Genomic DNA, 144,179 nt, shown 5'->3' on the forward strand with positions numbered 1-144,179 from the left:
GGATGAGATGGTTGGATGGCATCATGGACTCGATGGATATGAGTTTGAGCAGTCTTTGGGAGATAAGTGAAGGACAGGGAGGCCTGGCATGCTGCAGTTCGTAGAGTCACAAAGAGTCAGACACTACTGAGCGACTGAACAACAGCTGAGGAAGCCATCCCAAATTACCCAACTAGTAAGTGGTGGAGCCAGGACTTGAACACAGGCGGTAGGCCCCAGACTCTGTATTCTCAACCACTAACTACCCTTTACTGCCTTACCGCATCTCTTAGGCAATATATTTTCTTGTTAACATGCAGCCAGGCAACAGAGGGGCAGGAGCACCAACATCCCAGCCCCAGTTCAGTTCAGTTCAGTCGCTCAGTCGTGTCCAACTCTTTGCGACCCCATGAATCGCAGCACGCTAGGCCTCCCTGTTCATCACCATCTCCCGGAGTTCACTCAATCTCACGTCCATCGAGTCCGTGATGCCATCCAGCCATCTCATCCTCGGTCATCCCCTTCTCCTCCTGCCCCCAATCCCTCCCAGCATCAGAGTCTTTTCCAATGAGTCAATTCTTCGCATGAGGTGGCCAAAGTACTGGAGTTTCAACTTCAGCATCATTCCCTCCAAAGAAATCCCAGGGTTGATCTCCTTCAGAATGGACTGGTTGGATCTTCTTGCAGTCCAAGGGACTCTCAAGAGTCTTCTCCAACATCACAGTTCAAAAGCATCAATTCTTCAGCGCTCAGCTTTCTTCACAGTCCAACTCTCACATCCATACATGACCACAGGAAAAGCCATAGCCTTGACTAGACGGACCTTAGTCGCCAAAGTAATATCTCTGCTTTTGAATATGCTATCTAGGTTGATCATAACTTTTCTTCCAAGGAGTAAGCGTCTTTTAATTTCATGGCTGCAGGCACCATCTGCAGTCATTTTGGAGCCCAGAAAAATAAAGTCTGACACTGTTTCCCCATCTATTTCCCATGAAGTGATGGGACCGGATGCCATGATCTTTGTTTTCTGAATGTTGAGCTTTAGGCCAACTTTTTCACTTTCCTCTTTCACTTTCATCAAGAGGCTTTTTAGCTCCTCTTCACTTTCTGCCATAAGGGTGGTGTCATCTGCATATCTGAGGTTATTGATATTTCTCCTGGCAATCTGTTGCTCCATGTCCAGTTCTAACTGTTGCTTCCTGACCTGCATACAGATTTCTCAAGAGGCAGGTCAGGTGGTCTGGTATTCCCATCTCTTTCAGAATTTTCCACAGTTTATTGTCATCCACACAGTCAAAGGCTTTGGCATAGTCAATAAAGCAGAAATAGATGTTTTTCTGGAACTCTCTTGCTTTTTCCATGATCCAGTGGATGTTGGCAATTTGATCTCTGGTTCCTCTGCCTTTTCTAAAACCAGCTTGAACGTCTGGGAGTTCATGGTTCACGTATTGCTGAAGCCTGGCTTGGAGAATTTTGAGCATTACTTTACTAGCATGTGAGATGAGTGCAATTGTGTGGTAGTTTGAGCATTCTTTGGCATTGCCTTTCTTTGGAATTGGAATGAAAACTGACCTTTTCCAGTCCTGTGGCCACTGCTGAGTTTTCCAAATTTGCTGGCGTGAGTGCAGCACTTTCACAGCATCATCTTTCAGGATTTGAAACAGCTCAACTGGAATTCCATCACCTCCACTAGCTTTGTTCTTAGTGATGCTTTCTAAGGCCCACTTGACTTCACATTCCAAGATGTCTGGTTCTAGATTAGTGATCACATCATCATGACTATCTGGGTCGTGAAGATCTTTTTTGCACAGTTCTTCCGTATATTCTTGCCACCTCTTCTTAATATCTTCTGCTTCTGTTAGGTCCATACCATTTCTGTCCTTTATCGAGCCCATCTTTGCATGAAATGTTCCCTTGGTATCTCTAATTTTCTTCAAGAGATCTCTAGTCTTTCCCAATCTGTTGTTTTCCTCTATTTCTTTGCATTGATCACTGAAGAAGGCTTTCTTATCTCTTCTTGCTATTCTTTGGAACTCTGCATTCAGATGCCTATATCTTTCCTTTTCTCCTTTGCTTTTTGCTTCTCTTCTTTTCACAGCTATTTGTAAGGCCTCCTCAGACAGCCATTTTGCTTTTTTGCATTTCTTTTCCATGGGGATGGTCTTGATCCCTGTCTCCTGTACAATGTCACAAACTTCATTCCATTGTTCATCAGGCACTCTATCAGATCTAGGCCCTTAAATCTATTTCTCACTTCCACTGTATAATCATAAGGGATTTGATTTAGGTAATACCTGGTCTAGCAGTTTTCCCTACTTTCTTCAATTTAAGTCTGAATTTGGTAATAAGGAGTTCATGATCTGAGCCACAGTCAGCTCCTGCTCTTGTTTTTGTTGACTGTATAGAGCTTCTCCATCTTTGGCTGCATAGAATATAATCAATCTGAGCCCCAGAGCATCAATAATACCAGAGCAATCTGAATGTGGAAGGCCCTCACTCGCCCCATCCATTCACTCATTCGCTGGGGTGCTGAGTATTCATTTGAAGGCAGACTGGGAAACTTAGCTTGGCTAACTCTCCACACACTGGGGCTTGATATAAAGACCTTTAGAGATATGGCTCCTGTTTTCCTTTTCAACCATCTCCCTCCAAAATCCCCAAATGTGCTGTCCTGGGTTCACTTATGTGAATCAGCCAGGTTCAGCACCAAGAGGAGACACAGGAGAGGCTCAGGAAAAGAGAGTTTATTATAGTTGCAGGTCCTAGGAACAGGACCCACACCATGCAGAGCCATGTGGGGAAGCACCAGCGTCAGTCAGGAGGCAGTGACAGGAGCAAGGGGTGAGCCTGGGGTGGCCTTTATCCGTTTCTGCATTCTGCAGGAAAGGCAAGGCAGGGCAGGGTAATGACTTGGGACTGGCAAGCTCGAATCATTCCAGCAGGCCCCAGGCTAAGGGAGTTCCCTGGTTGCCTGGATGACGAAGACGGAGGGATGCTGCTTTCTGGGGGATTAGGGCCAGATGGTGCAGGTATGGCTCTGGATTGGTGAGTTTTGCTATCAGAGGCCCGCTTCTGGCTGAGCCCTTTGCTACCTCTAAGAATTGGCTAGTCCCAATAGGGCAGTCTCTCCCTAGCCAGGAAAAAAAAAATTAAGATGTTAAAATGTAATATACAGAGTATTTGTAAAAAGCATAAATATACGTATTCAAACTACCTATAGTACTCAATGGCCATGCGCTTCATCTCGGAGCTTATACTTTTCCTCTGACTGCACTCGTCTAAATCTTAGATCAAATACCACTTTGTCAGGTCAAAGCCCTGATGACCAGATACCTAAGAACTTTCCCCACATCACACCCTGGTGGCCGTAGCACTTTTCAGATTGCTGTAATTATTGGTTAACACGCCTGTTTCCTCTACTAATTGTCTTACCCTTCTGAGCACCTCTGGAGTGGGAATGGGAAGCAATGTCACTTGAATGAACATGTAAGAGAGAAACCCTTCCTTCCAGAGACGATATTCCACTCTCTACTCTTTTTTTTCTAATGTGTACCACAAAACACACTTACAACATGGTGTGAAAGCTCCTTCTTGCCTTCTTTCATTAAAGGCTGTGACATCAACCGAGGCCTCTTTCTCACTGAGGCTGGGGTGACTGAAGCAGAAGGCCCAGCATCTTCATTGGTTAACTACTGAAATCAGTAGCCACAGTTTTAATATCATAGAATTTATTAGCAAGAAGGCACAAATTTCACACTAAAGTATATAAAATTCCAGTGTTTATGGTTATTATAAGTCTATCCTAATGACTTAATTGTCACAACAAGTGGTAAGCAAAGGATATCATTTCCATTGTAAAGATGTGGAATGAAACTCAAAGATGCCAAATGACTTGGTGTAAAGTCACAAAGCTCGTGAGTGACAAAGGGCAAAATTTTAATTCAAATACATAGCTTCTGCTATTAAATTTGAAGCATTTTCCATTAAGCCATACTGCTCTTCCATTTACATTTATTTCCTCTTAGCTTTTATTGTCAGTGTTTACAGACAACAAAAAAGTACCTGTTTCACCTGTTTCATGCCTGCAAGCACTGAATTAATGGGCACTTTGAATGCTTCTCAGTCTAGGTAAACAGCAGACCTTCTCAAAAGGCAGTTTGGTAGGGAAGCAGCACAAGAAGTAAGCAAACATGAACATCACATGATAGAGAATGATGTACAGACTTGTTTTCAGGGCCTGTGCATTTCTAAGGACGGTACAAAGCACACGGCAGCTTGTAAAGGACCTCTAGGTGAACCTAGGGTTGCTTCATGATGAAATGACCAAGAGATTTACCAAATGTTTCCATGTTATCAGAAAAATTACGGATATAAGATACAAAGTATAGTGGGTGGGGAGCTTCCCAAGAACCTGCCTGCCAACGCAAGAGACACAGGAGACGCAGGCTTGATCCCTGGGTCGAGAAGATTCCCTTGAGGAGGTAATGGCAACCCACTCCAGTATTCTTGCCTGGATAATCCCATGGACAAATAAGCCTGGCAAAAGAGCTGGACACAACTGAGGGACTGAGCACGCACGCACAGTGGGTTGGTGTTACAGAAACGGACAAAAGACTACAGGTCTAGCAGAGAATTAGGCACGTGAACCCAAAGTTTAAATCATGCGATATGAACACAGGAGTCAACAATACAGGAAAACCCGAGCGCACTCTTATATACTTCACCAAAGTAAAAATAGTACTGTGCAAAACTACTTCAAATGTCTTTTCTCTGCCTTAATTTATCAGCAGATGAGCCAACTGACCTGTGTTTTGAAATTTCCACTTACAAACATTCACATGAATATTAACTTCTCATATGTGGAATGAGAGTTGTTATTTTTTTCATAAGCTTCTGAGTAGGTGGCTTTATAAATCCAGGCTGGTATGTTTACTTATCTCTGAGCCTTTTAGAAAGGCATCTCTGTACGCCGACCCTTAAGAAAGCAGAATTTCAGATCCTCAACTTATTAGCCTCCCCTCTTTCTCCTCAGTCATCCTCAAGGTTCCGGTAACGCTTTTAAAGGATTCGGCTTCAGCAATGGCTGGAGACACCAGATCCAGCAGTGTATTCCTAAATGCTACTTCACAAAATACATACTAAATCAAACAGGAAAGAGAAACACTAATAATATGCTTTATTCTATATTTTCAATTTGGTAATATAAACAATATTTACATAGCAATACATTTAAGTATTTACATAGCATTAACCAGAAGGCAGAAAAAAATGTTGCTTTGGGCATTAATGACCATTATACTTGAATAAAAGGTGACTTTCAAGTTCACAGTATACAATGAAAAGGATTATTAAAGAGTACTTTGAAAAAAAATGATATCATGCAGAATTATTGGCTATGTGGCTCAGGCCTAAGTTCGCTTTCAATAAACCACTTTCACATAACATGATAACTTACAGTTCATTTGTTATTTATAATCTTTAAACACAATTGAAGAGCAAATGTTTGGAAGTGCTTTTAAAATGTTGAGTAATTAAAATGTATAAAAAACTATCGGGGAAAATGTCACATATTACAGCTCAATAATATAAGTGATATTTATATATTATAGATATAAATACACTTCATAGAAACAGCATACTTCAGGGAAACAAAGGAATGAGAGTGTACCACTTCACAAACTGCCTATTAATCCAGTAGTGAATCAGTTCACTGCCAGAGTGAGCAACTGAGTCAGCCCACATACAATTTCAAATATCTAAGTAAACTTGAAAATATTTTCAACATTTATTTAACCATAAAATATGTAAAACAAAATGAACTGAAAACTAGGCTTGAACTGGAATCAATTTTTTTTCAATGTGAGAAAATATACACAAATCTAGTTATAAAATAATCTTACAGACACAAATGATGGGGACTGTTTTGATTATCATTTAAAAAATGTTATGCTGAAAGCAATTTAGACTTTTTTTTTGGTCCCATTGTCAGAGCTATCTAGTTTATGAGCTGGTGAATTAAATACCACGCATAACAGGAAAACAATATTTTCCATTGTATCATATTACATATTCACAAAGCAAGTTTATGTTTCTATGAGTTATAAAAATAAATCTTCCTGTAGATTAAAAAACAAATAAAAATAGAATAATCTGTATTACAAGTTTTAAAAAATATAGCAAACTGACTTGATAATCATGACCTTTTTTTTTTGGCCATGATTATAATTGTCCTTATCTACTCAATAAATTAAATCAGGAATCTTTGATCCACCAGTGTTTTGGATGCCAAATTCTTCTGTCCTACTGCATTACGAATAAATCTAAAAATCTGAAAAAAAAAAAAAAGTAAAAACAATTCAGAGAGAAAATACATACAAAGGAAAGTAAATGTGAATGTCAGTTAAAATATCTAAATTAAACTAGCCAATTCTTGCAGCTATTTTCATGTAGCAGACACCTGAATTCCATGGTGATATACAAAACTATTTCAAGACTATCATCTTTCATAATACTGAAGCAGTGTATGTCCCTATTCAGAATATGTTTTAATAAATTAACACAAATTCCCTTATGTTCATAGGAATATACTTTGAAATATTTGGCAAGACAAGTTTCCCCTAGCTCTAAAATCTATGGAAATATCAAAAGAACTGTTAGGGAAAAAATGTGTTCCTAATTCCAGATCTCTATCAAGAACTAACTCATCATACCACTAATTCATACACTACTTTGACCTAAGTGGGGAATATGTCGGTGATACGAATGCTAACATTTCTAGAACAAACTTGGCTTTTCTTGAAGTCTCCATTTCAGGTTCCACACTGATCCACACAGCTGTTTTTTCATCCAAGCAGGTAGGTGATATGTGAATTGAAAGTTATACTGGCTGAGCCCTGAGCTAGATCTCAGAGTTTGCCTCTTGTAATGGTAACATTGGTGCAGATGGTAAATGGGATTCTAATTCTGCTCAATGCTGGCATCTAAGAGAGAAAGGTAACTTAAGTGTCTTCCTACTGGATTTCTTTCACATTTGGTCAAGCAACTTATGCCCTCCACAAGTCCTTGGTATTTCACTGACTCTGCAGGAGAGTGTAAAATGAACTTGGTTGAAATGTTTTTCCTTTCTTTGGCAGGGCTAATCAAATTCTAAATCTTTATAAATTCTGAGTGTAAGTAGACACTGATACTCTCTGCAATAAAAATAAATATCCACTTCCCACATATTTTTCTTCAAAGAAATCCACAAAAAATTCTTAAATTTACCTCTTGTTGTAGATATGTAAGGAAGGCTGCTAAAACAAAATTTTGGCAAGCCAAATCCACAACACAGAAGAACATCAGATCATAAATAAGAAGAGTAGCTTCATTTCCATAATACAGAACATTGCTGAAAGAATATCCTTCATCTATTAAAAAAAAAGGCAATTTAGAAGATATAAACTAGAAATTTAAAAATAGAATAATAAATGTGATAAATTTCTGGTGATAAAACTTGAATATTTAAAATAACTAGTTACTATAATACTCCATGGTTATTATATGTCAATTATACTTGAATTTAAAAAAAAGAAAAAATATTTCATGACTTATAAAAAATAAACAAGGGGTATTAAATTTGCTAATCTAAAACGTTAACCAAGGAAAGTAGTTTTAACATTTGCAGCAAAAGCTTGGTAACTGCTACTAATTTAAGTATACAGTCTGTATTTTTCAATGATCAGATAATGAATGTCCTTTCTCTATTTGTTTATATAACTAAAGGTTAAAGAATCTTAGAAAAATTCTCAAAGATAAGATTAAATTTAAAAAGCAAAACACACTCTCTTGTATAGCAGAGCATTGTAACAGCATTGTAAATCAACTATACTTCAAATTTTTTTTTTTAAGGCAAAACAAAACCAGCAAGGACTAGAAGAGTGTGTTACAATGTATGCCTCAAACAGTTCCCCAAGGTTCTGCTCTGACACCTCTTTTCACTCGCCAAGCAGGGGTGGGTTCATCCTTTTGGGGATGTGAACACCCTTGTAAGATTCTAATGAAAGGTACAGATCCTTTCACAGGAGGCAGTGGGGAAAGCACACACATATGATTCTCACACACAATTTCAGAGAGGGCCAGAGCTTCTTCAGTGATGCAGTGGCCCAGGAACACCCAGTTAGGACCCTTGTTTTTATACAAAAGGGCATCTGGCTTGCTTATAACACTTTTTTTGATCAGGATGCTAGTTACAGGAATATATTCAGTTTGTGAAAATTCACTGAGCATGAAGCTATATCCTTACAAGATGTGCACTTCTGTGCATATACTTGTATACATATTCTAACAAACAAGCCAGCTCTGTAGACTCTTCCCGGGCAACCTTTCACTGCTGCTGCTCCAGCAATGACCTCCTCTGACGAGACTTCCCAACTTACTGTGCACTTTGACGTTCCCCTCAGATCCAGTCCCCCAGCCCCTTACATTTAATGGCCGACAGGACATCTCTTCCAAGATGTCTCAAAGGTGCCACAAGACACCACATACTCAAAACCAAACTCATCCTGTTCCCCTCACAACCTGATCCTCCACCTGCACTCCACTCCGTCTCTCGGTGAAGGGCGGCACCACCGCCAGCCACCTCGCCAAGCTGGAAGTCCACATCATTTTTGACTGCTTCTTCTCTCCTACCCCTTCTTTCCCTTAACATTTCTGGCAATCTCTTCCTCTTTATCCCATCACTACTGCCTTTGCTCATATTCTCATTTCCCTACAGAGATGAAGATGGTGATGATGATTGTATTATTATTATTAGAAATGGTAACAACATCATTTTACTGAGTGCCTACCCACACCAGGTTCTTTACACAACGATTACACATGTGTAAACACAACAACCTTTAGAAGGTTATATTTTACAGGAGTTTCATAATTAAAGTTCAGAAAGGAAAACAACTTTCTCACGTTCACAAAACTAGTAGCAGATTTCAAACCCAAGACCAGAAGACTCTGAAAGCTATATTCTTAATGACTAAGTCATATTATTATAGTCTTGCATCTGTTTAACTCCTGCCAAAATAATTCTTCCAATTTATGAATCAGATATGAAGGCTTTCTGATGACATCCATGTTCATTAAAAGTGGTTTCCAAATTATTCTGATCATGTATCCCTATCAGAATAAAATGTTGAGCATGCATCTCATAATAGGCATAGTTTATGAATTACTACTACATATAATTTTAAACATATATAAATTAAGAATGATGGAATTGCAAATATACAAATAGACTTTTTAATACTTTCTTTTCATACCTTCATGGAGCAACCAGTGCATGTCCTGTAGGACAAAACATTTTTTAAAAATGTTTCTGAAAACAAGTGCTCTATGGATAAAATAAAGCAAAACTCCTTAAGGTGTCAGACAAGGCCTTTGGGATTCGGTCTCTGCCCTCTTTATCATTCATGCACTCTCTCACTCCATTCCAGACTTCAATCATAAGGTTCGTAAGTACATAATGCCCTCTCCCCCTTCTGCACAAATGTCTTCACCTCTCTTCCCTGGACCCTCCTGTTTGACAACTAACTTATTGTTAAGACCCAGTTCAGACTTCACCATGTTGTCATCTGGCTTCACTCTGCGTCTAGCTAAGTTTCCATTCCACACCCAGTATAATTCGTGTCTGCACACACTTCTGTCCCAGCATCACTCCACTCATCCATCACATGCCTACCTTCCACAATCTGCTATCAAGATGCCCAAGGGAGGGACCATTGGTCTGTGTATCCCAGGACTGGCACAACATGTGCTTCTCAATAACACGAGGGTAAGTGATATCCAGGCCAGGATACTGGGTATAGCATACCATTTCCATTCTTCCCAAGCCACACAAGAGGTTATTAACATATGTATTAAAAGTGACATACTTTCTTTTTAATGATAAAAAAACCATTTTAGTCACTATTCCTGTCATATATATGTGCCATTTTTAAGAAGTTGGATAAAACAAAAACTTAAGATAAATCATGAACATTATTCTTTAAATGTTTCATAAGTGTGGCACTGAATGAATATTTCAATACATAAACTTTTATGTATTTGTTTTACTATCTCTTCCATGTTTACAACTGATTTTAAAACTCAGCTTCATTTTTTACTTTTTTGTAGAATAATTATCTTGTATATATGTTTCTTCCTACATGACCTATAATAAAATGGGACATAGAAAACTACTATAATTCCTTGAAGTTTACTAAGTTTTCTAGATAAAGGTATAAAATCAAAAGACAATAACTACAATTATGTTCTTTCAAGCTTGGGAAATAAAAATAAAGTTCATCAAGGGCATCTGAAGGATACCATTGTAAAAGATGCTTTTTTCCATTGGTTCCATGAATTCCATTCCAAGAATTCTTTCAAGAAGCAATTTATCTTTTATAAAGTAGTCCATTTCCTTATGAACCTAATACAAAAAATAAGAGTCATTTGAAAATAGCAGTGAAATAAATGCTTCCCAATTTTTATAAAATCAGAAGGAAAGAAAAATGAAAGTACCCAAAGAAAATCTTTGGGTTTGGTTCTTCAAAGACAATTTATTACACTGGATTTTATAACAAAATTCTCTTTAAGAATGTTTTAAATTTTAAACTCTGATAGTAGTACTTAGGGCTAGCTGTACTGAAAATCAGTTTATAACGAGCTTTTCATAAATACAACCATAGCATATTTCTACAATAAATAATTGATAATATTTGGTAACTAACAAAATTCCAGTATAGACATATTTTAAGGTAATCATCATGCTAATAGACATGTAACAATCTCGTTTTACTTTTACATAACCTAACTCCATCCACAAAGTATTAATTTTTTCAGCCAAAACAGTATTAGTTTTTACAGCAAAAACAACCAACCAACCAACCAACCAACTCCACAAGGGTTCTAAGTTCACTGACTTGGTTGACAGAAGAAATAACTGACATTCCTGGTTACCCTTTTAAATACTGCATTTTGACTCTAGCTTAGAAATAAATGATGATACATACATGATCGATGAAAGAGCCAAGAAATTTATTCATAGTATGATATGCTTTTACATTCTGCTCAAAAGTACTTTCTGAGGAACTCAAGAGTCTCGCAGGGCCATTTTTCTAATGTGAAAAGAGACAAGGGTAAATGAAACATGCCCTATGTTCTCGGTATCTAAATAACACAAAATATTGAGAAAATATATCTGCATTGTAGTTATACAAACCCTTGTTAGTGTCTCATGAATTCTGTCATAGTGTTGCCTCATCTGGCTAGAAATTGCAATCTGAAAAGTCTGACCATCTGTATTAGGTACCAAACCTCTTTGGCTACATAAATTTTCCTGAAAAGTTAAAAAAAATTATGTTACGATCAAGATAATGAAAATTCTGCCTATCTTAAAAAGAAGATGCAATATTTAATATTACAAGACTTGGAAGCCAACTAAAGTTGTACTGAAACTCTATTTGAGACAAAGCAATTTTAATAGTATCCAAGGTTGCCACTACCCTCAAGGTCTTACTAATTTCTACATCATACCTCTGTGCAGGTGGCTTTACTCCTCCCTACTTAAAAACAAACAAACAAACAAAAACTCAAATACTAAGTTTACCATATATTGATAGTCTTAGCTTTCTTTATAATCAATTTATTGCTCTTTAATAAATGATAAAAAGTCTAGTCTAGAATTACCAACTTTTATAAATGGTCTTTTTTTGTTCTCTAAACACTTTGCATCAGTTCAGTCGCTCAGTTGTGTCCGACTCTTTGCAACCCCATGAATCGCAGCACGCCAGGCCTCCCTGTCTATCACCAACTCCCGGAGTTCACTCAGACTCACATCCATCGAGTCCGTGATGCCATCCAGCCATCTCATCCTCTGACGTCCCCTTCTCCTCCTGCCCCCAATCCCTCCCAGCATCAGAGTCTTTTTCCAGTGAGTCAACTCTTCGCATGAGGTGGCCAAAGTACTGGAATTTCAGCTTCAGCATCATTCCCTCCAAAGAAATCCCAGGGCTGATCTTCAGAATGGACTGGTTGGATCTCCTTGCAGTCCAGGGGACTCTCAAGAGTCTTCTCCAACATCACAGTTCAAAAGCATCAATTCTTCAGCACTCAGCTTTCTTCACAGTCCAACTCTCACATCCATACATGACCACAGGAAAAACCACACCCTTGACTAGACGGACCTTTGTTGGCAAAGTAATGTCTCTGCTTTCGAATATGCTATCTAGGTTGGTCATAACTTTTCTTCCAAGGAGGAAGTGTCTTTTAATTTCATGGCTGCAATCACCAAGCCAGGCTACAGCAATACGTGAACCAGGAACTTCCAGATGTTCAAGCTGGTTTTAGAAAAGGCAGAGGAACCAGAGATCAAATTGCCAACATCCGCTGGATCATGGAAAAAGCAAGAGAGTTCCAGAAAAACATCTATTTCTGCTTTATTGACTATGCCAAAGCCTTTGACTGTGTGGATCACAATAAACTGGAAAATTCTGAAAGAGATGGGCATACCAGACCACCTGACCTGCCTCTTGAGAAACTTCTATGCAGGTCAGGAAGCAACAGTTAGAACTGGACATGGAATAACAGACTGGTTCCAAATAGGAAAAGGAGTATGTCAAGGCTGTATACTGTCACCCTGCTCATTTAACTTATATGCAGAGTATATCATGAGAAACACTGGGCTAAAAGAAGCACAAGCTGGAATCAAGATTGCCGGGAGAAATATCAATAACTTCAGATATGCAGATGACACCACCCTTATGGCAGAAAGTGAAGAGGAACTAAAAGCCTCTTGATGAAAGTGAAAAAGGAAGAGTGAAAAAGTTGGCTTAAAGCTCAACATTCAGAAAATGAAGATCATGGCATCTGGTCCCATCACTTCATGGGAAATAGATGGGGAAACAGTGGAAATAGTGTCAAACACTTTCAATACACTTCCTCAATTAATTTCACTAAAAAGGTAGTGATATATGACCCAATGGTTAATGTTACAGATCAGATTTCTACTGCAAGTCTCTTTGACACAATTTGATTCCTGAGATATGTCTCTCACAGGTAACATTTTACCCTACCCTTGACCTAGCCAATTTTCATAGATGCTTCACAGTTCAGCTTAAGTATTCTTGCCTCTGTTCTTAACTTTATTTGCCTACTCTGGAGCTTAACATTCTCCTCCTTTGTCTAAACCTAAGCTCCAAACATGACACTTGGTTTTCTACTGACTTCAAGGCAGTCTATGTGTAGTGAATTTCTTTATAAAAAAAAATTCTGATTGTAGAGAATTTATAAAATACAGAGAAATACAAAAAGAAAAAACATTTGTCTATAATTGCAACACCAGGAGATACCAGCGTTTTAAGGTATTCCATTAGCTGTTGTCTAGGCATATACATAGAGATGGTATAAAATCTGGATCATACTGATATCTTTTTCATGTAACATTATATTCTGAGCAACTCTTGGGATCACTAAATGTTCTATAAAACATGAGTTTTAATGTTTACCTAAGGTTTCACTGTATAGATAAACCAATTTACTTAATATTCTTTCATTTTTATGTATTCTTTGTCCTTATAAATAACTCATGATAAAGATCCTGGACATAATCACTTATTCACATTGTTAATTATTTCCTTTAGTTAGATTCATAGAATCAGTAAGCTGAAGATAATGAACTCTAAGAAAGCTCTTGGTAACAAATGCTTTCCAGCAGGTTTATGAAAATGTATCCTAAGATCAGTGCCCATTACATCTTGTCCTTGATGCTACTAAGTATTAGCTTTTTAAAATAAAAGTTTGGTAATTTGAAGAAAATAAATATATCATTTTTACATTCATTTCCTCCATGATTTGTGAGTTTAACATTTTTAGAGGTTTTTAGTCTATTCTGTTACTTTACTTATTTTAAAAAATCTTTGTGTCATTGAAGAGGTTTTTTTTTTTTTTTTTTTTTGCTTGCTTGTTTTTTTCTTTTTCTTGGCTGTGCTCGTGCGACAAGCAGAATCTTAGTTTCCCAACCAGGGTCAAACCAGTCCCCCTGCAAAGGAAGCATAGAGTCTTAACCACTGGATTGCCAGGGAATTCCCTCTATTAAGCTTTTAACTTAGTTTGCTTATTGATTTATATGTTTTCAGTATTGTGATCAGTATCTTTGTCATATTTACTATGGAAATTTTACCCTACGTCTTTTATCTATATAATTGTGGCTATATAAATGTCCTATACATTAATAAATATTCTATACCATAAATAATACTTTGATACTTTCTCTATTTTATTCTTTGTCATCTCCCAAACTAAAATATTCTTTTCTAGGTTTTCATAGTTTCATTTTTAAAATTTAACTCTTCAATCCAGGTATAATTTCTCACAATTAACCAACTGATTCAGTTCAATGTATTAAATAAATTGTTCCTCTAAGACGCTTACTCCTTGGAAGGAAAGTTATAACCAACCTAAACAGCATATTAAAAAGCAGAGACATTACTTTGCCAACAAAGGTCCGTCTAGTCAAGGATATGGTTTTTCCAGTAGTCATGTATGGATGTGAGAGTTGGACTATAAAGAAAGCTGAGCGCCAAAGAATTGATGCTTTTAAACTGTGGTGTTGGAGAAGACTCTTGAGAGTCCCTTGGACTGCAAGGAGATCCAACCAGCCCATCCTAAAGGAGATCAGTCCTGGGTGTTCACTGGAAGGACAGATGTTGAAGCTGAAACTCCAATGCTTTGCCCACCTGATGCAAAGAACTGACTCATTTGAAAAGACCCTGATGCTGGGAAAGATTAAGGGCAGGAGAAGGGGACGACAGAGGATAAGATGGTTGGATGGCATCCCCGATGCAATGGACATGGGTTTGGGTAGACTCTGGCAGTTGGTGATGGACAGGGAGGCCTGGCATGCTGCGGTTCATGGGGTTGCAAACAGTCGGTCATAACTGAGCGACTGAACTGAACTGAGATGTTATGACCATGTTTTAAATTCTTGCAAGTCACAGGTATAGTCCCTTAATCAATAAATCCTCTTGGTTTTTCCTCTTAGGTACATATTTTTCTTTTTTAAATTTTCTTATGGACATTTTCTAAAATATATAGTAGAGAGAACAGTGAACCATCCATCACTCAACTTCAACAATTATTGTTTTACCAATTTTGTTTCATCTATCTTCCTAACTTTTATCTTTTAAAGCAAACTCCAGATACCATGTTATTTCATTTGCAAATTAGTATCTCTAAACAATAAGACCTTGAAAAAAATGCCATTTTCACACCTAATAAAATTGATCTTCCCTTAACATAATTTAATATTTAGCCCATTAAATCGCCAAGATTTTTTCCAAAGTTTTTTTTTTTTTTTTGATAGTTGGTTCTTTGAATCAGGGTTCAAAGTCTACATGTTGTATTTGATTTTTTTTTTTTCCTTAAAATTAACATCTAACAACTTTCTTCTACCACCACTATCACTTCTCCTTTTCTTTTCATGCCTCTAATTTGTTGGGGACACTGGGTCATTTGTCTTATGAGACATCCTAACATTCTGCATCTGGCTAAACACTTCTGTGGTATTACTTATTTTGTCTCTCTATCCCCTCTATTTACTGTAAACTAGAGACCTGATTTCCTGTTAGAGCTAGAGGCTTGATTACATTCAGGCTCAATTTTCTTAGGCAAGAGTATTTCATGGGTGATATTATGTACTTCCTCACTGCATCATAACAGGAAGTACATAATGTCAGTCTTTCTAATTTTCACATGTTGTAAGACTGAGCCAGTGTGTTCAGATAATGTCAACCTGATTATAAAGTTCCCTGTTATCCTTCACTTAATTGTTTTAGCATCCATTGATGATTGTAGCCTATATGTATTAATTCATTAGTCAATACAAAATGGTAATTTTCTAATTTAGAATTCTTTTACTTGCTTCCTTTAGGAAGATCTTTCCCTCGTGAATTATTCAGTTTACCTTGAAATACACTCCATAAAGGAACTGCAGGATGATATGTGATTTGTTCTCTTTTAATGTTCAGGGTAATGAGTTGATATTCTAGCAACTTTTAAAAGTAATCAATGAGGATTTTTTAAAAAATACTACTACAAATCCCAGATTACAAGAACCTCTCAGCTTAAAAAAACAAAAGACGTAAAATATACCGCTTCTCTTTTAAGATTCCTATTCATTTCTTCCATATTAGTATCAGCATGCCCATGTACTGATCTACCATGGATGTAGTAGCCAAAACATCTGTGGGATAACAGAAGCACTGATATCTATAAAAAGAGAAGGACCAGTTAGCAATGCATCTGCAAAACAATAAAAATTAAGTGCTTCTTGAAATTGCTTCCTTTCTCTCAAAATAATGAGTTGAATTCTTAGACAACATATAAAGGGAATAATAAGGTAATAAAGGATAATGAGGTTATTTTAAAAAGTAGATGAAAAAGAGACTGAAGACACTTCCAAGAAAAGAACAAACAGGATTGACACATGAAAACCTTTCAGGGATTTCAGGCTGAATCAACTATTTGGTAGCATAAGGGATTTATAATTAAGAAGTTGCAAATAGAGAAGGAAAATTTAAGGCAGCAAATATTAAACTTGTAGCTCATTATAACCATCTCTGGAATTAACCACCAGTGGAAATCAGACTAAAAATCCAATCATAGCAAATCACTTCAAAGCCTCTTTTAATGTACTCATGACCTTTAAAAAGGGAGAAATAACAGTTGCAAGATAAAGTCAGAGAGTACTTACGTTACTCATACAGCACAAATCAACAAACTGTCGAATTTTATCTTCTATAAATCTCTCATAGAAGACACCAAAGAACACAACCTGAAACATTAAGCCAAGTTCATGCTTATTAGATTTTAGGATTTAATTTTCCTTTATAGCCACAGTATAGTATATTAAGAAAAACTAAGTTCCAAACAAGAACATAGGGGCCAATAATGATTCCTGTGGGATAAAATCCTACTTAGCATCTCCTATTCTTCTGTCAAAGGAAGAGTGTTTTGGAATTCTGTTAAGATTCACTGAGGGGGCTTATTTTGAATTTAAAAACTTTTCTGTGTCATTAAAATAAGATAGGACAAACACAGGGAGAGGAAGTAAGGGGCTTTGAAAACCTTAGGATAAACCAATGCCTTATCGCCAGTTTAGGTCTCGTTCTGCAATTCTGCTCACCTCCTAAATTCCAAAGTCTACTAGAGAAATTGCTTGTTTTTCAAATTAATCTCTGATAGAGTAGCATATAAAAAGCATATGTCAAGTATTGTGTTTCAACTACAGATAATGTGTCAAATATTCAGATGGAATGGTTTCAAGTGTTTTCTTAGATCTAATAATGCTGCAAAGGGAAGTTATATAAATCAAAAGAGAAGAGTTTATACTGTAGAGCTTAGATATCCTTCAGAGAAAGACAACACTTCCTAACCACCCTATTCAAAGCTGTCCCCACTCCTAACTTTCCTCCCCCTTACCTCCCTCTACTTGCTATCTCATCTGCCTGCTGACGCTCTTCACGGCACTTGTCACACTTGTAACTTGTTCCTGTTACAGCGTATCTTTGGGCTGGCCATTGCCTCCCACATAAAATATACTCAGATATGGGAATTAATACATAAATGAATCTACAGCAGCTGAATACTAAAAACGCTTTCCTAAATATACTACATACATATTTTAAAGCTCCTTTAAATGACATGAAAAACAGTAACAAAGTTTAAAAACTAAGAGATACCACTTGAAAATTGAAGAAGCTGGGCTGGGGAGTGAATAATAAAACCTAACCTTGTGAGAATCAAGAAGCGTTTGTACAGACAAATTTATGGAACTGCTAAAAGTTAACTCCTTAAACCTTTAAGGTTAAAGAAACTCTTAAGGATGCATAAACACTGATAATCTGAGGATGTGACCATGGAGAGACATATGTCTCTATCAAATGGCAGCAGAGTGAAAGACAAAAAGCGAGGTTAGACGGTAGTGCCCAGGACGGCCAGCTGTTGCTCCAACGAGCCTTTCCCCTCTCTCCTCGGGACAGACCCCCTGTGTGGGCACGCTGCTGCCCAGCGGACAGTGCGGGGAGGAGTGGCCATGTGACCAAGTTCTGGCCAAGGAGAGGTCGAACACACTTCTGAAAAGGCTCTCAAGGAGGAGGGGGTGAGCGGTCATCACACTCCCCGGGTCAGCCGGCCCTCCAGTCTGCAGGGAGGACCAGCCCCCGGCCCGTACGGCCCCCAAGCTGGGGCCCTTGCCCCATTCCTGCCCACTCACCCCGTCATGCCAGAGCATCTGGACTCACTGCTCACACTCAAGGATTACAAGGGCCGGACACTAGCTGAACACGTTTCAGGATCTGACTCTTTTCTACAGCACTTGGATCTATGGGTATGTGGCTAAACAGTCTGGGTGAGCTACATAGTTATGGCAGGATTTGCCTTATTGCGTTTGCTGATGTTTACTTCACAGCCCAATTATCACCTCCTCAAGGGGTTACCTGTTTGAGACTCCAGCACACAAGACAAGAAACCAGGGGAAAAAAACAATTAAGAGGCATGCTAAAAATAATTGATAGGGGTTTTCACAGCTCAGCTTCACTACTTCACCTGCTTGTTTCATGTGAAATGAGCTAAACAGTTTTCATGCCTAAAATCCGAGCTAAAAACCACCTACGCTCAGCTATACACAGATTCTGTTCTGCCTGTGTTATACTTCTCAATTAGGTTTTGATTTATAAAACTTTAAGACTTTCTTTTCACAATCTTCCTCTGAAATGGAGAAAACAACAAGTATGCAAAGTTTCTGCAGGTCTATAAAATAAGGAAGAATAAATGCCTCATAAATGATAATAATAATTTAACTACTAAAGTTTCATAATTCATTATGGGTAGTTAAGCTGTTGTAACGTTTTCAATTAAAATTCATAGTGGAAAAAAAAAAAAGAGGAAAGGGTGAGGTCTTCTCCCCTGGTTCACACCTGCAACCCCATCAGACATTATGGACCATGAGGTGACCTGAGAGGTGAAGTCCTGAGGGGCAAAGCAGAACAACAGGCCTCCAGGTCTGACAGCAGCCACACTGCTGGCCCTGCACTGCTGACCCCTACTCTTCTTTCGCACGAGACAAAGAAAAGCTACTTTCATTTCAGGCCCTGTCAGTCTGGGTTTTTTTTTTAGTTGTTGTACTCAACCAATATGAAAAGCTTCAGATGGTATTCCTTTAAATTCTCTGCTGCTGCTGCTGCTGCTGCTAAGTTGCTTCAGTTGTGTCCGACTCTGTGTGACCCCATAGACGGCAGCCCACCAGGCTCCCCTGTCCCTGGGATTCTCCAGGCAAGAGCACTGGAGTGGGTTGCCATTTCCTTCTCCAATGCATGAAAGTGAAAAGTGAAAGTGAAGCTGCTCAGTCGTGCCCGACTCTTAGCAAGCCCATGGACTGCAGTGCACCAGGCTCCTCCGTCCATGGGATTTTCCAGGCAAGAGGACTGGAGTGGGGTGCCATCGCCTTCTCCACATCCAGAAAAATCTGATCTGTTCACAAAAACTGTATTAGTGACATACAGTGACAAACAACAGTCACTATCACTGCTATATGTCACCAGGGATTCGCTGGTGGCTCATCTGGTAAAGAATCTGCCTGCAGTGTGGGAGACCTGGGTTCGATCTCTGGGTTGGGAAGATCCCCTGGAGAGGGGAATGGCTACCCACTCCAGTGTTCTGGCCTAGAGAATTCCTTGGACTGTATAGTCCCTGGAGTCACAAAATACCAGACACTACTGAGCAACTTTCATGTAAGTTATATCTCAATAAAACTAAAAGGGGAAAAAAAATCAAACCCCATATTATTTTAATCTAATTTTATTTCAAATCCTAATTTCTGTTTGTCTTTCTTCTGTGATTGTCAAACTATCCCTCACTAGCTCTATTCTGCAGCTTTAAGTTTGAACAACTCTTCACAATGACACCTAGATCTAATTCTGTAGAAATTTGGGGACTTCAATTCCAAAATCTTTTTAAAATTTAGTTTTTAAGGCAAATATAAGCTCTCCAGTTTATAGGAAATCCCACCTTCCTTTGCTTATTTAAAAGTTAAAGAAATCTTTTTTTTTAACTGAAACTTTATTACTTATGCCTTCCCCCCAACCACAAGCACTCTTTAGCCTTAAATAACGTTGTGTGCCCACAACTACAACAGTTTATATTTGTTCAGGAACATATAATCACACTAAAAATAAGTAACTTTCTACTTCATAGTTCAGTTGGCAAAAGTTAAAGAAATCTTAAACTGAAAGGCTTTTCCCACTCATTGGCATGTCTATAAGCAAGAAAAAGAAACGCAGAGACTAGAGTTAGTTAAGTGCTGTAGCTCCTGCTTCTCCTTTTTTCCTTTCATTCTTTTTTTTTTTTTTTAGCTATAAGAAGATAAAGGAAATAAGCATAGCAAAGATCCTCTGCTAGAGCTGTGCGTCCTCAGAGTTTAGTTTCAGCTATTTCAATTAATATTTCAAAGAAAACTTCAGCAGGGGTACCGGTAATTTGAGTGAGATTTAATGATATATAAATGAATGTAAACAAAATGTTAGTTTTCAAAAGCAAAGATTGAGGGTACCTTAGCAATTCCTATCATTATACATAAACTAAATCCTGTAGACTCTGAAAGACCCTTCAGAGCCCCACTATGATAAGAAATGAAATCTGAAATCAGAATGCCTGAGTTCAAATTTCTGTTCTGCTGGTTTCTTTTTCTCTTTTTTGTTCTGCTGATTTCTAATTGTTCTGGGTTCAAATTCCAGTTCTGCTCATTTCTAATCGATTTCTAATATAATATTTGGGCAAATATTTAACCTTTCTGTGCCACCACATCCTCATCTATAAAATGAGGATATTTAAAAGAATCTATCTCTGAGGGCTACTATAAAGATTAAGTAAGTTCATTTGCATAATGCAATTAACACAGTGCCTGGATTAGCATACTATGTAAGAATTAGCTATTTGCTATCTTTATTATTAATACATCAACCCAATGGACTGTAGCCTGCCAGGTTCCTCCGTCCATGAGATTCTCCAGGCAAGAATACTGGAGTGGGTTGCCATTTCCTTCTCCAGGGCATCTTCCCAACCCAGGGATTGAACCTGGGTCTCCTGCATTGCAGGAAGACTCTTTGCCATCTGAGCCACCAGGGAATCTTTATTATTGTTCTTGTCACCTTCTTTATACTGTAGAAATCCTGTTGTGGTCAACAGCTGACGATCAGTATATAAACAGAGTTAAAAATATAGAGAGGTTATGTTGCTTAAAAAAAGTATAATCTCCTGTTACCTGTATAATTCCAATGACCAGCCAAAGAGCAGAAGACACCGCATATCTCAAAATGCGGCTGTAAGGAGCTATGTAGCTAGGTGGGCTTCTGGAAAGACTAGAGGATGAGTCCATTAATGCTAAGTTCTTGAATCCCACAACCTTAAATAAAAAGAACAAAATAATTTTAAAATATATGGAAAAAGAAAACCCCTGTAGTCTGAAAATTAGACACCTCTCTCTACTCCTTCCCTTGAAAAACTAAAGTATTCAAGTTTGTACAAACAGTAGAAAATCTAGATAAAAATAATTATCAAGTATTTTAATTACAAAGTATTTAATACAAAATTTTAGCTAGTCTATTAGGTAGTCTCTTCGATAGGACTCAAGGCCAGTTCAGCTCAGTTGCTCAGTCATGCCCAACTCTTTGAGACCCCGTGGACTGCAGCACACCAGGCCTCCCTGTTCATCACCAACTCCTAGAGCTTGCTCAAACTCATGTCCATCGAGTTGGTGATGCCATCCAACCATCTCATCCTCTGTCATCCCCTTTGACTCAAGGGGAAATATAAAAATTTCTGTCAAAAAAATAAAGCTGTGGCTCAGCTGGTAAAGAATCCGCCTGCAGTGTGGCAGACCTGGGTTCGATCCCTGGGTTGGGAAGATCCCCTAGAGAAGGGAAAGGCTACCCACTCCAGGATTCTGGCCTGGAGAATCCCATAAACTATAGCCCATGGGGGCGCAAAGAGTCGCACAAAACGGAGCAGCTTTCACTTTCACTTTCAGTAAACTACCAATGAACAACCAGCAATCCATGACAGGCACTATGCAAAATACTTTTTATACTTTAAAACACTATTTTCCAAAATGCTTTTTGAGGAAGGTATCATGTTATACTCACCTCTATGCTTTCTACTCTCATAGATTAAAGGCTCTGGAAAGTTTTATGGTAAAGGAAGTTACATGACTTTATGGAATCCAGTATTTTCCAAACTTACTTGATTATAAAATGACTTTCTCACACAACCCCTTTTAAGCTTTAAAAAACAGGACTATAAGTAAGTTTTTGAGATGGTGTTCTTATGTCCCAGAGACACACATGTTCTTCTAGGTTCAAAAAAGGGAAGGAAGGAGAAAAGCAAGAAAGAAGGAAAAAGGAATACAGACAAAGGAGTCCAACAAAATTTATATCAGACCTTACTTAAGCAGCTAGTTCTAGAGAAAATCTGTTACTTATGCAGTTTCCATATTTCAGTCTCATATTCAGTTCTGAATACTTCCTTTGATAATTCTACCCAGGTCCATCAAATAACTGTAAAGGGGCCATAAGCATGTACCCATTCAGTGTGTGTTGTTAGGCTGTAGCCCCAAATCCTAACACAGGACATGGTCCTTAGTGTAGGCGTTCCAGGTCTGGGGAGAGGGAAAAAGACGAGCAGAGAGTTTTAGTTTTGCAAGATGAAGGGTTCTAGAGATGGACTATACGACAATACGAGTATACTTAACAGTTACTGAACTGTACACTGAAAATGATAAATTTCATGTTATGCGTATTTTTTAAAGGCTCGATAATAATATTTTAAACTTCAGAAAACTCTCTCACTGACAGGAAAACTTGGCTGGAATTACATTAAGTTAACATTTATGAGGTACCCATAAATTGCATACAATTATATCAAATAGTTTATACCTCCAAAAGGAAGAGGACAGTAAGTACTTGAAAGAGTGGGTTAATTTTTCTCACAGTCTGAATTTCATTCCATTCATTTGCCACAAAATAAGTTCTCCATATGCTTACAGGAACAGTAGCACTCCGGACACCACCCTCACCTGGTTGGGGAGGTAAAATGAGTAAAACGTTTCACCTTCTTCTCTTTACAGTGGTGGCGAAAGAAACGTGGTACAAATGGTTACTTTCATTACCTTCAACAGCTTTAAGAACCTTCCCTTTAGGCCGCTCCCAATCAATAAAGAATATGTCTATGGTAATCTGGGAGATGAGCTTATGCAAAAATTGCAGAGCCTGAGAATGACAAATGAAACACCTTAAAGTACTGGCATTAAGTCTGCTTATGAAACCAATGCTGATTCTTTAAGAAACAAACATCTGCAATCACAGGAAGATACATGGGGCTTCCCTGGTGGCTCAAATGGTAAACAATCTGCCTGCAATGGGGGAGACTCAGGGTCAACCACCTGGGTCAGGAAGATCCCCTGGAGAAGCGAATGGTAACCCACTCCAGTATTCTTGCAGAGAATCCCTGGACAGAGGAGCCTGGTGGGCTATAGTCCATGGGGTCACAAAGAGTCAGAGCGACTGACTGTATTTTCACTGTAAGTTTCACAAGTGACAAAGTTGTCATACCACCAGGGGCTTACCAGAAACTCATCATATAACAGTCACCAAATTCACAGACTTTCTACACACATATTAATTTCACCTTTCCTCCTTCTGTCTTTCTTAGAAATAGGAATATGAAGGTAGACATACTGCCTCCCTCCTCACACAGGGATCTTGCCTAAACGACTCTCTTTCCCAAGGGTTCCAAAAGCCTTTAACTTCTTTATAAGGAAAGGTATCTCCATCTGTAATTGGTTTGTCCTAATGAAAGTTTTAGGATGTTCTTACTGCCTTTTTCTCTATTTCTACTATTAGGATTTCTGATGAAAAAAAAATCCTTTTCATTTACAGAATATGTTTAAACTGAGGCTTCTTCCGAGAAGGTGCATTACTGATCAAACAAAGGTCAAAAATTCAAGTATGGGATGATTCCTCTCTTCCTGGGGCTCACAGATCAGTGGGAACAGCAGTCACTTAATAATCACAACATAACTGGATGAGATGTACAGCAGAGACATGTGAAGAGCATCACATCCACTGAAAGAACACTGAAGCAAGGAGGGGGGGCTCCCATGGGAAGAGGAGGAAAGGAATGTGGAGGCAGAGAGAACCAATGCTGAGAGTTCCGCACTTTATCCAGAGGGGTACCGTTCACTCTTGATTAACAGTCTACATTAAGTAATAAAAAATTATTTAAGGCAGATCTTCAGAATGAGATACCTATTATAAATAAACGCAGACTTCCTAGTAAAAAAAGAACAATTCATACCTTCTTCTAAAATTCAACTAAATTTTACACCAAAGATTTTGAAAGCATTTTAACTCTGAAGACTTACGTGCTTATTAGCAGACTTTTTTTTTTTAAGCAGACTTTTAAAATTCAGTAACCTGTGCTTTGAAACTTACTTTCAGAGCAAAACCACATCCCACATAAGTAACAAAGCATTCTTCTTGAGCTGGCACTGGTAGCAAAACAGAGACAGACTTCTGTGCCTGTGATGAAAATTACACTGCTAAGTATGACCACACAAGGTTTTTACTAGGCACAATTTATAACCCAAAGAAAGCATAAAATAAACACAACACACTCAGGGAACAGTGAGTTTAGCACTTGCCCCAGAACTCTTGATTAGAAACACCCTTAAGTAAAAACAGTTGCTTTATAAAGAGAGCTTACAAGTCATTCAGGTTGTGGCACTAAGGTTAAATTCAGAAAATCACTTACTTTAAAGAAAATAAGCCAGTAAAGACCTGTTCCTACAGTGATGATAAAGAAAACATTGGCCAGATCACCAGCATAGTAAACCAAGAATTTCATAACTGTCTGCAATTTAAAAAGAGAATCACAGCTGTTATAGACTCATTCTATTTATACTACTTTAATAACATATTATTATTAATAACATTATTATCAACCCAGTTTCTCAAGCTTGAAGTCTTATTTCATGTATCCATGGATCAGTCAGAAGGACTGACTGCAGCCACTTCCTAGATACCTTTTGATCCATTTCCAATAACTTCTATCTTATTCAACCCTTCTCATCTTTCACCAACTAAGAACTTTAGAACCGCTTTCTAATTTTCACGTTTGGAATCCTTCTCCCCAACGTACCCTCCATACTACCATCAGAATTGGCTTTCTAAAATGTAAATTGGACTGTGTCACTCTCTTTCTTAAAAACGTACAGTGATGCCTCATTAAAATGTAAATTCCTGATCCACAAGGTCCTTTACAACCTAGGCCAAAATTAAATTTTAGCCTCATCTGTCAGTTCCAACAACTTGCTCAATAATTAACTACTCCACACATTAATCCCAAATGTTTTGGGGAATGAAATGAGCATTATTTCAACAGATATTCTTCTCTTCTTCTCTCTGGCAAACTCTCTGGAGCTCTGAGGGCAGAGAGCATGTCTCCCTTTGCCCATTATCACACCCCCCAGCACCTCATAGAGCATCTGGCACTCAGACAGCAAGCCATCAGTGACTATTTGTGGAATGCAAAGACTGCTGCTGCTGTTCAGCTGCTAAGTTGTGTCTGACTTTTCCAACCCCGTGAACTGCAGCATGCCAGGCTTCCCTGTCCTTCACTATCTCCAAGAGTTTGTTCAAACTTAGCTAGTGCATTGATAACCCAGCTTAAAATTCACTTCTTTTGGATACCTTTCTTGACTCCCCAAACAGTAAATCAAGCCCCCTCCTCTGATTTCCAGGCACATTAGCTCTGGAGACAGGAAGATAAGCCAGCACAAACCAGTTTACTATAAGCCTTTCTCGATGGAAATACCACCTATTACTTTGATACGGTAAAAATTAAATGAATAGGAAATTTATTTAATCTCTACAATTTCAGCACGTATAAAATGGGAATGACCATGATACCTAACTTCATAGAGCTATTGTAAGGACTAAAGGAATTACACATGTCAAGGTTAAAAAAGTACCTGGCTTACAGTAATACTCAGTAAATGACAGATGAAAATAAAAACAAGAACAAATGTAAAAACAATTAAATGAGAAGTGAAACCATAAAGTTAACAGGATAAAATATGGGAGAATCTTTTTGATCTTGACATAGGGGAGGATATCTCAAACAAGATCCTAAAAGCACACACCATAATATGAAAACCTACTCAGATTTGACAGTATTAAAATCAAGAGTTTCTACTAAACAAAGTAACAGACAGATAAAATAACAGATGGATTTACTCTTGGAGAAGAAACTTCAATGTCAAAAAGCAAAAGAAGATTTACATTTAGAAAATACAAAAAAAACTAAAAAAAATAAAATATAAAAAACTTGTTTAAATAAACAAGAAAAATTGGAAACAGTAGAAAAATGAGCAAGTGGTATAAATAAGAAGTTCACAGAAGGGGAAGCCCAAATGATTAACAAAGTATATGAAGAGTAATCAAAGAAATGGAAATTAAATCCCACCAGATCGGCAAAAAAATGGGAAAGGGCAGGAAAACAGCAAGTGTTGGTGAGGATGCAAGGAAACAAGGAGACCACTGCTGGTGGGTGCAGACTGGCCACCAGCCGTGGCGCACACTGGAGGGAAAACAAGGGTACATTTCCTAGTCATGTATGTCTCCTAGTCATATACCCCAGAGAAACTCGGGGCAACTTTTTACTCATTCGCTAGCTGTGTCTTATTAGAAGGATATAAAATAGTCAAAAGATAAAAATATACTTTAACAAGTCCTGTGATCATACCTGTAAATCAATCATGGGACTTCCAATGCGTCTCTTCCAACCTGCTGTCTTCAAAAGAGATGATAAAACAGCTAGTCCACCCAACACACCTAAAGCAATCTAAAGTAAAAAAAAAAATTGGGATTTATGTAATTTCATAATGCAATTTCATCAGTGTTCAAAGATACTGTAAATAAAAAGTAACAAAGTACTCAAAAACAGGCTCAAAAATTAGAAGGTACACTAAAAGGACATAGGCGCCAAACTAAAGAAACTCTCAATGGACAAATCTGGGACAATTTGGACAAGAAAATAGAAGGTAACGAATTAAAATTACTAGAATAAATAAATATTCATGAGCCCATACTGATTTAATAATAAATGAATAAATAAATCCACATGGACAAAGGGAGAATTCCTTTTTACAGAATTCTAATCAATATAGAAGAAATGATGGAAAAACACAACCAACACCAGACAAATATCACAGTAATATTTTTTACTGGCCAAGAATTATCAATGGATGCTAAAATTAGAGGGCAAAAGAATAATAAGGAGCAGGAGATTTGTAAAATCTCAAGTATCTCCCCACAAGACACTTATTAATTATAAGTGGAAAAATACAATGGAGAACTCTGCAGATACCATCTTAGCCATACGATCAAAGTTGACATCACTATTAATAAGATAGGTGTGTGCTAAGTAGCTTCGGTCATGTCTGACTCTTTGCAATCCTATGGACTGTAGCCCGCCAGACTTCTCTGTCCATTGGATTCTCTAGGCAAGAATACTGGAGTGAGTTGCCCTGTCCTCTTCCAGGGGATCTTCCTGACCCAGGGATGGGACCCAGGTCTCTTATCTCTCCTGCATTGGCAGGAGCGTCTTTACCACTAGCACCACCTGGGAAGTCCATTAACAAGATATACTGACACCAAGTATCTTCTGATATGGCTCAGTGAGAAGGGTATAACATCACTTTCATGGTATGTATGCTGAAACTACATTTAATCATGGGAAAATACCAGATAACCAACTGAAGGACAAAATACCAGTGTTAGGGTCAGTCATGAGACAAAGAATGACTGACGACCCGTCACAGACCTAAGGAAACTAAAGACACACTTGATGGTTGGGTCCTGAAACAGAAAAAGGATAGTGAAAAAAATCTGTAAAATCCAAAGAGTATTTACATTAGTTAATTTTTTGTTGTTTAGTCACTAAATAGTGTCCATCTCTTCGTGACCCCATGGACTGAAGCCTGCCAGGCTCCTCTGTCCATGGAATTTCCCAGGTAAGAATACTAGAGTGGGTTGTCATTACCTTCTCCAAAGGATCTTCCCAACCCAGGAATCGAACCTGCATCTCTGCATTGGCAGGTGGGTTCTTTACCACTGAGCCACCAGGTAAAGCCTGGATTAGTTAACAGGACTACATCACTATTAATTTCCTGATTATGACCACTGTACTACAGCATGCAGCCTGGCGTGCTGCAGTCCACGGGGTCGCAAAGAGTTGGATACGACTAATGACTGAACAACAATAACTACAGTTACGTAAGCTGTTAACGCTAAGGGAGACTTGGTGAGGGATATGTGGCAATCTCTTTATTTTGACAACTTTCCTGAACATGTAAAAAATTTTTGTTTTCATTAAAAAATATACTGTAAGTATTTTGACAGGTTAAAAGAAACTCACATCTGTCTGGACATGTGCTTCTTTTTGATCCATTTCGTATGTGACTGAGAAAGAAACCTGATGTTTAAAAGAAAGCAAATTAGTCATACTGAAGTTATATGATACAAACCTATTTTTACTATAAAAATACATTCACAGCTGCATTTTACCAAAAATATCATACTTTTAAACTATCAATATTACTAGAGTTGACCTTTACTTATACATAAATAAATACACTTTGGGGAATTACCCACACTACTTTAAATAACCATTTAGAGCATATATTAAAGAAAGAGGGTTTCATTAGAAGGTAGATTAGGTTCATTAACAGCAGTCAAGTCAAATTAATCATATTTCATTTTCTGATAGGTTTCTATAACTGAGGCATGTGACCTATCTTGTGTATCAAGAGTTCAGCAACTGGCTAAACAATCACATAGGAAGAAGGCCAATTAATCAAAGATGTAAACAAGAATCTTAGGGACACAATTATACAGAGACAGGAGAGAGAAGAATCATAAAGGATTAAGAGAAACAGTAGCATGAGAAATAGGAGAGGGAAGACACCTAAGTCTTACCAGGTTCACAGAACAGGGTCAAGAAGGAGGAGGTCATGAGAAGAGTCAACTGTTATACGACTGACCCTTGAACACTATAGGGGTTAGGGGCACGAATTCTGATGCAGTGAAAAATTCAGATAGAACTTTAGAGTTGGTCCTCCACATCCATGAACTGGACCAGCTTTGAGGAATGCTGCAGTACATATTTAGTTATAAAAAAAGAAAAAGTCCACATATAAGCAGAACCATGCAGTTCAAATCTGTGTTGTTCAAGGGTCAACTGTATAAGTGTAAAGTCAAAGAAAAAAAGCCAGTGTATGTGGAATACCTTGCTGACTTCATGAAAGAGGTTTTCAAAGAAGCAAAATGGCAGGACCCAAACTGCAAATGACAAAAGAATAAATGGTTGGGAAATCAAGGAAAGACACATGCTAGCAGCCTGAGTTGTTGGCAGAGCTGACAGAAGATTTTATGATTTGGTTGTGCTAATTTGTTTCTAAGATGCGGCAACCTGAAAGGCAAAGGAAAGGAACCAGCAGAGAAGCTGGCTGAATAAAAGGTCAGGGGTGAAACAGGAGAAAATACACATGAATATATTATAATAAAATATATAAAATTAAATAGAAGAAGATATCCTGAACAAGTAAGGGTTGAAAATCACTCAAGAAAGTGGGAAGGGTCCTTTATTCTTAGAAATAGGAACCGGAGTCAAGAAAGATAATGAAACAGAGATACTGAAGTATTAAAGAGGAAATCTGAGGGAATTCATATTGGATGGTTTTGATCTGCTCAGAAAAACAGGAAGATAGGTTATTTGCAGAGATGGTAAGAGAGCAGAAATACGGGCTGGATGCTCAAAATGAATGTAGAACTTTTACAATAGCTGTCATGAGAAATTAAGAAATGACAAAATCTGTGCATTCTATAATTAGAATGATTGAGGTGAGCTTCCTCAGTATAGTTTTATGATTCTCTCAACTTTTTTCCTATTGCTTATTTTCCAATTTGTCAAAACAGTTTAGATATATTTTTGACAAGAAAAATATTTAAAGAAAACACCCAGAAGTGTTTTATATTAAGATAAATATACTCTTAACTACCCAAAAATGACATTCCAGGAAAATTTAAACAAGGCAGTCTTTTGTTGTTACTAAGCACGTTCCTGGATTTTCTCCTCTCATTACAGTGTATATAAATTCAGGCAACAGAAATGAATTTTAACATCAAATCAGGTAATAAAAATGAGGATGTGAAACCTCGAAGTCATATTGTGTGCCTACTTTTTGCTTTATGAAAGCCTGAACCCAACAGTAGCAGAGTAGAAGTACAAGCTCAACAGAGAGGCCAAAAATTCTGGCTGAGGAACTAGAATATTAAAATTCAGAAAAGTAAAAAAGTGGAAATTAAAAGCTATTAGTGAGTCTGGGAGGTAAGGAATGTTCACCTTCCAATTGTCATGCTTCTGGAGGAGACAGGGGATGAGGAAGAAGTCTAGACGGATTAGCTCTGGTCCCGACCTCCATCCGCTCTTATCTACCCCTCCTCAGGCAGGGGCGCTTCAATCGCAGGGTGAGGCAGAGCTCGGCCTTCGCCAGGCTCCTTCTTTGGTACAGCCTGCTTTCAGTGTGTACATGGTCTCACTTCCACACACAGACCCTTCTAGGCAGGGGAGGACTCGGGTTCTGGGGTTAAGTTTAACTGAGTTGGGAAACAGTCAGAAGACTGGTTGTAGGTCCAAACTGCATTCTCTATTTCACTTTAGCGCTACTAGTTACAAAACTAAACATTAGATTCTCTTTCTGCCTGTTTAAGTATGTCTCTATCAAGTGGGCAAGACTGGTGAGAAGAGAAACACACATGCCCACTTAAGGTTTGAGTTCCTGGTTTAGTTAGGCAAAGAGGCAAAATCTTAACAGAAGCAAGGTGGCCAAAGAGAACAAGAGGAGATGCCATATGGCTCAGCATGTCCTGGCATCCAGAACAGGGAGGCCCAGCGGCTGGTGACACTACCCGCTGACAAACTTAATTCTTGCCTTTTATATGCAGAATCCATAAGAGCTCACCATTAGTAAGAAATAACTGTCTTGACTATATAAAGTGCTATGTTTATTTAAAACTCTGAAAAGGACTAATAGTCTTTTGATCATAAAGCAAACTCTCTCAGTTCCACACTAACATAGACAGGCAATGACCAAGACGGAGCTCACCTTCACAGACTGGCTGTTGGGATCTTTGATATCGACGTCACTGTAGGCAATGGTAATTAAGGGAGGGTAAATGTTTCCATTTTTTGTGTTGGGTACAAGGTGGATGCTGTTTAAAAGAAAATTCATTTTCAGTTAAAAATACACTGAGGCCCTTAAACATAACATTTAACTTACTGTTTCTTCTGAATGTGATATGAATAGTCTTGGTGATCTCAGAACCAGCAGTTATTAAAAACTAGAAAAGGTTAAATGTAAACTAATGGTACTAACACAGGCTATCTGAAGTGGTCAAAACTTTATATTAAAACACACCCTCAAAAAACGCTTCTTGATCTAGGCCCTACAAAGTTTACAAACAAAATCAATGAAGTACTGTATACCACTTTTGAGAACTTAAAGTAATGCCTAGAGAAAGGCAGATAATATCCTGATTTTGAAAAAAAGATGAATTCTTGGTGACTTCCCTGGTGGTCCAGTGGCTAAGATTCCACACAACCAATGCAGGGGCCAGGTTCAATCCCTGATCACGGAACTAGATCCCACATGCCACAACTAATGATTCCACGTGCTACAACTCAGATCCAGCACAGCCAAATAAATACATAAAATAAAAATAAATATTAAAAAAAGATGAATTCTTAAAGAGAACGTGTCATATCTAGTACTATTTGTGGCATATAATAGGGTACATATTGCTGAATTCAACGCATTAGTAACACACCATCTGTAAACTCAGAAAGGAAAATGCCAAGTACCAGCGGCCAACATGGTTTCATCAGTATAAAGTCAGACCTGACTGGTTTCAACTTCATTTTCACTGGGGAATCTACACTGGCAGATTGAGGGAATGCTAAAAAGAGCACAGGTAGATTTCAGAAAGGGTTAGGACAAAGCTTCTGTACTGCCTACCTCATGAAGACTGTCATGAAAAAAACAATGAAAAAACAATGGAAAAGCAGTGTATGTTGAAACACCATAAAGGTGATGGTGTGGCTTTCATCAGTGTATTCAAGGTGCACATCATAAGGTACTGGAGTGGGAAAGCCAGATAAGGTCAGAGATGGGAATCTCACAGCGGAGAAGAGACGGTGAGGGCTGCATGGCACTACCCTAAGGCAGGGCCATCGTCCAAGTATGCGAGGAACAGCGAGGTGCTGGTAACTAACGAAGGCCAACCTGGAGCAGCGGGTGCTGAAGGAGAAGGGGCCACAGGAGGCCCACCTGCTGCAATCATCTGGCGGGCTCTAACTCAGCCCCATCAGCCCGTGGATCTTCACTGCTCCCCACCTCTCAACTCGTTCTAACTTGGCAAGTCTAGAGTGGGGCTTAGGACATGGATTTTGGCAAACTCTAGAAGCCCTTCTGAAGTAATTATCCCCTCTATTAGTCTATCCCAATCTAGACATCTTAGAACACATTATGTGTCATTCCAGTTCAGGGGTTCTTACTGTTTTCATCTGACAATTATAGGTCAACACTTTCACTATGACATTTTTCCATATACTCCAAGCCTCATTCAGTAAATTAGACATTTGTTTACCTCAGTGATATTTGGGTGGCGACTCTAATTAATCTTGGCTGGCTTCCTAAGTCATTTTCCCGTCCACTTAGTGTATCCACTAAGAAAATGCGCCGAGTCAGAAGCCACTTGCCCGAACTACTGTCTTTTATCAATTAAAAAAAAAAAGATGGGTTTAAAAAATACTTTCAATTGTTCAAGATGGCACTCAAGGTGAAGATTACTAGACAAATTTCAAACATAAATTAGTACACTTTGTTTTAATAGGATGGTTGCAAAAACCACTCCTGCTGTGAGAAACTCCTACTAATAGCGTTCCCCACCTGCACTTGAATGTTTTCTGATTGTCTGGACTTTTCATCAGTTTGGAAGGATTTTCCCTGCAAATTACCTGAATAAATAGGATTTTATAAAATGAGAAACAACAAAAGAAACTAATTTGTCCAAAAAGCAGCTCAAGGATGGTTTGAAGAAGCCCTGATGTTACAGTTCTACTGTTTTTCTCAGGATAAACTTTCAGGAATGATAAAATTTCTTAATAAAAAGCCTGATATATTTAGTAAATAAGGCTTCCTTGGTGGTTTAGACAGTAAAGACTCTGCCTGTAATGCAGGAGACACAGATTTGATCCCTGGGTCGGGAAGATCCCCTGAAGAAGGGAAGAGCAACCCACTCCAGTATTCTTGCTTGGAGAATCCCATGGACAGAGGAGCCTGGCAGGCTACAGTCCATGGCATCGCACAGTCAGATACAACTGAGTGACTAAGCACACTGAGTAAATACACCAACAACCTTACTGTTTTACTGTGGGGCATGCTACATAAAACCTTACAGTCAGGGACTTCCCTGGTGGTCCAGTGGCTAAGGCACTGTGCTCCCAAGGCAAGGGGCCCAGGTTCGATCCGTGGTCAGGGAACTGAGATCCCACATGCTGCAACTAAGACCTGGTGCAGCCAAATAGATAGATATTTTAAAAAAACAAACAAGCTTACCATCATAGAGAATCCATGACTTTTCTTATAATCTGTGTTTATTAAGCTATGTTGGTTGACTTATTTATTGATTTCAGCTCAGAGAAAGAGTGGTGTGTATGGTTGCCTTACCTTGGTTCACAAACATTTTCTTGTGCTGAAGATTTAAGTTTAACACAGGCACAGCCCAAATGTATTGGTGTTGATTCTCATCAGTATATTCAAGGTACACATCATAAAATGTAGGAGTGGGAAAGTCAGTTAAGATCTTAGGGATAGGAATCTCACACTGAAAAATAAAATTAAAAATAAAAGTACCCAAATTGAAAGTTAGAAAGCATATTTATTATCTTTAAAAGATTTGTAATTATAAAAGAAAGTATCTCCCAACTATACTGTTTATACACATTTTCATACGTCTTTTAAAACATGAATACTATATATGATTCTTTTATAAGGGCCAAAATAACAGTAAAGAACCACCTGAATCTTGTCCTACAACCCAGCTGTAGAGGCTATACATTCATTCTCAACTGTAACTGTACAGCAATAAAAAGGTTTAAAAACTCCTATCCTGTGGGGTGAGGTCCCAACTCTTTCTCCAGATAAACACTGGTTATGATTTGACTCCCCTTAATAGTGCCAGGTTTATCTCCCACTGCTTCCTCTTTGTCTCTGGTTCAGTCACACTAACCTACTTCTAGTCTCTAAGTATGCTATGCTATCCTACATCTCTCTGACACTGCAAATGGTGTTCCTGCCTGGTATTCCCTTCCCCACTGTGCTCCCTGGTAAACTGATATTCATTCTGCAGGCTCAAGTGTCACTCACTGCGTAAGGCCTTTCGAACTTCCCTAGGAACTGTTAAGGACCCTTCTTTGAACCAACACGGTTCCTTGTTCATACCTATAGACCAAAATATCACATTCTTTTCAATTCTTTGTCTATATAGCTGTTTTCTCTACTAGGCTGTGAACTCCCTGAGAGGCAACTGGGTTCGATGGAAAAACCACGGTTTTCAAGCCTAACAGAACATTTACTTGATGAAATAATTTGAACAAATTACCTAATATTACTGAGCAACATTTCCTCATCCACAAAACACAACTAGTATGTATTTTACAAAGCTATTTCATGGATCAGATGAGATAAAAATGATAAAATACTGAGGACAGAGCAGTGGCATTTAAAAAGTATTGATTATTCTGGCCCAAAGTAGACACACAACAGGTTTTTAAAGTAACACAAGTCATTTCTGATAATAAAAGCAAATTCAAGTTCATGATAGAAAATCTGGAAAATGTAGAAAAGAAATAAAATAATCTGTAATCCCACCATCCAGAGATAAACACTCTTAAAAATGTTTCTTTTTCTCATCTGTTTTCCCCAATGGTGCTTTTTGTTGTTTTAACAAAGCTGGAATCACAGTTTTGTTCTGTGGTGTGTGTATAAGCATTTTATCAAGAAGTATTTTTGTAGACTATTGAAGGTCTTTCAAATGTTTAACGGCTCATAATATTGCTTTGTCCCATACTGTAGTTTTAAAATGCATTACCAAAGGAAGGAAGGTCAGGGAGGGAGGGAGGCGAGCATGGAGGGAGAGAAAAGGAAGCATTTTGTTACTGGAGGGCAGAGGGAGGAGGCAGTGATAACACTTTATTGTTTATTTAAAATGAAGTACTTCTACTTCATTCTAAAATGCTCAAAAGTAGAGATTATTTTTGAGACCTATATGCCAGAAGCAAATACACAATTATGATGTTTAAGACTCTATGGATGATAAGGTACTGTTTTCATGCTGATTATATTAATAAAAATCATTCATAAATTATTCATTAGCCTGCAATGCGGGAGTCCCAGGTTCAATTCTTGGGTCAGGAAGATCCCCGGGAGAAGGGAATGGCAACCCACTCTAGTACTCTTGCCTAGAAAATTCCACGGATGGAGGAGCTGCAGTCCACGGGGTTACAAAGTCGGAAATGACTGATCGACTTCACTTTCACCTTCTTTTCACAAAAAATTACTAATTTCAAAATTCAATAATTATTCCAATTATTGCTGATGTGAAAAATAAAGCCAAAATGTAGACTGCCTAAAATAGTTCCAACTTACACTTTGTTGATAAGTTGTTCCAAAGGAATAAGCAGCATTTAGTCTCGTCTCTGTGTCTGGACAAAGCTACAACAAAAGAACACAAGTGATAAATATGTCTCACGAATCTTTTCTTTGCTTATAGTTAAGGGTTCTCAAGACTTAACACGGATATATACTTTATATAATACTTATTTAATGTTATCAAGGGAGTGAAAAATTAAGGGGGCATCTCTGTTATAACTTAGTTTTAAGAAACTCCAATTTAAAACAAAACAAGAAAAATCAACTCTAGCAAGCAAACTGATGTTCTATTCAAGCAATAATCTAGTTTTTCCCTCATTTTGCCTCAGTCAAAAATAACACGTTAGGGATTCTCTCTAGAATCATACTCACCTGTAAAATCCCTCCTTCTAAAGTTTGCCACTTGAGAAAATTTCCTCTCACATCATAGGAAGCAGCAACAAACTTCAGTTTTGTATTCTGCTTACAGAAATACAAGAATAAAATAATGTCACATACTCTGAAAGTCTATGAATACATGTAGCGGTCTATAAAACCTTCCAGAGTTCAGACTTTCAAAGTATATATAATAGTCTATACAAATTTTTTCATTGCCAAATGATCTTTTCTCTTCCTAGAGACCAAATATTGAATTCATCAATCATTACTTTGAGGAAAAATTAATCAGTGTATCTCTCTGATTAAACACACTTAATATAAACAGATTGGGTTTTTGCACAAAAACTATTACTTCAGAATTGAGAGGCAGTGACAGATAACTTCTTTTCAAACCTGTTAAATGAGTGTGTGTGTGCACGAATGGGGGATGAACAGAGGAGGAAATGATCTATTCTTTCATTCTAGAAGGTCAAAGAAATGAAAGGTAAGAATTTGGACCTGTGACATGCTGAGGAAACACATAGAATCCCACTCAATCTTTGGCAGCCCTTTTGAAAAATGTGGAGATATAGGATAGAAAAGGTTTTGTGTTTGGTGATGAAACCCTTCCCAACCCACAGGTACTTCTTGCTGCCATAACACACAATCCAGAGGTATCCATACACTCAAGTAAGAAAACTAGACTCTATATTGTTTAGTTCCTCAGTAGCTAATATTTAGATTTAGTTTAGTCACTAAAATTTTTAAAATCTATCAAGAATTATGTCTAGTAATATTCTTGTTACCTTTCAAAATTATAAATCAAAATGTAGTTAACCTTCAATAATATAGAGATTTGTACCTGGTTTTCCCCTTTAAAACTGAAATTTGTAGGAAGAGGTGTAGTACTAAGTATTTGAGGTGCTAATCCTAGCTGGTCTCCATAGAACAGCCACGGAAGATTCTGTCTCCTATAAACAATCACAATTGTTTTAATAATGGGGGAACGGTCTTAGTACATATTTGTGAAAGTAATTGCACTGAATTTGGTCACAATGACCAATTTTGCAAATTTGGCTCATTAATTAGAATAACCTTACCAAAAGGAAACAGAATGAACAGTGCCCAGTGCAGCAGTATTTTCAAAGATAACCTGAAACAATCCACATGCATCAAAAGTAGAGGAGTCATAATAATTCATGTTCATTACACACATATTTCCAAGAGCTTGGCAAGATGTTAGATTGCCATACACCTACAGGAAAACAATGACAAAGAAATATATGGACTTAAATATCCTAAACAAAAGTTGATACAAAAGTTATGCTTAGTTTTAATTTAATTATGCTTAGAATTTGAATTCTGCAAATTCTTTTTTTGGATATTCTTTTGCTTTTAATACCTTTCCTCTAATTAAAGTAGAAAAGAATTTTCCACATGGCAGGTTAATAATTTATAAATTTTACCTGAAATTTTAGGTGAAAATATTAAGACAAGCAACTGAACGAAGAAGAACCAACCAAAAACCTACAGCATGACATTTTAAAAAACTATTACATGAAATAATTATATTTGAAAGAATAATAACTAGTTCCTAATATTAGAATAGAAATCTAACCTATTTTTATTTTATTTAATCTACTTTATATCTATTGCATATAAATCTAACCTATTTTAAGTAATTTGTTTTATGAACAACAAAATCTGTTGAGTTTGACTCTCAAACGTCTTTCTCAATTTTCTCTTTCAGGAAAACACCACTTCGTTTTTACAGTTATTCAAATAAAAACCACTGCAGTACTCTTCTTTCTCTCCCTTCTCATATCCAACTCATCACTAAACCTTGTTGGCTCAATTTTAAACGTATATATCCAGAAGCTTAGCACTTCTTTCATTTCCATGGAACCACCCTTGTCCAAAGGTCCATTTTCTCTCACTTGGATTACTCTAATAACCTCCTAATTGGTCCCCCTGCTTGTCTTTGCCCTAACAAAACCTACTTTCCATGTTAGAATGATCTCTTTCAAAACCTGACGCCAACCACTGTTTACCTTTGCACAAAATCTTCTACATCCCTTCCAGTAAACTCTAGGTCTTATAGTCACTCCCTTCATCCTTCAACTCATTTCTCCACTTTCCCTGCTCACTGCTCTGGCCACTTAGGTCTCTCTCCTGTTTCTTTAGCGTGAATATGCCAGAGAACCCCTGCTTTGGGACCTCTGCACTTACTGTGGTCTCTGCTTAGAATTCTCTTCCTCTAGATATTTTCATGGCTCACTTCCACTTCCAACTCTTGGCTCAAATATCATACTCTCAGAGACGCCTGTCCTGACCATCCTCCATAAGTTAGGCCCACCTTCTACTCTCTATGCTCTTTATCCCAATTTGCTTGTCTTTATAGCACTTGGCATCACCTGACAATTACTTACAATTCCACACGGGATTTTTCTCTGTCTTTTCCTAAAATAGATAACTTAAAAGATTTCAGAACAGGGCCTGGCATACAGTAGGTCATCAACAAACATTTACTAAATGATAGTATGAATCAGTTTCCCCTAACATTCAATTTCAGCTAAGTAAGTCTGGACATATTTAATTTATGTATAATAAATAAGTGTGAAATGAATAACATATTCTTTATTAGTCTCTTTCAGTCCACTTAGAAAGGGTTTTAATAGAATATGACCAAGCAGATATATCTACTTAGAAAAGTTTTATTAACTGGGGAAAAAAAATGGTTCCACAGTTTCTCTGAAATGAAATAAAAACTATTTTCTAGAAATTCAAACATACCCAACAAGCAGCTGCTGATGACTGCAAATACTTTGCAAACCATTCTGAAGTGAAAGATATGCCCTATAAACAGAAAGATGAATTTTAGTTTTACGTTTAAATAGAGATTCCTTAACCTTACACACTTAGGAAGACATTACTGTGCACATTGCTGAGTGGGAAATAACTAATATTACTTTCCCAGTGTTATCAGAAAAATAGACTCTAATAGGAATAAAAGAATTAATTCCAACCAATGTCAGTAATTACAAGTAGGACTGAATTACAAAATCACATCGCTCAGAAAAGATACAAGGAAATAAAGTATTTTTATAATAATAATTTTAAAAAAACCTATTATGCCCATTTCACTAAAACAAAAATCAAAGTGCAAAAGAATAAAAGAAAAATTAGATCTTGACTTAGATTTGGTTAATATTTGGTGATTTAGGATTATCACACTGTATTAAATTGCAAGTAATAAAAAAGAAATATTAGTGAATGATTTCTAAGCAACAGGAGATTGGGGATACACAGAGAAACTAACGTTTAAAATCTCCAAAGTGGTGATTCTCAAACAATGATGAATATCAGAATCAACTGTGGAATTTCCTGAAAACAGAAAATGCCTGGTTTCATTCTAAACCACATGAATCAGAATCTCTAGAATGAGACCAAGGCACGCACGTCCTCTGAAAACTGCAGATACAGGCCTCCCTCTAGTTAACAACCACTGCTGTAAAGCTCATCTGTATATCCTGCTAAAAAATGAGACAATGAGAAACACCATCCGTAGTAAATTCTCTGAACATGGACAAAGGTGATAAAACCAAATTATATGAAATATGGCACCATAACTGTCCAAAAAATCTAAAATAAAATTATTATGAGTCACTATTTTCATCTCCTCAACAAGCAAAAATTCTCATTTTGTAAGAAAAAAAATATGTGTAGAACATTGGCTAACACACACAGAAAACCTAGTAAAAATGGAAAGTATTGACAACAGTACTGGCAAATGCATGCAAAATGAAGCCACAGACAAATGCCAAGGATAAAGCTGCCTGATCCTTTATAAAACAATATCCACATACTTTTAACCCAGGAATTTAAAAACACTTAGGACATGTGCCTTAAGTCAATAATCTCTCCAAAAGGAAAAACACATCTATGTGCATAAAATGGTTGACAGCAATATTAATAACAAAAAACCTAAATATTCAATAGACATACAATTACATGAATTTCAATGCATAAACTAGAGTATTATGTGACAATTTAAAATTATAATTATTGGTTGAGCCTGGAACATGGTATAGAGAAACCAAAGTAGTGCCTGAAGACTGAAGGAGACATGTTAAAATAACACAGAAGCTATACCAAAGGGAAGTCCAAATTTGGGACAATTTGAGCTTTGAAAATTTGGCCACTGCCGAACAAATCTGGAAAGCTCAGCAGTGGCTACAGGACTGGAAAAGGTCAGTTTTCATTCCAATTCCAAAGAAAGGCAATGCCAATGTTCAAACTACCACACAAATGCACTCATCTCACAGGGTAGCAAAGTAATGCTCAAAAATTCTCCAAGCCAGGCTTCAACAGTATGTGAGCCATGAACTTCCAGATGTTCAAGCTGGATTTAGAAAAGGCAGACGAACTAGACATCAAATTGCCAACATCCACTGGATCATCGAAAAAGCAAGAAAGTTCCAGACAAACATCTATTTCTGCTTTACTGACTATGACAAAGCCTTTGACTGTGTGGATCACAATAAACTGTGGAAAATTCTTAAAGAGATGGGACTACCAGACCACCTGACCTGCCTCTTGAGAAACCTATATGCAGGTCAAGAAGCAACAGTTAGAACTGGACATGGAACAACAGGCTGGTTCTAAATAGGAAAAGGAGTACATCACGGCTGTATATTGTCACCCTGCTTATTTAACTTATATGCAGAGTACATCATGAGAAACGCTGGCTGGATGAAGCACAAGCTGGAATCAAGATTGCCAGGAGAAATATCAATAACCTCAAATACATAGATGACACCACCCTTATGGAATAAAGCGAAGAACTAAAGAGCCTCTTGATGAAAGTCAAAGACAGTGGAGAAGCTGGCTTAAAACTCAACATTCAGAAAACGAAGATCATGGTATCTGGTCCCATCTCTTCATGGCAAATAGTTGGGGAAACAATGGAACTGTTGGAAATAAATGGAAATAAAAATAAAGTGACAGACTTTAATTTTTGGGCTCCAAAATCACTGCAGATGGTGACTGCAGCCATGAAATTAAAAGACACTTGCTCCTTGGAAGAAATGTTATGACCAACCTAGACAGAACATTACTTTGCCAACAAAGGACCATCTACTCAAAGCTATGGTTTTTCCAGTAATCATGTATGGATGTGAGAGTTGGACTATAAGGAAAGCTGAGTGCCAAAGAATTGATGCTTTTGAGCTGTGGTATTGGAGAAGACTCTTGGTAGTCCCTTGGAGCGCAAGGACATCAAACCAATCAATCCTATAGGAAATCAGTCCTAAATATTCATTGGAAGGGCCTATGCTGAAGTGCAAGCTCCAATACTTTGGCCACCTGATGCAAAGAACTGACTCATTGGAAAAGACCCTGATGCTGAGAAAGACTGAAGGCAGGAGAAGGGGACAACAGAGGATGAGATGGTTGGATGGCATCACCGACTCAATGGACACGAGCTTGAACAAGCTCCGGGAGTTGGTGATGGACAGGGAAGCCTGGTGTGCTGCAGTCCATGGGGTCGCAAAGAGTCGGAAATGACTGAGCAACTGAACTGAACTGAACTGAGCTTTGAAAAGAAGATTAACAGTGACAGTTCATAACATACTAGTGATACCAGGGGTTTGCAGTAAAGCTAAAGAGGAAAAAAAAAGCACAGAGAGAAAAGAAAGCACTCTATGGAGGATTGCTAACTTAAAAATATAAAAAGGAACAATAAAATTGTGAAACCATTTTGATATAACCAATTTTATAACTGATTCAGATAAGATTAATCAATGACTGCTAAAAAGGATATGTATATAGTCTCACAGTAAAATCTCAGACTAACTTATTAGTCACAGTACCTTTACAAGGGAGAGGAAAGGCAGACAGCACCATGCCCAGCCAGTCAAATTTAGCATCACCAATAACTGGATATCCTGACATTATGTGCTCCATGTTATGATACAATGGGCTATACACAGCACCCATGTCATATTTTTCCAAAAAGATGTTTCACAGAGTCTAATCATAAGAAAAAAATGAGAAGAATGCAGACTCTGGGATGCTCTACCAGAAAGCTGGCCTTGACTCTGCAAGAGTCAATGACCATAAAAGAAAAAAAAAAAGAAAAAAAAAATCCAAAAAGCAAAACAGGATAAAGATCTCTGTTCTAAATTAAAGGAGACTGAAGAGATTTAATTTCAATGTGGGATCTTTCGCTGATCCTGGGTCCCTCTGCCAAAAAAGAGGGCAAGGATAAAAGACTTTATTGAAACAAGTAGGCAAATTTGGATATGAATAGTATATCAAATAATTCTATTAATCTTTTTAGGTGTGATACCAGAAAAATGCTGTTTTCCTTAGGAGCTACAAAATATTTAGGAGTAAAATGTTACACAGCTACAACCTATTTTCCAGTGATTCAGAAAAAAAATATGAATGTATGTGTGTGTATGCATGTTTACATACACAGACAGCAAATTTGGCAAAACATTAATAACTGGTTAAACTAGTAAAAGATCCATGCACAGTCATTGTCTTTGTTGTGTTTTTTTTTTTAACTTTTCTGCAATAAAGTTTTTTCAAAATTAAAGTTGGGAAAACAAACCAAGATGTAAGCTCACTGTCTTTGGGGAAAGGGAATGTGACCACTGACTCAAATATTTGGAAATTCTTTATTGACTGCCTGATATATTACTACAGAGGACTAGATGTTTCTCTTAGAAATTACATAAAACAATAAGATAAACACAGAAACAGTTATAGATCTGAGCATGTATACGCATGGCCTTCCCAGGTGGTACAGTGGTAAAGAATCCACCTGCCAATGTGGCAGATACAAGAGCAGTGGGTTCAATTCCTAGGTCAGGAAGATCCCCTGGAGTAAGAAATGGCAACCCAAACCAGTATGTTTGCTTGGAAAATTCCATGAACAGAGGAACCTGGTGGGCTTAAGTCCATGGGGTCTCAAAGAGTCAGACACGACTGAGCAACTGAGCACACACTCACACACACGTTTATACATAATGTGTGTATATATTTTCTAGCTATGTCTGCTAATGAGAGCATACTAAGCATGGTAATCTTTGTTTCTAAATATTATCCTTAAGAGCTTCTCAGAGAAATAGCTGTTTCTAGGATCGAAGCAGGAAAAGTATAAGATGAGCCTGGAAATCTTGTTGTGCCAGACAGGAAATGCTCCAAGAAAAATACAGTTATGTCCAAAAGACATAGGAACAAACTCAAAGGGCTTCTAATGGCCAAACCTATGATGATTTGGGCAACAATGGACTGAAGCTCATTTTAGCCCCAAATTAATTACCGAAGGAAGAAAAGCACAAATATCCTTAACACTAGAACAAAAAAACTGAAGCATACTCACTAGCTCTCCATAACGTGCAGTTGAAATCATACGTAGAGGAAAATTCCCTGTGCTGCTGAAACACAAGCCCCCTGTCTTCATAAATAAATAAGAAAAAAAAAACAGTTTATGTAAGAATATCAGCAATTCAATTTAAATATATATATATTATCAATGTAGTTAGCCTTACTAAAATGTTAGGTTCTGAACATGCACAGGACCTGCTGGTATTAATGAATGTTGGTTCACATCGGACACACCTGTCAATACAACAAAAATTATTTTTAAAACGTTAATGAACTAGCTCTAATTTAACTGAGGGCTTGTCTTACTAACTTAATAGATTAGAATAGATTCATTCAACTAAGCAATTACTTGCAATAAAGTAAACATATCAAAAGTATACACTACTCTGTATTAAAAGGCAAGGTATAAATAAAATCAATAATATATATAAATATAGTACCTAGAAAATATAAGTAAATTGCAAATAAAAGTTATTATTATATACTATATATTATAGATATGTACAAATTACATAATATCAATAATAAAACAAAAATAGCTAAAAATAGCTACCTTTTACTGAGCACTTACTCTATAGTACTTAGCTAAAAACTTTAGGTATGTAAAGTATGTTTCTGAGCTGTGGTATAATAGCCTATGAAGTGGATGGTATGTCCCGTTTCTGAAGACAAGAACACTGGCTTAACAAACAAAGGTCAAACAACCAGCAAGAGACAGAAACAAGATTTAAATCTTCTTTGCAACCCCATGGACTATATATTCCACGGAATTCTCCAGGCCAGAATACTGGAGTGGGTGGCCTTTCCCTTCTCCAGGGGATCATCCCAACCCAGGGACTGAACCCAGGTCTCCCAGAATGCAGGCAGATTCTCAACCAGCTGAGCCACCTAGGAAGCCCATTTAAATCCTATTCTGTCTCATTCTCGGACCTCAGCTTCTTTACCTGTTAATGCCTACTTTTAGCCTAAGGAATATGTAAATAAGATATTAATGAAGACAGCACCCAGCATACTGCTTACCTGTTTCCTAAAGCATTTGCTACTGTAAAAGAGTTTTCACTTTCATCACAGAGCTCACAAGTTGCTTGAGACAACAATGTTCCATTAACATTTCTTTCCACTAAACAATTTAGAAACAATAAGATGTAATTCATAATCAATATATAAGCTTCTATACACTTAGTAAAACCCACTTGTAATTATTCCAATAATTCTCAAAACAAATTGTTAGAACAAAACGTATGTCAACACCTTACATAAAGTATTGAAAAGTGAAGCCTTCCCCATTCCCACATTAAAAAAAATAATAATACAGAAATTTCCAAATCATCATCATCATAAATTAATATATTTTCCTTAAAAAAATTTCTTTCCTCTTACCTGCACACTCCTGTTACACTGGGTTTGGGGAAACAAGTATTTTCACAGACTTCTGGTAAATTTCTCAACTTAAGAGGGCTTTTGGTGGTATGTATTATAAATTCACACACTCTATAATACTAAAACTTCATTTTTAGGTACGTAACATACAGAGACACTTGACTATGTACATAAGAATATTCATCAAAACATTACTAATTAGAAAACAATCTAAATATTTAAAATAGCAAAAAGTTATAAAATACCAGAGTGGATTAAAAAGAATGAGGTAGATCTAAATGGTGAAAAGAGTATGCTAGAGAACATTCTTTGCCTATGAAATAGCTACAGAAAAAATACCACTTATATTTCCTGTGGTTACAATGTATACATTAAAAACAGAAAAAAAATAGAGTCTAGAAGGACACATTCTAGAATCTACTTCTCACCTAAAATATGGCCAGTGGGGCAGTGGCATTTTCCTTCTGCAGTTAAACCACCAGGGCAAGAAATACAGTTCCAGCCATCTTCAGTAACACCTTTCTAAATTTAAGAAAAAAAAAAAATTATTTCCCCTTTCTTAATTAATGTTCTCTTTCTTAACTGATCGTGTGAGTTTAAAAAGTCACAATAGGGTATAATTTGTAGGCAATATGTAAATAAATTATACACATATGAGCTACATAAAAATTTCCTGGAAAGACAATTTGTATTTATATTCAAACATTAAGCTATACATTATAACTATGTACTGACTACTATTAACTACTAAGAACTAAAGGCAATAGTTCATTGTGATTTTCAATTCAAATGAGCTTTTATTACCATGATTAATATTGTCATCCAGTTTTTCAATTTACCAAGACAAAATGCAACAAAATTCAACAGTATTGAACCTACAAATAGGCAATTAATAGTTTAGCCTTACCTGTTCTAAAATAATTATTCTAATTTTTTAAAATTCAAATAATTAGCTTTTAGCAATTAAGTTATGATCCAAAATGGATGAATCTTATGGTAAATAAATGTACTTAAAGTTGTTTAAATTATGAGATCTTTTTTAATCCACTAATAGTTTGTATTAGTAAAGATTTCTGATAAAATATGACATCATCCAAAACTGGACTTGCATGATTTAGAAAAAACCTGGGGTAAAAATACAGTAATTTTATTACAAACATGGATATAAACAAAATAAATAGAAAACAATGGTAATAACAAAACAATGACACAAATTATGGTAAGTTTTGGTTGAAAAGAATGGATTTATCAAGAAATACCCCTGTATTTGTTAATACCTTTATACATATAGGACTATTTAAAAATTATGATAGCTTAGTTGTGTGTGTGTGCGTGCTTCATCATATCTGATTCTTTGTGACTCAGTGGACTGTAGTCCGCCAGGCTCCTCCATCCATGGGATTTTCCAGGCAACAATACAGGAGAGGGTTTCCATTTCTTACTCCAGGGGATCCTCCCAACCCAGGGATAGAACTTGCATCTCCGGTGTCTCCTGTATTGTAGGTGAGTTCTTTACCACTTGAGCCATCAGGGAAGCCCCACAAGCTTAGTAACATCACTGAAAAATTAGTCTGCTTTGGCACCATTTCATATTAGTAGCTTTTGCTCATCATAATTCAGCTAAGGTCAATATTTCCAAAAACTTCAAGTATGAAAATGATCATCAAACCTATAAGTACTAGTTATAAACCAGGACAAATGGTAAATATTAGATTCCCAGATTAAATTTTTTTAATACAATAATGAGAAGAGGTAATATTGCATTTTGAAAAAAAAAATGAGAAGAAATATTACTATGAAAGTTAGAATTGCCACACTAAGACTCTTTATTATTCAAAATGATTGGAAGATACATTTCCGTTAATCAAGAATCATATATAGTAACTATTAATACATTAATTTTCCAAAAATTATGATATAATGAAATGATTAATAAAACAGTATCAGATATTATTTAATCTATTTCGTGATGAAATTGGCATTTGATGAACTTATCACTCAGGTATTATTATGAACGTGAATCATTATGTAAAACTGTTGACATAGTAAGTCTAAGACACTGAACTCACTCTAAATATTATTCATGCATCTATCTTCCTTTATAAAGTAGTTTCTCTATGAAATAGAAATAAACAAATTATCATGGCTTTTTTTTTAACTTCAGATTTTAAAAATACCTATTTTTCTCCAAGTATGCAAAATTTCACTGATCTCCCAAAATTTACTCTAGTAAAAACAAAGCTGGCTTAATAATTTTAAAGTCTGTGAGAAAATATTAGAGTACAGCATTAAATTACAGTTTAAAAAATAATGATATTTGCTATTTTTTACATTAAGATTTTTTAAAAAAATAAATACTCCATACCATGTGTTCTGGGCACTTTTTACAAGTAATATCAGGTCCTCCGTTGTTAGAAATCATCTGAAATCCTGGTGAACACACACATGAAGTTCCTAAAAAGAAGAGCCAATTTTGACCTTGATAAATAAAATTCCAAGATAGGAAAATTTTAATAACTCTTAAGATCTTGAGAAGCAGGAGCTAAGAGCAAGACAGTGGAGCCAGTACTGCCTGGGTTCTGACCTTGATTCTGCTGCTTAGTTTTGTGACCCTGAGCAAGGAACTGTTCTGTGCCTTGGCTTCCAATTAGGAACAGTACATACCTTGTGAGGTTAATATAAGTACTAAATTAGTCATATTATTAGCATATAAAAGTGTTATATTTATATCTTACAATGTGTCTGGCATACACTAAGTATTGTGTTTGCTATAATTTTAAGTGCAAGCATAAATAAATTATTAAGTTATAAATATTAAACTAACAACCAAACTACTGACTAATCGCTATGGGAGATTTTACATGTCTATTTCACCCAACCATACACATATACTCACTGAATTCAAATTCTGTCAAAACAAAATCTTATTAGGAAAGTTATCAAGATAAATCACTGTTTTCCTCTGTTTGGAAAGATTAAAGCAAACTTCATAAGATAATCACTATTCAATTTGCTGGCTAGGTAAGGACAGCATTCTCTAAGAAGGCATTAAGTGGATACTTAATAGGAATCCATGTAGTAGAATGCTTATGATAACAGGGTGCATGACTATGAACCTTACATTTTATAGAATGAGTCTGGGAAATGCTTTCTTCTTACTTCCTCACCTGAGAAGCCTGACTTGTCCTACACAATGACTCAAAGACAAATCAAATTTCAAGATGGCAGAAAGTTAATACCATGGGTGACCAAACTGAGATTAAAAACATCCTAGACTTTAGAATACGGGGAACGTCTTATCCTGAGCAGTTTCAAACGACAACTAGGACGAATGATGAACATCTCAAGAAAAAAAAAAAAGTTTAATATAAAGAGACTTTGGAGGGAATTAGTAATATTCAACAATGAAAGGGCTAAGTACTAAGGAAATCTATACTATTATGGACATTTTGTATAGTGGAAATACAGAGGGCAAAGAGATACAGGAGTTCTTCCTGTCTCCAATTTACAGGACAAATAAGACTTGACGACCTCATCTGGACTTCCATTTTTTAATCCATAAATTGAGAAGGCTGGACCATAAATGGTCCCTTCCAGCTCTACATTTCTAGATTTGAGATTAAAAAAAAAAAAAAACTACCAAAGTTTACGAGCGCTAATTTGCATTCCTTCCCAAACAGGTCCTGTCACCTGCTCTTAGCACCTCAGACTGTCCTGGTTGTTCAGTCGCTCAGTCGTGTCCGACTCTCTGCGACCCCAAAGATTACTTCTCCTTCTCGCTTTCTTAGGTAGTCAGCTTTCCAGGGGCCTCCCTAAAGGCCCGCTGATGAGGAGGGGACTGGAGCCAAGAAATTCATTACGAGGCCTAGCGGGTAGCTGACTCAAGGTTCCCCCAACCTCCTTCGTTGTGGGTTTAAGCCTCAATCCTTCAATAAGACCCTCCTCTCAGGCGTTGGCAGTTAACCCTTCTGAAACATTCTTTCCGCAGGAAAAAAGATGTTTCAGCGACGCCGGGATCTGGGTACAGCATCAAGGCGGGGCCGGGATCTGGGCACAGCATCAAGGCGGGGCTGCTCCTTTGGCCAGGGCCCGTCCGGAGCCGTCTCACCTCGGGCATCCTGCCTCTGATTGGCGCCACACGCCACACAGGAGAGCGCCGAGATATCGAAGTACTGGTTGTGGCCGCACGTCTCTGGCTGCCGGAAAGGGAAAAAGAAGGTCTGAGCTTGTGAGACGCGAGGGAGGACCACCAAGAGGAACAGAGTCACACTCGCAGCCGACAGGGTGGACCCAGCGGCCATCGCCACCGCAGGCCCGCGGCCTCCCGTCGCCATGGTGCAGACGCCGGCGGCCAGCACGGCTCCCGCGGCCCGTCAGCCTCCGCGGCGACTCTGCAGAGCTGATTGGATCGCGGCGCCCCGGTGTTCCGGAAATGTCGGCCTGCTTCGCCTGGTTGCTAGGTTACCAAAAGCTGCGGGAATCTGACGATCTGGGAAAGGATGGGTTCGGTTCAGTTCAGTTCTGTCGCTCAGTCGTGTCCGACTCTTTGCGATCCCATGGACTGCAGCACGCCAGGCCTCCCTGTCCATCACCAACTCCCGGAGTTTACCCAAACTCATGTCCATTGAGTCGGTGATGCTATCCAACCATCTCATCCTCAGTCGTCCCCTTCTCCCGCCTTCAATCATTCCCAGCATCAGGGTCTTTTCCAATGAGTCAGTTCTTCACATCAGGTGGCCAAAGTACTGGAGCTTCTGCTTCAGCATCAGCCCTTCCATTGAATATTCAGGACTGATTTCCTTTAGGATGGACTGGTTGGATCTCCTTGCAGTCCAAGGGGCTCTCAAGAGTCTTCTCCAACACCGCAATTCAAAAGCATCAGTTAGAGGCAAGCTAACCCTGTAGCCTGGCAGGCACGACCAGATTTCAGACTCTATGAAGCGACCCGTTTCCGGGACGGGAAATCAATTTCAGAAGTAGCGAAATAGGTAACCGCAGCCAAGAAAATATCTGATTTTATCACACAAATTAAAAGTATTGTTTCATTAAGTCGTTAAATGATATTTACAACAAAACTTATGGTCATTTTCATGTTAAAGGACACACCCAATAATGTATTTGTCAAGATACACTTGTCCAAAAAGTAGGGGAAAAAAACACAGATTTGAAATATGTAATGTTGGACGATTGGCTCAAGCACTGAAAAAGAGGGCTTCCCTGGTGGCTTGGTAAAGAATCTGCGTGCAGTGCAGGAGACCGGGGTTCAATCCCTGGATCAGGAAGATCCCCTATAGAAGGAAATGAAACCCGCTCCAGTACTCTTGCCCGGAAAATCCCGTGGATGGAGGAGCCTGGTGGGCTACACTCCATGGGATTGCAAAGAGTGGGACATGAGTGAGTGACTTTCACTTCACTGAAAAAAGATCTTTCCTGACAGACCTTTTTTGTGTGTTTCTATGTTCTTTGTTTTGAGCATAGAAAGCATGTTCATAAAATGAGATCTTTAGTCCAGTTGTAAATAAAGAAGGAATCTATTTTTTAAGTCAAATATACACATACATGATTGTTGTCTTTCAAAATGGGCACTCTTAGAGGCTGTTGGGCCCAAAACATTTTAGAATTACCTTCAAAGCCAGTTTCTGGGTCATAAAAGAAAAAGTTGTTTCTTAATATTTAAATTTCATTTCTGCTTTTGTTGTATTCTATTTGTTTTATTGTTTTATTTTATCCTTCCTCCCCAGTAAAACTGGCATATTTTGAAACCACCTTATTCATCAGTATACCTTGAAATGACTTTATTACTATTAAGGAGAATATACACACACACATAATATTCTCAGTACCTGTGGGAAAATATGTCTAAGAAATTTAGATAAATTTATTAACCATATTTAGGCTTAGTATTTGTCATGTGACCATCTGCAAAAGACTAACATTCATTCTGTCACTAATATCTATGACAGAAAGAGGTGTATGTTCTGAAAACTCTTCCTTAAATACGCATTATAAAAAATGTTTTTGAGTAATTACCATATTGTTAGAGTCTATAATTTGAAGTAGAAGTTACTTATCTGAAATAATTTTTGAAAAACATATGACTGTACAAATGTTAATAGGAGCTCAGAAAGGGTATGGTCAGAATAGTTGAGATTAATCTACAAAAGCTTCTTATGGGTGAATTTTAACTCGTCTTTTTTAATGCTCTGTGAGAGGCTTCAGGGTGTTGATATTTACTCACTGTCTAATATATAATTGAAGCAGTAAAAGAGCAGGTTATTTGTGTTCCACACTGTGCACTATGATAGGCCCTTGGCAGCATTAACGTTAACTCTTCATAATAACCTTTTGCAGGAATATTATCCCCCCTTTTTTGGATTCTTTATAATCAAAGAAACTGAAGATTAAAAAACTTATATTTTAGGAAGTGGTGAAACCAAATTTTATCTCCATCTGTCCAACTCCAAAATGTGTTATCTTTTCAATCTACTAAGTGGCTTCTTAGTGGAATAGTTAGAGAAAAAAATCTGGCATATTGCATATGTAGGCAAACCTGTTGTCTTTAGTTAACAAGATGATACTGCCATTTTACACCACAGGCAGGCGAACGATGGATGTCTAAGACCTTCAGGCATTTCACCTAAAAAACATCTTTCCCAAAGAGCTAAATAGAGAGTTTATTTGTAGCAGAAGTATTCAAAATAGATATAGTTACATTTAAAATAACTGTGGATACTCTGGGTTCATCTTTATAAACTGCCTAGAAGGATAATAGAAAGACTGTTAGCTAAAACTGTGAAGCATAAATTGGGACTGTATCATTAGGAATATTTTCACTGCAAGTAATAGAAAATCACATAGTTTAAGCCAGTTCACAAATGGCTTAACAAAAGCAAACATGAAAATTCTGACATAGGGGCTGCTGATGTTTATTCAATGATATCAGATGGTCATCTCTGCAGTTCTCTTGGTTTTTCTCTCCTAGTTGCCCTGTGATTGCCTTATACCAGAAATCAACATTCAGATTTAAGACAAGAAGAAGGAAAGTTACTGAATCAGAGATGTTTTCTCTGTCTCTTTAGTCAGGAAAGCCAGTGTTTTCTGAATGCCAGATGTTATGCTAAAGTTAAACTTCTCACATGCATCATTTCAATCTTTTATGAATAAGTAATAATCTCCATTTATCAGGCTTAAAAACATGCCCAATATCACCCAGCTAAGAAGTTAAAGAGGTATACATAGAAGTGAATGAGAAGAAGAACATGGTTTAAATAAGCTTAGGAAGAACTTTACCCACCAAAGGTGAAAAGGTGTGTTCAAACACAGTTGTGAATGCTTATTGAACATCTATAATGAGATAGGCACTGCAACATGCCTTACCAAAATTATCATCCACTCAACAACCTTATGAAACCTATACCGTTATTCTCATCTCTTTTTATAGAAGATTAATGGAGCAACAAGGAGATTTTTCAAACTTACCAAAATACAAAGATTTCAATCTACAGAGGTAACTTTAAATTATGGCAGTTTAACTCTCAGGGCTGCTTAACCACAGTGCTGTGTGTCCTAACAATATAAATGCTACAGAAAGGCAAGGGGCTGAGGATGGAGAAAAAGTCTTTGGATGTGGCAATTAGGGGATCATTATTTGTCTTCTACAGCACAGCTCTATTAGAGCGATAAGAGTAGAAGTGAGTCACAGAGCAGTACTAAGAAAGAGTAACCAACAGATGTAGATTATTCTGACAATGAAAGGAAAGCGAAAGAAGGGACTGAGCTAAAACAATTTTAATTTTTGCTTAGGATAAGGAGAATATGTCTATTAGTGGAGAGGAAAGGAAAGTGAGTGAAGTCGCTCAGTCATGTCCGACTCTTTGCGACCCCATGGACAGTAGCCTGCACCAGGCTTCTCTGTCCATGGGATTTTCTAGGCAAGAGTACTGGAGTGGGTTGCCATTTCCTTTTCCAGGGAATCTTCCCGACCCAGAGATCGAACCCAGGTCTCCCGCATTGTAGACAGACACTTTACCATCTGAGCCACCAGGGAAGTCCAAAGGAGTAGTAGAAGAGAGATTCAAAATAAAGAAGGAATAATTGACTCTCTCTTGAGCTTCTGGGAAGGGGTCAAAGACTTGGATGTAAGACTGGGAGAAAGTGAAAGTGAAATCATTCAGTCATGTCCGACTCTTTGCAACCCCATGGACTGTAGCCCACCAGGCTCCTCCATCCATGGAATTTTCTAGGCAAGAGTACTGGAGTGGGTTGCCGTTTCCTTCTCCAGGGGATTGAACCTGGGCCTCCCACATTGCGGGCTGACGCTTTACCATCTGAGCCACCAAGACTCGGAGGAAGACCACCTAATCGGAAGAGAGTCATTCTTTCTCAGACTAGAAGAAAAGAGAAAGGTGAGTGAAGCCATCCAGAAATCTGGGACTAAGGATTAGAGAAGTTGAGTAAGATCAGTTTTCTAAGTAAAGAACATAGGTAAAAGGAAGAAATTCTTTGAAAAGATAGAGTAGATAATTGGAAGGGAAATCATCTAGAGTTGAAAGTTGGCAGCAAGTCTAGATCTTACCTACAAAGCTGAATCATGTCGGAGTGGGAGCAGATAGAGGGTAGGGTTAGGAAGGTTCTAGGGTCAAAATGAATAGTTTATGGAGAAGATGAGTGTAGTTTGATTATGTTGAGCAAGTTGCCTACTCAGGTAGAGAGATATAACAAAAATGGATGTGATAGTCTCGGGCTTGATGAAGAGTTTGGAACCAGAAGTGGAAATCATTTTGAGTATCCCAAAGACTATTGTGTATTTGAATCCTTAAATGGAGTTAAGGTGAAGTCGCTCAGTCGTGTCCGACTCTTTGCAACCCTGTGGACTGTAACCTACTAGGCTTCTCTGTCCGTGGGATTCTCCAGGCAAGAATACTGGAGTGGGTTGCCATTTCCTTCTCCAGGGATCTTCCCGACCCAGGGATTGAACCCCGGTCTCCCGCATTGGAGGCAGACGCTTTAACCTCTGAGCCACCAGGGAAGCAGAATCACAAGGGAAGAGAGCCTGAGGTGAGAAGTCAGAAGGCAGCTCATCTTTGGTGGAGAATTTTCCAAACATGTGTTGAGCACTTCATGGATCCCTGGGTCAGGAAGATCTCCTGGAGGAGGAAATGGCTACTAACTCCAGTATACTTGCCTGGAAAAATTCTATGGACAGAGGGCCTGGCGGGCTACAGTCCACAGGATCACATAGAGTCCAGACACACTTCAGTGACTGGGCGTACACATACATGAGTAGACACCTGTTGGGGACAAGAGCTATCCCTGGTGCTTTCGCTCAGCGGCTTCATAATCTTGTAGAGAAGCAGACACAGAAACAATTACTTGGAGACGAATGCTGTCTTTGAGACTGTGCAACTGGCAGATGTTATTACCCCTGCCTTACTGGGAAGGAGGGAGATCAGTGAAGATACAAAGGACAGGATAAGTCGCGGCTCCACCAGAGCAGAACCAGAGGCACCAGTGAACAGGCACACCAGCAAATGACATGTATGTCAGCATGCCTGAGGTGTGGGGGGTGTGTGGTCAGTGGCAGGAGATGAAGCTTGAAAGGCAGGAAGAAATAAAAATGAAGGTTCTTAAATGCTTGTTATTTGTCTTCTACTGTTGATCAGATTTTCATTTTAGAAAATATCCTAGAGAAAAAGCGTATGGAAGCCTCTAGAGATAGAGATGCCTTGGAAGGTTAAAGCAGAAATCTAGGGTCTAAGGGCAGGGGAAGAAGCGAGAAGCAGGAGAAGATAAATGAAAGAGCTGTTTTAGGAGGGATTATTGTGAGAATTTTAGGCTTGGATGGAAGAAGAAACAGGAACAAGGATCATTCCCAGGTTTCCTGATTTAGGTGGCTGGGTGGATGGTGACATTAAAGGAACATTGAAAATACTTGGGGCAGATAAAGGCTTTTCACCAAATTAAAAAAAAAAATTAAAGTAGAAATTCAATTTACAGGAATGTTCTAGTATGTTGGTGGGAGTTAGGACCATGGATAATAATTGAAATAATTGATATTAATCGCTTGCTTTCAATGTGCCAGGCACAGCAATATCTCATTTAACACTAAATTGGAACCATTATGATCACCTTTACTTTACAGGTGAGAAAACCAAGGCATAGAAACATCTGTGATTTTCTAGGGGCACACTCACATCATGATTCTAACCCTGGCAATTGACACCAGAGCCCATGGTTTTAACCCTGACTCTTTACTCGTGCTCCTGAATCCCTGGATGTGCTTTCCTGGGCATTAATAAATAAAAGGAAAAGGCAAGTGAGCCCATGAGAGGATTAATGAATTAAAATATTGCAAAGAATGTGAAGGCCAAATTCAAAGTGCAAAAGTGGAGGTTGTGGTCCAAACAGGAATTAGGTCAAGATTCTTCAGTTGGGACACCTTGCGTGGCGAGTCCTGTACTCTTTCCCAATCTCCAGACTCTTACTTATAAACAACTAGATATAAACAACTGCTGCTTCGCATTCAGTATGTTCTAAACAGAACTTGACTTCCATGATAGAACACTCTTCTGGTTTTCCTCCAGGTTATTCCTAGAACAAACTTTCTGGTTATTCCTGCTCTGTGACTCCATTACCAAGCCATTAGATATGGAATCCCTAAGGGTCTCAGCCGTAGACTTTTGACTCCTCTCATTCTTTGATTTTCCCCTCCTGGGGAAAGTTATGTCCAAGATTTCAATGACTAGTTTTTGCAGATGACTAACATATGTTTGTGAATTCAGGACAAATAACTTTTCTGAGCTCTGAATCAGTATTTCCACTGTCTTCTTGAAAAACTCCATTTGGGTGGAATGAAGCATTTTTAAACCCAGATGTCCAAAAACAGCTCGTGATCTCCACCCCTTTCCCCAGTTCCCAAACGTTCCCTCTTCTAAGTGTACTCCGTCTCAGTTGATGGCAATCATCAAACTATAAAAAAGGCCAAAAATCTAGGGGTGGCTTTTGATGCTTTACTTTCCTTCAACTTACCATATCGGTGCACTGGCAAGACTTCTTGGTTTTTATCTTCTAAATATCTCTTGAATATATTGTCCAAATATCCTTTGAAATCTTACTTTTCTTAATCTCTGTCATCACTGTCACCCTAAGTGCAACCTTCCCCTCCTCTAAATTACTGCAGCAGCCTATTTTAAACTTAATTTTTCAACTGTAGGCATTCTCCATTGTCTGCCTGCTATGAAAGATGAAGATTTGCTTTTTATCATATTTTCTGAACCTCTCCATCTTTCTACTATATATTATTTATTTTATGTTTTCAGTTGGAGTAGTAATCACTTTTTACACTACTGTTACTACTTAACTGCCATTCACATTTGAGTCACGTACCATACCAGGCTTCCCTGGTGGCTCAGACAGTAAAGCCTCTGCCTGCAATGCAAGAGACCCAGGTTTGATCCTTGTGTCAGGAAGATCCCCTGGAGAAGGAAATGGCAACCTGGAAAATCCCATGATGCAGGAGCCTGGTGGGCTACAGTCCATGAGGTCACAAAGAGTCAGACACGACTGAGTGACTTCACCTCAGCCACCATACCATAATATTCATCATTCTCTTATTTGAATAAGTGTCTTCTTTGCTTCTTTAATTATCTTTTGCTTCATTAAAAAGTCCTCAATTCTTCCTCGGGACTATGATTCTCCTTTAAGTATATTCAGTACCTTTTCTATGTGCCACATTCTCCTCCAGTGGTTTTGATCTTTATTAGTAGCCCTTTGAAGTAGGTCTTGTTATCCCCAATTTACAAATGAGGAGATTTAGGAACAGAGCAAGGCAATATCCAGGCATCTATATTCTTTTTTCTTTTTTTAGGAAAATAATTTATATTTTATTTATTTGTTTTTATTGAGGTATAACTGACATGTAGCCTTTACATTAGTTTCAGGTGTACAACATAAGATTCAATATTTATATATATTACAAAATGATGACCATAATAAGTTTAGTTAACATCTGTCACCACACAAAGGTACAATTTTTCTCTTGTGATGAGAACTTTTCAGATCTAGTCTCTTTAGCAACTTTCAAATATACAATACAGTATTATTAATTCTATTCACAATGCTATTGGAGAAGGGAATGGCAACCAGTGTTCTTACCTGGAGAATCCCATGGACAGAGGAGCTTGGTGGGCTGCAGTCCATGGGGTCACAAAGAGTCAGACACAACTGAGTGACTAACACACACACACACAAAATGCTATATATTATATCCCCATGACTTATTTTATAACTGAAAGTTTGTACCTTTTGAAGCCTTCCACCCTTTTTTCTCACTTCCTGCCTCTGGCAACCACCTATTTGTTCTTTGTATCTATGATCTCTGTTTTTTTTTTTTTTTAAGATTCCACACAAGTGAAATCATACAATTATACGGTATTCTCTGTCAGACTTATCATTTAGTATAATGCCTTCAAGATCGATTCATGTTATTGCAGATGGCAAGATTTCAGTCTTTTTGATGGTTGAGGATATTCCATTATGAATAAATAAATATATATCTATCTCCCAATTTCTTTATCCATTCATCTATTGATGAATGCTTAGGTCATTTTTTGTATCTTAGCTATTGTAAATTCTACAGTGAACACAGAGGTGCATACATTTTTTTGAACTAGCATTTTCATTTTCTTCAGGTAAGTACCCAGAAGTAGAATTGCTGGATCATATGACAGTTCTATTTTTAATTTTTTAGGAACCTCCATGCTGCTTTCCATAATGGCTCACCAATTTACATTTCCACCAACAGTGCACAAGGGTTCTCTTTTCTCTATATGCTGGCTAATGCTTCCTTCTTGTCTTTGTGATAATAACCATTCTCACAGATATTAGATGTTATCCCATTGTGATTTTGATTTTGATTTCCTGAATAATTAGTGATGCTGAGCTCCATTTCATGTGCCTGTTGGCCACCTGCATGTCTTCTTTGGGAAAATGTCTATTCAGATCTTATACTCATTTTAAAATCTGATTATTTGGGGGGTTTTCCTATTGAATTGTATGAGTGGTTTACATCTTTTATATACTCTTATTAGATATTTGTTGTTGTTCAGTTGCTCACTCGTGTCCAACTTTGAGACCCCACAGACTGCAGCATGCCAGGCTTCCCTGTCCTTCACCATCTCCTGGAGCTTGCTCAAACTGATGCCCATTGAGTCAGTGATGCCATCCAACCATCTCATCCTCTGTCATCCCCTTCTCCTCCTGCCTTCAATCTTTCCTAGCATCAAGGTCTTTTCTAATGAGTCAGTTCTTTGCCTCAGATGGCCAAAGTATTGGAGCTTCTACTTCAGCATCAGTCCTTCCAATGAATAGTCAGGACTGATTTCCTTTAGGATTGACTGGTTTGATCTCCTTGCTGTCCAAGGAACTCTTAAGACTCAAGACTCCCAAGAGTCAACACCACAGCTCAAAAGCATCAGTTCTTCAGCCCTCAGCCTACTTTATAGTCCAACTCACATCCGTACATGACTACTGGAAAAACCATAGCTTTGACTAGACAGACCTTTGTTGGCAAAGTAATATCTCTGCTTTTTAATATGCTGTCTAGGTTTGTCATAGCTTTTCTTCCAAGGAGCAAGCTTATTAGATATATGATTTGCAAATATTTTCTCCCATTTGGTAGGTTGCCTTTTCATTTTATTTTATTGATAGTTCCCTTTGTTGTGCAGAAGACTTTTTAGTTTTATCTAGTCTCACTAGTTTATTTTTGCTTTTAGTGCCTCAGGCATTCCATGTTCTTAACCACTGTGTTATTTGATTCCTCCTCAAGGGAGTAAACCAAGACTAAAGAGAATATGCAATCTATTAGGCTGGAAGAGGAAAAGAGAGATCTCAAATTTAGTGGATTATATATATCTTCTCTTTTTTGGTTCACTTCCTTGTTTGGGCAAAGTACATACTTCAGCAGCTTCCTGAGAGGGTGCATAACATGTAAATTTTAGAGAACTTGCTTGTCTGAAAACATCTTTACTCTTCCCCCACACTTGGTAGTTTCCCGCCGTGTGCAGATCGAATTCCCCAGAAATAATCTTCTTCCTGAAGAATTTATGTCTGGCTGCTAGGTTTAGTGGGGAAATAGAGTGTTTCATCATTCAATTTCATCATTGACATGGTATCCTCTTTTCTATATCGAGCCCCTGATCTCATCTATACTCATTGTCCCCTAGTCATACTCTCTCCAGAGAATAAACCTTTGATCTTTGGGTATAGTCTAGGAGAGACAGGTTTCTTTAGGAAAGAGCATTAAGAGTGTGTCTTCAGTGCATTATAAACTGTGTTCAATCAGCTATTTTCACCTCCTTCCCCAGCAGAAGATATTGAAGCCTCTTAAGCCTCTGAGAACTTATTTGCTGAATATCAGGTCATATCTTAGCTTCCTCCACTGTCAATTCAGAATCCTCTTGGATTCACAAAAGAAATGATAATCTATCCATCTGCTTCTGGCTTGCAAAGTTTTATTGCTGCTGTCTCCTACCCTATCTTCTTCATTCTTGTCAGAAATCCTGTAAAACTTCCTTTTCTGACTTTTTATTAGGACTTCTGAAAGGAGTGAAAGTAAATACAGTTCAAACTGTCACCTTAAACTGGAAGTCAAAAAATAACCCGTTAACCTCTCTCTACATGTACATACTCTTGCCACCGTCTAATCCATTCTCCGGAACTCAGCTGGAGTCATCTTTTGAAATGCAAGTCTAACGTGTCACCTCTCTACTGAAAATAGTTCACCGGTTTTCCAGTGGGAAGCTCAAAGTCTTTACCATGAACCACAACCCCTAGCAGGGCCTGACTTCTTCCTGCAGCCTCTCATTGTCCTGGGCACTGCGCACACTGGTGTCTTTCAGTTCTCTGTGGCCACTGAGCCTGTGCACTTCTCTGCCTGCATCACCCCTCCTCCTCTCCCCTTCCCAGCGAGTTCCCTTTACCGTATTAACTCATCCTTTTCTTCCAGCTCATTTACCACCTCTCTTCCTGCCTTCCACCACCAGGCCAGGCCTTCTTATGAAATGCTCTTAGAAGATCATGTAGTTCCCTTTCATAACTCTTATTCCTGTTGTAAATTTACATTTAGCTGAATACTTCTTTCATTAGTTTGTCTCTCTTCTCCTGGACTTACAGGCTTCATGAGAGCAATGCCCATGTCCGTTTTTGTTCACCATTGTCTCATGGAATTGGAGACGGAAATGGCAACCCACTCCAGTATTCTTGCCTAGAGAATTCTGTGGACAGAGAAGCCTGGTGGGCTGCTGTCCATAGGGTCGCACAGGGTTGGACACAACTGAAGAGACTTAGCATGCATGCATGCATGCATGTCTCGTGGAATTGTGTGTCATACATTATAAACATTTAAAGCACGTTTGTTGAACTGAAAAAGAATAGATCAAAACTCGCTTCTTTTCCTCAGTCTCTAGTTTATTGTCACCTTCCAAACTCTAAGGGGAGCTCGGTGCTCTCTCCTCTCCTTTCATCCCTGGGAAGGGGCCAGAGGACCGACGTGGGTTAGACCTAGACCATCAGGCCTCTGGTCACAGTCCTTAGGCATAGAAATTTTGGTGTCCACATGGCATGGTGTCAAGCAGAGCACCGAGCCCTGGTGATGGATCCTAGGGGATATCTCCAAACACTTCAGCCCATTGCATCTCAGTATTGACTGGAGTTTCCAAAAACAGATACAATGCAGTCAAGCCCTAGATGGGACAGCATTTTAGTTACACAGAGAAGAGGCAGAATGAGATCAGCTTTAATAGTGGGCATCTGTACCCCATGGCTAGTGGGTCTCTCCCAGGTGTCACACAGGGCAATTAGTCAGGCACTGCACCCATTCATGCTGCAGTGAAAGGAACCCTGTTCCCTCACCTCAGAGGACATCATAACAGTTAGGACTGGCCAGGTACCATGAAACACATGTGGTTTAAGCAGAGACGAGAGTACTCACTGAGATTAAAACAAGGAAAGATTTTCCCACACAGGTAATAAACCAGACATAGTCTGTATGGGCTCTTTAGCAGTTGATAAGGAAGAATTCCAGACCCAAGATTCATTTTATGCAGCTGAGTGGGGGTCCATGAGACTGCCTTTTCCGGTGAAAGTTCTTCTGGATTCTCTCTCTCTCTTTTAGTTTTTGGTTTTCTCCTTATGTCCTCTCTTTGGAATTTCAGTATGGACTCTTAGATCTTCCTCTTGCTTCTTCCTTTTGTTTCACATTCTTAGGTCTGGATGGAATCTAGGGGAAGGAAACCTAAGGAGAAGGAGACATCTTGTTTCACACATGCCTATTTACTAGAAATAAGTTCTACAGTGAGATTCAGGGTTGAAGCTTCATCAGTAAAACCCAGAGGTTTTATCCAGCACCCTTTCTACGTGACTCCTTTTAGAGTTAAGCTATAGCATCTATGGACTATTCAGAACTCTGTCACCTCCATATTCTACAGTGGAGACAAGACTCTCATTTACATCAGGCAAGAGCTTATCCAAGTTAGAATGCAGGAGTTCTCCTCAATTCTGATTGACCACACACCATCTGTTGATTCTGTTAAGTCTTTCGGATCTGACTTCAGTCACACACAACTGAGCCAGTTCCTTCCCTGAATTTGTAGTGTCTAAACAGTGCTCCAGTGATCCCTGGAGGTTGTGTAGATGTGCTTCTGAGAACCACAGCAGAGGACAAACTGGAAAGGAGCATGCAGGCCACCAGAGCAACATGTAAGTCTTCATGTTATATGCTCTTCTTGGTGCTTTTATTTAGACAGCTACTCTACCCATTTTTATTGCCATCTTCATTTGTTAGGTGAAGAAACTAGAGAGGTTTAGCAACTTAAATGATACAGTTAGCAAGTGTTGGATTTAGGCTTTGAACTGTGGTATTCTGATTTCTGAGCCTACCTTCTTGATATGTAAGTTATAGAGTTGGCCCTTTGTATCCATGGGTTTCACATCCATTGATTCAACCAACTGCAGACTGAAAATAATTGGGGGGAAATTCCAGAAAGTTCCCAAAAGCAAAACTTTAATTTGCCACATATTGGCAACTATTTAGCTTCCCTGGTGGTTCAGTGGTAAAGAATCTGCCAGCAAGGCAGGAGATGCAGGAGACTCGGACTTGATGCCTGAGTTGGGAAGATCCCCTGGAGGAGGAAATGGCAACTCCAATATTCTTGCCTGGAGAATCCCAGGGACAGAGGAGCCTAGCGGGCTACAGTGACATGGGGTCGCAAAGAGTGTGACATGACTGAGCTACTGAATACATATGCATGGCAACTATTTACATAGCATTTATACTGTATTAAGTATTTTGGAGAAATATCAGTAACCTCAGATATGCAGATGATACCACCCTTATGGCAGAAAGTGAAGAAGAACTAAAGAGCCTCTTGGTGAAAGTCAAAGAGGAGAGTGAAAAAATTGGCTTAAAACTCAACATTCAGAAAACTAAGGTCATGGCATTTGGTCCCATCACTTCATGGCAAATAGATGGGCAAACAATGGAAACAGTGTCAGACTTTATTTTTGGGGGCTCCCAAATCACTGCAGATGGTGACTGCAGCCATGAAATTAAAAGATGCTTGCTCCTTGGAAGAAAACCTATTACAAACCTAGACAGCATATTAAAAAGCAGAGACATTACTTTGCCAACAAAGGTCCGTCTACTCAAAGCTATGGTTTTTCCAGTAGTCATGTATGGATGTGAGAGTTGAACTGTAAAAAAAGCTGAGTGCCGAAGAATTGATGCTTTTGAACTGTGGAGCTGGAGAACACTCTTAAGAGTCCCTTGGACTGCAAAGAGATCCAACCACTCAATCCTAAAGGAAATCCATCCTGAATATTCATTGGAAGGACTGATGCTGAAGCTGAAACTCCAATACTTTGGCCACCTAACTCGAAGAGCTGACTCATTGGAAAAGACCCTGATGCTGGGAAAGATTGAAGGCAGGAGGAGAAGGGGACATCAGAGGGTGAGATGGTTGGATGGCATCACCGACTCAATGGACATGAGTTTGAGTAAACTCTGGGAGTTGGTGATGGACAGGGAGGTTTGGCATGCTGCAGTCCATGGGATCACAAAGAGTAAGACACAACTGAAAGTCTGAACTGAACGGATGATTTAAAGTATACAGAAGGATGTGCATAGGTTATATGCAAATACTATGCCATTTCATAGAAGGGACTTGACTATCACTGTATTAGGGCCTGGAACTAATCCCCTGAGGATACTGAGGGATAACTGTACTACAGTTTACTATGTGTCAGGGACTGTTCTCGGAGAAGGCACCTGCACCCCACTCCAGTACTCTTGCCTGGAGAATCCCATGGACAGGGGAGCCTGGTAGGCTGCAGTCCATGGGGTCGCGAAGAGTTGGACACGACTGAACGACTTCCCTTTGACTTTTCACTTTCATGCATTGGAGAAGGAAATGGCAACCCACTCTGGTGTTCTTGCCTGGAGAATCCCAGGGACGGGGGAGCTTGGTGGGCCGCTGTCTATGGGGTTGCACAGAGTTGGACACGACTGACGAGACTTAGCAGCAGCAGCAGCAGCAGGACTGTTCTAAGGGCTGTAAGGGATTATTTCATTCATTATTTCATAATGGCCCTGCATGGTCAGTACTATTAGCTTCCTCTACAAATGGAGAAGCTGAAGAATAAGGAGTTTGTCCACAGTCTTGAAGCGGCAGAGCTGGGATTTTAACTTGGATCTGCCTCATCCAAGGGCCATGGCTTTGATAGTCCTATGCTCTCCATGTCCTCCTGTATGTGATGACAGGCCGCCTGTGTGGGCTTCCCTCTCCTGCCACAGTAAGAGCTTCTTGAGAAAAGAGGACTATGATTTATTCAGCTTTGTCTTTCAGGAACCGTGGCAAGATTCCTGACACACAGTCCATGCTCAATAATTGTCAGTTGAATTGCACGGAAGTCAGGATTTGCAAGAGGGTCCTTGGAGTTTAGAAGATGGAGGAATTCTGAGACCAAGTGATGTAAGGCTGTTCTTGTGGATGTTGAGAGCTAGGAGGGACAATTGAAAACTGTCTGATACTAAAACCATGCAGGAGGGTAGGGAGGACAGTCGTGGTGGCAACATGCTTAGCAAAGCTGACTAGTTGGCCAGGCAGTGCCCCAGAATGGCCATGCCTCAGTGTGCTTCCCATGTTTCCGGGGATAATTTCTTCCATTTTGTTGTTTCAGAACCATCCTCTCTGTTCTCAAAAATGATTAGGTTTTCATGTTGATACACTAAAGGCTCTAGGAATTGTTCAATAACCAGCGTCCCATATCAGTCAGTCAGTTCAGTCGCTCAGTCGTGTCCGTCTCTTTGTGACCCCATGAATCACAGCACGCCAGGCCTCCCTGTCCATCACCAACTCCCGAAGTTCACTCAGACTCACGTCCATCGAGTCAGTGATGCCATCCAGCCATCTCATCCTCTGTCGTCCCCTTCTCCTCCTGCCCCCAATACCTCCCAGCATCACAGTCTTTTCCAATGAGTCAGCTCTTTGCATGACGTGGCCAAAGTATTGGAGTTTCAGCCTCAGCATCAGTCCTTCCAGTGAACGCCCAGGACTGATCTCCTTTAGGATGGACTGGTTGAATCTCCTTTTGGCAAAGTTATATCTCTGCTTTTTAATATGCTGTCTAGGTTGGTCATAGCTTTTCTTCCAAGGAGCAAGTGTCTTTTAATTTCATGGCTACAATCACGATCTGCAGTGATTTTGGAGCCCAAAAAAATAAAGTCTGACACTGTTTCCACTGTTTGCCCATCTATTTCCCATGTAGTGATGGGACCAGATGCCTTGATCTTAGTTTTCTGAATGTTGAGCTTTAAGCCAACTTTTTCACTCTCCTCTTTCACTTGCATCATGAGGCTCTTTAGTTCTTCTTCACTTTCTGCCATAAGGGTGGTGTCATCTGCATATCTGAGGTTATTGATATTTCTCCCGGCAATCTTGATTCCAGCTTGTGCTTCTTTCAGCCCAGCGTTTTTCATGATGTACTCCGCATGTAAGTTAAATAAGCAGGGTGACAATATACAGCCTTGACACACTCCTTTTCCTATTTGGAACCAATCTGTTGTTCCATGTCCAGTTCTAACTGTTGCTTCCTGACCTGCATATAGGTTTCTCGGGAGGCAGGTCAGGTGGTCTGGTATTCCCATCTCTCTCAGAATTTTCCACAGTTTATTGTGATCCACACAGTCAAAGGCTTTGGCATAGTCAATAAAACGGAAGTAGATGTTTTTCTGGAACTCTCTTGCTTTTTCCATGATCCAGCGGATGTTGGCAATTTGATCTCTGGTTCCTCTGCCTTTTCTAAAACCAGCTTGAACATCTGGAAGTTCATGGTCCACATATTGTTGAAGCCTGGCTTGGAGAATTTTGAGTATTACTTTACTAGCGTGTGAGATGAGTGCAATTGTGCGGTAGTTTGATCATTCTTTGGCATTGCCTTTCTTTGAGATTGGAATGAAAACTGACCTTTTCCAGTCCTGTGGCCAAAGTTTTCCAAATTTGCTGGCATATTGAGTGCAGCACTTTCACAGCATCATCTTTGAGGATTTGAAATAGGTCAACTGGAATTCCATCACCTCCACTAGCTGTGTTCATAGTGGTGCTTTCTAAGGCCCACTTGACTTCACATTCCAGGATATCTGCCTCTAGATGAGTGATCACACCGTCATGATTATCTTGGTCGTGAAGATCTTTTCTGTACAGTTCTTCTGTGTATTCTTGCCACCTCTTAATATCTTCTGCTTCTGTTAGGTCCATACCATTTCTGTCCCTTATCAAGCCCATCTTTGCATGAAATGTTCCCTTGGTGTCTCTGATTTTTTTGATAAGATCTCTAGTCTTTCCCAATCTGTTGTTTGCCTCTATTTCTTTGCATTGATCTCTGAGGAAGGCTTTCTTATCTCTCCTTGCTGTTATGCTTATATCTTTCCTTTTCTCCTTTGCTTTTCACTTCTCTTCTTTTCACAGCTATTTGTAAGGCCTCCCCAGACAGCCATTTTGCTTTTTATGCATTTCTTTTCCATGGGGATGGTCTTGACCCATGTCTCCTGTACAATGTCACGAACCTCCATCCATAGTTTATCAGTCACTGTGTCGATCAGATCTAGTCCCTTAAATCTATTTCTCACTTCCACTGTATAATCATAAGGGATTTGATTTAGGTCATACCTGAATTGACTATGCCAAAGCCTTTGACTGAGTGGATCACAATAAACTGGAAAATTCTTAAAGAGATGGGAATACCAGACCACCTGACCTGCCTCTTGAGGAATCTGTATGCAGGTCAGGAAGCAACAGTTAGAACTGGACATAGAACAACAGATTGGTTCCAAATAGGAAAAGGAGTACGTCAAGACTGTATATTATCACCCTGCTTATTTAACTTATATGCAGAGTACATCATGAGAAACGTTGGACTGGAAGAAACACAAGCTGGAATCAAAATTGCCGGGAGAAATATCAATAACCTCAGATATGCAGATGACACCACCCTTATGGCAGAATGTGAAGAGGAGCTAAAAAGCCTCTTGATGAAAGTAAAAGAGGAGAGTGAAAAAGTTGGCTTAAAGCTCAACATTCAGAAAACGAAGATCATGGCATCCGGTCCCATCAGTTCCTGGGAAACAGATGGGGAAACAGTGGAAACAGTGTCAGACTTTATTCTTTTGGGCTCCAAAATCACTGCAGATGGTGATTGCAGCCATGAAATTAAAAGACGCTTACACCTTGGAAGGAAAGTTATGAGCAACCTAGATAGTATATTCAAAAGCAGAGACATTAGTTTGCTGACTAAGATCCGTCTAGTCAAGGCTATGGTTTTTCCAGTAGTCAAGTATGGATGTGAGAGTTGGACTGTGAAGAAGTCTGAGAGCTGAAGAATTGATGCTTTTGAATTGTGGTGTTGGAGAAGACTCTTGAGAGTCCCTTGGACTGCAAGGAGATCCAACCAGTCCATTCTGAAGATCAACCCTGGGATTTCTTTGGAAGGAATGATGCTAAAGCTGAAACTCCAGTACTTTGGCCACCTCATGCCAAGAGTTGAGTCATTGGAAAAGACTTTGATGCTGGGAGGCATTGGAAGCAGGCGAAGAAGGGAACGACAGAGGATGAGATGGCTGAATGGCATCACTGACTCGATGGATGCAAGTCTGAGTGAACTCCAGGAGTTGGTGATGGACAAGGAGGCCTGGTGTGCTGCAATTCATGGGGTCGCAAAGAGTCAGACACAACTGAGCGACTGAACTGAACTGAACTGAACTGAACTGAATGGTCTAGTGGTTTTCCCTACTTTCTTCAATATAAGTCTGAATTTGGCAATAAGGAGTTCATAATCTGAGCCACCGTCAGCTCCTGGTCTTGTTTTTGTTGACTGTATGGAGCTTCTCCATCTTTGGCTGCAAAGAATATAATCAATCTGATTTCGGTGTTGACCATCTGGTGATGTCCATGTGTAGAGTGTTCTTTTGTATTGGTGGATGAGATTGTTTGCTATGACCAGTGCGTTCTCTTGGCAAAACTCTATTAGCCTTTGCCCTGCTTCATTCTGTACTCCAAGGCCAAATTTGCCTGTTACTCCAGGTGTTTCTTGACTTCCTACTTTTGCCTTCTAGTCCCCTATAATGAAAAGGACATCTTTTTGTGTGTTAGTTCTAAAAGATCTTATTAAACTCAACTACCTTCACTGGAATTTTCTTCTTTTGACGGTAATGGTGCAATCATCAGAGAAAGGCAGAAAGCAGACTAGAAAAGACAGGCAATGACTATACTGTTCTGTTTGGAGAAAATGTGTGTGGACAGAAGGGGGATGGTATTCTCTGAAAAGCAAAGGCAGCTGGCAATACCTGCCTAAGCATCTCCAAGGGAAGGAGTCTGATCTAAGCACACTTGTTCAGATGAGCCTTATAGTAAGTGTTCATTAAAGGACAGTTGTTACTTTTGTTAAGATGGCTTTCTTAGGTACCCTTAACTGAAAAACACTTTTTGACATTTGGTAACTCATTTTCTATTTTTTGCTTTGTAAACAACCCTCTCATCCTTTGACTTTATGTAAGAAGTGTTTTGGGCTTCCCTGGTGGCTCAGATGGCAAAGACTCTCCCTGCAATGCAGGCTACTGGGTTCCATCTCTGGGTTGGGAAGATCCCTTGGAGAAAGGAATCTGCTCCAGTATTCTTGTCTGGAGAATTCTATTGAATGAGGAGCCTGGTGGGCTATAGGCTATACTCAAATACGACTGAGCAACTAACACAGTGTTTATAGGGCTTTCCCAGTGGTGCCAGTGGTAAAGAATCTGCCTACCAATACAGGAGACATAAGAGACCTGGGTTCAATCCCAGGGTCAGGAAGATCCCCAGGAGGAGGGCATGGCAACCCATTCCAGTATCCTTGCCTGGAGAATCCCATGGACAGAGGAGCCTGGCGGGGGTGGGGGGGGGGGGGAGTGGGGGGGTGGGGTACAGTCCATGGGGTCGCAAAGAGTTGGACACAACTGATGTAACTCAGCATGCACGCAGAGAGTGTTTACAGCCCGTAAATGCTTGTCAGCCTGGGATGAGCTCAGGTTCACTTTACCAGTGTTTCTTCTTGTGAATCAATATTGACAATATGGACTTTTGCAGCACTGTTTCTGTGTGCTTTTTAAAGAGAGTCTGCCTCAGAAGAGAGAAACCTCTCCCAGTGTGAATCAGGGCAGTGTTCTCTGGAAACAAATGACTAGGGTTCAATTCCTGGTTTATACTATCTTTGTTACCTTGGGCAAACTATTGAATCCTTTATGGCTCAGTTTCTCTTGTTTGTAAGATTGGAAAAATAATAGTACCTATCTACAAAAGTAGTCATAAGAATAAAATGAGATAATGCACAAGGGCTGGCACATAATAAAGCCTCAATAAATGCTGGCTTTTAAGTTCAGATTCTTGAGCTTGCTGGGCTAGGACCAAACCCTGGAGTTTTGGAAATAATCAAGGTAAATGCTGCCTAGTCGTTGAGCCTAACTCTCTGAGGTGACATTTTCTGCTTGTCTATGGGATCACCTTGACATTTAAAATGAGCCACTCATATAGTCTTGGATATTTACATATATTTATTCATTCCACATTTCTGGCAACCTTAAGAGAAAGGAACTCATATTTCCATTTTACAGATGAGGAGACTGAGGTGTAGAGAGGCTAAGTAATTTGCCCAATTAAATGGTGGCTTTCACTCAGAGAATCACCTTTTATTCACATGTTAAACTACCTCTTCTTTCTCAAAGAGAATGGCTATTTTTCAGTGAGAAAAATTTTGAAAACTCATATTTTCCTCTATGTAACAATGTTTTAAAGTAACACTTTCTCAGTAAGCTTTGAATACACTTGTAAATGTTTCATGTAACTATTAAACATGGTGGGCTGCTTTGTTACTTCCAAATATTAGCACAAGGTTGCTGCCCAGTTCTTACAAAGCAGGCGCCACAGAGCATGCCTGTAACTGTGCTTCTCACTTCCCAATTTTCAAAATTGGTCTATGTGTTCTCATGTTTAAAAAAAAAAAAAACCCCAAAGGTAGAAAGAATAACTGTATAAAGGCACTTCTTCAAAAATGTCTATGAAGTTGAATATGCACATGCTTATTAAGCCCCTTGGGTGCTGGCCTTGTATCTGGAACATCTAAAGCAGTAACATTAATATTTCTCTGGCCTTTTAAGAGTATTTACAAAGAGGCTTTCCAAAGATGCTTAGAACTAATAACTGGAGCAATGAAAAGATAAAGTGTTGCCAAAATCTCAGCTTTCTGTGCACCAATGCCAAACAGAAAAATGGAGGCGGAGTTACGGAGAAGGAAAGAGTGGCTTTATTACTTTGGCAGGCAAAGGGGGAACATGGTAGGCTAGTGCCTCAAGAACTGTGTCCCCCCTTTCTGGTCAGTAGGGAGAGGTTATATAGACAGGCAGGAGTATGTGAAAAGGAACAAGGCAGGAACAGCCTTGTATTTTCTTCTGCTGCTGATGAGATGAGGGTGTGTGCAAGGTCTTAGGTGGTCCCGTCTTTTAATCTTGATGAGCCTCTTTGGTCTTTTAATCTCCAGGTAGTTTAGTTGCTGTTCCTACTTTGACTAGGAAACTGTTCTGCTGTTTGGAATTGAGAGAATGTCATGGAAGCTGGAGAACCTATAAGAAGTGAAAGTCACTCAGTCGTGTCCGACACTTTTCGACCCCTTTGGACTATACAGCAGTCCATGGAATTCTCTAGGCCAGGTACTGGAGTGAGTAGCCTTTATCTCCTCTAGGGGATCTTCCCAACCCAGGGATTGAACCCAGGTGTCCCGTACTGCAGGCAGATTCTTTACCAGCTGAGCCACCAGGGAAGCCCCTGCCTATAAGAAATGAAGGACAAAAAGGCCTCCCTGCCTTTTTGAGATAAGAGCTCTGTGCATTCCCACAGGGCCCTGCTCATCATCAATCCCGCCTTTTGTCTGATACTCCTCAGTCTTGAGGAGCACAGAATCTTTTCCCTTTTTCTTCAAGTTGCTGCTCACACATTGCTCTTTTTCATAATTTTGGCAGTTCCCAGTCTTCTGCTTTGAAGAGATGTTAGGGAGCATCCAGGAAAGGGGAGACCCATGGAACACAAACTCATGCATAGTGGCTAACAATTGTCCAATCTGTTGGAATATGCTGCTTAATTGTATCTCCCATGTTAGAAAGGTTTCTCTTCTTTATCCTGAATGTTTTTTTATTATTTCTGTTAGCTTTAATTACATGCTTAAATTAGAATCTTCATCTCTTAAAACCTTAAATTCTTGTGAAAACTAAGAAGTAAGCAATTATGAACTGTCGTCTATATTAGTATGTTGTAGATTGGTAAGCAAACACCAGTGTTAATTTCTAAAAAACAAAACAAAACAAAACTTGTTTTCTGACTGAGAACATCTCAGAATGGCACCAAACATTAATAATCCTATTTAATAATAATCTATAGTTTCTCTGTAAGAGGAAGCCAATGTATAGTCATTTATGTTTCAGTATCTTATTTTCTTTGAGAATGACACAGCTTTTCAATAAATTTCCTTCACTTGATTTGCAATTCTAAAATTTCAAGTTACTAATATCTGGAGAGACAGACATTTCCAAAACATAAGTATTCTTAATAGTTTATCTAAAAGCTCTTATCTCATTTAGGGATTCCCTGGTAGCTCAGATGGTAAAGTGTCTGCCTGCAACGCGGAAGACCCAGGTTCAATCCCTGGGTCGGGAAGATCCCCTGGAGAAGAAAATGGCAATTCACTCCAGTACTCCTGCCTGGAAAATTCTATGGATGGAGGAGCCTGGTGGGCTACCGTCCATGGGGTCACAAAGAGTTGGACACTACTGAGTGACTTCACTTTATTCACTTCATCCTTAAAAGTTTCTTTATATCACCACCCATTGGCAGCAGGTTACTTAGCTTGCTGATCTATTACAAAGAGCAAGGACTAGTAAATTATTTTGGACCTACTTGCTTCTAATCAGTCTATGTCATGTCCTTAGGCTATATCATTCCTTCAGAGTTTGTGTCCTCCCTCTTCTCTCTTGCTTCATTTCCCTCTGAAGATATTTGACTCCCATATTCCTATGGGAGGCAGAGGGGTGACATCCACCTTCTGTAACTGCTGCAAAGCTGAGTAGAGACATCGATGCTGACTGTCAGGGAATAAAAATCTCTGGATACCTGATTTAGGAGCCTGAGGCACAAGACAGCTCTTGAAGATCATGGCATCTGGTCCCATCACATCACGGCAAATAGATGGGGAAGCAATGGGAACAGAGACTTTATTTTCTTAGGCTCCAAAATCACTGCAGATGGTGACTGCAGCCATGGAATTAAAAGACTCTTGCTCCTTGGAAGAAAACCTATTACAAACCTAGACAGCATATTTAAAAGCAGAGATAATACTTTGTTGACAAAGGTCCATTTAGTCAAAGCTGTGGTTTTTCCAATAGTCACGTACGAATGTGAGAGTTGGACCATAAAGAAAGCTGAGTGCCGAAGAATTAGTGCTTTTGAATTGTGGTGTTGGAGAAGACTCTTGAGAGTCCCTTGGACTGCAAGGAGATCCAGCCAGTCCATCCTAAAGGAGATCAGTCTTGAATATTCATGGGAAGGACTGATGCTGAAGCTGAAACTCCAATACTTTGGCCACCTGATGCAAAGAACTGACTCATTGGAGAAGACCCTGATGCTGGGAAAGATTGAAGGTGAGAGGAGAAGGGGACAACAGAGGATGAGATGGTTGGATGGCAACACCAACTCGATGGACATGAGTTTGAGCAAGCTCTGGGAGTTGGTGATGGACAGGGAGGCCTGGCGTGCAGCTGTCCATGGGGTCGCAAAAGAGTTGGACACGATGGAGCGACTGAACTGAAAAAAGAGGAAGTAGGGACAGATTTTATTTTCTTGGGCTCCCAAATCACTGTAAATGGCAACTGCTGCCATGGAATTAAAAGACTCTTGGCTCCTTGGAAGGAAAGCTATGATGAACCTTGCCAGCATATTAAAAAGTACATCACTTGGCTGACAAATGTCTAAGCTATGGTTTTTTCCAATAGTCAAGTATGGATGTGAGAGTTGGACCATAAAGAAGGCTGAGCACTGAAGAACAGATGCTTTCAAACTGTGGTGTTGGAGAAGGCTCTTGAGAGTCACCTGGACTGCAAGGAAATGGAACCAGTCAATACTAAAAGAAATCAGTCTTGAATATTTATTGGAAGGACTGATGCTGAAGCTGAAACTCCAATACTTTGGCCATCTGATGTGAAGAGCTGGCTCTATAATAATTCTAAGGAGCCTTCTAAAGTATCCCAAAGTTAGCGGGAACTCAAAAGAACTTTAATTAAAATTTGATATTTGGGAAGTTTGTCAAAAAGTTTTAAAACACTTGATCAAGATCAGTCATTGTGTAACAATACCCATTCCTTAACCAAAGTAACCAGTGATCTCAAAAGCAAATATTAATACAAATTCCTTAAAGGCAAAGAAACTCATCTCATACAGCTGTAGTCAACATCTCCAGAATACTAGAGGAAGAAACCAAAACCCCTCTTGTTCTTGCCCATTTCTAATAAAATCCATTTACCTAACTAAACAGTCCAATCTTACAAATTCTGATAATGCATAATTCAATCTTTTATTCCTTGCATCTTCTACTGAAAACACATATATTATTTATTCGTGTAGCAATGAATATCCCACATGCTACAAGTCCTGACCTAGCCAAATACATAAACTAAAACAAAAAGATTAGGAGATGGACCCCCTAGGACCCTCAGTTCACTTCAGTTCTGTCGCTCAGTCGTGTCTGACTCTTTGCGACCCCATGGACTGCAGCACGCCAGGCCTCCCTGTCCATCACCAACACCCGGAGCTTACTTAAACACATGAATTGGAAGGTTGGAAGATTTCTGTGAGGTCAGGCCCTCAGGGTTCCCCTGCTGTAGGGCTGTGCTAGGGTCACACCCTGTCTGGGCTACAGAACTCCAAGTTTGCTTCAGAAAACAGGGGAGAGGTCCCCCAGGAACCTGCATACACCCTAATCTTGTCAGCAGCCCCACCCTTTTGAAACTGGAAAGAATATGAGTGTTACTGCCTTGATCCTTTTCCCATACTCCTGCCTGAGTATTTAAACTTTTGTTACTCACCATGGAGAAGTTCCTGACTCCTGGCACTAGCTAACCTACTGCGTTCCTCCTTTGCCTGGCAAAGTAACAAAGCCACTCTTTCTCCTCCGTAATTCTGTCTCTGTATTTCTGCTTGGCATTGGTGCACAGAGAGCTAAGATTCTGACTACAAATTTGCAGACTCGTCCGGGATCTGATCTTGGGCAGGGGGCCCCGCAGGCCACTCAGCTTGATCGGACACTTTTGGATCTCTCCCCACCCCAGCCTCTCTCCTCTAGGAGAGTTGGAAGGTTGGAAGATTTCTCTGAGGTTAGGCCCTCAGGGTTCCCCTGCTGTAGGGCTGTGCTGGGATCACACCCCGTCTTCCTTCTGAGCTACAGAACTCCAAGTTTGCTGCAGAGAACAGGGGCGAGGTCGCCCTAGCAGCTGCCCAGGATTTCTTTGCCTTTCTCTGCGAGACTTCTACTCTGAGAAGACATTAACTTTTGGAGGATTAGAAAGAGTGCCTTTGGTACATTGCAACACAGCTGCCAGCAATTTGGTAAGTCTCATGGAGTGTACACCAGGACCTCTTTGACCCTGCCTCTTCTGGGGAAATTTGATTTCAATTTGGGGAACTTTGGTGCCAATCTGGAGAACTTTGATTTCAACTGGGGGAGTTCTCCCTGTGAAGGGCAACTCCTTTTGTAAGGCACACCTTGGACAAGGTCACAGGTCTAGTGGAATGGGAAATCATGTTTGGGGCATTCACTCCATTTGGCTTTGACTTCTGAGCATCTCTTTGCCATCCTCTTGGGGCATTTTTACCATTTGGCTTTTTGATTTCTGGGTATCTCTTTGCCATTTATTTTGAGTATGACTTCCAGCTGGTGAGGCTTCACTTTTGTTTGGTTGCTTTGGTTTGAGCCTGCCAATTGGTTTGAGTGTGCAGACATCTGGTAAAAACTGCTTGAGCTAAAATAGGAAGTGCTTCCTCTAAGATTCTACCCACCCCCTTATCTGGGAACCCCTTTGGAAAAGTTTTAAATGACTGGTCAACCTATGGGCTTCCCTGGTAGCTCGGACAGTAAAGAAATCTGTCAGCAATGTGGGAGATCTGGGTCCGATCCCTGGGTTGGGAAGATTCCTTGAAGAAGTGAGGTCTCTGGGTTGGGAAGATCCCCTGGAGAAGGGAATGGCTACCCACTCCAATATTCTGGCCTAGAGAATTCCATGGACAGAGGAGCCTGGCAGGTTAGAGTCCATGAGATCGCAAAGAGTCAGACATGACTGAGCAAGTTTTACTCACTCAAAGCCAAAAAATGGGTCTAAAACTAACAATTAGACCTTTACTGGCACAGGATGTGAAATTGGACTGAAGTTTCTCTCCCCTTGTGCCCAGGCCCTTAGGGGAAAAAGTGGGGAGCAGAGAAAAGCGTTTAGAACTCAAGCATAAAAAACTGAGATTTCTGGTTTGGTCTTTATGTAAAATTTACTTTGTAAATGAACTCTTCTAATTGACTTGAAAGTTGTTCAGTTGCTCAGTCATGTCCAACTCTTTGCGACCCCATGGACTGCAGCATGCCAGGCTTCCCTGTCCTTCACTGTCTCCTGAAGTTTGCTCAAACTCATGTCCATTGTTTGGGGGATGCCATCCAACCATCTCATCGTCTGTTGCCCCCTTTTCCTGCTTTCAATCTTTCCTAGCATCAGGTTTTTTTTCAATGAGCTGGCTCTTCACTTCAGGTAGCCAAAGTATTGGAGCTTCAGCATCAGTCCTTCCAATGAATATTCAGGGCTGATTTCCTTTAAGACTGACAACAACAAGGGCATTTGCCATCTGCCTCTGTGGAGACTGAACCCTGTGCTGCTGTAGCTGTTGACCTTCAACACCCTCTGAAGGAGTTCAGGGTGGAGTGAGGCCCTCTGTGCTCCAGGGAATCTGGTGGAACAGGTCTTTAGATATTTTCAGGAACTGATTTCATGATCCCAATCTTTGCACTTCTTCAAATCTAGAAAATCACTTAATCCCTTCCAGGTGACATCAGCTCCTTGTGCCAAAACTTTTGTAAACTAAGCCCTTGATTGCACTGAGCTCCCCCTTCACTAAAATCTTATATATTGACCTTACCTGACTCCTTCTTTGGAGCAATCTCTTAGAGCTATCTGAGGTGCTGCCTCCCAGGCTGCGGTCCTCACCCCAGCCCAAATAAAACTTAAGTTACAAATCTCAAGTTACATATATTTTTAGTTGACAGTGGTATCATCTCCATATCTGAGGTTGTCAACATTTCTCCCAGCAATCTTGATTCCAGCTTGTGCTTCATCCAGCCTGGCATTGTGCACAATGTACTCTGCATCAAAGTTATATAAGCAAGGTGACGATATACAGCCTTGTCATACTCCTTTTCCAGTTTTGAACCAGTCAGTTGTTCCATGTGTGTTTCTAACTGGTGCTTCTTAATCCGCATACAGATTTCTCAGGAGGCAGATAAGGTGGTCTGGTATTCCCATCTCTTTAAACATTTCCAGAATCTGTTTTGATCCACACACAGTCAAAGGCTTTAGCGTAGTCAACAAAGCAGGTTTTTCTGCACTTCTCTAGCTTTTTCTACGATCCAGTGGATGTTGGTAATTGGATTGGTTCTTCTGGCTCCTCTGACTTTTCTAAATCCAGCTTGTACATCTGGAAGTTCTTAGTTCACATACTGTTGAAGCCTAGCTTGGAGGATTTTGAGCATGACCTTGCTAGCATGTGAAATAAGTGCAATTGTGCAGCAGTTGGAACATTCTTTGGCATTGCCTTCTTTGAGATTGGAATAAAAATTGACTTTTTCCAGTCCTGTGGCCACTGCCTAGTTTTCCAAATTTGCTGGCATATTGAGTGCAGCACTTTAACAGCATCATCTTTTAGCTTTTTAAATAGTTCAGCTGGAATTTCATCACCTCCACTGGCTTTAACTTTCTTGCCCACTTAACTTCACACTGTAAGATGTCTGCCTCCAGGTGAGTGACTACACCATCTTGGCTATCCAGGTCATAAAGACATTTTTTGTACTGCTCTTCTGTGTATTCTTGCTATTTTTAATCTCTACTGAGTCTATTAGGTCCTTTCCATTTCTGTCTTTATTTTGCTCATGTTTGCATAAAATATTTCCTTGGCATCTCTAAGTTCTGAATTTTGATACTTGAAAGCAAGCACTGAGAAATTAAATGTATATAAATAGAAAATTGGCCAAGATAAATATTAGGACCTATATTCTGGGAAATATTCAGTACTAAATTGATATCTACTATTGAAGGTGGCTGAAGCTTGTTGGTTTGATTAACATAGACATGTCCTTAGAGTTATCTATGTTAAGTTTAATTCTGTTGTACCTAAGTTTACTAGATGTCAAATAAGACCTTATTCCATCTGTTACAGATTTGTCAACAAAAGTATCTCGGGACTTCCCTGGCTGAGACTCTGAGCTCCCAGTGCAGGGGGCCCAGGTTCGATCCCTGGTCAGGGAGCTAGATCCCACATGCTACAACTAAGACCCAGAGCAGCCAAATAAATAAATAAAATTTAAAAAAAAAAAAGAAAAGAAAAGTATCTCAACGTAAAAAAACCCCACAAAATTAAGGAAAGCAAGATATGTGTTTTTGTTGCAGTCAGTTCAGTCGCTCAGTCTGGTCTGACTCTTTGTGACCCATGGACTGCAGCACACCAGGCCTCCCTGTCCGTCACCAACTCCCGGAGTCTACCCAAACTCACGTCCCTTGAGTCCATGATGCCATCCAATCATCTCATACTCTGTCATCCCCTTCTCCTCCTGCCCTCAATCTTTCCCAGCATCAGGGTCTTTTCCAATGAGTCAGTTCTTCACATCAGGGGGCCAAAGTACTGGAGTTTCAGCTTCAGCATCAGTCCTTCCAATGGCTATTCTGGACTGATTTCCTTTAGAATGGACTGGCTGGATCTCCTGGCAGTCTAAGGGACTCTCAAGAGTCTTCTCCAACACCACAGTTCAAAAGCATCAATTCTTCGGCACTCAGCTTTCTTTATAGTCCAACTCGCACATCCACACATGACTACTGGAAAAATCATAGCTTTAACTAGACGGACCTTTGTTGGCAAAGTAAAGTCTCTGCTTTTCAATATACTGGTCATAGCTTTTCTTCCAAGGATCAAGCATCTTTTAATTTCATGGCTGCAGTCACCATCTGCAGTCATTTTGGAGCCCCCCAAAATAAATTCTGTCACTGTTTCCATTGTTTCCCCATCTATTTGCCATGAAGTGATGGGACCAGATGCCATGATTTTAGTTTTCTGAATGTTGTTTTAAGCCAACTTTTTCACTCTCCTCTCTCATCAAGAGGCTCTTTAGTTCTTCACTTTCTGCCATAAGGGTGGTGTTATCTGCATATCTGAGGTTATTGATAGTTCTCCTGGCAATCTTGATTCCAGCTTGTGCTTCATCCAGCCCAGCATTTCCCATGATGTACTCTGCATATAAGTTAAATAAGCAGGGTGACAATATACAGCCTTGACGTACTCCTTTTCCTATTTGGAACCAATCTGTTGTTCCATGTCCAGTTCTAACTGTTGCTTCCTGACCTGCATACAGGTTTCTCAAGAGGCAGGTCAGGTGGTCTGGTAGTTCCATCTCTTGCAGAATTTTCCAGTTTGTTATGATTCACACAGTCAAAGGCTTTGGCATAGTCAATAAAACAGAAGTAGATGTTTGTCTGGAATGCTCTTGCTTTTTCCATGATCCAGCGGATGTTGGCAATTTGATCTCTGGTTCCCCTGCCTTTCCTAAATCCAGCTTGAACATCTGGAAGTTCGTGGTTCACGTATTGCTGAAGCCTGGCTTGGAGAATTTTGAGCATTATTTTCCTAGCATGTGAGATGAGTACAATTGTGCAGTAGTTTGAACATTCTTTGGCATTGGCTTTTTTTGTGTTTGGAATGAAAACTGACCTTTTCCAGTCCTGTGGCCACTGCTGAGTTTTCCACAATTGCTGGCATATTGAGTGCAGCACTTTCACAGCATCATCTTTTAGAATTTGAAATAGCTTAACTGGAATTCCATCACCTCCACTAGCTTTGTTCATAATGTTGCTTCCTAAGGCCCACTTGACTTCACACTCCAGGATGTCTGGCTCTAGGTGAGTTTTTTGTTGTAGGGAGGAAGCCAGTTCTGACTCGATGTTTGAAACTGTTCCTTTGACTTGTTTTTATTATTATAATGATACTTAGTGACTTGCCTGGAAGATGCTGACCCTCTGCTTGACTGTAAGCTAAAGTGCCTTTGTCCAGCTGATGGATAGATAGTTTGTCCCTGCCCACGTGTGAATAGAAGGAATTAACACACCCCTTCTGAAGGCTTGCCATTCCCTTGGAGTTGTTTGCAGAACGAAGACCCTTTCACTTTAGTTGCCCATTGCATCTCCCTCTCTGTTCTGCCTTTTGTCTTTAGTTTCTCATTGCTTCTTTCTCTCTGATTGATGAAAGAACTTGGCATCCACACCCTGATAAAATAGTTATTTTGAGGTGCTAGCCGGCCATCTTATCGGTCTGCTGACTCCCCAATTAAAGTCTCTTTGTTGCCTCAACACCTCATCTTTCGGATTCATTGGCCTGTTGTGTGGTGAGCAGATCAAGCTTGGATTCCGTAACATTTTCAGTGGAAGGTATAAGGAATAAAAGATACCGAATTATGCATGATCAGGAGTCTCTAAGACTGAATTGAGTTTAGTTGGTTAAATGGATTTTGTTAAAAATGGGCTGGAACAAGACTGGTTTTGTTACCAAGTTCAAGCTCGTTTCTGTTTCTCCTTGTCCCACATTTGCTCTGTCTCTGTATCTTTTTTAGCATTAGAATCAAACTGCAGTACATATTTTACTAATATTTATTACAAATCACTTGCATTTTTCCTCTTAATCTAAAAGTCAAATAAATACATTATATAATTATCTTAAAACTTGACAAATTATGAGGAAATTTTTCAATTGATTATTTTTCTCTGGGTTTTGGCCCTCAGTATTAAAAAATGTCCTCTCCACTGGGTGAGACTCTGAATATAATGCTGAATATAATGCTGTTTCCTCTTTCTGGTCTTCTTTATCTGCTCATAAGCCCTTGTAGGACTTCCTTCCAGTAAGGCCAGGGTCCCAGCTGGGTTGGAAGCCACCATGTCATTCATTCAGTCTTGGCTTCAGTGATCTTTCCTGCTAACAAGGATGCTCCCCAATTTCCCTCTCAAGTCACCCGATGTATGGGACATCTCACTACCCCTGCCTGGCCCCACTTCCACCTGGGAAAAGATAAAGTGTGAGATACTATGGTCTCTCTACTCATGATGAAGCTGCCTACTTTTCTAACTTTTCTCCTTTGAGAATGCCATCAACCCTGCATCCCTGGTTCTGTCATTCTATTACTGAATTCAAGCTTACTCTGCTTACCGCACGATAGGCCAATAATTTTGAGAGATGAGGGTTAAGACAAAGGAGCCAGCTGACCAAGAAGATGGCAGGTTAATGCCTCAAAATAACCATCTTATTGGGGTCTGGATGAGAGGTTCTTTTCATAGAGCGAAAGAGAAAGAAGCCAGGAGGAACTAAAGTCAAAAGGCAGAATAGAGAGGGAGAGGCAGTGGGGAAGTAAAGTGAAAGGGTCTTCAGTCTGGCAAAATATCTCCTAGGGAATGGCCATCCTTCGGAAGTGGAAGTGTTAATCTCTTTTCATTCACAGGTGGGCGGGGTCAGATCTTCTCTCTGAGAACTGAACACAGGCACTTCAGTTTACCCTCAGGCGAGGGACAGAGTCCTCTGAAGCAGGCCCTTAGGTATGATCATGATAACAAAAGCAAGGAAAAGCAAGTCAAAGAAACAGTTCCAACGTAGTCAGAATTGGCTTCTTCTTTTGTAAAACAGTTTTGGCTTTTTCCTCCAGTATTGTTGAAACACTGCTTTTAACTACAGACTATGTAAATATCTTTGCCTTCATGGGATTTGTATTAATATTTGCTTTTGAGATCTCTGGTTACTTTGGCTAAGCGATGAGTATTGTCTTACAATGAATGATTTAGCTTGACCAAGTGTTTTAAAACTTTTTGACAAGCTTCCCAAACATCAAATTGTAATTAAATTTCTTTTGAGTTCCAGCTAACTTCGGGATACTTTCGAGTGCCCCAAAGGTCTCTTTTGGAGAAATATTTAACTAGAATTATTTTGTAGGTTACATGTAATCATTCATAATTCTGGTTACTGTAACCAAGTTTATTTATCTATCAGATGTTTACCATATCTTTTGTTATTTATATACACTTTTGTACTCTGATGCTGTTACAAAAAGGGATTCATTATTAAGGAGATTCACAAGAGGGCTAAGGAAGCAGTCACAACATTTCCAGGGCACAAAGATGGCTAGGAGAGGTTTCCATTCCTTGTGAATTAAAATAAGGAGCTGTCCTCCCCCTGAGGCTCATAGATCTGGTATCCAGAGATCTTTATTCCCTGCCAGGCAGGGTCGGTGCCCCTCCTCAGCCTTGAAACACTTACGCAAGATAGACCGTAACCCCTCTGCTTCCCATAAGAATGTGGGAGTAAAATATCTGAGAGTGGGAAATAAAACAGGAGGGGAGGGGGCAGGGCACAACGTTTGAAAGAAAGACATCACCCAAGGACATTACATACGCTGATTAGAAGCAAATAGATCTAAGATGGTTGAGTAGTTCTAGAGCCTCAGTATATTCTCTTTGTAACAGACCAGCAAAATAAGCGACACACCCATCAGCTGGTGGTGGCCCAATTCAATATAAAGAAACTTTTAGGGATAGAAAATGTAAATGAGATCAGAACGTTTAGATAAACGGTTAAGAATGAATATGCTTTAGAAATCTCTAAAATAGTCTTTGCAATTTTGCTAACTTAAAATTCTGGAGTTGTATTAAATTGAGGAAAGTTTATTGAATAGCTGGTCATTCCCAAATAAGATACTGAAACATGAATTACTGAACAATGACTTCCTTTTACAGAGAAACTAAAGATATTTAAAACTATTAATGAATGTGTTTGGTGTTGCCCTGCCATGTTCTCAATCTGAAAGCTTTTTTTTTTTTTTTAAGAAATTATCACTGGTATTTGTTACTAGTCTACAAAATACTAATGCAGAGGACATTAATTGCTTACTTCTTAGTTTTCACAGGAAATGAAGGTTTTAAAGAGACGAGGATTATAATTTAAGTATGTGATTAAAGATAACAGAAATAAAAAATTTTCAGCAAACAATAGGAAAGCAGGGTGTAAGTTATCAGTAAAGATGGCATGTGGAATGGAGTTGAATTTTATCGAGGGAAAAGGAAATCGGTCTGACTTAAAGCTGACTGTTTGATTGGAAAAAATAAAGTTGTTGTACAGAAAGTGGTGAACCGTTTGAGGAAAGCAGATCCCAGGAAAACAGCTTTGTGCATGATCAGGAGTGACGCGGGGCTTCCCTGGTGGTCAGCGGCAAAGAATGTGCCTGCCAATGAAGGACGCAGGAGGCACCGGATCGAGCAAAAATATTCCGGTCTCCTAATCTTGGTGAGCTTAAATCCGGCCTGTGGTGATTTCGTTGCTGTTCCTCCTTCGATTAGGAACTGTCTGACTCTTTGCGACCCCATGGACCGTATGTAGTCTGCCAGGCTCCTCTGTCCATGGGATTCTCCAGGCAAGAATACTGGGCTGGGTTGCCATTACTTTCCCCAGGGGATCTTCCCGACCGAGGGATCGAACCCGGGACTCCCACACTGCGGGCAGAAGCTTTGCCGTCTGAGCCACCAGGGAAGCCAAAGAAACGAAAAGGGGACAAAAAGGCCTCCGCGCCCAGGAGTCCCATGGGGCGCTAGTCAGCATCCAAAAGTGTTTCCTCTGCTTTTGCGACTCTTTTCGTAGCCCTTGGGAATCACGAACGTTCGTCTAGCGTACTTCGGCTGTTACACACATTTCCCACCACAGCCGTGTGCTGACAGCAAACTCCTGTTAGCGGAAGCTCTCCGCCCGCCCCGTAGAGTCCCGCGCGGCGCGGGCTCTGAGCATGCGCAATAGCTCGGTCCCGCCGGGCCGCTGGCAAGCGCGCGCCCCGGCGCCTCCTCCCCCCCGCTTGACAACGGGAAGTCTGCGAACGTTAGGGCGCGTGCGCAGACGGACCGAGGCGACGGGAGATGGGGTGGGGGTGGGGGGGACGCCTGCAGAGCGCATGGGCAGAGCCACCGTACGTCCGTTTGTCCGGATCGGAGGGGAGAGAGTGGGCGCCATCTTCTTCTGGGTTCGCTGAGGGCTCTCCCGGCTCTGGGGAGGCTGCTGCGGACGAGGAGAGCTCCCCGCCCCCAGCCTTGGGGTTCCGACTCGGCGGCAGCGGTGTGTGTTTGATCGCCCTAGTGCGAAGCAGTTACCGCAGGGGCGTCGGGCGTGGGGAGGGCCTGGCGGCCGGGACCGAAGCACAGGGAAAGGCGGGGCCGCGCCAGCAGCGAGCGTAGCTTCTGCCGTCAGGGCACCCTCTTTTCCCCTGCTAAACGCCCCCGACTTCCCCGGCAGCCTCCATGTGGTGTTGTGCGTGCCCTTTTCAGTCGGCTTGAGAGAGTGGAGATCTGGAAGGATTCCATAGGTACTTGTTTTTCTTTGCTATGTCATCGTAGTCAGTGGTGGCAGGAAAAGCGCTTGGAGGCCTGGCTAGTTTTAGGCTTGAGGGGAGCCCAAGTGTTTAGGTGTAGGGACAGCTCACCCTTGGGCGAGTCGGGGCGGAATGTTTGCCCTTGAGCCGGTGTAACGGAAAGGCACGGAGGTTGGGTGGTCCAGGTTGATTTGAAGGCTGATTTGGCTGAAGGTCTGGCAAGAGCATCGGATCCCACGTAGGAACTTTGGCCTGGAGCACAAGAAGGAAGCGCTGACCCCTGGGAGTCTGGACAAAGGCTTTTTGAGCTATAGAAGCAATGCCTTCGGATGATCCCCATTTGAGGAGGATGGATGTTAATGGGAATTCCGGTGCCGTGTGGATTCGCCTTCATTTCCAGTTTCCGCTGGGGACCAGGCTCTGTCGTCATGGCTTTGGCTTTTTATTTTAATCATCTACGTTATAAAAGGATAAAAAGGCAAATCGTCATAAAGAACCCTTATGGAGTGGGGTAGATTATTTTCTGCAGGGTTCACTCTTGCATTTTAAATGTACTTCATCATAACTTTAGGTTTTAAGAAATAGCAGTTATCTCTCTCTCACCATGTCTGGAAAATGACTTGCTATTCTCTAGTTATGATAAATGGATCGGAGATAATACCATTTTAAGTTAGCTTTCCTTCCATTTCCCTCTAAGGCTTGATTAGAAAATAAGCATTTCGTGGGGTTTTTGTGATAATGATTAAGTGGGATGAATCGTTGGGTAAAATCAGCTAAGTTATTTAAAATGAGCTTGTTAATTTCAGCCACTTACACTTAAATGAGCTTTTAAGGATTCAGTTCCTTTTTTTTTGGGGAAAAAAAAAGGTTAGAAGTTGTAATAACTCACTGTCTTTTAATCAACACAGCTATAAAGATAGTTTTGTTGCATTCGTAAGAAGCATTTTAAGTGTTGAGTAGGGTTTTTTGCTTTTTGTGTAGTTCTAAGGATAGAATTTCTGGGGTATTTGCTTAGGAAAATCACGTGGAAACCACAGGAAAGTTGCTCATTTTGATATCTGGTTTCTTACAGGTGATCTCGTAAGTGTATTTCTGTAGAGGGATAAATAGTACATTACCCTTCTATTTCAAGGGCAAAAAAGTTTAAGCAATAGTTATGTTTCGCTGTGGCAAATTAGAAGAAAAATTTTTTTTATATTTTTGAATTGGAATTCATGAATTTGTACTCATGAAACTACTTAGTTAAAATGTTTTCAAATTAGGATAAATTATAAGACTTTTAAAAATTTGACAGTAATTTTGTGAAATGTTCTTGGCTATGTTTTTAAAAGTTTAGCAGGGATAAAATGTTTTACACTACTTGCCAAAAGTAACAGGAGCTAAGTCATTTTGCATAGGAAAGAGTCTTGGAATATTAATGTGAACAACTATTCCAGAAGCCATTTGTAGTTTTTATTAAAATGTTGGTGTGGGTTTGTTGAAGAAATTAAGCTTATACTCATTTTTGGGGTGTTTGGGGGTACCATGCAGATATTGTCCAATAGACTAAGTTTTAGAAGTATTTTTTTATGTTCACAGTAATATTGAGTGGAAAGTACAAAGATTTTTTTATATGTCCTATGTCTGCCCCACCATTTTCATGCATTAATATTTTATAGTAAAGCTCACTAATTGGAGAAGGTGATGGCACCCCACTCCAGTACTCTTTCCTGGAAAATCCCATGGTCAGAGGAGCCTGATAGGCTGCAGTCCATGGGGTCCTACTAGTCGGACACAACTGGGCGACTTCACTTTGACTTTTCACTTTCATGCATTGGAGAAGGAAATGGCAACCCACTCCAGTGTTCTTGCCTGGAGAATCCCAGGGATGGGGGAGCCTGCTGGCCTGCCATCTATGGGGTCACACAGAGTTGGACACGACTGAAGTGACTTAGCAAACCTCACTAATACTTTTAATATCAATTTGGCATTGATAATTCAAATGTGTAAAAAAATGTCAGTTAATTTCTTGATATCATCGTTAGTTGTAGTTTGAAAAGTAGTCTGTGGACCTTTTTCAGAGGAAAATAGACCTTGCAGACCTCAAAGACCATGTTTTCAGACAGCACTTTGTGGATGAGTGGTATTTAAGTGTAAGTACTGAATTAAAACATTTTTTCATTAAAGACAATTTATAATCATTAACAGGTCTTAAAAAACATATTTGGTAATACTTAGCTTGGATATCTCTCAAAGTATTTGATGTAAGGAATCTTGAGATTTTTCAATAGTTAATACTGATATCCCCAAATATTCCAAATTAATGTATTCTTACTATGTTTCTACCTTTTAGCATAGTCATTTGGGTTTCCCCAGAAGGCAGGACAGTTATTCAAAATGGGGTAAACTTCTTAGAATAATAAAATTTGAGTTTAAGATACAGAGTAGCAATAGTTGAGTATAAGTAATTGAGAACTATTTGTCTTAGTGGAGTCAGGAAATTGGGTTCCATGTTTGGAAGTGTGAGGTGTTAATGTAGAACATAAAATTGTGTCCAGATGGTAGCCATTGGTTTGGATTTATTGCTTTTCTTCATTTATTGTATCATTTATTAATTTGATTTGCTCTTATGATTTGAAAGATTTACAGGAGAGTTAGGAACGAATTAGATATTGGTTTTTTCAAGTGGAAGATAGGGTTTTGGGAATTTTTGGTGTTAAATTGTCATTTTTACTTGTAGAAAAGATTTTTAAAAATAGGTTGTAAAATTCACATACAGTCAAATGCACAGACCTTACTTAAGGATAGATTCATTTAGCCTTGATAAATTTATACTCCCAGGTAACCAATAGTCCAATCTGAATATGTAACATTTCTGTCACCTTTTTCTGGGGCCACTTTGAATTAAGGACCAATGGTTAAAGGACCAGTTGTTAAGTTTTCGGGTTTTTTGTTTCTAAATAATTTGCAGATGTCTCCTTGGAATTTCTACCTTTTTGCTAAAAGATGATTAATTTTCCCCTTGGAACAAAGACAACCATTTTGTAATACCCTTAGTTAAGCCTTCTTATATTGCTTCACTTTTAACAGTTAATTGTGAAGTGAATATCCTAATCTGGCGTTGTTTAAGGTCAATTACAGGGTCCAAGGATTAATTATATTTCATTTTCTTTCCACAGTTAAGTTGCTTTTACAGAATTAACAGGTCTTCAAGAAATAAAAAGGTAAGATATCCAGAGCTTAAGGCTTTTCACAGAGGCTTGACCAAAAAAAAAAAAAAAAAGTAGAATAGTAGACCTGGGTATGCATGGCTTCTGTACTTTATGTCTGGCCAGTGATGCACTAGTGGTAGGCAGTTTGTTATCATGAGCAGAAATTATATACTGTCCATAGATGGCTTTTATAACTATGTAAAGTTTGTTGTGGTTGGTAAAATTCTTTAATCCACAAAGCTCTCACTCATGTTTCACTAGCAGATATGTCTGAAAATAGTTTGGTCATGTTGTGAAGTAGCACTTGGCAGACTTTCTACTCAACACTGTATAGGACAGGTGATAGGAAAAGTTTCTTCAAAGTAGCTGGTTTATTTGTACGTTTAGTTGGGAGAAAATTTATTCCATTTGTTTAAAGAATTAGATACAATCAATATCATTGTGAACTCATATCTTGTTTTCATTTATAAATGCTGAAGAAGGTAGGGACCAGTAATTAATAAGCTTAGTTTTGGATTAGGTACTTCAAAAATAAGACTTGCTATTATGTGTACCTTTCTGTCTGCAGGTCATTATTGCTGTGGTTTGCACTCAGCATGGCTGTAGTCATCCGTTTACTGGGGCTTCCTTTTATTGCGGGGCCTGTGGATATCCGTCACTTCTTCACGGGATTGACTATTCCTGATGGAGGAGTGCATATAATTGGAGGGGAAATTGGGGAGGCTTTTATTATTTTTGCAACAGATGAAGATGCAAGACGTGCCGTAAGTCGTTCAGGAGGGTTTATCAAAGATTCATCTGTAGAGCTCTTTCTTAGTAGTAAAGCAGAAATGCAGAAGACTATTGAAATGAAAAGAACTGACCGCATGGGAAGAGAGAGACCAGGATCTGGGGCATCAGGGGTTGGCAGCTTATCTAATTTTGTTGAGGCTATTAAAGAAGAAGGAAGTAATTCTGGATATGGTTCTCCGATTAATCAAGATGCTGGGTTTCATACTAACGGTACAGGACATGGTGATTTAAGGCCAAGAAAGACAAGGCCATTGACAGCTGAGAATCCTTACTTGTTTCTACGAGGCTTGCCTTACTTAGTAAATGAAGATGATGTACGTGTCTTTTTCTCTGGTTTATGTGTGGATGGAGTAATTTTTTTAAAGCATCATGATGGCCGAAATAACGGTGATGCCATAGTAAAATTTGCCTCATGTATTGATGCTTCAGGAGGTCTTAAATGTCATAGAAGTTTTATGGGTTCAAGATTTATTGAAGTAATGCAAGGCTCAGAAAAACAGTGGATTGATTTTGGAGGTACTTTAATTAAGGAAGGTGACATTTCTATGAGGACAGAAGAACATACATCACCAAGAGGAATTAATGATAGACATTTTCGGAAACGATCTCATTCAAAATCTCCCAGAAGAACATGTTCTCGTTCTCCTCTTGGATTTTATGTTCACTTAAAAAATCTGTCTGTAAGTATTAACAAAAGAGATTTAAGAAATTTTTTTAGAGATACTGATCTGACAAATGAACAAATTAGGTTTTTATATAAAGATGAAAGAAGAACAAGATATGCCTTTGTGATGTTCAAGACTCTGAAAGACTATAACACTGCTCTGGGTTTACATAAGACTGTTTTACAATATCGTCCAGTTTATATTGATCCAGTTTCTAGGGAACAGATGCTGAAGTTCATTGAATGTTATGAAAAGAAAAGACCAGCATCAACAGAGAAAGAGAGACTTGGACAGGTCTCACAAAAACACTCTCAAGAAGGCTACTCTGGCCAGAAATTGTGCATATATATAAGAAATTTTCCATTTGATGTTACAAAAGTTGAAGTGCAGAAGTTCTTTGCTGACTTTTCCCTTGCTGAGGATGACATTTGCTTGCTTTATGATGACAAAGGAGTTGGTCTAGGAGAAGCGTTGGTGAAATTCAAATCAGAAGAACAGGCCGTGAAAGCTGAACGTTTAAACCGACGGAGATTCTTGGGGACAGAGGTGTTGTTAAGGCTCATATCTGAGGCACAAATGCAGGAGTTTGGTGTAAATTTTTCTTCAATGCCTAGTGAAAGAATGCATGACCATTCACAGTCTTGTGATAGAGATGATCATTCCCATTCGTTTGACTCAAATGATCCACCAGTATACTCAGGTGGCCCTGCGGAAAACTTTAGGCATCAGCAAGAGGACTTGAGGCAACTGGACAATTTCAAGCATCCTCAGGGGGATTTCCGACCACCTGATAGACGCCCTCCAGAAGACTTTAGGCATTCCCCAGAGGATTTCAGGCGGTCCCCGGAAAACTTCAGGCGCCTTCGGGAGGAACACTTCAGGCGACCTCCTGAGGATGACTTCAGGCACTCTCGGGAGGAGGATTTCCGGTACCCAAGGGAGGAGGACTGGAGGCGGCCACCTGAGGAGGATTTCAGGCGACCTCCCAAAGAAGACTTCAGGAGACCTCAGGAGGAGGACTGGAGGCGCCCCCCAGAGGGAGACTTAAGGAGGCCACCTGAGGAGGATTGGAGGCGGCCTCCTGAGGAAGACTTCAGGCGGCTTCCCCCAGGGGAATGGAGGCGACAACCTGAGGAAGACTTTAGGCGGCCCCCGGAGGAGGATTTCAGGCGCCCTCCTGAGGAGGACTTCCGGCGACTCCACCAGGAGGACTTCAGGCGGTCTCCTGAGGAGGATTTCCGAGGTTCTCCTGAGGACTTCAGGCGGCCACCCCCGGAACACTTCCGGCGGCCGCCCCCAGAGCACTTCCGACGGCCCCCGCCAGATCACTTCCGTCGGCCGCCCCCGGAGCACTTCCGGCGACCACCTCAGGAGCACTTCCGGCGACCACCTCAGGAGCATTTCCGGCGGCCATCCCAGGAGCATTTTAGACGACCGCCTCAGGAGCTTTTCAGGCGGCCACCCCAGGAACATTTCAGGCGCCCCCGAGAGGAAGATTTTAGGCACCCACAGGATGAAGATTTCAGGGGCCCTCCGGATGAAGACTTTAGGCACCCTTCTGAAGAGGACTTCAGGAGTTCTCAGGAGGAAGATTTTAGAAGCCCTTCTGATGAGGACTTCAGGCGGCTCCCGGAGGAAGACCTCAGGGAAGCTCCAGAGGAGGACTCCAGAGTTCCTGACAGTTTTAGACTTCCTGGTGAGGAGTTTAGGAGCCCCCCTGATTTTAGAAGTCATCGTCCTTTTGTGAATTTTGGTCGCCCAGAAGGTGGCAAATTTGATTTTGGAAAGCGTAATATGGGAAGTTTTCCTGAGGGGAGATTTATGCCTGATCCAAAATTAAATTGTAATTCAGGTAGAGTAACGCCTATTAAGATAATGAATCTTCCATTTAAAGCTAATGTTAATGAGATTTTAGACTTTTTCCATGGTTACAGAATCATACCTGATTCAGTTTCAATACAGTATAATGAGCAAGGATTACCTACAGGGGAAGCCATTGTTGCCATGATAAACTACAATGAAGCTATGGCTGCTATTAAAGATCTGAATGATAGACCAGTTGGCCCCCGCAAGGTTAAGTTAATTTTGCTCTAGAGAGCATTTCTAAATTCATAATTATCTCCCCACAGTATTGATGCAGTAAAATGCATTTTAAGTGTTTATTTTTAATTATCTAATGAAAAGAAACATTTTAATTTTGACCTGTGAACAGAAGAAATGTAAATAGTAGAATGTGAATCTGGTTTTCTTTTGCTTGCAAATTGCCATTCACTTTTTCTAACTTAAAATATATATGCTTTTTTTTGATGGGGGTGGGGTGGGGGGAGAACTAATTCCCTGAGTGCAGTAATTTTTGTTGATGTCATGGGCACATGTCAAGACTTGTATAAAGTAGAAAACTGTGTTTGGGGAAGACAAGTTTTATGTTTACTTTTGTTTCCATTCTGTAGTCTACATCTCTACTCCAATTGTATAAGGAAATGGTCAGTGACTGATTGTTCAGGGTTAGCATTTTTATTGCTAACTGCCTGCAGAATTAATGCCCTCTTCCTTGTCTGAGATATTACTGTGTTAAGCCTCTCCTTAATCATAAATAGTTCAAAATTGACAGACTGTGAACTTGAAGTTTACTTATGTAAAAGGCTTAGGAAATTAAAAGTTTTTATAAAAATAAAAAAATTGCAACTGAATAGATGAACTAATTAACTTGTATTGTATATATATATATATATAAAAGAATTACAGCTTTTTTTGTGAAGGTTTTCAACAGCTATATTAAATAATATGACAGGAGGGACCAGACATTCTATAATAGTATATGAGTTCTTTGTGTAGTTCTGTGGTTTACTCCAACATCTCATCAACCAGACTGATAAGATTTACTCAATACTTAAAAGACAAGTAATTATAGGTACAAGGGGACCTTCAGGTTCTTCTTGGGAAGAATCTGAAACATGGACAGTTTGTTTATAGGAAGAATTTACTGATGATTTATACAACTTGTGGTTGTTTATTCTTAAATTTCTAAACTTTTTTTATCCCAAGACTCAATGACTAAATATAACAAGAATTCTGTGAGACTGAATTTTTACTTCTTTGATATTTGACACTAGAGATTTTGCAAATACTGGATTTGATTTTTCATACCATAATAATAATGCTAACATTGGGCACTTTCTATGTGCTAGGCAGTGTAAGTGCTTTACATGCATAATGTCAATATGCCCTAGGAGGCTTACAAATATTTATTTCACAAATGAGATAAATTCAGAGTTTAAGTAACTTGCCTGAAGTCATAGTTGTAAATCATGAAGCCAATTTCAACCCTGACAGACTTACTCCAGTTCATGCTCTTAATACTTTCGCCTACCAACTTTGTTAAATGGTAGTTTTTAATTTTAGTAAGACCATGCTGGGCTTTCTTGGTGGCTCAGTGGTAAAGAACCCACTTGCCAATGCAGGAGAAATGGGTTCAGTGTGTGGGTCTAGAAGATTCCCTCGAGAAGGAAATGGCAACCTACTCCAGGATTCTTGCTTGGGAAATCCCATGGACAGAGGAACCTGGCAGGCTACATCTGTGGGGTCACAAAAGAATCTATGACACGACTTAGCAACTAAAGACCAGGCTAAAAATATTTTCAAAAGAGGAAAGGATATTTTCTTACCTCCATTGTTGCTTTAAAAATAGCATTAAAAAAATAAAATTAATATGCCCAAACATTGTGAATAAAAGACTAATGAGAAGTTACTACATATCCAGGGATTCTCTATGAGACAGACAGTATATACTGGCTTCTAATTTACAATTGTTCATTTTATCTAACATGATTTGATTTTGATTGGTCTTTTATAATTTATATAAAACAGTTGATTTCCCTCAATTTTGTGATACTTCCCCACACTGAGCAAATAAAATTTGAATTTATATACAGTAGTTGGGAGGGTATTGTAGAATACTTTTTAGTATTTAGCCATTTAGTACTGCAGTACTCATCTTCAGTGATTTAAAGAAGTCTAAGAAAAACTAACTGAAGTTTCTGTGTTTTTAATTATGTTGAACATCCTACTTGCAATAAAATGAATTAACTGGTAAATTTGGTTCAAAAAAGCACATCAATATGGCACTTGAAACTAGTAAGGTCACAAGCTAGGAAAATGACAAAAGGAAGAAAAGATTCTTTAAGTGCTCAGAGATTGTATGGCTTATTTGATCAATCTTACTGAGAAGTGTATTGGAAAACCTAAAAATGCTTCTCAAATAAATACATATAAATAAATGAAAGCTATGATGAAGCTTAAGGTGAAGTATAACTTAATATGGAACTGCTTCTCAGTCTAGGCTAGGGTGGAATGGTGGTGGTAATTAAAAGGCTAACAATAATAAGCACAGGCTTTGTATTTTGATTGTAAAATTATTGGATCGATAAGAATTCTACTCCATGATCTTCAGTTTAGTATATTTTTTAACTGGCTTCTACTGCTTGGGAGCCATTTCTGCACATCTGTTCACAACTTTACCTTCAGTGACATGTTGGTAATTTGAATTGGCCATGGTAGGAGTATTTACACCATGGAAACTGGTAAGTGCAGAGTATCAGGGTGTTTTCCACCCTAGTGAGCCAGTTTACCAACACACCACCAATTTCAAACATGTAAAAGAGAACAGTGCACTAAATCCTCAAAAACCCATTGCCCAGCTTCAATGATTATCTCACAGCCAGTTGTGTTTCCTCTTCTAGAATTATTAGGTATTACAGTGGCATATTGGTTATCAAGTTTAATACCCAGTGGCATTTTAGTTATCTTAAAGCCAAACATTTTTGATTTGAGGCATCTGAAAAATACAGATCATGCCTAAAAAGTAAGCTTAATCTCATAATCAAGAGATAGTAAGACTCCTTAGGAGTGCACACTTACACACTTACTGACAATACTGTCATGAGCATTGGCTCTTGGTCCATGTATCACCTACTAAGCAGTGACCCTATCACCTCCATCTCTGCATTAAATGTTAACTAATATTTAGTGAACTGTAATAGGTACTATATGATCTTTATATATGAATTAACTATATAGTTCCAATCAGAGAAGGTGATGGCATCCCACTCCAGTACTCTTGCCTGGAAAATCCCATGGACAGAGGAGCCTGGTAGGCTCCAGTCCATGGGGTCACGAAGAGTCGGACACGACTGAGCAACGTCACTTTCACTTTACACTTTCATGCATTGGAGAAGGAAATGGCAACCCATTCCAGTGTTCTTGCCTGGAGAATCCCAGGGACGGCGGAGCCTGGTGGGCTGCCGTCTATGGGGTCGCACAGAGTCGGACATGACTGCAGCGACTTAGCGGCAGCAGCAGCAGCATATAGTTCCAATAACCCTAATATACCTATTTTGGAGACAAATGGAAGCCTATAGCCTAACTAGTCATACTAGTTGCCTGTCTTTTTCTAAGGAAGCTAAAAAGAGGTTTTTATATTTTAAAATATGGTTACCTAAGTATCTATGTAATAACCTTGATTTTGTCCCAGCTCACAAATTGTAGAAATAGTTACTTTATAACCCTTTTAAGACTTTACCTTGTGGCTTTAGTGATAAAGAACCTGCCTGTGAATGTAGGAGATACGGGTTTGACCCCTGGGCCACGCAGATTCCTTGGAGAAGGAAATGGCAATCCGTTCTAGTATTCTTGGCCTGGGAAATCCCATGGACAGAGAGCCCTGGTGGGCTATAGTCCATGAGTCACAAACACTGGACACAACTTAGCGACTAAACAGCAACCCTTTCAGGTTGGCCAACCTATTGCTGGCCTAAAAATTAATTATACAGTTGAAGTATTACATGTAATAGTCCTTTTGTCCTTACAATATTTTTTTAAACAGAGCATACATTTTATATCATAATTTGATTGCTTTAAATATCAGGCACTATTTTAATTTTACAAATAGGGCAACTGATGCTCAAATGAGTTGTGATCATAATCTGCAAGAGAAATACTACAACCTTGTTTTTTTCGCCTAGCTACAATACCAAGATTAAATACTGAGAAAATGCAATGACATCCTCAGTTTTTTATGAATGTGAATTATTTGTGCATGCTGTGTGCTAAGTCACTTTAGTTGTGTCTGACTCTGTGATGCTGTGGACTGTAGCCCTTAAGGCTTCTCTGTCCATGGGGTTCTCCAGGCAGGAATACTGGAGTGGGTTGCCATTCCCTTCTCCAGGACATCTTCCCAACCCAGGGATCAAACCAACCTCTCTTACATCTCCTGCATTGGCAGGTGGGTTCTTTACCACTAACACCACATGGGATATTTACAGTTTTAAAATGTTTTGAATATTTTATTAAGTATCACTTAGGACTATTTTCTGGAAGCAATGCTTTGTTAAGAAAAGACCATGAATAACCAAAGTCAAAAAAGCATTCTAGAAAAGTATTTTTCTGTTATGAATAACTGCTTTTTGTGGTAATCCCAGATAATAGCAATTTCCTATTTTTTATATGCCAGACTTGGATCTATGAAATAATGAGAAGTACAGTTCTCCATCCAAAGAAATAAAAGCATCAGATAATACAGAAAGGCTCTGATTAAATTGTTTTCTATTTTCAGGAAAGAGAGTGACTGTGTACTCTTACTGATTATATGGTAGGCTGATAAAATATATAATTTTTTTACTGATTTATGATTTGCTATATTTTTTAAGGGAAACATTCCACCAAATTCTAGCTTTCCAAAAGTTGTGGTACCAAAAAATATACAGTGCTTTAGTTTGACAGTGGTTTGGTTTTAAAACCAGAATCAAGCTGAAAATAGCTTTTTAAAGCTAAAATTTGTGCTTACGTATAGTTGTAAAACACTGATAGTGCCCTATTACTATTATTTGAGAGTGACTATAATACTCTTGTTGATAAGTAAATTTATATACTGAAGAATGAAACTTAAGGTTGTAGTAAAAGTGAAAAAAAAAGAAAAAGGAACACTTGTCTTTCTGATGAAAGCTTTATGGAATAAAATTTGTATTTAATCAGAATGACTACCTAGGACCCTTTTCTGATGTTGAAAGCATGGTGTCTTAATCTAAAGGAAGTAAGTGGAATTGTTAAATCTGTTTTTGTCATTTACCTACTACAACCAACTAGGTTAGTGTATTTGAAATACTTCCGAAATACATTGTTTTTAAAAAAACAATGGAACCTATAAAAGAGAGTATGATGCTAGACAGAAATGTTGAAATGACTGATGTTTTTTAAAACTTCCATTTTTGGTTGGCATAAATTTCCTTTAATAATTTCTACATTTCCAATAGGATTTAATTTTGAGGTTTAACGTATCAAGCCAGTATTATGTTTTGCAATTTTAGTAATTCTGGATTCCAGGTCATTTAAGATGAAAATGGAAATGCAAAATTTACTTAAGAAATTTAATTTTCTTCTTCTGTAACATCTAAGTCTTCATCCTCTTCATCATCATCTTCTGTTTGCTGATCCTTTCTTAGTCGACAGGTCAATACCTGTTAAAAGTTAAATCACTAACTTAAAAATATTTTTACATGCCTGGTATTTTTTTTATGCCCTGATAGATAGATAAGGGTACACAGAACAAATATCAGAAAAATGTCCATAAATAATAATCTTTAGTAATGAAAATTCTAAACTATGAATTGTCCTTAAAGGTTTGAAAACAATCACAAAATTTTTTCATTCATGTTATTTTTTTTTGAAGAGAGGTGTGAAATTAGCCATTTGAACTCCAGTTGGATATCAGTACTTTGATAATATACTTCCAGAGAAAAGTAAAGTACATTATAAATATTAGAGATATTTTAAGTTAAATAATTCTAAGGTCACAAAAACATGAGACTCCTCAAAGGGATGGCAGAACACAAGGATATTTCAACTAGGCAAAAATATTAAACTTTGAACATAGTGTGATTTAAAATTAATGAGAATCTGAATTCATGACTTGGCTTTCATTTCTGACTGTTGCCACTTGGGTCATCCTGCTTCACACTTTTCAGAGGGTGACTATGTCTCCCAGGTGACATCTGCAATGTCTGGAGACACCTAATTGTCACGACTGGGGGAGCGTAAGGGCATTACTGAGCTCCTGTGGGTAGAGGCTGGGAACGCTGCTCAGCATCTGTACAATGTACAGAACAAGACCTCTCACCACCTGCCCCCCCGCCCCCTGCCCCAAATCATCTGGCTCAAAGTTACCAGTGCTGAGGTTGAGAAACCTTGGCATTACGTAGTCTAAAGTGTTACACAGATCTTGGCTAAGTTAGGTGATACTATTAGCTCTAAATAGTCAAAATTCTCTATGTACTATATACTATAGATTTATGGAATTAATGTGCAAGGCACTTAGTACTGGAATAATCAAAGTATAATTTGGTTAGGGGGAGAGATGTGTAAGTTAAAAGCAGTAAATAAGTGCTTAGAAGATAAAAACAGAACATACTAGGTCACATACAACTGAATGCTCAATTTTAAATTCTGAAGGCTAGATATGGAAAAGATCATAGCTTTCTAAATCAGAAGTTGGCAAGCTAAAGCCCAGTTTGTCTTGTTTCTATAAATAAAGTTTTATGACAACATGTTGATTTGTTAATGTATTGTTTGTGGCTGCTCTTGGTTGGGGCAGAGACTACGTGGTTCACATAACCTGGTATTTTCTCTGTGGCCCCTGAGGAAAAAGAGGATATCTCCTACTCTAGATACTAGGTACCTCAGGTTTTCAGGATATAGAAGAAAAGAGAAAACTGATGCTTTACCTAAGGATACATGCTTCTGGATCTATGATAACATTCAGCAAAGGTCCTTTTTAGGTATAATTTCCAGTAAGCCATGCTGCTGCTGCTGCTAAGCCATGCTAGTGGGATTCAAATCCTAGGCAGTTTGATTTCAGAATCTGTGATCTTCACATTCTATCACTGAACAAATGTAAATTAGCAGTCTCCTGTCCCTTCTACCTCTGCTCCCAAATGTTCTGCTTCAGAGAGTCATGTCTTTCAGGTAATAAAAGAAATGTCAATAATAGAGCAGAACCTAGTGCAGTTTTACATCATTTTATATAGAAGAGGGGAAGAGCAGGTTATTCAAAATCCTATGATTTAAGGGAAACATTTTTAATACTGAACAATTCAAAAGGCAGTAGCTTATATTCCTTAAAATTACGGTTTCTAGCTCACCTGTCCTGTTCCAGATACACACTTAGCAGACAATGATCTTTGAAGAGGTGACTTCGAATTTGCTCTTACGATATCTAAACGGGATGAGTAATCTTGCGGATACAGAGAATGTCGGAAAACCTGTTGCAATGATAAAAAAATGTTATAAATTAGATACTAAACTGGAAATTTATAAAGTCATGTTCCCTTTAGTTCAGAATTTGTTTAAGCAACTCTGCTTCCCCACCCTTGCCCCGGGGACATTATTTATTTAATTTATTGTAAATTTAAAACAAAAATTTAAAAAATATTTTATGTTGAAAAGATGTAAGCTAAAAAATTCTACTGAACCATGTAAAATGATGATGGGTCCTGAAACAGTCACTTAAGAGATTTGACTTGTGAAACGTGAAAAGTTCCTACCTTCAAAGAGCATGCAAGCCAGTGAGACAATAAGTCACACCTTTGATTCTTTCTGTTCTGCCTATCCTCAACTCAACAGTTTAAATTCACTACCGTGCTGTCCCAGTATATCACAGAAGAGTAAATGGAGCCATTCTATGAAATTCCAATCTCAGTAGCATCTGGAATGTCATTGCTTGTCAGTTCTTTTTCCTGAAAGTAGTAGTTCCAACTATTACTGCACTCTTAAGCTTCCTTATCTTTTATACCACTTTGTAACGTAAAACAGGCAAGTCTATCAAATGTGAATTTCTTCATATTCATTTTCCCCTCAACTCTTCATGCTATCGTTTTGCTTTTTTAAAGCAAGTGTGATTATGATTCCCCACAGTGCATTTTCCCCTTAGCCAAAACTTCAACAAACAAAAGCTTGCTCTTTTTTCTGCTTTTTTTAAACATTAAAGAAGTACAGCATATAAAAGCAATCAAGGGATGAAACCTAACAAAAGAGGTAAGACTTGTGTTTTAGGGCAATTCAGGTATATTGATAATTAGGTTATTAATAGTTTTACTGAAGACCCAATTATATTTTGGTGCTAGACATGGACCCTGCCATCCTGGTATGATATCAAAAGTGGATGACTGAAGTCACTGGTATTTGGAAGAAATACATGTTTGTTAAAACAATATTCTTTGGATTTTCTAGCAAAGATAAAAGTGGGAAATGGAAGATAATATACCACCCTTGGGATAAAAGTCTAAACCAGTTAAATATTAATCTATTGCAAAAGAACATATTTACAGGAATATTTATTGGCAATACTGCATTTTCCAATACATGGTCCAAGATCTTTTCTAGGAATGAGTGTCAAGATCTGAATATGCTCTAAACTGAATGTACAGAGGTGATCTTTTGAAGGGGAATATGATAGTACTTTTAATGTGAAGAACAAATCAGTTAAGATGGTTTCTGATATAACTGGATGTAAAATACTAGCTGCTATCTGAATAAATCTGCAATTCTCATGTAGTAAGGACTACTACCTAAGAATAGGAAATTCTCTGTCCCTCTGCCTCTTTTCTCTACTCGTTTCCAAGAGACTTTGTATTTAAAGGGTCCTTCCTCTCCTTGGTAGCTGATGTAATTTTACTTTGGCTTGTCCCACACAGCTCTTCCCCAGACTGCTTTCCTCTCCTTTCCACAAGTTCCAGCACCATAATGCATTATACCTCAGGACCTTTGTACTCTGCCTGAAATTGTAGACAGGGATTCGACACATTCCTCAAACTTCTGATTAAGAAATCATTCTTTGATTCTCCAGACTATTTAGGATCCTCCATCACATACACTCATTCACACAACAGTATGTTATCTATTATTTTTTCCTTCATATTATGAAACATATCTTTTTTTAATGCCTGAACTCCTTTTATACGTTTCTGCTTTTTGACAACTTGGACCAACTCTATAGTGCTGAATCCTCAGCGCTCGGAACAGTGTCGCATATAACAGATGCTCAGTAAACAGTTGACGAATGTACATAAGTGTCTCCATAGAGAGAAGCAATGAAGTGTGGAGAAATTAACTTGCTCAATAGTGCCCCAGCAGAAAAAGTGGGGAAGTTGATACTCAAAAACTCATCTAGACAGCACTGAGATTTTGAGTGTTTATGGATCTCTCCTACAAGCTACCTAGCTAGCTGATGAAGAACAGTGTTAAGAGAAGTGGTAAAGGAAATGCTGTGACAGAAGACACCTAGGACCTATGGAATGAGAAAGAAAATCTTTGGGTCCAGGGGGCTTGAGGAAAGTGCATTAAGTCAAGGGTGTTAGAAAATGGAGAATGAAAATACTTGTAATGGGAACTTTAACCTTATAGGGAAAGTAGGGGATCAGTTTTAAACCTGCCACTCAATGCAGTGTTTCTTGCAGGAAATAGTTCACGTCACTCACCAAGAATCATGCTTCTGGCAGCATAGATAGGATAAAAACAGTGTCTGCAGTCAGGCTACTGTTTGGCTTCCAGCTATTTTACTAGCTTATGGGATCCTCTGGAAAGTTCCTTAACCTCAATGTGCCTCAGTTTTTTCATCCGTAGAAATGAGGACAGTAAGTACTTTTATTAAAATTCATGGTAGGATTAAAATAATACAGTGAAAATGCACAGGTCAGTAGTTGGTTAAAGTAATCACTGTAGAAACATTTGCTGTTTTATAAATTACAGTTAAAAGCTTGATGATTATTTTTTTAAAAAATAGGATGTAAAAAGTGAAAATTAAGAAAGCTTTAGTAGGGAATAGAAACCATTCTATTAACAAATAGTAACAGAAATATGATTGTGTATGCTTTACTGAGGTAAAAGTGAGATCAGATTTTGGCACTGGAAAACATATACTAAAACATGTACTTCATTTTGGCCAAGCTGTATAGTCTGGTTTTACTGAATTCACATTTCTTGAAACCAGTGGAGTAGTGGGAAGTGAAGCCTTGGGGGATCTCGATAGATATATATATATATTTTTTCTCGTGTTGTCTTTTTCTTTTATGTTCAGTATAAACTGCATCATCGATAGATATTTTACTTAAAAAATAAATGGATCCTTGAAAATCATGGAATTAACTAATATAATTAAAAAATTTTGGCTATATCTTGAGAATACATGGCTGTTCTCACTTCTACTGTAGAGCTATATGGACAAAGTACATCTTGAATATTTAAGAGTTAATATTTGCATTTAACTATCAATACAAAGGAAGCCTAGAGAATCCCATACATAGGAGCCTGGCAGGCTACAGTCCATGGGGTCACAAAGAGTCAGACATGACTGAGTGAAACACCTCCCCCCCACCCACCTATATACAAATCTACACATTTCATAGGTTACAGATTAAGTCTCACAAAGCTAGTTGAAGCCAGATTCTGCTCTTCTACTAGCTAAGTGGTCAAGGGCAAGTTAAGTTACTTAAAGCCTCTACATCTGCTTCTTTAGTTGTAAATGAATGATCACAGCAATTGAGTTACAGGAGTGAGTGAGAAAATGCATGTGAAGCTTTCGGTGTTGTGCGTTGCATAAACACTCAAATTTTGGCTTAAATCAATAAATAGTATTTTTAACACATATAAATGACTTACACCATTAGTCAAAATGATACCTTATTTCACATTATGGCTTTGTTTCTATGTTTTACTAGATATTCTTCGAACTTAACTATGGTTAATTTGAAAAGTTAACTAGAAAGTCATAAAGGTTCAGCTATTTGGAACCGCATACAATGACTTCTAAACCACAAAGTGTAATTTAAGACATTTTTACCCACACTATGGTGGTTTCTTTTAAATATTTCCATATCAATGGAAGAACTGAGCTTAGAGAGACATAGTCCTACCTCTAAATCTTCTTCTTCATCAATCTTTTGTATATTTTGGTAGGCAGCAGTGTAGACCTCTAAAGCTTTGCCGTGAAATAACATTTCAATAGTGATAAATTCTGAAAATATAGTCTGAAAAAACAAGGATTTGAATTTAAACAAATTGCTTCGTGAATTTAGTAGAGTTATTCTCTAGTGTAGTCTTGACATTTTATTGAATACAGAGGTTTTTCAACAGGGAAAATGAAGTACACATGATAATTGGAATCAAAGTAGCTGCAAATATCTTTTGCAGCAAAATTTTAAAATTACACAAAATATTTAGTATCTTATTATTTACTTCCACTTCTAAGTATGTTCTTCTATTAGATATTTACGTTTAAAAAAGATGTTTGTCAGTACATCACTAAAATGTCACTATTAGCTAAAGAAGTTCAGTTCTGAACCTGTTTTTTTAGCAACTCCAACTGGTGTTTAAAAGAATGGTTTTAGGCAAGAATTCCATCCTAACATATTTATATGTTGCTTGTATTCTCCAGCCACAATTCCTACTCCAGAAAACAGCAGGATACATTGGCATAGAGCTTTCCAGTTTACAAATATATGACATGCTCAGTATTGCTCATAGCTACAATGTTAAGACTTGGGTCTGATTCAAGGTCATAGCTCCTGCTCATTGTACTATGCTGTTCTCACTGGACTCAATTTTTGCAAATACACTGCAGGTAAACTCTTACCAGCAAGATGATGACAACTTTTGGTCAAGAAGGCTATGAGAAAAGAGAATGAATGAGGATGTGCACGTTGATCTAAGCAGGGGTGAGAGAACTGGTAGGCAGGGAAAGTATGTAAGCCAGATATGTTTTCAATAAAATAGGATCTCATCCTTCTATCATCTTGTCTCTTATCAAGATAAAATCGGAGCATTAACGTAGAGAAGTGGAGAGAATAAGAATAGGATAGAAAATACTCAAGCATTGTCCTTAAAGGGGCAGTATAGATGAAATGGGTTAGGCTCGAAAGCAATAGTCAAATACTCCTTTTCCTTCATTTCTGCTCTCCTGTCTTAACCATCCAGATAGGAGTCGTCCTGCACCCTGGAAAATAGCCATACAGCTTATCTTATAGTATCATATTTAGAAATAATTTTCCTCAAATAAATACACCTTTCAATGATCACATGTAATCTGCTAATCTGGAATGGGTCAGTATGGTAAGAGACGGGCATTCAAGGAGTTTCGTTTCCCCCCTTTTCAATTTTATTTTGTTTGACAAGAATGCCATTTGGGTGGGTGCTTCAATTTTACTGGGGGGGGGGGGAGTTAATGGAATTCTCTACGCGTTGGCAAGTATTCCGTAAAGCAGGTAGCACAGTAGTTAAAAATAGGGGCTCTGGATTAAGATGAACCTGACTTCACATCAGGGGTTCTCAGATGGCGTTAGTGGTAAAGAACTCGCCTGTCGATGCAGGAGACATAAGAGATGCAGGTTCAGTTCCTGGATAGGGAAGATCACGGAGGAGGGCACGACAATCCACTCCAGTATTCTTGTCCGAAGAATCCCATGGACAGGAATCTGGCGAGCTAGGTCCATGGGGTAGCAGAGTCGAACACGACTGAAGGGACTTAGCATGAGTTCAAATCAAGACTGAAACAAATCAGCTGTGTAATATTCAGCACTTTATCTGTTCTTTTTCCTTAATTTCAAAATCATAGGTTTTGCCTTAAGGATTAAATGTAGTCCAAGAAAAAGTATAGTATGGCTACTGGCTTAGAGTAAGTGCTCAGCACAAGTTAGCTAATTTTATTGCTAAAGAAGTAAGCCAGATAGATAAATGAGAAACTGTTCCTTATGTAACATTAAAACCTCCATCCTGGTTTAACTGGAAAGCAGAATATTTAACAAAAAAGTCATTAAAAGTCTTGTTAATAATTTTTACAAATAAAGGTACAATGACAGCTCTCCAGAGTAAAGGCTATTCACTGAATGATTTCAGGGGAACTTTCTATTCATTTGAAAATAATAAATTTAGACATAGCTGCCTCAGACCATATGTAAAATACAACTGCATAAGCTATTTAAATATTTAAAATACTAAAAAATCATACAAAGACTAGAAGAAAATACAGCAAATAGTTATATAATCTTGGGGATGAATACTTCTTTCTAAACATGACACTAAGGCAGAAAAAGAAGGCTAATAGATCTGGCAGCAAAAATAAGACTGTAAGGTGGCAAAAACATAACCATAAGCAACAAAATGGGAAAATATATTTCAACATATCTTCTCTTTAATATAATGGGTTAATCTTCTCAGTCTGAAGAGTTTTTTTAAAATTAACCAAAAATGCCAACACACTAAAAACATAAGCTAAGGTCAAGTGAGAGTAATTTAGTGTCATTAAATGTATGAAAAAACACTCTTCCTCAACAGTACTAACTGCAAATTAAGATGATACTGATTTTTCACTATCAGATTGGGTACTATTAAAAATACTACTATTCAACATTGTTACACTGGGTGCTGTGTAATGTTCTGCAGAAATGTAAACTAGTCAAAAGATTTGTGGACAGAAGTTATAAATAGCTATCCAAATTGAAAGTGTGTATGCTCTTTGAACAAGAATGCTACTTCCAGTAATTTGTCTCCCCCAAAACAACTGAACCAGCAAAAAAGCTGATGTTTAATGATGCAATGAGATCTATAATAGCAAAAATAATCTAGATGTCTATCAACAGGTGATGGTTAAACATGAATATATCCATATAGCTATACTATTCTCCATACAGTACAGCAAAATACTATACGGGGATATCAAAAAGGACAATATGGATCTTTCTTAGCACAAATATATCCATTACATATTAAATTTTAAAAAGATGCTACATATAGTGTGGTCCCACTTAAATATAACTGTATAGGGGTAACAATATTGCCTTTTTCATAAGACACTATGAGGAGGAAATGAGTTTATCCACATAAAATGCTTAGAATGTGTGGCACAGTTAATGTCTTAAGAAGTATTTGTTGTTGTCATTCTCCTTAGTATATTTCTTGTGTATGTTTCATAGAAAAAAATTCTAGAAGGATATAAACCAAGATGCTGATTATTTCTCAGTAGGGAATTATATTTTCTTCCACAATTTTATGAAAACTTATGGTCATTTTATAAGAAAAATAAAGCTGATAAAAACTAAATCTTGAAGCGGATTCTTGTTCACATCAGCTACTTTATCAATACTGAACTGCTATCCCTATCTGTCACTGGAATGACTCCTGATCAAGATCCTTTTCACAGGTCAGAAAATTCCCTTGACAACATATAACTGATGACTTTTCCTATTACATGGGAAACAAATAGAACTGTGAGTTTTCTTTCACATTCTGTACAACTAACTAAGTTCATAGCAACTTCTCTCAGAAAGACAAACACTTTGCAAGGTTTGTATGAAGTCTTTTACTTACTAAGAATTGTGCTACCTTACTAATTAATGCTGCTAAAATTCAGATGGACGCGTTGATAAACCCCACCTCATAATTAATACGTTATGAGCAGTGTTCACTATTGTCAATCATTTCTACCCTCAGGGAGATTTAAGCACCCAGAAGTTCTGCTTCCATCTGTAACAGCTGCCTGAAAACAGGTAACAATAAGAACATTCTTAAAAAAAAAAAAAAAGAATGTTCTGTGTCTGTTTCTCCCAAAATATGAGTGGCAACAGTGATTCTTTCCAAGAATTTGTCTCATAAACAGAAGTGTTTGTCAGACAAGCTAACATCAACATAGCAGTACCTGAATACTGTTTTTATCAGAAATAAGGGTGTGGTAAAGTAACCCTTTTTATCTGATTTTTAAGGCTTTTGGATGTAGGATTTGTGCATCCTTCTTTATCATAAAACATCTCAAATGAGGCTTAACTTTGAAAAGGAACAATTTGACAGATAAGGAGGAAAGATACAGAGAATGGAGATTCATAATCCTAACAGATTGGACTTGATTCCTGGAACTCATAATTCTGGGATTTTGATAGAGTTTGTATTAAAAGTGTACATTTTCACAGATGACATGATCTTATATATAGAAAATCCAAAGGAATGTGCAAAAAACTAACAGCTAATAAAAGACTTCTGCAGGGTTGTAAGATATAAGGTTAGTACACAAAAATCTATTATATTTCTGTGTGTTTGCAATGCACAACTGAAATGAACAATTCCATTTATAGTAGCATCAATAATTATGAAATACTGAGGAAACAGCTTAACATACATTATTAAAATAAATTAAGGATGCTTTAACTAAATGGAAAAACAGCCCATGTTTCATGGATTAGAAGAGATCATCTTCAGAAGGCAGTACTACCCAAACTGATCCTCAGATTTGATGCAATCCCTGTCAGAATTTCGGGGGCTCAGACGGTATCTGCTTGCAGTGCAGGAGATCTGGGTTCAGTTCTTTGGAGAAGGGAGTGGCTATGCACCCCAGTATTCTTGCCTAGAGAATCCCATGGACAGGGGAGTCTGTCGGGCAGCAGTCCATGGGGTCGCAAAGAGGAGGACATGGCTGAGTGACCATGCACGCACATGTGCACGCTGTCAGAATCCCAGCTGACCTGGAGAAGCTGATAAGCTGATTCCCAAATTCATACCAAACTACGACAGATTCAGAATAATCAAAAGAATCTTAAAAAGGAACAAAATAGAGAATTTATACATCCCGATTTTAAAACTTACTACAAAGCACTGTTAAAACAGTATGGTACTGGAATAAGAAGAAGGAAATGGCAAACTACTCCACTATTCTTGTCTGGGAAATCTCATGGACTGAGGAGCTTGGTAGGCTACAGTCCATGGGCTCGCAAGAGTCAGATATGTTAGTGACTAAACCACCACCATACCTCAATAAAAGAGAATGGAAGTTCAGAAACAAAACACATCAACTAACTTTCAACAAGAGTGCGAGGACTTAAACAGTCTCTTCAACATATCGTGCTGGAACAACTGCGCTGACAGATGGAAAAGAATGGGGTTTACCTTTCAGTTCACGTAATACATAAAAATTAACTCTAACGGATCAAAGGCTTAATAGTGAAAACTATAAGAGTGTTAGAAGAAAACCAGGATAAATCTTTATAATCTCGGATTTGGCAATGGATTCTTAGATAATGACACAGTCCACAGAATTCTACACAGAGTGGGTAGCCTTTCCCTTCTCCAGGGGATCTTCCCAACCCAGGGATCGAACACAGGTCTCCCACATTGAAGGTGGATTCTTTACCAGCTCAGCCACCAAGGAAGCCCAAGAATACTGGAGTGGGTAGCCTTTCCCTTCTCCAGGGGAACTTCCAGACCCAGGAATCGAACCACGATCTCCTGCATTACAGGTAGATTCTTTGCCAGCTGAGCTATCAGAGAAGCCCAAAGATAAACTGGACTTCATCAAAATTAAAAAGCTTTGTGCTTCAAGGGATACCATCAAGATAGTGAAAAGAACTCACAGAATGGAAGGAAATAACTGCAAAACATTTGATAAAAGATTTGCACACAATATAAAAAGTCTTAAAAATGAAATAAAAAGAAATCCAATTAAAATAATCTGAATAGACATTTTTTTCTCAAGGAAGATATACAAATGGTCATAAACATCAGCAGGAAAATACAAATCAAAACCACAGTAAGATACCATTCTACACTCACTAGGATGGCTATAAGGAAAAAGTTTGGTGAGCAACAAGTATTGGGGAGGATGCAGAGAAACCGGAAGCCTCATCTAATACCGGTGGGGAAATATACTGGCATAGCCATTTTGGCAGTCTGGCAGTTTCTCACACAATTAAAGATAGAGTCACCTTATGAGCCAGCAATTCAACAGGGTATATGGTTGAACGAAAATGAAAAATGTCTAAGAGAAATGAAAATATATCTCAACAAAAACTTGTACATGAATGTTTCTATCATTAATAATGAAAGCGAAAAGGTAGAATATGGTAATATCCATACAATGGAATATTATTCCACCATACAAAGGAATGAGATAGGTATTGATACATGTTATACCACAGATAAAACTTGAAAGCATGCTAAGTGAAAGAAACCAGTTATGAAAACCATGTATTTTATGATTCCATTCATATGAAAGTACATTCAGAACAGCCAAGTCCAAAGAGACATGAGATTGGTGATAGCTGCTTAGGCCGTGGGTGGGGGCTGTGGGAGCAGGGAGGTAAAAGCTAAAGTGTACTAGGCCTCACTCTGAGATGACAAGAATGTTCTCAAACTGAGTGGTCATGGTCGTAGATACCTGAACATATTAGAAAATGCTGAGCTGTATGGTGAATTGTATGGTATATGAATTCTCTCTCCTTTTTTTCCGTTTCCTCCTGTTTTTTCTTTTTTTGTGTGACTGTCACAAGACCTCCCTCTTGTAGGGGCATGAGACCGCAGGCAGAGACCGCGGAAGCAGGTTTCTCCCCCGTGCACCCTCCACTGGCAGTGCCTCACTCCCTGTCCTGCTGCTTCAGGAGATCCCAGCTTGCAGTCGGGAATTCTACACTCACTGTCTCTGCTCCAGTTTTGTAACTGGTGGTGCTCATGGGATTATAAACTGCCTGTAGAGTTAGCCAGCATGCAAGAAGAAGAACATGGAAGTGAGCCCAAAGATCAAAGATTGCCACATGTAAAAGAGAAGTGTGCAGGCATGAAGAACAGCGGTAGGGTGAGGAATCAGGCTCCCAGGTCAGTAAAGAAGCCGTTAGGTGGCAATGAAGCAGGCATATCTCACAAGTCTCCAATCTCCTTTTTTAGATTAAAGCTAATTATTTCAACCTTCTTTCCCTTCTCCCTCAATTTAAGAGAGGATGCCGGCAGTTACGTTACGCCCTGCCAGTGCTCCCCCATATCGGCAAAAGGGTTATCTCAGGACAGCCTCCTACGGAGCTCTTCCTGAGCAGCCATCTACATTACACTCTGAGTGCTGAACTGACAGGCTTACTTTTTTTTTTCTTCGACCTTCAGGACCAAAGTAGAGACCTTTGAGCCTGACTATTGGAAAAAATCAAAGTTCTGGAATCCTATGAAACTATGATAGGAAATTAAAAAATATAAAAGGACAAATAAATGTTTCATTGATTGCAGAGAGGAATGGTACAACTAAGTGGCAGATAATGCTGATTTTATTGATAAGTGCATAACTTTTGAAAGAAGGATAACTTGTTAGTAAGTTATGAAAATAACAAAAAATACTTTTCTTTAAAAGCTGTTCCAGGAGAATTGCAGTGAGTGAAAAGGCATCCTTAGATGACTTGTTTTAAAGGACACAACATGGTCATAAGTAATCCTCCAAATCTTTCCAAAATATTGATGAAAAAGTCACTGAAGACCGTCTTTAGGTTTGGGGATTTAGGAGGGAGGCTCTGGAGGGAGGGCATATACATATAATTATGACTGACTTGCATTGTTGTATGGTAGAAACCAATACAACATTGTAAAGTAATTATCCTCCAATTAAAAAAAATACCATCTCAAGTCCAGGAACCTGAATGTCTACTGATGTGTTACAATAAAATAAGGCTATTCTTCCTGTGACACTAAATTACGGTGGATGCAAGTTTATGTGGTTAGCTACTCTTATTTATTCGATAATGTAGGAATTAGAAAGCTACAAGCCCAAACAATTAGTAATAGTGTTAGGGGAAGCACACTGACTGAAACTGCCCACCCTGTCCAGGCACCATAGTAACCATCAGCATGAGTTGTTTTATGACAGGAGGTCCTGGTAAGGAACACGGAACTAATAAGCCACCACCAACTGGAAGAGTTCAGGAAAAGACAAAAGGAGACACCACATGTCCGACCACCTCCCAGAATCCTTCTCTCTGGCATCCATCTCGGCTGAACAAGGCATGCACCACCAGGGAGGACTCTGAGTCCGAATAAAAAAGACAACCCGGAAACTAATCCCATCACCATAAAACGTGAGACTGCAAGCCATATGACAGAGCTGTTCTCCTGGGTTCCCTTACCCTGCTGCTCTCCACCCGGGCGCCCCTTCCAATAAAATCTCTTGCTTCAGCATGTGTCTTCTCAGACAGTTCTTTTCCGAGTGTTAGACAAGAGCCCAGTTTCAGGCCCTGAAAGGGGTCCCCCTTCCTGCAACAATGCTGTATAGTCATGGAAAGCACAGGTTTTTAAAATATATAATTGGCTTATAGTTCAGACTTTGAACTGTGGGCTGTGATACTGCCTTATATCTCTGCTCAATCACCTCACTTTCATGGTAATATCCATACAATGGAATATTATTCCACCATTAAAAGGAATGAGATAGATACTGGTACGTAGTATACATAGATGCTACACTATGGGGTTGCTGTAAAGATTAAAAGGTAATTTATGTAAAGTGCCTGGACTAGTGTAGTACCTGATACATAAAAACATAATAGATTTTATTTTTCTGTGGTTAATAGTATTTTTGATAACATCTGAATATCTGGGCTCTGGTTGGGAATGTAGTCCCTTTATATACTGTTGTTTCCATAAGAAAATAACATTTGATATATTTTGTTTATATCTTTCTCACAAAGACTTATGTGCTAAAGAAAATCAGTAATTTAAATTTTTCATAAATTTAAATAAAAAATTAATTTAGAATACATATTTTGAACCTTAATAGTTATTTAGCTGTTACCTTTATATCCTTTATTTTCTGCTTTTCGAAATTGTCAATAGTTTCCTCCAGGTGACGAGTTGTTCGGGTAGCATCCATTGTAGCTCTCTGTAATTCAGTTTCTGCCTACAGAGGTATTCCCCAACCAAAGATACAAAAAACAAAAATCGTCAGAATCCATTTTATTGAGTCTTTCTGTAAATGCTACCTTTGTAAATACAGTGTTGGCTTTTTGTAAATGTAGTACTGTAAATGCATTTGTAAATGCAAGACTGGCTTTTTGCCATAACAGTGTAAATCACCCAAAAATACATATTACCACATAAAATAAAGTGATCTATATTATAAACACAGCAGAATAAAAAACTTTAAATTTATCAGATTATATGATTTATGATCTCAAAACAAAATTCCTTCCCTTTCTTTATACAAACCATTTCTTTTCCTGCTATCATCCTTGTTTGATTTACTGTAAAACTATTTTCTATATTTTCTACTGCTTTCCCATATTTCCAGTCTCTGCCATTTATTACCCTCTCCTTTTCCTCTCACTCTCTCTCCCCTTTAACCCTTTGTCCTGCCAAAAGTCCTGTGACTTAAGTATTTTCAATCTTCTAGTTCTCCAAATGCATGAAATGTTTCTACTGCTATAATATCCTAATCAGGTAGAGTAGAATATACATGTAAAGAAGGCTGAGCACCAAAGAATTGATGCTTTCGAACTGTGGTGCTAGAGAAGACTCTTGAGAGTCCCTTGGACTGCAAGGAGATCAAACCAGTCAGTCCTAAAGGAAATCAACCCTGAATCTTCATTGGAAGGACTGGTGCTGAAACTGCAATCCTTTCGCTACCTGATGTGAACAGCCTGATTGGAAAAGACTCTAATGCTGGCAAAGATTAAGGGCAAGAGGAGAGGGCTTGACCGAGGAGGAGATGGTCGGATAGCATCACTGACCCAATGGACACGAGTCTAACCAAACTTCAGTAGATAGTGAAGGACAGGGAAGCCTGGTGTGCTGCAGTCCATGGGGTCACAGAGAGCTGGACATGACTGAGTGACTGAACAACAACATAGAATATACACTACAAATGTTTATTTCAGTATGAATATTCTTCTTATAAGCTAGTAATATTGCACTATTACTACTTAATGCTTATTACAAAATATATATATACAGATATACCAATAACTAATAAATTACACGAAAAGTCTAATGTTTCGCTTCAAAGTACTCATACTGTTTAGATTCACACTGTACAGTCAGTAATGGCAGCCACTAGCAACCAGCTATTTACATCTAAATTAATTAAAATTAAAAAGCTGGTTATTCTAGTTGCCATTTCATGAGCTCAACAGCCACATATATAGCTAGTGGCATGTATTTCTCTTTAAAATATCTCTTCCTTAATGACAACAGTTGTCTAAAAAAATTTAAAATTTTTTGTTGAATAAAACATGTTTTAAAAACATGGCCCAATTTTCTGATTAAGTTCCAATAATGTTTTGTTTCCTATGAACACTTAAAAGTATCACATATCATTTTAATAATTATTGCATAGAAAAAATCTGCAGTTGTAAGTAAAGTTTTGTGACACATAATATTATACCATTTACACTTGCTTTCTTTTTTAAGAAAATGTATAAATGAAAATAAAATAAAAGGGTTTACTACAGGGATCCATCTCTTGACACATCACTTTATTACCCACCTGCGACTGAAATTTTTCATAAAGGAAAAATACCTTTAAAGTAGAACAATTTATTCCAATAAATTAAAATTATATGCTCTGACAGAATTATATCCTTTTGCAATCAGACTATACATTAATTGTAACTTATATTGATTATATACTCTTAAAACTAGGTTAATTCAGATATACAATTTCAAGAAACTAAGCTTTAAAACGTATTCACATATATCTGTGTGTGTACATTTGCTATAGAAGGTGTAAAGTTTTCCTGCATAATTTTACATGCAAACTTTTACTCATAACCAGTAATCAGAAACAGTTTACTTTATTACTGGGCTTCGGATTTTTTAAAATAACTATCACAGGATTTATTATTTTGAAAAACTTTCTAGATGTTATGATGTGTATTAATCTTTTACTAATGAAAATACTCAGAGTATTTTTCTAATACAGTTCAATACATGTGACTCATGAAATTCTTTACCATGACTACTTAATTTTGACAGGTGTTTTCCTTCCCCATTTTTTGACAGTTTCATTTTAAAATTTGGAAGGGTAGGTTGAGTTGGTTAAACTAGGAAAGAGTAGGAAGCAGAAGCCACAGCTGGAACATCTGTATGTTAATCTCTTACCACCTTCCAGCAACTATTTTTCATTCCTTTAAGTTTCAAATCCTTTCACTCCAGCATAGAAACTTGCCCAAAGTTACACAGCTATTTTTAGGAAAGTGGATACAGATCTGTATTCCTTCCTTTTGTTGAAAATTCTTCAAAATCATATAACATACTAACTTGGTAGGAGATACTTTTGATTAAAATATTACAATGCTTTATGAATAAGGGTATCAGTGTATTTAATGAAATTGGTCTGAGTGCAAAATGGCCTATAAAAGAGTGAGCCAGATTGGTGTTTTTCAAACTGTGCTGCAGGAAACTTTTCAGAAGCTACCAGGGGCCTTGGGAGGGGTCCAGGTAGTGCACTAGGATTCTTCTTCACCCCAGCCTCTTATACCTCTTTATTTTACATACCGAACTTTAACGTGTTTCTTTTTAATAGTGAGAAGAATTTTAAGGGTCATCCTGGTAAATATTCTCTGATGCTATGACTGAGTATTTTTATATTTATAGTGGATGCATTTATATGTAGACTGTCCTTTATTTTCTAGTATCAGGTTGTCAAAATCATGAGACATAAGAAAGCATGGGGAAAGGAGGCAGCAGGGTAAGCTGAAAGTGAAGTGAAAGTCGCTTAGTCGTGTCTGACTCTTTGCGACCCCATGGACTATACAGTCCACGGAATTCTCCAGGCCAGAATACTGGAGTGGGTAGCCTTTCCTTCTCCAGGGGATCTTCCCCACCCAGGGGTCAAATCCAGGTTCCCTGGATCAAACCCAGGTCTCCCACATTGCAGGTGGATTCTTTACCAGCTGAGCCACCAGGAAAGCGCCACAGTAAGTTAGTACTTTCTCTACAATTGTACCTATCCCAGTTGCTTACAATTAGTCAGGTGCTATTTTTCTTTTTTTTGTGTAGTTTTGAACAGGCACATTCTAAGTTTCAGAAATAATCATTCTTAACAGAAGAGCCTTGTAACAGTAGACAAGCCTATTAAGACTTGTGTCCAGCTGTGAATCTCAATACCTTGGAATATACTAAGGGTCTTTGGCTGGAAGTTATAATTGCAGTTTCACAAAGTAGTTGTTTTTTAAAGACGAAGGGAATTTCACTGGGGAAAAAAACAGTTTGTTCCTTTTCTCAAATGCAGGGCTGAGAAGGCATCGATATATTCGGATTAATGACAGATCTTTAAGTTACTTTTATAATTAATATTTAGTCATCAATCATTTTTAATGTAAAATATCCTAGAATTTTGTATGTACTCTTTATAAAACATCTATACGTATGAGTGTTTTAAATTTTGAGTATCTATTGTGGAAAACAACACAAGAGGACTGATTTAAGTTGTATATTCTCTTTAAAATTAACTAATTTCCACAGTAAGCATTTTAAATGTCTGTGTTTCTTTTCAAACTTTATATTCATATTCTTTGCACATTTAAAGTATAAATGCATAATTTTCATATATATTTACTTTTTACAGCATACCTTACAGAATATTTTTTTAAAGACCAAAATTCAAAGGATACAATAACATGTCGATCAGATGGGTTTCTCTGACGTGTTCTTTCTAACTGAGTTAACTGTTTAGCTTCTCGATTCCTTGCTGTTAATGTTGCTTTGAGATCATCCTGCAAAAAGGCATTTTTTTTGATTAATAAATATCTCTGATTTAAGAATAAAATACACACTTCTTTAAGAATGCGAAAACATTCCCTATTTGATCCAGGCATCATTATCACTGGAATTATTACTATATTACCAGTGTGTGTCTTTGTATGTAAGACTATGTGCATGTGTGTATTTAATAATGACAGAATTGCAGTGCAAAATTATATATATATATATATATATATACACACACACACACACATATATGTATATACACACACACAAAATTTTGATTATGGTGGTAGTTACATGTGTATACACATTTATCAAAACATTTAAAACAGGAGAATTTTACTGCATATAAATTATACCTCAATAAAATTGATTGTAAATACAGAACTTTTGGAATGTAATATCTACCATGGTGATTAGAATTAATACTACTGTACTGCATTTTGAAAGTTGTTAGGAAACTAGGTCTTAAAAGTTCTTATCACAAGGAAAGTTTTTTTTAACTATGTATTGTGACAGATGTGAACTAGGCTTATTTAATCATTTCACAATATATACAAACATCAAATCGTTATGTTGCACTTCAAGAAAAGAATTTAAAAAACAGCTTCATCGCACTGACTTTTAGTTTGCAAGTTATTGCTTGCTTTAAAACAAATATATGAGAATATTTAGTAAAACAATTTCTGTCCATATATTCTTCATGACTATAAATATTAAATATTTTAAAGTTTCCACAATAAACAAAATAATGCTATGATGCTATAGTAGTATATAAAAATACTTCATTATTCTCAAAGTTCTAAGAAATAATGCTTCAGTGTAATAAGAATCACTGAACACTACTCTGTACCTTTTACTAAGTAAGTAAACTATGGACTGAGGTTCGTGACAATGTACAGGAGACAGGGATCAAGACCATCCCCATGGAAAAGAAATGCAAAAAAGCAAAATGGCTGTCTGGGGAGGCCTTACAAATAGCTGTGAAAAGAAGAGAAGCAAAAAGCAAAGGAAAAGAGGAAAGATATAAGCATCTGAATGCAGAGTTCCAAAAAATAGCAAGAAGAGATAAGAAAGCCTTCCTCAGCAATCAATGCAAAGAAATAGAGGAAAACAACAGAATGGGAAAGACTAGAGATCTCTTCAAGAAAATTAGAGATACCAAGGAACATTTCATGCAAAGATGGGGTCAATAAAGGACATAAATGGTATGGACCTAACAAGCAGAAGATATTAAGAAGAGGTGGCAAGAAGAATACACAGGAGAACTGTACAAAAAAAGATCTTCACAACCAAGATAATCATGATGGTGTGATCACTGACCTAGAGCCAGACATCCTGGAATGTGAAGTCAAGCGGGCCTTAGAAAGCGTCACTACAAACAAAGCTAGTGGAGGTGATGGAATTCCAGCTGAGCTCTTTCAAATCCTGAAAGATGATGCTGTGAAAGTGCTGCACTCAATATGCCAGCAAATTTGGAAAACTCAGCAGTGGCCACAGGACTGGAAAAAGTCAGTTTTCATTCCAATCCCAAAGAGAGGCAAGGCCAAAGAATGCTCAAACTACCGCACAATTGCACTCATCTCACACGCTAGTAAAGTAATGCTCAAAACTCTCCAAGCTAGGCTTCAGCAATACGTGAATCATAAACTTCCAGATGTTCTAGCTGGTTTCAGAAAAGGCAGAGGAACCAGAGATCAAATTGCCAACATCTGCTGGATCATGGAAAAAGCAAGAGAGTTCCAGAAAAACATCTATTTCTGTTTTATTGACTATTCCAAAGCCTTTGCCTGTGTGGATCACAATAAACTGTGGAAAATTCTGAGAGAGATGGGAATACCAGACCACCTGACCTGCCTCTTGAGAAACCTATATGCAAGTCAGGAAGCAACAGTTAGAACTGGACATGAAACAACAGACTGGTTCCAAATAGGAAAAGGAGTATGTCAAGGCTGTATATTGTCACCCTGCTTATTTAACTTCTATGCAGAGAACATCATGAGAAAGGCTGGACTGGAAGAAGCACAAGCTGGAATCAAGATTGCCGGGAGAAATATCAATAACCTCAGATATGCAGATGACACCACCCTTATGGCAGAGAGTGAAGAGGAACTAAAAAGCCTCTTGATGAAAGTGAAAGAGGAGAGTGAAAAAGTTGGCTTAAAGCTCAACATTCAGAAAATGAAGATCATGGCATCTGGTCCCATCACTTCATAGGAAATAGATGGGGAAACAGTGGAAACAGTGTCAGACTTTATTTTTTTGGGCTCCAAAATCACTGCAGATGGTGATTGCAGCCATGAAATGAAAAGACGCTTACTCCTTGGAAGAAAAGTTATGAGCAACCTAGATAGTATATTCAAAAGCAGAGACATTACTTTGCGAACAAAAGCCCGTTTAGTCAAAGCTATGGTTTTTCCTGTGGTCATGTATGGATGTTAGAGTTGGACTGTGAAGAAGGCTGAGCGTCGAAGAATTGATGCTTTCGTACTGTGGTGTTGGAGAAGACTCTTGAGAGTCCCTTGGACTGCAAGGAGATCCAACCAGTCCATTCTAAGGGAGATCAGTCCTGGGTGTTCTTTGGAAGGAATGATGCTAAAGCTGAAACTCCAGTACTTTGGCCACATCATGTTAAGAGTTGACTCACTGGAAAAGACTCTGATGCTGGGAGGGATTGGGGGCAGGAGGAGAAGGGGACGACAGAGGATGAGATGACTGGATGGCATCACCGACTCGATGGACATGACTTTAAGTGAACTCCGGCAGTTGGTGATGGACAGTGAGGCCATGCTGCAATTCATGGGGTGGCAAAGAGTTGGACATGACTGAGCGACTGAACTGAACTAATTGTTAGTTGCTCAGTCGTGCCCGACTCTTTGTGATCCCATGGACTGCAGCCCTCCAGTGCAGAAAATCTCTGTCCATGAGATTTTCCAGGCAAGGATACTGGAGTGGGTTGCCATTTCCTTCTCCAGGGCATCTTCCCAACCCAGGGATCAAACCCGGTTCTCCTGCACTGCAGGCAGATTCTTTACCAACTGAGCTACAAGGGAAGCCCCCGCTAAAAGGACAGTTATTGGAAACCTTGTATGTTTTGCCAGAATACCTAATAATAATAGAAAAAAATGAATTTACTTACTCGCTTCATTTTTACAATGGTTCCATAAGCTTTCAAAGGTTCAACTACTTTGGCTTCAAGTCTTTCAACCTATTGAGAATTATTATAAAATATAACTGGAAAGAAACATAGACATATCAAAATTTAAATTGTGAAATAAAACCTATGCTGTCTATCGGACCATAACCACTATACTGATTAACATTTGAAATTTTTAAAATTTCAGTAACATTTATAAGTAAAAATATAATCTTTGGAAATTGGTAAGACTCAGAATCTAAACTCAAATACATTAAAAACTGTGAAGGTATGCAGTAGCAATCAGAGCTTTGGTAAGTTTTAAGACATCTCAAATTTTATTACAGCTATACTTTCAGTGTGTTTAACACTTGAATGGACATTTTACATACATTATATCTGAAACGTAACAGCCCAACCTTCTAGATAAAGAAATCAAAGCTGAAAAATATAGCATACTGGAAACATTTAAAACAACTGAATCATCAAAAGAAAAAAAGTCTAGAGACCACTGTGTTAACGGTAATTTTTTTTTCTGGGAAGACATTTGTAAATTGTCAAAGCTTAAAGAACAAGATAAATGGTCTCAGTGTTCCTGAGCTGTCAAACTATATGGTCAATCTCTCTTTTATGTAGAATTAAACAGTTTTCTTAAACATTGCAATATTTATCAGATTTTGAGTAATTTCTCCTTTTACTAATAGCACTAGTGGAAGGCACTAAAGAAATGAATTTTTTTTTAAAAGGGAGGTATATAGCTATTTATATAAATATAAGAAAAACAATTCCTGGACCTTAAAATTTTCTTTTTCAGGATAGGTAATACAAGATGACATATATTTAATTGTTTAAAATGAACATGTATTACTTTTGTAGCAGGAAAAAAGCTTTATTTTGCTGATACATGTTTTTATAATCAGTGAGTATATATCACTTTATAATGATTTTTGTTTAGTTTCTATAAACAGAATGTATATGAATACTTCATTTTAAAAGATTTTAGGAAAATAGAGATCAAGTTCTCACTAAGCATTTAAATATTAGGAATCCTAAAAATAAATCCATGAATATTCAGGATTATTTATTCCATTTCAAATAATCCATACACTGGTTATTCAGTGTAAAGATTAGCTAAATCTTTTTCTGTTCTCCTTTTTGTAGCCTACCTTTTTGTTCATTGTTCTTTAGCACCTCCACCATTTGGTAAGCAAGGGAAATAAAAAGGAGAACACATGTAAATCAATTCACTTTGCTATTCAATAAATAGCTTAAAGATTTTCTAGCAAGGGGCACTGAAATTTATTGGCTAAAGTAGGATTTTAGGATTATCTGTGAGTATAAACTACTTATGAAACAGTCAAGTTCCCAGTTACATATAGCTGAAAGTTTGTTTATTACACACAAAACATCATATGAGAAGAACCCACCGTTTTCCCCTAAAGTAATTAATACTCAAATTTCTGTATCATTAGCAGTTATAGCTTCAAGGATCATTATCTTCTTTTTGATTTCAAGGGTTTTTTTTTTTTTTTTGATAATTGAAATCTGTTTTAGTCTTTTAAAAAGGACCAAAGGCACAAAAGAAGTAATACAGCTCAAAAACTGGGCAACTTCTGACAAGTTAAAAGTTAAAGTGAAAACTTCCGACCTGAGTCTTGAACCTTCAAATAAATATACGTGAAAGTGCTAACGAGGTATTATAGTAATGGGCTGGGCTTTCCTGGTGGCACAGTGGATAGATAGGTGTCCAGGCGCCAATGCAGGGGACACGGATTCGATCCCTGGAATGGGAAGATCCCACACACAGCGGAACTACTAAGCCCACGTGCCAGCAACCACTGAGGCCGCCTGCTACAACTACTGAAGCTCTTGGGCCTAGAGCCCCACCTCCGCGACAAGAGAAGCTACCGAAATAAGCCCGCCCGCTGCAAGGAAGAGTAGCCTCCCTGGCCCCAACTAGAGAAAACCCAGGGAGCAATGAAGACCCAGCGCAGACAAAAATAAATAAGTAAATAAAATTTTAAAAAGTAAATGGGATTTAACAATTTAAACAATTACAACGCCATCGCTTCCCACCTGTCCTTTCTGGGTGGAGTGGTTCAGTTCAGTTCGGGGAACTTCACAAAATTTCACTGTTGATTGTAAAAGCAATCAGTGCACTCTTCCCGCCCCCCGCTCCTCTCAGTGAAACACAGCTCAACTTTCCAGTGCACGGAAGCAGCAACAAAGATCTCTTGTCCAGTTACTACTTATCCATACACAGTACCACTCCCAATATCTTCCATCTCCAGATACACTACTTTAAAATATACCTACCTGCATACAAGACACAAGCCATTGCTCCTTTTGTTGCCTCGGGTACTATGTTTACTATCCCCTGTAAACAGCCACCCCTTTGGCTAAAAGCTGGCAAATGAGGTGGGGAAACTCAGGACTTCAAGACACCCTAGAGGTTAGTTTGAAAACGGTAAAAATTACAGGAAGCTTCCCTTTAATAAGACTCACACAGTGCTACCGACATGACAATGCACGTTTATCAAGTGTGTGATCGCCACTGCAGCTGGGTAGATTACCGGTCTTCACGGCTCCGTCCACCACTTCAGGGCTCACTCATTAACAGGACGCTGTGACCTCATTCCATACCTCGGCTTGTCGATAATCCTGAAGTTTGGCAAACTCGTCCGCAAAGTTTTTCAGGCCCTGCTTTAAATGTGGTGTCTCGGTAGAGGCATACACATTGATTTCGTTCACCAGGAGGTCCGCTTTGTCTCGCAGTCGGGCTGTTTTCCGCACGTAAGCAGCAAAGATCTGGCACAGCTCTCCGAAATGTTTCTCCACATTGGTGACAGCATCTTGCAGTTGTCTGGTCTGAGCGTCCCTAGAGAGAAAGGAGACACAAAAAAGGCAAATCATTCTCATCTGATGAGATGAGATGACTTCATCTTCGCGTTACACGTGATGACGCCAACATTCCCGGGGGGCGCAGTTTGCAGCTTCGCCGGCGCAAACCTTGAAGCAACCCCTCCGTCTCCTCCGGGCCCCCATCCCGGGCCTGGCCTGCACATCCCGCAGTGCAGGCGCCCCGAGCGGCCCCGCTGGATCAGCAGCAGTGCTGGGCCGGCGCCCGGGGACCGTGTTGGGGAGGCGCCGCCGGGGCCAGCCGCGGCCCAGTGTGGTCGGCCCAGAGCGGGGCGGGCGCCGCTCGGAGCCCGATCTGAGGGCCCGAACTCGGTCCGGTGGCTCAAGGAGGAAGGCTCCGCGCCCCGACCCGAGCCCTCGCGCGTGTGTGTATGGTTGGGGGACCCTGGGCCGCTGCGGGCCCCTGCGGCCGTTACCGGTTTTCCAAGCTGCGCCTCAACATGCTGCCTCGCTCACGGCTGGAGACCCCGGGCTGAGACCCAACGACAGGGTCTCGGCGCCCGGACGTGCGAAGGGGCGCGAGAGCCCGCCCCGTGCGCCGCCGCCGCCAAGAGGGCCTCGGAGTTTCCACGGCAACGCGGCGCGCGCCCCCGCGGCCGGCGTCCGGAAGCGCGGGAAGGGCCCGGATGCGGGCACGCGCGGGGCGCGCCCACCCGCGTCCTCTGACCCCCGGCGTCCGCCCTGGCGTCCCCGGCGACCCGCGCCCGGAAGCGCCGGAAGGGCCCTAATGCGGGCACGCGCCGGGCGGAGTCCACCCGCGTCCGCTTCGGCGTCCCCCGCGGGCGAACGGTTTGTGGCGCCGGGCCTCTGCCTCTCCTGAGGCGCCTCTGTCCCCGCACTCTGGGCCGGGAGCACAGCCGGTCACCCGGTAACGAGGAGGGAGATGAACCGAACGCCGGTGGGGCGGGTTTCGGGTGAGTCGTAGAACCTAAGCTCAGCTTGTCCACGTCTCCGTGTGGAGGCCGAAAGTCCGAAAAGTGTAGGCTCTTGTAAGGAGCAGCGCTTTCCGCCCTGTTCATTTCTTCAGCAAATGTTTACTGAACTTCTTTTGTGGAAAAGAGAATGTTCCACCCTGGGAATAATAATCAATAGAAAGATAAGAATCCGCCCCTCACACCCCACCTGCCCTAAAGGGCCTTAAGAGTTTAGTGAAGAGACAGACAGACCTTAGCGATATACCCCGAGATAACAAACTGTGGTGTTGGAGAAGACTCGAGAGTCACTTAAACTGCGAGGAGATTCAATCGGTCCATCCTAAAGGAAATCCGTCCTCAATATTCATTGGAAGGACTGATGCTGAAGCTGAAGCTGATGCTGAAAATCCAGTACTCTGGCCACCTGATGCGAAGAACTGGCTCACTGGGAAAGACCCCTGATGCTGGGAAAGATTGAAGGCGGGAAGAGAAGGGGAGGACAGAGGGTGAGATGGTTGGATGGCATCACCGACTAGATGGACATGAGTTTGAGCAAGCTCAAACTTGGTGATGGACAGGGAAGCCGTGCTGTAGTCCATGGGGTCACAAAGAGTCGGACACAGCTGAATGACGGAACTGAACTGAGCAAACAAAACCCCATGTCCTTGGCCTTCGCTTGTGCTCCTCTTCCAAGTAAACACCAGGAGACTAAATCTCGGCTTTCTGTCTTTCAAGAACTCTCCTGTGACAACTTGGACAGGTCCGTCTTGTAGGCAGCGTTAGAGCCCCTTCCAGGGCGGTATATTCCGTTGATTTTGTACTGTCTCCCAGTTTAGAGCTCTTGGACGCAGAAGAAAGGTAATCTTGGTCTTGTAATCCTCAGCAATGTGTTCTGATAAAAGTTCGTTTTGGACAGAGGGATGTCCTCAGTCTTTTGTTACCTTTCTTACAGAACTTGTCTTCTCTCCTGTTATGAAGTATGCCTCTCTTCTCCCCCTGCATTCATTCAGCAAGTTGTCCATTGAATACCTGATGTGTTTCAGATATTATGCCGGCTCTGAGCATGGCATGGTAACTGAAAACCAGAATAACAGAGCCCACAGTCTCCTCCAAGGGACAGACTAATCAAACAAACAGATACATGTATGTAAGATTGCAACTAAGATTGCACCATAACATTGCAACATGTAAGACTGCAACTGTTGTATCACTCTTCGCTATGTAGCAACTCACTACAAAACCTAGTGGCTTACAGCAGTACCTTGGCTAACTCAGAATACTGTGAGTAGGTTGGGTGGTTCTATTTTTGAGTGCTCAGCTGGGCTTTCATACCTTTCTGGTCAGCTGGTGGGTCTGCTGGTGGTTGGATGATCTAGGATGGTCTCATGCCCAAGTGTTCTGATGGTAAGGCTGTTAGTAGGGGCGATAGAGGCAATGTGTTAGGGGCCACTTTTGCAATGTGACACAAGAACTAAGAAAAAGTACAGGACACCAAGCGAGCATATACTGAATATATGAAGTTTGTTTTGAACTATTGGGGAAAAGGACTACATTGCTAAAATGACACTTAAGCTGAGATCCAAAGGTTGGAAAAGGGGTAACTGGGTGAAGAGAGAGAGAAAGACAGTCCAGAGAAAGGATATAGGCAAATACCCACCCCACACCCTTTCCCACTTCTCATTTCAACCTCAACTTCCATGTTTCAGAAAATGGTACCACCCTCCAGCTGACTGTTCAAGTAAAAAACCTAGCAGTCATCCTTTCTTTTCCTCACTGGCAGTTCTCATCTGTTCTACCTCCAAAACGTATCCTGAACCACTCCTTCTTCATTTCTACATCACCATCAGCCAAGTTCCTGTCATCGTCCACCTTTATTGCAAACCATCCCCACTGATTTCTCTGTCACACACGGCAATGCAAAATAAAAAGTGTGGGTTGGATCGTGCCAACCTTTCAAAGCCTATACTGGATGGGTCCGAATGTTTGTGTCTCCCCAAAATTCATTTGTTGAGACCCTACCCTCTAAGGTGATGATATAAGGATGTAGGGTCTTTGGAAGGTGCTTAGGTCATGGGCAGAGGCCTCATGAATGGGGTTAGTGCTCTGACAAAAGAGACTCCGAAGAGCTTCCCTGTCTCCTTCTGTACACTGAGAAGACAGCATCCATGAGGGAGAGGCTCTTAGAAGGCACTGACTAGGCCAGTGCTTGGATTTCATAGCCTCCAGAACTTAAATTTATGTTTTTTTATATGCTATCCAGTTTGTGGCATTTTTGCTATAGCAGCTCAGTGGACTAAGACTCACTCCCAGTATGCTTAAAATAAAATTTTGAATTCTTACTGTGGCTATGAAAGCTGTATCTTGCTCTTACTTACTCATCTCCCTCCTCTCACCACCCCACTATGCTATCTCTAGCATATATCGAACTCATTTCAGAGTCAGTCTTGTTTTTGTTTTCTTTGCCTAGAATACTCCTTTATTATATCTCCACATGACCAGCCCTTTTCATCATATAAAATTCTACTTAAAAGGCACCTACACAGTGAGACTTTCTCTGGTCACCTACTTATTTCCATATCCTCCTTTTTTGTTTGTTTCCTTTGAGGTGTGTGCTACTTTCTGAAGTTAACCTATTTGTATGTTATTTGCCATGACTACAATATATTCTCCATGAAACCAAGCACTTTGCTGTCATGTTTATATTATGTTCCCTATGCTACCACAGCCTTTGGCTCAAGGTAGGAACTCAATAATTAGTTGAGCTTGTTAATGAATAAAGGGGTGATTGAAAACCCCATGAAAGAGGAAGCATGATGCATGTGAGGATGTGGGAGAAAACTAGTGAGGCTAGAGCAGAGGAAGTGGGTGATGTGCCTTATGGTGGGAGAGTAGGTATGACCAGGTCTTGTAGGGCATTTGGCCATGTAAGGAGGTTGGTCCTTGTATTAGGGTTCTCCAAAGAAAACCATATATATGGCTCTATTATAAAGAATTGGGTCATATGATTATGGAGACCAAGTCCCAAGATACATAGTCAATAAGCTGGAGACCCAGGAGAGCTGATGGCATGAATTCCAGTATGAATGCTGTCAGGCTCAAGACCCAAGAAGAGCCAGTTTTCTGGCTGGGTCTGAATACTGGGAAAAAAACCCTAAATCTCAGCCCATACAGTCAGGCAGGAGGCATTCCCTCTTCCTCAGCATTTTTGTTCTAGTCAGGTCTTTGGTTGGTTGGATGAGACCCACTCATGTTAGGGAAGGCAATCCATTTTACTCAGTCTACCAATTCAAATGTTAAGCCTGTCCAGGAACACCCCTAGAAACTCACCCAGCATAATGTTTGGCCAAATGTGTGGGCATCATGTAGTTTAGTCGTAGTGACACAGATTGATCATCATAGTCCTTATCTTGGTATCTGTGTGAAGATATTGATGGCAGCAGGGACTATCTTATTCATTATGTAACTCAAATCTTTTGGCAGATGCCACATACATAGTATAGTAATTGTTGGACAAATATATACTGAACTGTACTTTCTCAGTCTCTACCCAACATATGTGTTCTAGGAACTCTTCCCCTGAGATCTGGACTCTTTGATCTTACTTTTCTGTCAACAGACATTTCAAAACATGCATCAGCACAATTGTGAGCACAAGTCTCTTTCACTGTTTGGAGGCATTTTCTTTCTTATAGGCTGTATTTTATCTGGACGCATTTCATAGAAGAGGAGCTGGGGACCTGGGGAGGCCAAGTGCCATGGCCAAAGTCACATGATAAGATAGTAGGGAAGTTGGAATTAAATCCTTTGTCTTCCCTCTCTTTCCATTGTACCAGGACCCACTCCTCTCATTTTTTTTTTTTTTTGGCAAAGTTCCTAAACAAACATAAACATAAATTACTAAATAGTCAATGAATGTCTTTTCTTGTTTGGAATAAGCAGAGTGTGGATCCATCATTGGGTATAGCATTCCAAAATCTCTCAGTGTTATTGTTCCAGGTTACAAGCAGTATAACCTGACTTCTCATAAACTACTATGCGATATTTGTATATTTATTGTGAAAATAGCACAATCTTATTTTGTGTAAAATTGAATGAATTCCAATGAGGGATGGCTTAAGAAAGGTCCAGTGAAGGCAAAGAGTTACATTAACTCCATTTACTCATTTATTCAGATCTACATACTGAGAACTCACCATGTACCAGATCCTATATTTACCAATCTTTAACCTAAGTTCTCTGAATAATGTGGAAAGGGAAAGCTATGCACATAACTGGATCATTAAATTTTTTCCCTGTTCTCATTTCTTTGGAACTTTAGAGGTGATGATGCTTGAATTAGATCATTTTATTTAAATTATGTAATTATTTTGTTATTCTCTTCCACTAAGCTTTTGCCCCATTTTAGAAATGAAGAAAGATGTTGAGTGACCAACCATGATATATTTATTTGCTAGTGTTTATGCCTAAATAAATGGGCTTCCCTGTAGCTCAGACAGCAAAGAATCTGCCTGCAACGTGGGAGACGTGAGTTTGATCCCTGAATCAGGAAGATCCCCTGGAGAGGGAAATAGCAACCCACTCCAGTATTCTTGTCTGGAGAATCCCACGGACAGAGGAACCTGGTGGACAGAAGAACCAGTCTGTGGGGTTGCAAAAAGTCAGACACAACTGAGCGACTAAGCAATAGAACTTCAAATGCAGCTGTCCCATGTTAAGAAGCTTAAGCAAATTGTTTAATGATGATGCAGAGAGATAAAATCTCTCTCCAGTAAAATTTTAGGGTTTTTTTGTGTGTGTGATTATTTTGCTTTAAAGATTCAGTACTTATGCTTCCCAGGTGGCTCAGTGGTAAAGAACCTGTCTGCCCATGCAAGGAGACATAGGAGATGTGGGTTCAGTCTGTGGGTGGGGAAGATCTCCTGGAGGTAAAGATGGCAACCTGCTCTAGTATTCTTGCCTGGAGAATCCCATGGACAGAGGAGCTTGGAAGGCCACAATCCGTGGTGTCGCAGAGTTGGACACACTGAGGGATTAGACACACTCACACTTGAGGGGTATAGGGACTCTCTCTAGTGGTGAACTGAGTGCTTAACATTATTTGGTCATGCAGTAGAAGCCCAGAGTACAGGATGAAACTGCCCCAGAATCCTACCTCATTTAACACCAGTTTTTAAATAGTTATCACCTATAACTGATTTTCTTCTTAGCAATTAAGGGGAAAACATTATTAAATGATAAAGCACACAGACTTTAATGGACTCTGAGTTCTCATACCTGCAATTAAATTCTGACTCCATCATTTTCTCAAGAATTGACTCACAATCACTTAGCATGCAGGATGTGCTAAGTTGCTTCAGTCTAGTTCGACTCTTTTTGACCCTGTGGAGCCCACGAGGATCCTCTGTCCAGACGGTATATTAAAACACAACCTTCTAAACCCTACCCCAGAGTTTCTGATTCAGGAGGTCTGGAGTGACAGCCAAGAATATGCATTCATAACAAATTCTCAGGTGTTACTGATGCTGCTGGTACAGGAACCCCACTTTGAGAAGAGCTGTGCTTGACTTCTAGAGTGTGAATCTAAGCCTTGTATTAAATAAGGTTAATACTAACCTTATATTAAATATCTCTCAAGGTTTAGCCATAGGGCTATTGTGAGGATTAAATGGAACAGTAGATGCATGGTAAGTGCTGACATAGTAAGTGCTCCACAGAAGTTAGCTCTTAGCAATATGTCAGTGTTTCCAATGTAAAAAATTAAAAAATGAGGTGGAATTAAAGAATATTGTTGTTGAGCTATTATTGTTAGCTAAGTTCAGTTCAGTCTCTCAGTCCTGTCTGACTCTTTGCAGTTCCGTGGACTGCAGCATGCCAGGCCTCCCTGTCCATCACCAGCCCCCAGAGCTTGTTGAAACTCACGTCCATCGAGTCGGTGATGCCATCCAACCATCTCATCCTCTGTCATCCCCTTCTCTTCCTGCCTTCAATCGTTTCCAGCATCAGGGTCTTTTCCAATGAGTCAGTTCTTCACATCAGGTGGCCAAACCAGGGTCTCCTGCATTGCAGGCAGATTCTTTACCAACTGAGCTATCAGGGAAGCTAAGTTATATCAGTAATTTTACTTAAGTGTGCTTGACAGTGTACTATGCATTATTAATATATCTATAGCACTGTTAATGTAGACTAATCTTTATTCATATTGCTCTGAAAAAATTGGTACAAAACAAAAACCACACGGTGAAGGGGCTATGTCAAAGGGACATAGGGGCCAACTGAAAGAGATTCCAATGGCCAAAGCTGGGATAATTTCAGCAATAAAATGATTATAATTCATGTTAAAAAGTAGATATCCCCAAGCTCATGCTGAGATAAATAAATGCTTGGAGGAAGGAAGGAATAAATAAATAAATGGAGAAGAGACAAATCTCCCATGCTGAGGATTCCAAATATTTTTTTGTAGATATTCTGCCCTCAAAGATGTGGAGGATAGCTACCTACGTTTTAAGTGTAAGGAGCACATGGTGACTTTCTTCCAAAGAGGGAAAAAGGGGTAACTTTACAGAGGAGAAACACGATGAACACCGTCTCAGCCCGGTGATTAAGGTTGATATCGACAGTGGTAAGTCACGTTATTAGTACGTGTTCTTTATGTGGTGTACCTTACCCTGTGGGCTTCCTCCTCAAAACCTGTAACCCCAGTGTAATCATGAGAAACCCATCGGATAAATCCCAGTTCAGGGACACTTTGCAACATATGTGACCAGTGTTCCTAAAACTTGTCAAGGTCACCCAAAATAAGGAAAGTCTGAGAAATTGGCGCAGCCCAGAGGACCTTAAGGAGACATGACAACTAAATGTAATGTGGTCTAGTGGATAGGGTGGGTCCTAGAACAGGGAATGGATGTTAGGTAAAAACCAAGGAAATATAAATAAGTCATGGAAAAAAGTAAAGCAAAACTCTGACTTTTAGGGAAAAAAAAAGGTATGTATTTGTTATTAGAAGTGCCATCCAAACTTTAGAAGCATAGTAAAGAAAATACATGCCAATGCTGTATGATAAAATGTTATGTTAATTTTAGGTGAACATTTTTCTAGATTGATCTGTCTATAGAGGTAGAGCATATATATGTTTATATACACACACACATATGTACACTCAGATACACACACACACATACATACATACACACAAATATAGTAGGCATGCAGACAAGCAATCTTACAAAAGCAGGATCTTTGTATGTGTTTTAAAATTTTATTTTAGGCACAATTTGATTCTTTTACATTATGAAGTATATCAAACATACATAAAATAATTAACTGACTCCTTCCGCATATTTAGGGCTTCCCTGGTAGCTCAGTTGGTAAAGAATCTGCCTGTAATGCAGGAGACCCTGGTTTGATTCCTGGGTCAGGAAGATCCCCTGGAGAAGGGAAAGGCTGCCCACTCTAGTGTTCTTGGGTTTCCCTGGTGGCTCAGATGGTAAAGAATCCACCTGCAATGTGGGAGACTTGGGTTCGATCCCTGGAGGAGGGCATGACAACCCATTTCAGTATTCTTGCCTGGAAAATCCCATGGACAGAGAAGCCTGTCTGGCCATGGGGTCATAAAGAGCTGGACACGATTGAAGCAACTTAGCATGCGGATTTGTACAACTATTACCACAATCAATTTTAGAACATTTTAATCATCCCCCCAAAGAAATTTCACACACATTAGCGTTCACTCTCTATTTCTCCTCAATCCTCTCAGTCCCAGGCAATCAACAATCTACTTTCAGGCTCTATAGATTTACTTCTTTGGAACATGCCACATAAATGAAATCATACAGTATGTTGTCTTGTGACTGACCTTTTTCACTTAGGATACTGTTTGCAAGTATCATCTTATGATATGTATTAGATATATATAAGATATGTATCATCTTATGTATTAGAACTTTTTTTTTTTTACTGCTGATTAATATTCCATCCTATGGATATACCAACTTGAATTATCCCTTCATTTGTTATAGACGTTGGTTATTTTCACTTTTTGGCTATTACAAATAATGCTGCTATGAATGCTTGTATACAAGTTTTTGTGTGGGCTCATGTTTCCATTTCTCTTGGGTATATACCTAGGAGTGGAATTACTGGATCATTTGATAGTACTGTGTTTAACATTTTAGGGAATTTCCAAGCAGTTTTGAAAAATGGCTGCACCATTTTATTGATACATTCTCATTAGCAGTGTGTGAGAGTTCCAGTTTCTCCACATCCTCACCAACACTTGTTATTATCTGACTTTATTGATTTTAGCTTGTTCTAGTGCTTTCACTTTTCACTTTCATGCATTGGAGAAGGAAATGGCAGCCCACTCCAGTGCTCTGGCTTGGAGAATCCCAGGGATGGAGGAGCCTGATGGGTTTCTGTTTGTGGGGTCGCACAGAGTTGGACATGACTGAAGTGACTTAGCAGCAGTAGCAGCAGTGAGTATGAAGTGATATCTCATGATGGTTTTGATTTTCATATTCCTAATGGCTAGTAATGGAGAAGGCAATGGCATCCCACTGCAGTACTCCTGCATGGAAAATCCCATGGATGGAGGAGCCTGGTGGGCTACAGTCCATGGGGTCGCACAGAGTCGGACACTACTGAGCGACTTCACTTTCACTTTTCACTTTCATGTACTGGAGAAGGAAATGGCAACCCACTCCAGTGTTCTTGCCTGGAGAATCCCAGGAATGGGGGAGCCTTGTGGGCTGCCGTCTATGGGGTCACATAGAGTAGGACACGACTGAAGCGACTTAGCAGCAGCAATGGCTAGTAATGTTGAGTGTCTTTTCATGTTCTTATTGGTCATTTGTATATCTTCTGTGGAGAAGGAATTATTTAGCTCTTTTGTATATTTTTAAAATGGGTTATTTCTCCTTTTTATTACTAAATTACAATATCTAATTGTAAGTCCCTGATCAGACATATGGATTTGCAAACATTTTCTCCTAATATATGGATTGTCTTTTTCACTTGTTTGATAGTATTTTTTGAAGCGCAAAAGATTTTAATTTTGATGAAGTTCAGTTTGTCTAATTTTTCTTTTGTTTCTAGTGCTTTTGGTGCAAAGCTTTCTAAGGTCATGAAGAATCACTCCTATATTTTCTTCTAAGAGTTTTAAAGTTTGGGCGCTTACAGTTATTGATGGTCTGATTTGAGCTAAATTTTGTGTACAGTGTGAGGAAGGGTCAAATTTCATTCTTTTGCATGTGATTATTCAGTTGTTCCAGAACATTCATAGAAGAGATTATTTTTTTTCCTCCCTGAATTGTCTTGGTACCCTTGTTGAAAATAATTGCTTGTTAATGTAAGGGTTAATTTCTGGATCTTTAACTTCCTGCCATTGACTTATATGTTGATCCTTATGCCAGTCCTATGTGTGCTAAGTCGCTTCAGTCTTGTCCGATCTTTGCAACCCTATGGACTGTAGCCTGCCAGACTCCTGTGTCCATGGGATTCTCTAGGCAGGAATACTGGAGTGGGTTGCCATGCCCTCCTCCAGGGGATCTTCCCAACCTAGAGACTAAAACCATGTCTCTTATGTCTCCTGCATTGGCAGGTGGGTTCTTTACCACTAGCGCCATCTGGGAAGTTAGCACTATACTGTCTTGTATTTTAGAAATTGGGGGAAAGAGAAGATATTTTTAAAGTCATTGTTTTAAACTATTAACTTTATTAAATTTAATAACAGAGAAAAAGAAATAAAATAAAATATAAGAATTCTTGAAATTTAGAAAATACGCCTCTTGCATAAGATGTTAATTCCTAAAATAGCTAAGATTTAAGTCATTAAGAATGGAAATTTTTATATTTTGAAAACATGTAGTTATATTTCAGATTCTATGACTAACTCTGCTTTAAAAAATAAGCAAATTAGCATCTTCATAATTCCTATCACTTCCCTTTTCTCACATTTTATTTTTACTAATAATATTTTTATATCATGTTGTCAATGTTACTAGCAATATATTTGAAACTATAACCCATACAGTGGTATAGTCTCGGTTATACATTTACGTCTACTCAATACTCCCTACCAGTCCATGTTATCTAGATTGTTGACTATAGGTTCAAAGTTGGGTGTAATATTTTCTTTCTTTATTGAGTTATGGTTGATGTATTCTATTGTATAAGTTGTAGGTGTATAATATAGTGGCTTACAATTTATAAAGGTTATACTCCACTTATAGTTATTATAAAATGTTGGCTACACTCCTTGTATTGTACAATCTATCCTTGTAGCTTATGTATAATACTCTGTATTTCTTAATCACCAAATCCTGTATTGCCCCTCTCCCCAATGCTATTGAAAAGCTTGTTCTCTATATCTGTGAGTTTGCTCCTTTTTGTTATAATCACTAGTTTGTTATATTTTTTGTATTCCACATATAAGTGATATCATATAATATTTGTCTCTGTCTGATTTATTTCATTTAGCATAATAACTTTCAAGTTCATCCATGTTGTTACAAATGGCAATATTTTCATTTTTAATGGCTGCATGGTATTCTATTGTGTGTGTGTGTGTGTGTGTGTGTGTGTGTGTATACACCTCACATCTTTATTCATTCATCTGTTGATGGAAACTTAGATTGCTTTCATACATTGGCAGTTGTAAATACTACTGCTATGAACATTAAAAAACGGAGACATGACTTTGCTGACAAAGATCTGTCTAGTCAAAGCTATAGTTTTTCCAATAGTCATGTATGGATGTGAGAGTTGGACCATAAACAAGGCTGAGGGCGGCAGAACTGATGCTTTTGAACCGTGGTGCTGGAGAAGACTCTTGAGAGTCCCTTGGACAGCAAGGAGATCTAACCAATCAATACTAAAGAAAATCAGCCCTGAGTATTCATTGGAAGATGTAATCCTAAAGCTGAAGCTCCAATACTTTGGCCACCTGGTGTGAAGAGACGACTTGCTGGAAAAGACCCTGATGCTGGGAAAGATTGAGGGCAGGAGGAGAAGGGGTGACAGAGGATGAGATGGTTGGATGCCATCCCTGACTCAATATGCATTTGTTTGAGCAAACTCTGAGAGATAGTGAAGGACAGGGAAGCCTGGTGTGCTGTAGTCCATGGGGTCACAAAGAGGCAGACACAACTTAGCAACTGAACAACAACAAAAACAGTGAACATTGGAGTAAGTGTACCTTTTGATTTAGTGTTTTTGTTATGTATATATGCCCAACAGTGGAATTGCCAGGTCATATGACAGCTCTATTTTTAGTTTTTTGAGAAATCTCCATACTGTTTTCCAATGTGGCTGTACTAATTTATATTCTCACCAACAGTGAACAAGGCTTCCCTTTTCTCCACATTCTCACCAATGTTTGTCATTTGTGTTCTTTTCGATATTAAGCCGTTCTGACAAGTATGAAGTAAAATCTTTTTGTGGTTTTGATTTGCATTTCCCTGATGATAGCAGTGTTGAGCATCTTTTCAGCGCAGTGCCTGTTGGTTATCTGTATTTTCTTTCTGGAAAAATGTCTATTCAATTCTGCCCATTTTAAAAATGGGTTGTTTTGTTTTTTGATGTTAAGTTGTATGAACTGTTTATATATGCTGGATATTAATTCCTATTGGTCATATCACTTGCAAATATCTTCTCTCATTGAGTAGATTTTCTTTTTGTTTTGTCAGTGTTTTCTTTGCTGTGTAAAACTTTTAAGTTCAATTAGGTCTCGTTTGTTTATTTTTGCTCTTGTTTCCTTTGCTTTAGGAGACAAATCCAAAAAAGAAAATAAAAGGAAAAGAAAAACTACTATGCTGAAGTTATGCCAAAGTGTTCTGCTTATGTTTTTTCCCTCTAGGAGTTTTATAGTATCTGATCTTACATTTAGATCTTTAATTAATTTTAGTTTATTTTTGTTTATGGCATTAGAGAATGTTCTAATTTCATTCTTTTACATGTAGCTGTCCAGTTTCCCCAGCACCACTTATTGAAGAGAGTGTCTTTTCTCCTTTGTATATTCTTGCCTCCTTTTTCATAGATTAATTGACCATGAGAGTGTTGGATAATGTCTGGGCTCTCTATTCTTTTTTTATATTTAATCTTATTCATTTATTTTAATTTTGGCTGTGCTGGGTTTTGTTGCTGTGTAGGCTTTCTGCAATGAGTAGAGGTTCCTCTTTGTTGCAATGTGCAGGCTTCTCATTGTGGTGGCTTCTCTTGTTCTGAGCATGGGCTCTAGGGGGCACAGGCTTCAGTAGTTGCAGCATGTGGGCTTAATAGTTGCAGCTCCTGGGCTCTAGAGCACAGGCTCAATAATTGTGGCACACAGGCTTAGTTACTCCATGGCATGTGGGATCTTCCCAGATCAGGGATCGAAACTGTGTCTCTGCACCGGCAGGTAGATTCTTTATCTCTGGACTATTATGTTCTATTGATCTATATGTCTGTTTTTGTGCCAGTACCGTACTGTTTTGATTACTGTAGCTTTGTAGAATAGCTTGAAGTCAGGGAGCATAATTTCTCCAGCCCTGTTCTTCTTTCTTCAAATTGTTTCGGCTACCAGGAGTCTTGTTTTGACTACCAGTGGTCTTGTTTTTCCATACAAATTTTAAAATTATTTGTTCTATTTCTGTGAAAAATGCCATTGGTATTTTGATAGGGATGGCATTGAATTTGTTGATTGCCTAGGGCATTATGCTCATTTTAGCCATATTAATTCTTCCAATCCATGATAATGATATATCTTTCCATGTTTCTGTGTCATCTTCAGTTTCTTTCATTGGTGTCTGTTTTTTGGCAGTGCTTCATGGCATGCAGGATGTCAGTTCTCTGACCAGGAATCAAACCTGTGCCCCCTGCCCAGGAAGTGTGAAATCTTAACCACTGGACCACCAGGGAATTCACAATCAATGTCTTATAGTTTTCAATGTACAGGTCTTTTACCTCCTTAAGTAGGTTTGTTCATAGGTTTTTTATTCTTTATGATGTGATGGTTCTTTAATAGGATTGTTCCTTAATTTCTCTTTCTGATAATTTGTTGTTAGTTCATAGAAGTGCAACATATTTCTATATATTAATTTTGTATCTTGATGCTTTAATGAATTCATTGACGAGCTCTAGTAGTTTTCTGGTGGTGTCTTTAGAATTTTCTATGTATAATATCATGTCATCTGTAAACAGGTACAGTTTTTACTTCTTCCTTTCCAATTTGAGCTCCTTGTATTTCTTTTTCTTTTCTGTTTTCTGTAGCTAGAACTTCCAAAACTATGTTGAAGAGAAGTGGTGAGAATTGGCCTTCTTGTCTTGCTCCTGATCTTAGAGGAGATATTTTCAGCCTTTCACCACGAGTATGATGTTAGATATGGGTTTATCATATATGGTCTTTATTTGAGGTATGTTCCCTGTGGGCTCTCTGGTGGCTCAGCAGCAAAGATTCTGCCTGCCAATGCAGGAGACATGGGTTTGATTCTTGGGTTGGGAAGATCCCCTGGAGAAGGAAATGACAACCCACTTCATTATTCTTGCTGGGAAATCCCATGGACAAAGAAGCTTGGTGGGCTACCCTTCATGGGGTCACAAAGAATCAGATGTGACTTAGCAACTAAACAATAATAACAACATCATCAACAACAACATTCTCTCTATGTCCTCTCTCTGGACATTTTTTTAAAAATCATAAATGATGGAGTTGAACTTTACCAAAAGCCCTTTCTGCATCTGTTGATACGGTCATATATATGCATATCTGTATGTCTTCTTTTGAAAAAGTGTACTCAGGTATTCTCATTAAAAAAAAATTGGAATTGCTTTACAATATTTTGTTAGTTTCTGCTGTACAACAACACAAATCAGCCATAGGTATACATATATCCTCTCCTTTTTGAGCCTCCCTCCAACCCTCTTATTCCACCCCTCTAGGTCACCAGAGAGCAGCAAGCTGAGCTGCCTGTGCTATACAGCAGCTTCCTGCTACCTGTCTACTTTACACATGGTAGTGTGTATATGTTAATGCTCTCGATTTGTCCCACCCTCTTCTTCCCCCTCTGTGTCCACAAGTCCATTCTCTACATCTGTACCTCTGTTCTTGCCCTACAAATAGGCTCATTAGTACCAGTTTTCTAGATTCCATATATGTGCTTTAATATATGATATTTGTTTTTCTCTTTCTGACTTACTCCACTCTGTATGACAGGCTCTAGGTTCATCCACATCACTACATTGATTCAATTTCATGCCTTTTTTATGGCTGAGTAATATTCCATTGTCAGAGAAGGCAATGGCACCCCACTCCAGTACTCTTGCCTGGAAAATCCCATGGACAGAGGAGTGTTCTTGCCTGAAGAATCCCAGGGACAGGGGAGCCTGATGGGCTGTGTCTATGGGGTCTCACAGAGTCAGACACGACTGAAGTGACTTAGCAATATTCCATTGTGTATATATACCACATCTTTATCTATGCATCTGTCGGTAGACATCTAGGTTATTTACATGTCCTGGCTATTGTAAATAGTGCTGCAATGGACACTGGGGTACATGTATCTTTTTGAGTTATGGTTTTCTCAGGGTATATACCCAGTAGTGGGATTTCTGGGTTGTTTGGTAGTTTTACCTTTAATTTTTTTAGGAACCTCCATATTGTTCTCCACAGTGGGTAAACCAATTTACAGTCCCATCAACAGTGTAAGAGGGTGCCCTTTTCTTCACACCCTCTCCAGCATTTACTGTCTGCACATTTTTTTTATGATGGCCATTCTGACTGGTGTGAGATGATACTTCATTGTAATTTTTGTTTGCATTTCTCAAATAATTAGTGAAGTTGAGGATATTTGCATGTGCCTCTTGGCCATATTTATTTAAGTCTTCTGCCCAGGTTTTGATTGGATTGTTTGTTTTTTTGATATTGAGCTGCATGAGCTGTTTGTATATTTTGGAGATTAATCCTTTGTTGCTTTGTTTGCAGATATTTTCTCTCAGTTTGAGGGTTATCTTTTCCTCTTGTTTATAGTTTCCTTTGTTATGCAGGGGCTTTTAAGTTTAATGACATCCCATTTGTTTAGTTTTGTTTTAATTTTCATTACTCTAGCAAGATCCAAAAAGATCTTGCTGTGGTTTATTTCAGTGTTTTTCCTATGTTTTACTCCAAGAGTTTTGTAATATCTGATCTTACATTTAGGTCTTTAATCCATTTTGAATTTATTTTTGTGTGTGATGTTAGGTAGTGTTCTAATTTCATTCTTTTACATGTACTGTCCAGTTTTCCTAGCACCTCTTATTGAAGAGATTGTCTTTTTTACACTGTATATTCTTGCTTCCTTTGTCACAGATTAGGTGACCATAGGTGCATGAATTCATCTCTGGGCTTGCTATCTTGTACCATTGGTCTATATTTCTGTTTTTGTGTGAGAACCATACTGTCTTGTTTACTGTAGCTTTGTAGTATAGTTTGAAGTTGAGGGCTTGCTCCTCCAGGTCGGTTTTCCTTTCTCAAGAATACTTTGGCTATTTGGAGTCTTTTGTGTTTCCATACAGATTGTAAAATTTTAGTTCTGCTTCTGTGAAGAATGTCATTGTAATTTGATAGAAATTGCATTGAATCTGTAGATTGCATTGGGTAGTATATTCATTTTCACTATATTCATTTTTCTAATCCAAGAACATGGTATATTTCTCCATTTGCCTATATCCTTTTTGTTTATTTCATCAGTGTTTTATAGTTTTCTGAGTACAGGTCCTATACTTCCTTAGGTAGGTTTATTCCTAGGTATTTTATTCTTTTTGTTGCATTTATACATGGAATTATTTTCTTAATTTCTCTTTCTGCTTATTTCATTGTTAGTGTATAGGAATGCAAGACATTTCTGTCATTAAATTTGTATCCGCCAACTTTGCCAAATTCATTGATTAGGTCTAGTAATTTTCTGGTGTCATCTTTAGGATTTTCTATGTGTAGCAACATGTCATCTGTAAACAGTGACAGTTTGACTTCTTTTCCAACTTGTATTTGTTTTACTTTTTTTTCTTGCTGATTGCTGTACTGAGGACTTTCAAAACTATGTTGAATAAGAATAGTGAGTGTGAACATCCTTGTCTTGTTCCTGTTCTTAAGGCAAATGGTTTCAGTTTTTCATCACTGAATATGATGTTTGATGTAAGTTTGTCATATATGATATTTATTATGTTAAAGTAGGTTCCCTTGATGCCCATTTTCTGGAGAGTATCATAAATGGATATTGAATTTTGTCAAAAAGATTTTTCTGTATCTATTGAGATGATCATACAGTTTTTATTCTTTATTTGTTAATATGGTGTATCACATTGATTGATTTGCATGTGTTGAAGAATCTTTGCATTCCTGAGATACACATGACTTGATCATGGTGTGTGATCCTTTTAATGTGTTGTTAGATTCTGAATGCTAGTATTTTGTTGAGGATTTTTACATCTATATTCATCAGTGATATTTGTCTATGATTTTCTTTTTTTATGATGGCTTTGGTTTTGGTATCAGGGTGATGGTGACCTTATAGAAAGAATTTGAGAGTGTTCTACCCTCTGAAATTTTCTGAAAGAGTTTGAGAAGGATAGGTGTTAGTTCTTCTCTAAATGTTTGATAGAATTAGTATGTGAGGTATATGGTCCTAGACTTTTGTTTGTTGGAAGATTTTTATTCACAGTTTCAATTTCTTTACTTCTGATTGGTATGTTTATATTTTCCAATTCTTCCTGGTTTGGTCTTGGAAGAATTTGTTCATATCTGAGAATCTGTTCATTACTTCCAGGTTGTTTCTCCTTGGTCATTCAGTTCAGTTCAGTCGCTCAGTCATGTCTGACTCTTTGTGACCCCATGAATCGCAGCACGCCAGGCCTCCCTGTCCATCACCATCTCCCGGAGTTCACTCAGACTCACGTCCATCGAGTCCGTGATGCTATCCAGCCATCTCATCCTTGGTCGTCCCCTTCTCCTTCTGCCCCCAATCCCTCCCAGCATCAGGTCTTTTCCAATGAGTCAACTCTTCTCATGAGGTGGCCAAAGTACTGGAATTTCAACTTTAGCATCAGTCCTTCCAAAGAAATCCCAGGGCTGATCTGCTTCAGAATGGACTGGTTGGATCTCCTTGCAGTCCAAGGGAGTCTCAAGAGCCTTCTCCAACACCACAGTTCAAAAGCATCAATTCTTCGGCACTCAGCCTTCTTCACAGTCCAACTCTCACATCCATACATGAACACAGGAAAAACCATAGCCTTGACTAGACGGACCTTAGTCGGCAAAGTAATGTCTCTGCTTTTGAGTATACTTTAGAACTAACACCCAGAAAAGATGTCCTTTTCATTATAGGGAACTGGAATGCAAAAGTAGGAAGTCAAGAAACACCTGGAGTAACAGGCAAATTTAGCCTTGGAATGCGGAATGAAGCAGGGCAAAGACTAATAGAGTTTTGCCAAGAAAATGCACTGGTCATAGAAAACACCCTCTTCCAACAACACAAGAGAAGACTCTACACATGGACATCACCAGATGGTCAACACCGAAATCAGATTGATTATATTATTTGCAGTCAAAAATGGAGAAGCTCTATACAGTCAACAAAAACAAGACCAGGAGCTGACTGTGGCTCAGATTATGAACTCCTTATTACCAAATTCAGACTCCAATTGAAGAAAGTAGGGAAAACCACTAGACCATTCAGGTATGACCTAAATCAAATCCCTTATGATTATACAGTGGAAGTGAGAAATAGATTTAAGGGCCTAGATCTGATAGATAGTGTGCCTGATGAACTATGGAATGAGGTTCGTGACATTGTACAGGAGACAGGGATCAAGACCATCCCCATGGAAACGAAATGCAAAAAAGCAAAATGGCTGTCTGGGGAGGCCTTACAAATAGCTGTGGAAAGACAAGAGGCGAAAAGCAAAGGAGAAAAGGAAAGATATAAGCATCTGAATGCAGAGTTCCAAAGAATAGCAAGAAGAGATAAGAAAGCCTTCTTCAGCGATCAATGCAAAGAAACAGAGGAAAACAACAGAATGGGAAAGACTAGAGATCTCTTCAAGAAAATTAGATATACCAAGGGAACATTTCATGCAAAGATGGGCTTGATAAAGGACAGAAATGGTATGGACCTAACAAGCAGAAGATATTAAGAAGAGGTGGCAAGAATACACAGAAGAACTGTACAAAAAAATCTTCACGACCCAGATAATCATGATAATGTGATCACTAATCTAGAGCCAGACATTTTGGAATGTGAAGTCAAGTGGGCCTTAGAAAGCATCACTATGAACAAAGCTAGTGGAGGTGATGGAATTCCAGTTGAGCTGTTTCAAATCCTGAAAGATGATGCTGTGAAAGTGCTGCACTCAATATGCCAACAATTGTGGAAAACTCAGCAGTGGCCACAGGACTGGAAAAGGTCAGTTTTCATTTCAATTCCAAAGAAAGGCAATGCAAAAGAATGCTCAAACTACCGCACAATTGTATTCATCTCACATGCTAGTAAAGTAATGCTCAAAATTCTCCAAGCCAGGCTTCAGCAATACGTGAACTGTGAACTCCCTGATGTTCAAGCTGGTTTTAGAAAAGGCAGAGGAACCAGAGATCAAATTGCCAACATCCACTGGATCATGGAAAAAGCAAGAGAGTTCCAGAAAAACATCTACTTCTGCTCTATTGACTATGCCAAAGCCTTTGACTGTGTGGATGACAATAAACTGTGGAAAATTCTGAAAGAGATGGGAATACCAGACCACTTGACCTGTCTCTTGAGAAATCTGTATGCAGGTCAAGAAGCAACAGTTAGAACTGGACATGGAACAACAGACTGGTTCCAAATAGGAAAAGGAGTACATTAAGGCTGTATATTGTCACCCTGCTTATTTAACTTATATGCAGAGAACATCATGAGAAACGCTGGACTGGAAGAAACACAAGCTGGAATCAAGATTGCCGGGAGGAATATCAATAACCTCAGATATGCAGATGATAACCACCGTTATGGCAGAAAGTGAAAAGGAACTAAAAAGCCTCTTGATGAAAGTGAAAGAGGAGAGCGAAAAAGTTGGCTTAAAGCTCAACATTCAGAAAACGAAGATCGTGTCATCTGGTCCCATCACTTCATAGGAAATAGATGGGAAAACAGTGGAAACAGTGTCAGACTTTATTTTTTGGGCTCCAAAATCACTGCAGATGGTGACTGCAGCCATGAAATGAAAAGATGCTTACTCCTTGGAAGAAAAGTTATGAGCAACCTAGATAGTATATTCAAAAGCAGAGACATTACTTTGCCAACCAAGGTCCTTGGTCAGTAGCATTTGTCTTATGTATTGAGGTGCTCCTATGTTGAGTGCATAAATATTTATAATTGCTGTATCTTCTTCTTGGATTAATCCCTTTATTATTATGTAGTGTCCTTTCTTATCTCTTGTATAACAGTTTTTATTTTAAGGTCTATTTTGTCTCATATGAGTACTCCTACTCCCGTTTTTAAAAAAAATTTCCATTTGCATGGTATAACTTTTTTCATTCCCTCACTTTCAGTCTGTATATGTCTGTAGGGTTGAAGTGTGTCTCTTTTAGGGAGCATATACATGGATCTTATTTTTGTATCCATTCAGTCAGTCTGTGTCTTTTGGTTGGGGTATTTAATCCACTTACATTGAAGATAATTGTCGATATGTATGTTCCTATGAGGGGCTTCCCAGGTAGGGCTAGTGGTGAAGATCCTGCCTGCCAGTGCAGGAGACATAAATGATGCAGGTTCCTTCCCTGGTTCAGGACCATCGCCTGGAGGAGGGCAGGGCAACCCACTCCAGTATTCTTGCCTGGAGAATCCCACGGAGAGAGGAGCATGGTGGGCTACAATCTCAGGGGTCACAAAAGAGTTGGACACAACTGAAGTGACTTAACATATATTTCTATTTTCATTTTGTTAGCTGGTAATTTTCTTAATCGTTTGTTTTTGTTGGTCTTTCTCTTTGTGTTTCCTGTCTAGAGCAGTTCCTTTAGCATTTGTTTTAATGCTGGTTTGGAGATGTTGAATTCTCTTAGCTTTTGCTTGTCTGTAAATCTTCTGATTTCTCCATCAAATCTGAATGAAATCCTTGCTTTCAGCACTTTCACCGTTTGTGCCTGGGCTTGATTCCTGGTCAGGGATCTAAGATCCTGCAAGGTATGTGGCACAGCCAGATTTTTTTTTTAAAGCAACCGATTTCTGTACATTAACCTTGTATTCTGCAACTGTATTGAATTTGTTTATTGGTTCTAATAGTTTTTTAGTGGATGCTTTAGGGTTTCCTATATGCAATATCGTGTCATTTGCAAATAGTGACAGTTTTGCTTCTTCCCTTCCAGTTCGGATGCATTTTGTTTATTTTTCTTGATTATTACCGTGACTAGGAGTTTCAGTACTATGTTGAGTAAAAGTAGTGAGAGTGGTCATCCTTGTCTTATTCCTGAACTTCAAGAAAATTCTTTCTGCTTTTCTCCATTGAATATGGTGTTAGCTGTGGTCTAGTCATATATAGCCTTTATTGTGTTGAGGTATGTTCCCTTTACTTCTTATTTTGTTGAGCGTTTTTATCATGAATGAGTGTTGAGTTTTGTCAAATGCTTTTTCTGTATCTATTGAGATGATCATGCATTTTCTTATCCCTCCTTTTGTTAATGTGAAGTATCACAATGATTTATTTGCACATATTGAATCATATATCCATGGAAGAAATCAAACTTGATCATGGTGTATGGACCTATTTATATGTTATTGATTTTGATTTGCTTTTATTTTGTTGAGAGTTTTTGTATTTGCATTCATCAGGGATATTGGCCTGAAATTTTCTTTCTTTCTCTTTTTGTAGTATCTGGTTTTAATATCAGAAGAAATTTAGGAATTTTCTCGCCTATTCACTTTTCTAGAATAGTTTGAGAGATGTATATAATAACTATTCCTTTTATGTTTGGTAGAATTCCCCTGAATGGTCCTGGGCTTTTAATTGTTGGGAGTTTTTGATCACTGATTCAATTCCAATACTAGTAACTGATCTTTTCAGATTAGCTATTTCTTCCTGATTTAGTCTCTAGGAATGTTTCTCTAATGCATGTTTCTAGGAATCTATCCATTTCCTCTAGATTGTCCAGTTTGTTGACATATTTTGTCCAGTTTGTTTGCAGAATTCTCTTATGATTTCTTTGATACATTTGTAACTCCTCCTTTTTCATTTCTTATTTTGTTTATTTTGTTCCTTCTCCTCCCCCCTTTTTAAATGAGTCTGGGTAATGGCTTATCAATTTTTTTTAATCTTTAAAAAAACCCAGTTCTTGGCTTCATTGATCTGTTCTATATCATTTTCTTGTCTCTATTTTATTTCCTCTTTGATCTTTATTATTTCCTTCTGTCTGCTGACTTTGGTATTTTCTTGTTCTTCTTTTTCTAATTCCTTTAGATGATAGGTTAAATGGTTTGTTTGAGATTTTTCTTGTTTCATGAGATAGCCTGTATTGGTATAAACATCTCTCAGAATTAATTTTGCTGCCTCCCATAGATTTTTTTTGAAGGTTATGGCTTTATTCTAATTGGTCTCAAGGTATTTATTGATTTCTTTTTGATTTCTTCATTGACCTATTGGTTTTTTATTGACTTTTATTGAGTTCATTGGTTTTTCATTAGTATGTTATTTATTGCCATTTTTCTTCTTGTAATTGATTTCTAACTTCACACCATTGTGGTCAAAAACATGCCTTAAATAATTTCCCTCTTAAATTTGTTGAAACATTCCATGTGCATTTGCAAAGAATATGTATTCTGCTCGTATTAGATGCAATGTCCTGTGTTAGGGAATGTTTAACAGGAGGATTCCTATGTGCTGTTTCACATAAATTCTCTGTTCCTTATCAGTTCTTACAATGAGTAGTGCTGTGCCCAGCTTTCAGGACTGAGATCATGAAAAATGGTATCTGCTTGGATTCCTTTCAGTAACTCGCTTCAGTGACTCTTTTCAGTATCAGCGACCTTGTATGTATTAGACTATCCATATTGTGACTATTGATAAAATTTCATCCTGTGTAATAGCTGAGTAATCATCTTACTAAAGATATATAAGCCTGCATTTCTTCTAATAAAATACCTTTGCTCCATCAGAGCTTAGGTCCCCGTGTCTTTTTTTGTACCACCCCCCGCTCCGACTCACCCCCCCTCCCCCCCCACTCACCCCCCCTCCCCCCCCGACTCACCCCCCCTCCCCCCCGACTCACCCCCCCTCCCCCCCCGACTCACCCCCCTCCCCCCCCCGACTCACCCCCCCTCCCCCCCCGACTCACCCCCCCTCCCCCCCGACTCACCCCCCCTCCCCCCCCGACTCACCCCCCCTCCCCCCCGACTCACCCCCCCTCCCCCCCCGACTCACCCCCCCCTCCCCCCCGACTCACCCCCCTCCCCCCCGACTCACCCCCCCTCCCCCCCCGACTCACCCCCCCTCCCCCCCCCACTCCCCTCCTCCCCCCGCACCTCCACCGGCTAATTCTCTGGAGCTTAGAAACCCACCCGTCGTGCTCACTCTCCTGCCCGGACTTCTAAGACTCCCTTGAGAAGGCGCCCTGTGCCTTCACCCCCTCGAGAGGGTGCCCTGTGCCTTCGTGAATGATGCAAGCCCTGTGTCAAGGGCTTTATTGGTTCTCTGCATAAACTAGGGAATATCAGCCTCTTTCTCTGTTTCACTTTCTTATCGTCGACTCCTGACCACCAGGTTCTGGTCTATTAAAGGACCCCAACAATCCTGTAGATATCTACTAAGCCTAACTGGTATAATATGTCTTTTAACGGCAGCGGTTTTTAAAAAAATTGATTTTCTTGCAGATAATGTGTCCATTGATATAAGTAAGGTGTTAAAGTCCCCTATTACTATTGTGTTATTGTTAATTTCTCCCTTCATGTCTATTAATATTTCTGCATATGTTTATGAACATTATATCCTCTTGTGTTGTTCTCTTTATCATTATATAATGCCCTTTGTCTTTTATTATAGACTTTGTTTTAAAATCTGTTTTGTTTGATATGAGTATTGCTACTCAGCTTTCTCTTTGTTTCCATTTGGGTGGAATATTTTTTTCTATTCCCTCACTTTTGATCTGTGTGTATCTTGTACGTGATGTATAGATGAATCCTAGATTTTCATCCAGTCAGCCACCGCATTTCCTTTCATTAGGCATTTAGTCCACTGACACTTAAAGTGATTATTGATAGGTATACACTTATTGCCATTTTGCTATGTGTGTTCTGATTGTTAATAGTTTTTCCTCTTTTCTTTTTTCTTCTTTTAGTCCCTTGTTTTGTGATTTAATGCTTTTCTTTATGTTACACTTGCATTCCTTTCTTTCTAGTTTTGTATATCTATTGTAGGTTTTCTGATTTGTGTTTACATGTTGACCTATGACTATTTCTATTTAATACTGGTGGTCATTTAAGTTCAAACACATTCTAAAAGCTCTACATTTCAGTTCCCCCACAATGTTTTATGTTTTTGATGTTGTATTTTACATCTTCATGTCTATCCCTTAACTGTTTATTGCTGTTATAGTTGATTTGACAGCTTTTGTCTTTGAACCTTTGTACTAGCTAATTTAAATGGTTGATCCACAGTCTTTATCAGCAGGATATTCCCTTTTCTATAATTTCTTATTTCTTGTTGTAGCCTTTTCTTTCCTCTTAAAAAGAATAACCCTTAACACTTCTTCAA

General features: G+C 39.0%; 4 protein-coding genes across 5 annotated transcripts in view; 2 read left to right on the forward strand and 2 right to left on the reverse strand.

The window, feature by feature from the left end:
* Positions 1-6,226: 6,226 nt before the first annotated feature.
* Positions 6,227-49,335, reverse strand: TMEM67 (transmembrane protein 67). Its single transcript, XM_052651885.1, has 28 exons — positions 49,110-49,335; positions 47,367-47,455; positions 45,430-45,523; positions 44,642-44,741; positions 43,786-43,855; positions 43,617-43,691; positions 39,020-39,082; positions 37,327-37,481; positions 37,089-37,197; positions 36,242-36,328; positions 35,867-35,932; positions 33,887-34,043; positions 32,805-32,928; positions 31,265-31,370; positions 28,516-28,572; positions 26,842-26,940; positions 24,850-24,948; positions 24,531-24,617; positions 23,207-23,306; positions 22,974-23,113; positions 21,305-21,445; positions 16,739-16,819; positions 16,138-16,254; positions 11,210-11,326; positions 11,001-11,105; positions 10,315-10,417; positions 7,243-7,385; positions 6,227-6,307 (listed from the first exon to the last, which is right to left on the reverse strand). Exons 1-28 carry the CDS (start codon positions 49,333-49,335, stop codon positions 6,227-6,229), a joined length of 2,991 nt encoding a protein of 996 aa, XP_052507845.1.
* A 33,597-nt stretch (positions 49,336-82,932) lies between these two features.
* On the forward strand, positions 82,933-90,655 carry RBM12B (RNA binding motif protein 12B). Of its 2 annotated transcripts, none has more exons than XM_052651687.1 (3): positions 82,933-83,052; positions 86,464-86,508; positions 87,065-90,655. In XM_052651687.1, the coding sequence occupies exon 3, from the start codon at positions 87,093-87,095 to the stop codon at positions 90,045-90,047; it is 2,955 nt and encodes a 984-aa protein (XP_052507647.1). In that variant the 5' UTR covers positions 82,933-83,052; positions 86,464-86,508; positions 87,065-87,092; the 3' UTR covers positions 90,048-90,655. The 2 variants fall into 2 exon arrangements, with proteins under 2 accessions (XP_052507647.1, XP_052507648.1); XM_052651688.1 differs by lacking the exon at positions 82,933-83,052 and adding an exon at positions 83,172-83,299.
* A 4,545-nt stretch (positions 90,656-95,200) lies between these two features.
* Positions 95,201-120,135, reverse strand: CIBAR1 (CBY1 interacting BAR domain containing 1). Its single transcript, XM_052651806.1, has 9 exons — positions 119,961-120,135; positions 119,269-119,503; positions 116,629-116,697; positions 113,396-113,497; positions 111,268-111,273; positions 109,579-109,683; positions 100,913-101,026; positions 97,145-97,264; positions 95,201-95,464 (listed from the first exon to the last, which is right to left on the reverse strand). Exons 1-9 carry the CDS (start codon positions 119,984-119,986, stop codon positions 95,375-95,377), a joined length of 867 nt encoding a protein of 288 aa, XP_052507766.1. The 5' UTR covers positions 119,987-120,135; the 3' UTR covers positions 95,201-95,374.
* A 6,000-nt stretch (positions 120,136-126,135) lies between these two features.
* Positions 126,136-144,179, forward strand: part of LOC128059210 (bcl-2-like protein 1) — a 28,202-nt gene continuing 10,158 nt past the window's right edge. Inside the window, 2 exon segments of the mRNA XM_052651584.1 lie at positions 126,136-126,142; positions 126,997-127,077. Coding sequence (XP_052507544.1) covers positions 126,136-126,142; positions 126,997-127,077 — 88 coding nt within the window.

The sequence above is a fragment of the Budorcas taxicolor genome, chromosome 14 (genome assembly GCF_023091745.1).
Source record: "Budorcas taxicolor isolate Tak-1 chromosome 14, Takin1.1, whole genome shotgun sequence".
In the NCBI taxonomy this organism is placed as follows: domain Eukaryota; kingdom Metazoa; phylum Chordata; class Mammalia; order Artiodactyla; family Bovidae; genus Budorcas; species Budorcas taxicolor.

What these genes read in the sequence shown, in the direction of transcription:
- TMEM67 (XM_052651885.1), bottom strand. Translation starts at nt 49,335, where the DNA reads ATGGCGACGGGAGGCCGCGGGCCTGCGGTGGCGATGGCCGCTGGGTCC. An exon ending in GAACAACTTATCAACAAAGT is followed by an intron (nt 34,044 to 35,866) that starts GTAAGTTGGAAC and finishes TTTATTTTTCAG; the next exon opens with TGTGAGATTCCTATCCCTAA. An exon ending in TTACATATCTACAACAAGAG is followed by an intron (nt 6,308 to 7,242) that starts GTAAATTTAAGA and finishes TTTTTTTTTCAG; the next exon opens with ATTTTTAGATTTATTCGTAA.
- RBM12B (XM_052651687.1), top strand. Translation starts at nt 87,093, where the DNA reads ATGGCTGTAGTCATCCGTTTACTGGGGCTTCCTTTTATTGCGGGGCCT.
- CIBAR1 (XM_052651806.1), bottom strand. Translation starts at nt 119,986, where the DNA reads ATGTTGAGGCGCAGCTTGGAAAACCG. An exon ending in AGGCGCAGCTTGGAAAACCG is followed by an intron (nt 119,504 to 119,960) that starts GTAACGGCCGCA and finishes CTTTCTCTCTAG; the next exon opens with GGACGCTCAGACCAGACAAC. An exon ending in ATGAAGAAGAAGATTTAGAG is followed by an intron (nt 97,265 to 100,912) that starts GTAGGACTATGT and finishes TCATTGCAACAG; the next exon opens with GTTTTCCGACATTCTCTGTA.